Genomic DNA, 132286 nt, shown 5'->3' with positions numbered 1-132286 from the left:
ACCCAGAATGCCCTTTCTAATATGCTGGTTCGAAAATATGTGAAATAAGTAGGGCTGCTCCCGACTAAAGTTTTTTCTACAGGACTAGTAGTTGTTCATTTAAGCCATTAGTCGGCTAAGCACTTTTATTAATTGAATTACATAAATATAAATACTGGAAAGAATTCTAAACCATAATGAGCATTTACGTAATATATTAGCCTATTCCGCACTCAAGCGCACGCATAAAGCTTGCCACAAAGAACCGGAAAAAATAATGATTATAAATGTGTCAAAAATAGCAAGGAGGCATTTTAATTGTTTATTAATAATCTCCGCAGTGAACATGCCAAGAGAGAAATGCAGTTTTGGTTCATTTATGAGATGCGCTGCAGTTCACGTGCAATGCAGGTTATCGCGCCGCCGCCTCCATGTCATGATTGTTGTCTGCTATATTTGCTTATTATTTATTAAAACCTGGTTGATGAAACATTGATTAAAATTAAAATACATTTTATACAAAACAAAATTAACTAGTGATGCACCGATCATGATTTTACATGGCCGATTCCGATACAGATTTTTTTCAAGAAAACTGTCCGATTCCGATACCGATTTCCGATTTAAAAAAAAAAAAAAAATTTTACACAATAAAAGAATGAAAGTATACATGAACAAGATGTTTATTTGGTATTTAACAGGCTAAATTGGCTTTTGGCTAATGCAAACAAGTCCGCAATCTGAAATTAACGGGAAATTGAATTGGAAATTAAAAGGCTGAAAGGTGAAATTAAAGGCAAGAAATGCATATTCTGCAATCCAAACAAAGATGTTACTTAAATCAGCATTTGTTTTTAAATTCAGTGTAAAGAAAAAAAGTCTTAACCAGTGAAATTAAATAAAACCAAAGTATATAATTGTTCCAAAATGTTAAATCAAATAATGTTTAGTGCAACGAAAAAAACTAAGATGCAACAGCAGGTGCTTTTTAAATCAAATGAAGTCAATGTAATTTTAAGGTAAAATAAAAGGTAACACTTTAGAATAATGGTCATTAGTTAACATTAGTTAATGTATTAACTAACATGAACTAACCATGAGCAGTACATTTGTTACTGTATTTGTTCATCTTTGTTAACGTTAGTTAATATAAACATCACAGTGCATTAACTAATGTTAACAAGATTTTAATAATGCATTAGTAAATGTTGAAATTAACATTAACAAAGATTAATAAACGCTTTATAAGTGCAGTTCATTATTAGTTAATGTTAACTAATGTAGTTAACTAATATTAACTAATGAGCTGAGCTGACGCTCACTTATCTGCGCTTGTGCAGGCGCGGAGAGGTAAGATTGCGCAACTTCAGCTCGCGCAGGAAAGCGGCTCTTCATTCCCTTTAGCGTGTCTCGTCTCTTCCCTCGGTTCTCCAGTTTCCGTTTGTAACACACAAGTGACATGTTCGCGAATGATTGCAATATAGGCGTATGTGCACGCGGGCGCACTTCCGGATAAATCGACAGAAAAATACAAAGAAAACTGGGTTTCGGCCGGTCAACCGGTGCATCCCTAAAATTAACTTTAAAGAAAGACTTTTTACAAAACAAAACTTCAGAATCATTTCTGACCCACTCCATGTCTCCCGACATATTGCGAATCTTATGATGGTCCTATCTCATGCTTTTCACTTTTCGTAATCAACATAATGACATAAAAAAATAACATTCAATTATTTAAACTTAAATATGAGAGAGATCATGTCGGAGCGGGATTTGAGCGAAAGTCATTTTACGTTTTACCAGTGAGCGTAAGCAGTTCATGAGTTGAGCGTTTTGCCGGAAATGCAGAAATAAGCCATAATTTTGTTTTATTTGTAACTCTTTGGTAGATTATATATTTATAATTTCTATTACATTACTACTGTTACTACTAATAAAACCGATGCCCAAAAGTGCGTGGGCCCTTAGCATCATCCTAACTTTCCCCCCCTTAGCGGCGCCCCTGAGGTCGGGGATTTGAACAATATTCTTAACAACCCCTTCCCTTCTGATTTTATTGGACAACATGTGAAACTTGTCACATTTCACATTTAGCAGTTTAGTAAAACTTCCCAGCTAACTGGGAACATTCTCAGAATGTCAGCTAATGTTGTGGCAAGGTTCTCTCAAAGTTCTCTAAAACATTTGTTCAAAGTTATGTGGTCTTTAATAATGCTGTAAGCAGCCAAGTCTATTACTTTAAGCAGCTGATGGCTGCTGGAAGGTGCTTGTTAAAGGACGCGCTTGTTTGCATTTTTATTCACTGCAATGTCCACACCAAGTTAATATGCTTACATTGTAGATTTATTTTACTGTGACTGGTCCTCATTTCTAGTAAGCAAGAGCCCAACAAACAGTCAATAAATCCACAGTTCCAAATCCTTCACCAGTACAGATTTCCTCAGCATGGCATATAATAACAGTGTAGCATAGCTTAGCGGTCAAAAACTGTGTGCACCTTCCCTCCAGCAACACATGTCACCTAAAGGAAGGTTCCTACCTATATTCAACCACCAATTACCCAAAAGAGAGACCCCTACTGGACACACACTTACATAAGGTTTAAAATAAAGACAAAATGGCTCTTACATACCGGCCCCTAATTGGGATGAATCAAACATACCAATTCCCAACACATAACAAAGAGCCACACATAAATACAAATAGTGATACTTATCACAAAACCCCTTAGCCCACGGACTCGTGTAAAAAACAAAGCTTCGCTACAGGCCTGTCTATCACACTGGTTTTAGTTTGTAAACGGACAGAGCGAACCAACCCCTTTGTGTCAGGGAATGTTTCCAAAACTCTTCCGAGTGGCCAGGAACCTCGAGGTGCTGTTGGATCCATAATAGTCACAATGTCCCCAGGCTTGAGGCTATTCTTAGTTTTATTCCATTTCTGCCTCTCCTGCAGCAAAGGTAAGTATTCTCTGACCCATCTCTTCCAAAAGAGATCAGAAATGTATTGGACCTGTCTCCACCTTCTTTTTATGTACAAATCATGTGCATCAAACAATCCAGGAGATAATGTCGGTTTTCCTTTCAGCAACAGAATATGATTAGGGGTCAGAGCTTCAAGATCCATTGGATCATCAGACAATTTGGTGATTGGTCGATCATTTAAGATGGCCTCAACTTCACACAAAACTGTATGAAAACCATCGTCATCAAGCATCTGCTGTTGGAGAACTGCAGTGAGGATTTTCCTCAACATGCGGATGACTCGCTCCCAAACCCCACCATAATGGGACCCAGCAGGAGGATTGAAACTCCACTTAATGCCCTTCTGGCATAAAACTCCTTGAATGTTAGCCTGATTCAATGATGCAAGTGCCTCCTTAAGTTCTCTCTTTGCCCCAATGAAATTTGTACCATTATCTGATAGAAGATGCTCCACTTGTCCTCTTCTACTAATAAATCGGCGCAGAGCATTAATACAGGCATCTGTGTCAAGAGAAGTAGCCAATTCAAGGTGAACTGCTCTGCTGGCCAAACAGGTGAAGATGACACCATAACGCTTCGCTGTGCCTCTTCCCTTCTTCACCACTATTGGTCCAAAATAGTCAACACCCGTGTTGGTAAATGGTGGATGGTCCGGCAGAATCCTCTCCTTGGGTAGGTCAGCCATCTTCTGCCCCATCATCCGGCCATTATATCTTTTACAGAAACAACATTCTGCTATGACCTTTCTGACAGCTGAGGTAGCGCCTGTAATCCAATGCCTCCTTCTTAATGTAGACAACATGTGGTTACGCCCACTATGGCCAAGCTGTTGATGTAAATCCTTCAGTATGAGGGTAGACACATGCTGATCTTTAGCTAGGAGTAATGGATATTTTGTGTCTTCTGGTAAAGAGCCTCGTGTCAGCCGCCCTCCGACTCTCAAAAGCCCATCATCCAACCATGGGTCCAACTTATAAATGGTACTCTGCTTGCTTACTATATCCTTTCCAGAAGACAAAGCAGCGATCTCCTCAGGGAATCTTTGCTGTTGGCAGTAGCAAATTATAGCCAGCTCAGCTTCCATATGATCTTCTGCTGACAAGGTTTGTCCTCCTGTTGCACTTTTAACCATCCGCCTCTTTTGTACCAAGGCACTCTGCTTGTTGGCATCAGCATTATCTGACTCCATCCTCTTGAGAGTTCTTCTCAACAATAATATCCTCTTCAACCTAAGCAACCAGGCAACTGCTACTCGAAGTTTCCTCCAATCTGAAAAGTAAGCCATCAGCCAATCTGTACCCCTCAGTGAACCTTGAGTAGTTACCACATTTACAACAGCTTCTTTCTTAACCTCGAGGTCATCAACCCATGCTGCAGTGTGCACAAGATTTTTGGGCCAATCCTCTTCTGCTTTGTACAGAAACTTGGGACCTTCTATCCATCGGCTTTTCTTAATAAAATCTCCAACTCTCCTTCCTCTGGATGCATCATCAGCTGGGTTCTCCTTTGAGCCAACATATCGCCACTGTGATGTCTTTGTGCCTTCTCTGATAATAGAGACTCTGTTTGCAACGAAAGTATGAAAGCGCTTGTCCTCATTCACAACATACTTGAGCACTGATGTGCTGTCTGTCCAAAAGACAGATTCTTGCAACTGGAGTCTCAGCTCTTTCTTTAACATCAGGTCAACACGAACAGCAAGCACAGCAGCAGTTAACTCCAAACGGGGAACAGTGATGACCTTTAAAGGTGTTACTCTGGCTTTGCCCATGAGGAAGGCAACATGAATGTCACCGTTGCTATTCTGGATTCTAAGGTAAGTGACCGAACCATACCCCTGTTCGCTTGCGTCTGAAAAATTATGAAGCTGAGCATTTACGCAAGACCCACAGCTTATGGGCTTAACGCATCTCTCAACTTTAAATTCAGACAGTGCATTCAGCTCCTTCAACCACCTTGTCCAGTCACGCAAAATGTCGTAGGGCACAGTCTCATCCCATCCTACATTCCTCCGACATAACTCCTGTAGCATGATCTTAGCAGGTAACACAACTGGTGCCAAAAACCCAAGTGGATCGTATACTGAGCTGGAAACAGACAACATCCCACGTCTTGTGCAGGACTTCTCCTGGACCTCCATTTTGAACTTAAAGGAGTCAGTTTCCGCACACCACAGCAATCCAAGTGCTCTCTCAACAGGCAGGCTGTCCCTGTCCAGATCCAGCTCCTTCCACTCTTTGGCTCGGTGCTCCTCGGGAATGGTTTGCAGGACAGTGCGCTTGTTGCTACTCCATTTTGTCAGAGTGAAACCTCCTCGTTGACAAAGAATGGAAAGGTCATTAACTAAACAAACCGCTTCATCTTCAGAAGCCACACTCTTAAGGCAATCATCTACATAGAAGTTTTCTTTGAGAGTTTGAACAACCTCTTCTCGGAACGCAGATTGATGATCATCTGCTGTTTTTCTCAAAGCAAAGGCAGCACAACTCGGAGAGGAGACAGCCCCGAAGAGATGGACAGTCATGCGAAACACTGCCACTTCCTTTGTAAAATCTCCGTTCTGCCACCACAAAAAACGGATAAAGTCCCGGTCCTCTTCTGCCACCCGGACCTGATGAAACATTGATTGAATGTCACCCATGACCGCTACAGACTCCTGCCTAAACCTCAAGAGGACTCCAATCAATGTGCTTGTGAAATTGGGACCTTGTAAAAGGACTTGATTCAAAGATGTTCCATTGAATGCAGCACCACAATCAAAAACCACCCTCAAGTTCCTCTTCTTGGGATGACGTACACCATGGTGAGGAATGTACCACACCTTTCCGCTCTCACATTTAAGCTGATGTGTGGGCACTTGCTCTGCATATCCCCTTTTGATCATTTCATTTACAAATGATACATACTCCTGATAAAACTGATCATCTCTCTGAAGTCTCCTCTTCAATCCAAGTAACCGCTGTTTTGCCACAGAGAAATTGTTAGGAAGATACACATTTTCTTTTTTAAATGGTAACTTCAAGGTATAATGGTTGTCCTGAAGCTTGGCAGAACTCTCTGCAATCTCCAAAAATCTAATATCCTCTCTTGACAATCCTTGCTCTTCTGCAGCTCTTTCATTGAAGTCATGGTTGTATTGTTTAAACAACATCTCTTCCAATCTACACACTGAAATCCTGTTAACCACTGCAGAACAGTCTTCAGCCTCAAAGCTACCTGAATGCAAAGGACCATTAATAACCCAACCTAATGCCGTTCTCATAGCATAAGGGCCATCCCCATGGCTGTTTATGACTTCCCAAGGCTCTAACATCTTAGGAGCGTTGTTTCCAATCAACAAATCAACGTTAGCCATTATGCGAGGAACTTTAACCTTTGCCAGGTAAGGCCACTTAGACAAATCTCCTTTAGACACAATGTTGTCAGAACTTACAGGCATTTGTTTCTGTGTGAGCGTTTGTGGAAGCTGATAGAAGATGTTACCATCAATACCAGACACTTCCAAACCTGAGAGTGCATATGCTGATACAACTCTTTCCTGTCCCATTGTTTGTAACAGAAACTGAGTTCCTCTACCAGAAAGATTAAGCCGCTGCATAAGACTTTCAGTACAAAAGGTCGCAGAACTGCCAGGATCCAGGAATGCATACGTCTGGATTATCTGATCTCCTTTACTGGCCTTGACTTGAACTGGTAAGATAGAAAGCAGACAGCGATCCTTTCCGGCCCCTGTATGACCACATGTTTCGGCAGATCCTACAAACTTGCATGCCTCCGCCTCCTCTGAACTGGCCATATATCTGTCAACATGAAGCACAGTGGGATGGTGCCGACTACATATCTTACAAGTCAACCGCTTGCCACAATTACGACTCATGTGCCCAGCACTTAAGCAACCAAAGCAAAGCTCTTTCTCCTTTAGAAAGTCCATCTTTTCCCTCTGCTTCTTCTTTTTGAATTGTTGACAGTACTCCAATACATGATGCTTAGCACACCACACACATAATGGAATCACTTTAGAACTGTTTGGTAGCAATTCTGTCCTCATATTCTTAGAGGTTTCCTCAGATTCCACTGGTGCAATGTTAGTGGCAAAGATGTTTCCCTTAATTCTGCCTTCTGGACATAGCCTTGGTCGATTAACAGGTCTTGTGATCGTTGGCAAATCCCTAATATCACCAAACAAGGGATCCATTAGGATGCCCACCTGCCTTTCAATAAAATTCACAAGATCTTTGAACAAAGCTCTACATTGAGTAGTTTCCAGAATATTATGTGCGACAGTTCTCCACCGCTCTCTGAGCTTGAAAGGCAATTTACACATAATAGCTCTCATATTGCTTGGCATATCTAACTCCTGAAGGTAATGCAGTTCCTCAGTGACATTGCAACAACCACGCAAAAAAAGGGCATATGATTGCAAAGCATTGACATTCTCCCCTTTTATTGCAGGCCAAGACAAGGCTCTTTCCAGATAAGCAGTGGCAATCTTATACTTATTGCCAAAATGTTCCTGCAATAGCTGTTTTGCCTTAGCATAGCCAAGGTCCGGGGTCATGTGCAAGCAACTACGTACTAAATCTTGTGGCTGCCCCCTGGTGAACTGTTCCAAGTAATACAAACAATCACTACCACTTGTCTTCTCCTCCACTCCCTTTTCAAATGCTCTGATAAACGAAACATACTGAAAAGGATCTCCATCAAATAAAGGTAAATCTCTGGCTGGTAAGGAGGAACAACGTTGCTGTTGGACAAGAGCTGATGTTATTTCAACTTGCTTTTGCATTATAGTGCCAATGTCACCATACTGACTCTGCATTTGTGGCTGAAGAATCATTTCAGATGCTTGTTGTCCATGTTGAACTGATTTGTCTCCTAATGCATGCTGAGCATTCCGCCTTTCTGGGTCCATACATTCATGCCAAGGCTGCTGAAGAATTTCCTGATATGGCACAGAAGAAGATGCTTGTTGTCTATGTTGAACTGATTTGTCTCCTAATGCATGCTGAGCATTCCGCCTTTCTGGGTCCATACATTCATGCCAAGGCTGCTGACGAATTTCCTGATATGGCACAGAAGACATCAAAGAAGGATCCACTGCTGGTACTTTGTTTGCAGTTTTACTATAGCCAACAAGTTCAAACTCTTCTGCCATTGGATTTAAGATAGTTGCAGATGCTTTCCTTTCTTCCTTTCCCAATTGAGACTTAACAACATGAGAGGCATTAGAAACACTGCGACTTTCAGAGGCCTTTAGGACTGCAAGTTTAGCATTGGATTCTGCTAGCATTGCCTTTAGTTCCAGTTGCTCCTTTTTCCTCTTAATCATCTGCTCTTGCTCCTCCAAGTCTTGTCTTTCCTTTAAAGCTGCCATACGAGTAAGCAGTGCAGCCTTATTTGCCTCGGCTATAATTCTGGCAGAAGAAACACTACTGCTTGTACTCGTTTTACTTGGATGTCTACTACCAACATTTGAAATACTGTCATCTGGATTGACCCCATCAACATTGTCATTCATGACTTCAGCTGTAGTACTTTCAACATTTTCAGTACGTGACACCCACATTTTGACTTCAGAAATACAATCATTATTCACAATCATTTTTGCCTTAAACCATGTGTCATGTTTTTCCTTCTCACTTTCAGGTAGCATACCCATCAAACTACCATGAATACCTTTTACTTCATCACACAAATCCAACAAATCAACAAAAGCACTTTGCACCTCTTTTACATTTCTTTGTTGCATCAGACCTTGTATCTTTTTCCTTAAATTAGTAGCTTTAGTTAATACAGATTTTCTATCACTCTGCAACCTTTCAACCTTTTCTACAAACGCTTTAGGAGTTAATTTCACAACACGTTTTTGTTTGTCCATTTGAACATCAACATCAGTAAAAACACTAGTGTTCAACTGAAGCGCTTCCATTGGCATGTGCTCAGCTTCAGTAGTCTCCATAATCTACCGTTTTCAAAGCACAATCAAAGTAAAAGGTGAATCCAGTTCGCACAATTATACTCTTTGACCACCAATGCATTGGATTTATGTCCCCATGTTGTGCACAAAAAGTCAAAAAAGATGGCCATTCAACAATAAGTAGCGCTACTAAACATACCTCTTCACGTTGGGCGCCATATGAACAAAAAGCTCCCTTACTGACAGTCGTAGAGCAGCTCCGGTGCCTTTCCACGCGCTGGTAGATGATCCCTGACCCAAAGCAGAGACGCACACATATAATCCACAGATATGCGATGTCCTCCTATCACGGCTGCAGCTGATCTCAGATGTGAATGAAATCGATGCAAAGTTCCTCCAACATTCCAATCAATCTCGTTCAACAAATGACGAAACTCCAAAGCAAAAATAGGTAAACTCAGTTCCTTTTGAGTAAATACATAGTTTTTGACTAATTGTAAGCAGCCAAGTCTATTACTTTAAGCAGCTGATGGCTGCTGGAAGGTGCTTGTTAAAGGACGCGCTTGTTTGCATTTTTATTCACTGCAATGTCCACACCAAGTTAATATGCTTACATTGTAGATTTATTTTACTGTGACTGGTCCTCATTTCTAGTAAGCAAGAGCCCAACAAACAGTCAATAAATCCACAGTTCCAAATCCTTCACCAGTACAGATTTCCTCAGCATGGCATATAATAACAGTGTAGCATAGCTTAGCGGTCAAAAACTGTGTGCACCTTCCCTCCAGCAACACATGTCACCTAAAGGAAGGTTCCTACCTATATTCAACCACCAATTACCCAAAAGAGAGACCCCTACTGGACACACACTTACATAAGGTTTAAAATAAAGACAAAATGGCTCTTACAAATGCCCTCAAAATGTTAGCACAAAAACATAATTTATGTTATTTGTTTTTATCATAAACGGCCAGTTGGATGTTTGCTTAAAGTTTTTTTTGTTTTTATGTTTCAGAATGTTTAGATGAGGGTTTTCAAACTGCAGGCCACAAGGGAGTGCTAGGGGGTCCGTGGAAAAGTTGAGAAAAAGCAGTATTTAAGTAAAATAAATAATAAATTAATACATTTGATTAAAATAAATAAAATAAGGAAATTGAAATAAAATGTAAAAAATAAATAAATTAAAATTAGATTAAACTTAGTAATTTAATAAAACAAATTGAAAAAAATAAATGAAATTTAAATAAATTAAATATTAATACATTTGATTAAAATGTATTTTTATTTTTTGATAGCTAAATACATGTTAAAAACGCATGCAAGTTAAAAACGCAATGATGTAATGTATGCTAATAGAAACGAAATAGTTTAAACAGCTATGATTTTTCACAGTATTAATTGGGTCTTTTTACATAAAAATATACAGCTATCTTTTAAATTTTAGAATGGGTGTCAAAATCTATTTTTGGAGGTCCGTGGCATCTAAAAAATTGAAAAGTACTGGTTTAGATAACATTTAAATGTAGAATTTCCCCATTATGTTTACAAAATGATAAAATGCAATGTTCCATTTAAATGCAACATTCGGTTTTATAACTAAAGAACGTTAGCAAAACGTTCTTAGAACATATTTTTGGTAAATATAGACTTCCAGCAACAATAGGCTACCCATAGAAAAAATAGGAATCATGACTGATGGATTTTTTTCATTTCTCTGACCTCGCCACACAACTCTCATACTCAAACCATGTTTAAACCGACACAGCAGAAATTGGCATATCCAGGGTGGTTCTTCTCACCAATCCGGGTCATATTTCACGTTAAATTTCGCCATGGTTTTAGTTTCACTTCCTAGTTAACATGGAAGGTGAAGTCAACAACATTCAGTTCAGTCCGTTTAACCTCGCGAAGTTTCTAGAGTTCGCACAGACTTTCACTCTCCGTTTCCTTTTGAGTGAGGACGTTGAGATGGCTAAACTTTCTTAAAATACAGTAGTGTCATTGTAAAACGCAACCGTCTTCTTGAACCTCGATTTTGTTCTCCCCGACAATGACGCGACTTCTGCGGGAACTGCCCGGTTACACCCTGCCCGCATGTCTGTAAAGAGACCGGTTCAGGTTAGGGTTGACCAGCTGCGGTGTCCTGCTGTAAAATGGGGTCTTACAAGAATGGGGGGGTCCCACCTGAAGCTGCTGACTTCACACCGCGAGCTGCTGGTGGAGCAGGTGAAGAACACGCAGTGTATTCTGGACAATCTCCAGATGAACGGCTTCATCTGCACTGAAGACATCGAGATTATACAGCGCAGCGCCACCAAAACTGACCAGGTACAACACTAATGTCTACAGTAACATGAATATGATAATCATTTAGTACATTATTCTTATATCAGTACTGCCATTACTGATTTATGTAATACTGTAGGCTACCTGGTAGTACAAAAATAGTACAATATTTATAAAAAAAAAAACAGAGGTGGAAAGTAGTAATTACAAATACTTTCATTACATTACTTGAGTACCCTTTTTTTATCGACTTTTTTTTAAGTTGCCTATAATTAAATTAATTAAGTAGCCTATTCAGTTTATACACTTTAAAAGTTTTTTTTGTTGGTTTAACTTAAAAAAGTAAGTACAATTTTGAGTTCATTGAAATGCAAAATTTGAGTTAATACAATGAAGGAAATTGGTTTAATAAATAGAATCTCAAAACATAATTGTATCTGAACCACATAAATAAATAAATAATGTTGTGATAAATCATGAAAATAGCACAATTTGGCATGTTCCACTGCATTATTACAAATAAAACACACAATTACGCAATATGCTTACAAAATATTTTAATAATATTTGAATAAAGGGTATGTCGATTCTCAAATGTTCATTGTATTAACTCAAATTTTTAATTTCAATGAACTCAAAGTTAAGGCAACCTGGTAACTTACTTTTTAAATATTTTTTTACAGTGTAGCTACAATTATTTATAGAGCAACAGGCGAGCTGGCATTTAACTGGCACTTTTCCAAATTCAACTGACTAATAAAAATATGGACGACGCGACTTCATTCTCTTCCGCTGAAGTAATTGAAGCCTCCGGAGGTCTGAATATGGCGCTGACATCTTGCGCAGTAGAGAGCAGGAAGTACAAACGCGATAAAATGTTAAACCGCTTTGACGTTCACTTGCTGGCGTTACTTAGCATATAGACCCTTTTCACAGACTGTGATGACACGTTTTAACGGTCATCAGTATTGTAAATCCTGCAACGTTTTTTGTATTTTCATTTTTTTTAAATGTCTGTACATTTATAACACTAATACTTTGTATTTTATTACTTTTGCATCAAATTACAAAAAACAAGTTACCGCTGCTTTGAGGGTGTTTCTAATACAGCGTCTATGAATGATGGAAAAATTAACATATTTCTCTCTTTTGACTGCCGTTATCAATCTCACTCAATTTTTCCCCTCTTTTTGAAAGTTGTGAAATCACTACTGTGGTGTTTTTCTTTTGCTATTTGAGCAAATGGGCACACACAAAAAAAAATTCTCATTCTCAATCTCATTCACAAATATCCACCTGTTTCCGGGGGGCGCTACTGTAAAAAAAGAACGTGGGTAAAACTTCCGGTGAGGCGGCGGAAGTAGAATACCAATTGTATATTGTGTGCTAGTTAGTGAAGTGTTTTTCCGATCATTGGCAAGGTTTCAAAATTATAATTTGACTTTTTTTTTTTTTAAATCAGATGGTGCAACAAGGGTTAAGTGAAGGTTACTGTGAAGCAACATGAATGACACACACTAGTTTACACTTCAATTTAGTAAATTTATTAGTTAATTAATAATCTTCCACAAAAGCTGCTGCATGACTACAACAGCGTCCTGGCCCTAATACATGAACAACCCGCTGTCTGTACTTCACCTGTCACTGACGCTAGACCCATGCCTTGTGATGGGATACGTGTAGGCTCAGGCTCGGCTGAATGTCCGCTTTTAGATCGTTTCCGACAGACACTGATACGCCTCTGAGCTTTTCAAATTGCTCATTGCCTTACCATCACAGGCTACTGAATCTAGAAAATAGCTAAAAATGCTACCATACGTGAATCAAGGCCACTTCTTCACGTCATTCTCCCAACCAACTACCGCGGAGGGCAAAGGTACTGTTGTTTCACCCTTTTGAAAGTTCGTTGAGGTTGTGTTCCCACATCGTTAGCAAATTTGGATCGCTTGAATGACTGTCAACTGTTGAATGTCAATAAGCTATGTTTCCATCCACCTATTTTTATGCGCATTTTGGGATATTGCATCAAAAAATGCTGAATGGAAACGCCAAGATGCGCATGAATTCTATAAATCCCTAAAAACCCTACTATGACGACTTCTGCTCTTAGAAACCCGGAAATGTGAAAAGGGTCATTTATTGCCCGGACGGTACAAGAACATGCATGCTCTTAGTTCAGTTAAATGGTAAAGTTCCCCCTCTTTAACTTAAAGGGGTGGTAAACCACGATTTCACTATTCTAACTTTAGCTAGCGTGTAATGTTGCTGCTTGAGCATAAACAACATCTGCAAAGTTACAACGTTCAAAGTTTAAAACAAAGGGAGATATTTGCTTTTAAAGAATTCCATTTCTAAGAACTACAGCAAACGGCCAGTAGGCGACTACACACATTCCTCCAGGGTTGGTGACATCACCAGGCTCAATATTTACATAAACCCCTCCTCTGAGAATATTAAATAGGGGGGTTGGGGGCGCCATTTTGTATCGCGGCGCTGTTGTGGTATAGTTAGGCTGGAGTGTTGTTGCCGCGATGCCGAGGAAACGCTGTTATATTCATCTGGATTGCAGGTCTGGGGTACTTGCTCTGTTCAACCTTCATAGGGACAGGGGTGCGTTGCAGAGCGTTTAACATACAGCATGTTATATGCACATGTGTATGAGACAGAAGGGAACAGGCGCGTGCGGGGCTCCCGCAGCACATCTCACGGAGGAAAACTTCCATCTTCGCGAGTTCAATGCCGGATTTGCACAAAGTCAGCTGCATAAGACAAACACTGCCAGTGCGTGGATGCACGACGCGCGCGGGGCTCCCTCCCGCAGCACATTTCACGGAGGAAAACTTCCACAATGTTCGCGAGTTCAATACAGGATATGCACAATGGCTTGTCCTGAAAGCTGGATTTACAAACAGAAGCTGTTTACGGGCCACAACCTGTAAGTCTGATTTATTTTTCATCGATGTGTTTTCCTGTAATAGGTTGTACATTGTAGCAAGGAAGTAAACAGATGACAACACTGTTCTGCAAACCAGTCTGTTAAATGCTCATTCATACTTAACGTTATCCGACGAACACCTAACGTTACAAACACTGACGTTAAAATCTCAACAGCGAACTTGGCATTAGTGTAAATGATTCTTTGATTAGAGCTTTTATGTGTTGTTTATCTACAGGCATGCTAAACATGGTTCTGTGTGTGATTTGGCTAACTTACTAGTAAAGCCAGTGTTTTGGGTTAATAGTTCTTGCGACAGATATTTGGCTATAATCGTTCTAAAAATACAAAAGTAACAGTGCCATTCAGTAGCGATCACTATAGATCCGCAGTCTTTACTCTCGAGGACTGAACAGGTTGAACAGGTTCTGCTCGATCATCTTCACTAAAATGTTCTGGGTCTGATTCGGGCTCAGATTGGTATGGTTTTATTGACGCCATCGTTTCTAATACTGACCAAAGCACAGCCTCCGGTAAAGGTAAGGGGCGTGGCGTTTCCGACAAACGTGCACTGCGGTTAGCGAATCACAACACACTGGGCCAGCTAACCAATCTGAGCCCATTGCGTATTTTTGAGGGACTGGCTTCATACAACCCGGAAAGCATCAGACCGTTTTACAAGGAGGGACAGAGCAGTGTAGAATAAAGGTCAAATATATGAAAAATAATGAATTTTTTTTTTTTAAACGAAGCATGAACACATGTTACAGTGCACCCCACAAACACAATCAAGCCTTCAAAAGAATGTGTTTTACCACCCCTTTAATGCAGTTAAACTAAGCCCCGGTTTCACAGACAGGGTTTAGATTAAGCCATGATTAGGCCTTAGTTCAATTAGGACATTCAAGTAGCTTTTATAAACGTGCCTTAGAAAAAAAAGGTGTGTATCTTGAGGCAAATCAATGCACTGACATATTTTAAGATATGCCAGAGCAAGTTTCTTTCAGTTAAAACAGCACAAACATGCATTTCAGTTCGGGACTAGGCTTAAATCTAGTCTGTGAAAACGGGGGAATATGTATGAAGCAAACTGCTGAAATGACGTAAACATTAACAGCAACATGGCCGCCAAGTAAACAAACTTTAAGGGACTTTGATTTTATTCAGCTGTAGTGAAATCTGGATGCCTTTGTCCATATAAGGGATTTCCTGGAACGCTACTTTTCAGTACTTCTACTTATACTCAAGTTAATTACTTTTTAAGTAGCAATACTTTCATTGAAGTACAATCTTTTAGTACTCTTTCCACCTCTAAACTTAACTAAATTATATATTATATAAAATGTATATTTATATTAACATTTTGTTTTATATTACACACACACATCAACAACTAATTAAATGAAATGTAAGCATTATGTCTGACAATGGCAAATGAATTGTACTACTTACAAACTTGCCTCATTTTTGGACATGCAGGTACGCAAAATTTTGGAGCTGGTTCAGAGTAAAGGAGAGGAGTGCTCCGCATATTTCATACACATTCTTCATGAAGCATACGATGCTTACATTGATCTGCGGCCTTGGTTTGATGATATCCAGTACATGCCAGTAGACACTATTAGTGCCATACCAGTTATTAACACAGACCCGAGTGAGTTTTTAATTTAGAATATTTGCATTTAAAAATATTTATGCACTCAATTTATTTTTGGTACGCTAACGTTTTTGTGCATCTTTGCAGTAAGCAAATACTGTGAGAAGCTCCGATGTGAGCTGGGAAGGGACACTCAGTTCATCACGTCCTACTCTAAAAGTGAGGAGACGCCGCTGGAGGATCTTTACATGGACACACAGATGGAGGTCCTGAACGACAGAGGTGAGAGCTTGGGATACTTACAGAGTCTGGATGAGCTACTAGGAGACGAGGGAGTCTTCAACCAGCAGGCAGAGACGATCTTCATCACCGGTGACGCTGGCGTGGGCAAATCAATCGTCCTTCAGAAACTGCAGAACTTGTGGTCGCGAAGGGAGCTGAAGACGCGCGCAAAGTTCTTCTTCAAGTTCAGATGCAGGATGTTCAATGCCTTCAAGGAGACGGACGAGATCTCACTGAAGGATCTGATCTTCAAACACAATTGCTATCCAGACGGAGACCTTGATAATGAGGTCTTCACCTACATCTTACGATTCCCAGAGACGGTGGTTTTCACCTTTGATGGATATGACGAAATCCAAATGGAGTCCGACTTGGATAACGTGCCTGAAGTGGTTTCTCCAGAAGAAAAAACTCGGCCGCTTCTGCTCCTCATGAATTTGCTTTGCGGAAAATTGCTCAATGGTTCTCGGAAGGTTCTATCCGCGCGAAGCGGCACCGAGATCCAAAGCAGAGTGATCCGGAAGAAGGTGTTTTTGAAGGGATTTTCACCTGAACACCTGAAGAGATATACAGCTCTCCATTTCCCAGAGCAGGAACACCGGACATTGGTGATGGATCAGCTAGATGCCAACCCTCACCTCTGCGGCCTTTGCTCCATCCCGTTGTTCAGCTGGATCATCCTCAAGAGCTTCAAGCATTTTCATTCGGTTTATGATAACTTTGAATTGCCAGACTCTTGCATCACGCTCACAAATGTCTTCTTGCTCCTTTCTGAGGTCTTTCTTGGCCACTCGACTGCACGGCCTGGTCTTTTGAAACGGAGCACGAGGTGTCCAGCGGAAACCTTTAAAGCTGGTGAGCAGAAACTTTCGGCCTTTGCTCGACTAGCCTTGCAGGGTTTAGAAAAGGGTGGACTTGTCTTCAGTATGGAGGAAGTGATATCCTGTGGACTGGATGACGAAGACCTTCAGTTTGGCTTTCTGAGGCCTGCTTCGCATTACGATGCACGCGGAGGCTCTGCCACCTTCGAGTTCCTCCACGAGACCCTCCAAGCCTTCTTAGGAGCTTTTTCTCTGGTGCTGGACTCCAAAATCTCTCCCGAATCCATTCTAAGGTTCTTCTCCAAATGTGAATACAAGAAGAGGTCTCATCTCTCCTGCTTACCTTGTCTGGGAAGGTCAAGACCCCGAGATAAAGACCCTTTCCAGACCAATTTCCAATTCACCAACTTATTTCTATGTGGTCTCTTGTCCAAACCCAATGCCGCACTCCTAGAGCATCTCGTTCCACCAGCATCCTTGAACCTGAAGCGCAAGACGCTCAAGTTCTATCTGTCCAACAGCGTGCGGACTCATCTTAAGGGCCTCCCTCGGTATCCATCCACAGACATTGATGGCTACAAGGTGCACGCGATGCCAAATTTCTTGTGGATGCTGCGATGCATCTTTGAGACGAACAGCGAGAATGTGGCCAAGATGACGGCCAACAGCATATCGGCAGATTACATTAAGATCGCCTTCTGTAACATTTACTCGGCTGACTGCAGTGCGTTGAACTTTGTCCTCCACCACCGTAGGAAGCACCTGGGAGTCGACATGGACAACAATAACATCAACGATTATGGCGTGAAGCAGCTGAGACCCTCTTTCAGCAAAATGACGGTCATAAGGTAAGAAAAGCCAGGCAGGGCTTAGCTTTACCCAAAGCTCATACAGTATGAAGAATTAGAACGACAAATGACGTTCCTACCTTTCAGATTTTGTGTGAATCAGCTCACAGACAACAGTATTGAGGTTCTGGCAGAGGAACTCATCAGACACAAAATCATTAAGGTCTTGGGGTGAGTTTATCCGGCCATCTTTGTTTTGTTGTTGGGTTTTATTTAGGCCTCATTCTACCCTGTTCTCTGCATTTACAGCCTTTACAAAAACCACATCACGGATGTTGGAGCCAAACTAATAGCAAAGATCATTGAAGAATGTCCACACTTGACGACCGTCAAGTAGGTATCACAGGAACATGATAGCCTGATACCCTGATAGCACATGTACATGTCACATGATCATTCAGAAATTATTCTAATATGCTGATTTGCTGCTAAATTATTAATAGGCAACGGCTAATAGCAACAAGATTCTATTAATGATGTACACCTCGTTGTTGTTGTACATTAAACGGTATGCAATAATAACAGTGTAAATTATTATATTTATTAAAATTATTAAATAGATGCCGCCTTATTGGGGCAATAAATCCCTCCCTACACCTACCACTAACCCCAAACACTATTATTAAACAAATGTTAGACACTTTATTTCCACTTTTCTCATAATTTCTTCATTTTTATTGAAAATAAATGCCTTTCCAATCTGATATGTGATGGGAAAAGGGAGTACAGCAAGCTCGGCAAAAGGCGGATTCGAACTCGGATCGATTTGTGTCAAAACTTTCCGCCACATGCCTTACCCACACTATTGCTACTGTTGACAATGCAGCGTCTTCCATAATTTTGTCTGGCCCAACCAGACGTCAGTGGGCGGAGTCTGCCAACAAGGCGGGCTATTTGCACTTAGTGTAAATAGACACTCCGTGATTAATGATGGTTTTAATTATCATCAAACAGCTGTGCTCATTTCTCAGGATTCTTTAGAAAGTATTAATTAAAAGTGGAAAACTTATTAAAATCTTAAAAATCTACATTATAAAAGTCTTTACTGTCACTGATATATATTTTTAATCAATTAATTATTCGTTTTTTTTTTAATCTTTCTTAAAAATATCATACAAAAGTTTGGGGTATCATGGTTTCCACAGAAATATGAAGCAGCACAACTGTTTTCAACATTAAAAGGGTAACTAAACCCCTGCTCAGAGCTTAACTCCACCCACTGGCAATTTTTAAAAAATGCTGGAAAAGTGGGCAGAGCCCAACGGAGACAGAGGGGACGAACCGAGGGCGGGGCTGAGCGGAGGGCGTGAGTGCCTGAGACCCGCAGTGACGGATTGATTGACAGCTGTCTGACTCGCGAGACGCAAAGATGGAGAATGACTGGAGTGACGCCAGCTTTGCAACAGAGCGGTAATTCTCCTACCTTCACCTGAAGTGGAGGAGGGTGAATTGTCTGTAGACACAGACCCAGAGCCTTATCAATGCGAGCCGCAGCTCAAACTGCGTTAACTCCCGATGCCGACGATGCTAGTGAAGCAGCAGCGCAAGAGAACTGACCTAATCTATGAACAGTCAAGTCCTTACACTGAATGCCTCTAAAAATAGATGAGATATCTGATATACATACGATTTTCATTCAAATGAACTGAATCAATAAGCAGCGCAGGACCAATAAGTTAAGCCCTAAAAGCCTATTATAAACAGATTTCCTCAAATAAGTTAGACAGCACGTGTTACCGCGGCAACCACTTGCGTGTCAGGGTTTGAAAGCGCGTCTCATGTATGAAAATGATCTGTACACATGACGGGCGGCAATAATATCGCAAGAAAATCCTGAAGTGTACTGACAGCTGCATTATTTAACCGTATTTTCTTCAATACAATGTTAAAGTAAGTGTCAAGTGAGTTTCATTCATAATGTCTCTACTTCATGTAACATGACAGTTCATACTGGAGTGAAGCCGTTCTCATCATGTGATTGGGGGAAACATTTCTGAGGGCGTGGTGAGCTCGTGCCAGGGGCGCGGATACTGAGCCGTTGGAGGTACCATCCTACGTCACGATGTACCACAACGTCCAATAGGAAAATTCAACTGCAGTAGCCACCGTTCAATCTTAAGAGGGCAGCACTTTGGCGGTTTTACACCATATTTTATAGAATTAAAACACTTTATATTCAAATGTCAAAACATTTACTCGAATCAATGAACAGCATTAATAAAGCCACAGTATTACAGATCATTAACTAAAAAAAGTTGGTTTAGGGTTTAGTTACCCTTTAATAATAATAGGAAATGTTTCTTGTGCAGAAAATCATCATATTAGAATGATTTCTGAAGGATCATGTGACACTGCAGACTGGAGTAATGGTGCTGAAAATTCAGCTTTGATCACAGGAATACATTACATTTTAAAATATACTCATAACAATTATTTAACAATAATACTGTTTTTACTGTAATTTTGACCAAAAAAAATGCAGCCTGGCTTTACAAAAACTTTAATTACAAACTTTTTAGCAGTGGTGTATGGCATTAAAAATAGATTGCGGCAAAAAAAAAAATCAGACCATGATGTTAACTTTTCAACTTTTTAACCACGTGGCCTGTCATGTGAATTCTTTCATTGCATTTTTTGGACTCTCCACCTTACAAATCATTACTCTGGCATGCACTTGTTTTTTAAATAAGATAAAAAATGGATTGCAATGCTTTCCAGATGATGCACACTTTTACACGACTTGTACACCAATGAACACATGCTCACTGGGTATATAGAATAGTTCATCACAGTCATATACATTTGTTTCCCATAGGCTCGGCTGCAACAAAATCACAGGTGTGGGTGGGAAATACCTTGCCAGTGCTATTCACAAGAGCAAATCCATCTTTGACATAGGGTAAGACTATTTAAACCCCATCTTTAAAATGCAACTGCCATACTATCAAACAAAAAAAAATGCAAGTCTACCAAAAACTATAGTAAAATTGGTCAAATGAATTGGTTGTAGAATGTGGGGTAACACGATCGGTGACGAGGGGGCAGATGCTTTTGCAGAGGCTCTAAAGAATCACCCCAGCCTCACCAACCTCAGGTAAGTCTCGCAACTACTGATACATATAACTGTCTAACAAAGACGAACCATCTGAAAATGATTATTGCATTGCTGTTTAGTCTCTCCGCCAACGGAATTACTTCTCACGGTGGAAGAAGTTTGGCAAAAGCACTGAAGCAAAACACAAGCCTTCACATCTTCTGGTACAACAGAATGTCATATTTCTCATATGCATATGAAATAAACCCTTTTGATGATTGTTCCCAGACCCATGCTCACAAAATGTGCTTATTTTTCAGGCTGATACAGAACAAAATCTCTGACGATGCAGCGTCAGACATTGCCGATGCCTTCAAGGCCAACTCTGCTCTGACACATCTGATGTACGGTTGATTATACCTCAGTAATGCACAGTAATATCTCTAAAACTGTTCCACATGTTTCGCATATGCACAAGTGGCACTTTCATTTCTGCCTTTACAGCATTCACTTTGTGCAAATGCAATGATGCAAGTACTATTTTATTGCTTTGCTCAACAGAAATTACAATGACATTTCACTGTAGCATATTTATGGACATCAATAAAGGAAATACTGTAACTCAGAAATCAGAAAGCTCAATGCATGTCTACAGCAGATGCCAAATGTGTGAAACAAGTTTAATGGTTAGTTGCAACCTGTGTGCTGTAAAACTGAACATACATAAAGGCTCATAATACATGGTCACTTATTGACTATTAGATCAGAATATCATTGATATTTTAATCAACATATAATACATATAGACTTTATGCCAATTGAACTTCAGAGCAAATATTTTGCACACTGACCTGACAGATTGAATAATCTATTCAACTCTCTTTAGGCTAATTGAAAACGAGTTGACCATTCATGGAGCCAAACAGCTGTCTGAAGGCTTGACAAACAACACTACACTGAAGGAAGTCAAGTAAGATCTGTGACCTAGACAGTTGGCATTATGTCAAGGCATAAAAGCTGTAATACAAGATTATTCTGTCTTCAAAGACAGCTTGGTTAAGTCAAATTTTAAGGCACTCATGAAGCTCTACACATTTACATTTATGCATTTGGCAGACGCTTTTTTACAAAGCGACTTACAGTGCACTTACTATATAAATGATGGTCGAGGTGAGAGCAATGTCAATACCCAATATTTTTATACATTGTCAATATTGTTTTTACCCAGTATTAGTATGTGTGAGGTGTATTTTATTGCATTAACCTGGCAACATGCTCATGGCAAACTCAATTGAAAATATAGCTGGAAGCATCAATCATGGGATGTTCAAGCACTTTAAAGTCTTTTAAGCACATGCGTAAAAAGTTTTTTTTAAATTTTTTTTAATCCATTCCACTTTATAGTGGAAAAATATTCTTTAGATGATTAAAATGTTCTTCACGCAAATCAAAAAATGTTCTTTTTGAGAAATGTTCAATGAGAGGTTCTTCAGGGAACCAAAAGTAACTATGGCATTGCTGCGAAAATCCCCTTTTGGACCTTTTTGTGAGTGTAGTTTGTTCCAAATCACACACTATCTAGCCAGCTCACCAGATCTCAGATCAGAGCCTTAGCTTTCCTTCACAACAAACCTTACACAAGCAGATTCCAGTTTCACAAGTTTCCGCATTTTCTGATTTGTTCACAGTATTAAAGGAAACTGCGTTTCTGAAGAAGAAGAACAACTCTTTGAGGGCGACAAGAGGCTTCGCTTCCGCTGAGAAGGAAAAGTAAAACACGTGATTTGAGAAAAGACTGAGAGAAAAGAAGGAAGTTGGGGTAATGCCACAGACATTGGTTTACTTCAATAACAGAAGCACCATGAGCTGTGAAGGCAACACTAATTCAAGACATGCAGGTTTATTACAGTTGCTCTGTCATGAGTTTCATACTAAAGCCAGAACTAAAATCAAGGCTGTGATATACTGTATAGATGAAAATAATGAATGTCATTTTATATATATATACACTCAAAAATAACTCCATTTAAGCGAGGGCAGGATTTTCATCCAATAAATGTGTAGCCACAACTCATAAAAACAATTCATGCAATGAAATGTAATTGAGTTGGTGCAACTCAATTTGATCTACAGTTTAAATGAAATTGATACATTTATAAAATGACTTTTTATGCATGTCAAACTTAAATTAAAACATTTAGTTTCATTCATATGAACAAATAAGAAAAGACTGGTGTGCCCACAGCCTAAACACAGGCGACCCGCTTCTGCATAATGGTAACCGTAAAATTCAAAAAACATTACAGAAACATAACTGGACATTAAACACTAAAATTAATACCAACATCTTTCCCTTTACTGAAAAACACATAAAATAACACTTTGCTCTCCTAATGCAGTCCCTTGCTAAGCATGCTGGGAACTACAGATCCACTGCCCAGTTAGTTATGTCAACAAAAATGATTCATGTAGTTATAACACAAATTAATTAAATAAACATCAGTTTTAAGTATATTAGGTTGATTGAATCCAATTAAATTAAGTTGTGACAAAATGTTAACAAATTGTTACTTAGCTCATTTGAACTAATTAAACCAAATGAGGCAAAAAATTAAAGTGTATTTATTGTGTTTATCTCTGACAATTCTGACTTTATAGCTCACAATTCAGGATTTATATCTCACAACTCAGACTTTATATCTCACAATTCACTTTATTTCTCACAATTCTGACTTTATATCTCACAACTCTGACTATAACATGCAATTCTTTAAAAGTCCAAGTCTGAGGGGGAAAAAAATACTTTTTACTCACTTCCATAGAAAAAGGTGACACTTGTGCACATATAATGGCGCTTTTTCAGTTCAGAGAAAGAATTATTAGTCATTGTATTCAATTAGATCATTAAAAACCTGGTAAATAAGTAAAATTTCAGCTCTATTTCACACACGCACACAGAAAGACATCCAGACAAATATTTAAAGATCTGTGCTTCAAAGAGTTTGCTTTTTTTAATTTCATTATCTCTGTACATAGTTTTTTACATATATGGAATGTTACAATATCTCTAAATCATTAAAAAAAACAACTTTATGATCATCCGCGTGGTCACTGTTAACACACATACACAAGCTCCTGTTTGTTTCCTTTGCATCAGGTTCTTCTTAACAGCTGTAAGGATGAAACTAGATCAGATGGATCATTACCTGATGGAGTTCGGTAGCACATTAAACAAACAAACAAACAGAGAAGACACTCCATCTTCTATATCAAAAGCTTTTGACAGTCACTGATCCAGTCGGATGTATCGGGGCTCAGATCTGCTGGAAACAGGAGTTCGCACAAAGCAGCAAAATATGAAAGAACATCATCAAAAAATTAGAAATGTGAATTTTTTATTTACTTAACTGATATGTCATAAAAGGTGTTTTGCAAGTGGTCTGGTAAGGCTTTTTAAAAAATAGTGGTGTTTCCCATGCGACGTATGCAATGATGTTATCTATCTTCTGTTACGTGACCAGCAAACCAACAACGGCATCTTCCAGCTGTGCTGGTATGACTGCAATGAACCAGACGTGGACTCGCACCGAAACCGGTTCTCATCACCCTCAACATACACGATTTAGCAGCATTTTAAAGCTATTATGGCACCTCTGATATGCCGGGCTGTGCTATGGTAATACTCTGACAGTGGGAACACTGTGAAGAACTTCCTCAGTATTTTTGAGAAAATCAAAACTAAGTGAGTTCATGCTCAAAACAAGATCAATATCTGCAAATGGGGTAAGAAAAACAATATTGTTTTCCCTGTGTGAATTAAGCTTATTTTTCTGACCTCATTTTCCTAAGCATTAACTCACTTAATTTTGAAACATTTGTCAGAAAAAAAGGGAGAGTTCGCCAATTTTTTTTAATTCTGTCATCATTTACTCACCCTCAAGTTGTTCCAAACCGGTACGAGTTTCTTTCTTCTGAACACAAAAGAAGATATTTTGAAGAATGTCGGCAAACAGTTGATGGACGCCATTGACTTCCATAGTATTTTGTCCATTCTATTCGGTTGTTAAGTCTGAAGTCACGCGGCAGCGCTTCATCAATTAACAAACGCTCTCTCTCATACCAGAAGAAAAACAACAAACGGTGCCAATATACACACACAATGTGGTGTAATACTACAAAATCATAATCATAACCTTAATCTCCATACCAAAATTCCAGATGGCCAGACAGTGATTCATCTTTTATAAATCGTTAAAATATTCATGTCTGTGACGCTGTGAGCACAGAGCCTGTTGTGAAGACTGTAAGTATTTAAAATGTTTGATGTTTAATATGAATAAATAGCGCTCATAAACGGCCGTCGATGGCATTCTCAAGTGAAATGATTTGAGACTTGGACCCAGAAACGGCGTTCCTTACGTCACGACTGTAAGTCAATGGCGTCCATCAACTGTTTGGTTACTCATATTCTTCAAAATATCTTCTTTTGTGTTCAGCAGAATAAAGAAATTCATACAGGTTTGGAACAACTTGAGGCTGAATAAATGATAGGATTTTCATTTTGGGTGATCATTTAGTCATTTTGCATCTCAAGTAAATAAATCAAGATACAAGAATATTTAGATATTATATATAAATATTAGATATTTGTACTGGAAAACAAGACAAAAATACTGAGGAAGAAAACGTTTTTTTTTGCAGTGAAGTCACGCTTTCTAATTCAGCTTCAACGGGCCATGGCTAGTCCACAGGTCAAATTCAACACCAAAACTAACCAACCAACATCTCATAAACCCAACCACATAAGGCTTTACTTGAGACTGGTAAAAACAGACTGAGTGTAAATCTATAATGAAATCTCTGATCAGTAACTCTAAAAAAACTAGTTAGCAGCGCATCTGTCAAAGCCTACTGGAGAACGACCACCTTTCTCCAAAATATTATGACGTGGATCTTGGGAAAAGCAGCTGAAATGTGACCCAGATTGTTTAAATGATATGAATCGCACACATGCCGTCCAGACTCTATGGTTTAGATCAAACTACATGAACTGCAACAAAGAGACATTAAGCTCATTCCAGCAGCTACAGGTGAATTAAAGACAAACACAAAGATAGAATTATTCAGGTCATATAATAATCAAAATAAACTCTATTTAACAAAGAAAACAAAGCCGTTAAGATTTGTGACATTATTTTCATAACAATCAAGCACATTTTCCGTCAGTTCTGTAATGCAGAACGTTTTACTTAGGAGTTTTTATTACTGGAATACAATGATTTTTAAAATATAAATCAGCATAACAAATGAGCGCACTACGAATGAATACTATCATGATGTATAAAAGTTTATACTGAAGGGGTGAAAATATGTATAATTGTCATGGAAATGTGACAAAATATTTCCTTCCTTTGATTTTGAGGAGAAATATGACCTGGAGGTTTTGTGAGATTCACCCATTTGGCCTGATGTGGGTCCTGGTTTCCGTTTCTCTTATAAAAAAGGATGATCATGTGATTTACAATGTGTGAATAAATACATGACGTCATCGCTGAAGAGTGGATCTCACAAAACCTGTCATTTTCATTACAAAATCAATAGAAATCAGAAATAATATTTTGCACAAAGAAAAAGGATAGATTTTAGGGACCTAAAATTCAATAAAATTCCAATTAATATATCGATTATGATATCATCATGATAGTATTTGCTGCACCACATTTAATGTATCCTGATTTTAATAAAAAATATTGCATTACATTAATATTCCCCAAAAACAGACTTTTTTTCTTTATGCAAAATATAATTTAGCATTTTTTCTTCTTCTGATTTTCACGTTGGGATGAGATTCACCCCAACTAAGGTGTTGCATTAAGGCCCAGATTTGTCTCAAGACAAAACGTTAAATGTTCATGTGATGCACCTGCAGAAGTGATCTTGAGATGGTCGTACATCACGGAGAACCACGTGAGAGAGGCTACAGTGAATCTTTTTCTGACAGATATTGCTACAAGACTCGAGATGTACAGGACATTCGTCCATCTGGGAATCGAGAGAGAAAATGGCTCCAATGGAAACAAAACCACGACGGCGTTATGAAAGACAGGGCACTTCTCATTATGGCTCAGGGCCGACCTGAATCAGGGGTCACATGTCCGTCATATCCAGGTGTCTTTCTCCGAACATCCCAAACGTTGCCACTTCGGCCCTTGAGATCTAAAAATTAAGGCACTGAGAGAGAGACAGTCCCATTTACCAGAAAGTCAATCCCGATCATCCAATAATTACGACATAAGAGTCAGCTGACCCGGAGTCCGGCCGATCAAAGAACGCAAAATAGCCAATGAAATGCTAGATCAGCCTTCTTCACAAGTTTCTGATTGGAAAACTGTGCAATGGAGGAGAACATCTCAAGGGTCTCATCCTCCGTTGGGGTTTTCATAGGTCTGTGATGTGGAAAGAGTTTCCCTGAATGAGTTTTGGCACGCTAGGGTTCATATGGCGACTAGGGAGAGCCGTGCTACGAGAAGAGAGGGGCGTTCTGTGATCAGGCCGTCCTGCTCGGCCTGAAGAGCTCAAAGTCACAGTGTCTATGAGGAGGAAGAGAATTCACATTGCTGTCCACTAGTGGGACACGTCGCTTCTCACGACCAGGAGGCTAGAGACATGAAACACAACGCAAACAATTAAAGAGTGTTAGAATGATTTAAGGCAAGATTGTTTTTTTCATGCACTGGTCAATTTTGAGATTGTGGCCTATTTTGCTTCCATAATAAATATTTCAGACTAGTGGAAAGAAAGCAACCAAAATACACTTTTAAGTGTTTATTTTATTGCACTTTATCGGTTTGCATCAGTAGATTTCAATTCCAATGTGTATCTTTAAAGGCGGTGAGTTTTTCACATCTATATGGTTTCTTCATATATCATTCGCCTGATTTATATTTCATTTTATTCCTAATAACATGTATGCATTTTCTGGCTGTTGACAGTATTTTCTGATTTATATACTGTGCTTAAAAGAGATATCCATGTAAAAACCATATATTGAACAAAATGAAGAATATTGGGTAACACTTTATTTTAAGGTGACATAGGTTGAATCTGAAATCGCCCCTATACCCTCAAATAAGGCATTATTTGAGGGGGCAGCCATTTGTAGTGCTGTCCAGAACCATAGTGGATGTTATCGAGTGCACTCATTCAATCCCAAATTGCACCGCAACAAGTGTACAACCGACATACGCTCAGTGGCTGTCAGAATTCACTCACTCGTTTTCATTCACTCCTTCTAGGAAACTGCATTAGTGGACTAACGTAGGGAATAGTGAATGAGGGTTTATGGGGCGATTTCAGAGTCAGCCTATGTTACACTACACTATATGCACTTACTATAGTAATAACAGTACAATTATGCATAATTACAAGTAACTAACCCTAAACCACACACCCTAACTGTAATAAGTACATGTAGTTAATTCATATTACTCAGTACTTATTTGAGTTAGTACAACATAACTACATCACCTTAAAATAAAGTGTAACATCATTTTGATCCTAGCTTTAACCAATATTCATATTTCTGTTCTGGAATGTATATGGAATGTATACAAATTAGTGCATATTTAATTATATAATGCCTCATTTGTAAATCTCAGAAAGCTTGTATTGTGTAAGTATTGTGATATCTATGTTATTTTTTTACACTCTTCACCTGGAGTGTCTTGCCTTGCAACTGCATGCAGTTGAAGACAACATGAAACTGTTTTAGCTACAGAGTTTGAGTCTTTAGCTTTGAACTCTAATGTAATGCATATTTCTGTTTTACACTGATTTCACAGATTCATAATATTACCATGCATATATAGCATATAAAATTCTCATATTATATGTGACATTACATTAACATTTTATATAAAGTGTGCTGATGAATAAATACAACTAGGGACATTTATTTTCTTTTTAAAGAACATAGTGTCATGCATTTAAATGTCATCATGTCAATAGGTGACATGGATCTCTCTGACATTAATAAAAGTCATTGATGTAAACATGAATTCACTTGATTCAGGAGTGTGAATGTGCGTTACCTGTGCAAAGGTGAGAGAGGCGCTTTTAATCTGAAGGATGTTCAGGACATGATCGGTTCACTTCAAACCACTCGTCAATACAGCTGAAAGAAAGCAGAATTAATATAAGAGAAAACAAACTCATGACACTTACACTTACACACACGTGAAGAGCTTTACCCTTTGTGATAGATGCAGAGGCAGGGCAGGCGAGCGATGGTGTCTCCCTGGACCAGATCCTCCAGACATATTGCACATTCTTCTGCATCCTTCGTCAGGACGTCCTCTGAGAAACCACAAAGAACAACACTCAACATCAGACATGGAGTCTCTCAGTGTGCAAACAAAAAGATTGTAAGTTGAATCAGGATTAGCACAGTTTTTGGCCAAAGGACTTCTATGACTATTTCAGTCAGATGTGATTATTGGAAAAGGATTATATGTATGTATGTATGTATGTATGTATGTATGTATGTATGTATGTATGTATGTATGTATGTATGTATGTATGTATGTATGTATGCATGCATGCATGCATGCATGCATGCATGCATGCATGTATGTATGTATGAATGTATGTATGTATGTATGTATGTATGTATGTATGTATGTATGTATGTATGTATGTATGTATGAATGCATGACATGTATGTATGCATGTATGTATGTGTACACTTACCTAAAGGATTATTAGGAACACCTGTTCAATTTCTCATTAATGCAATATTCTAATCAACCAATCACATGGCAGTTGCTTCAATGCATTTAGGGGTGTGGTCCTGGTCAAGACAATCTCCTGAACTCCAAACTGAATGTCAGAATGGGAAAGAAAGGTGATTTTAAGCAATTTTGAGCGTGGCATGGTTGTTGGTGCCAGATGGGCCGGTCTGAGTATTTCACAATCTGCTCAGTTACTGGGATTTTCACGCACAACCATTTCTAGGGTTTACAAAGAATGGTATGAAAAGGGAAAAACATCCAGTATGCAGCAGTCCTGTGGGCCAAAATGCCTTGTTGATGCTAGAGGTCAGAGGAGAATGGGCCGACTGATTCAAGCTGATAGAAGAGCAACTTTGACTGAAATAACCACTCGTTACAACCGAGGTTCACTGTTCACTGAACTAAATTGGCCCTCACAGTCACCAGATCTCAACCCAATAGAGCATCTTTGGGATGTGGTGGAACGGGAGCTTCGTGCCCTGGATGTGCATCCCACAAATCTCCATCAACTGCAAGATGCTATCCTATCAATATGGGCCAACATTTCTAAAGAATGCTTTCAGCACCTTGTTGAATCAATGCCATGTAGAATTAAGGCAGTTCTGAAGGCGAAAGGGGGTCGAACACAGTATTAGTATGTGTTCCTAATAATCCTTTAGGTGAGTGTATTTATGTATGCATGTATTTATGTATGTATGTATGTATATATATATATGATATTTACACACACTATAGAAATTAACATGCTTTAACCGTCAACACTTCACTTCAGGTTACTGGACCTGCAAATAAATATTAAGTGACACTGCATAAACGCATCAGATCAATGACTGTTATATCTAATAATTTCCTTTGTGTAACTTCTGTGTAAATCATTCATGACACCTGAAACAATTTTGAATTAAAGACAACAATATAAAAACAATTTACCCAGAATGTAACTTGTGTTTCATGAATCAGGCCCAGCATGTGGGAGTCAAAGTATCTTTTATAAATAAGCAGAAGGTGGCGCTGAAGATCAACTTTCTGACCACCGACTCATTCCTGCTTTTTACATGCAGAAAAACTGCACAGGGTCCATAAACGATTTCACCTCTGTAATGTGATGAATTTCAGCATGAAACGAGATATTAAATGTGCAAAAATTCATTAATTGGATGATGAAAGTGTCTCTATGAAGATGGTTGAAAAACAAGTTTGTAAAAATAGATTATCAAGACAAACTTTTTTGTTACATGTTCTGATGAAGTTTGATTTCAGGCTGACAACTGAAGCAAAAAGAAGAGCTAGTGTTTTGAGTTGAATAAACCCAGATGACAGCGGTCTGTGTTTGTTGGCTGACTGAGGTGAACAGACACCTGTGGCCCTTCAGACGGGATCAGGAGGATTTACATATAAACACTTACACTTTACAGGCTGATGGCCATGTCATTCACACAGCTGAATATTCTTAAGACATGTGACTGTGCTTTATATGAATGTAAACTAGATTTGCATGTCCTGAAGGAATAGTGTTAAAGTTTGAGGTAAGTTCAGGTTTGGTACTTAGGACTTTGGTTCAGAGTAAATGAAATTAAACACCCTCCCTGGCAACCACCCACAGCACCCTAACGACCACATGACACCCCAGCAACCACTCACAGCACCCTAACGACCACATAACACCATAGCAACAACCCACAGCACCCTAAAGACCACATTACACCCTGGCGACCACTAACAGCACCCTAACGACCACATAGCAACACCCCAGCAATTACCCACAGCTCCATAAAAACAACATAACACCCTGGCAACCACACACTGCACCCTAACAACCACATAGCAACACCCCAGCAACCACCAGAGCACCCTAATGGCCACATAGCAACACTCCAGCAACCACCAGAGCACCCTAATGGCCACATAACACCCCAGCAACCACTCACAGCACCCTAACAACAACATAACACCCCAGCAACCACCCACAACACATTAACGACCACATAACACCCTAACAACTATCCATAGCACCCTAACGAACACATAACACCCTAGCAACCACATAAAACCCCAGAAACCACCCACAGCATCCTAACGACCACATAGCAACACCTCAGCAACCACCCACAACACACTAAAGACCACATAACACCCTAGCAACTACCCACAGCACCCTAACGACCACATAACACCCCAAAAACCACACACAGCACCCTAACGACCACATAGCAACACCCCAGCAACCACCCACAACACATTTACGACCTCACAACTCCCCGGCAACCACCCACAACACACTTACGACCACATAACACCCTAGCAACCACATAACACCCCAGAAACAACCCACAGCACCCTAACAACAACATAACACCCCAGTAACCACTCACAACACCCTAACGACCGCATAACACCCTAGCAACTACCGACAACACACTAAAGACCACATAACACCCTAGCAACTACCCACAACACACTAAAGACCACATAACACCCTAGCAACTACCCACATCACCCTTATGACCGCATAACACCCTAGCACCTACCCACAACACACTAAAGACCACATAACACCCCAGAAACCACACACAGCACCCTAACGACCGCATAACACCCTAACAACTACCCACAACACACTAAAAACCACATAACACCCCAGAAACCACACACAGCACCCTAACAACAACATAACACCCCAGAAACCACACACAGCACCCTAACAACAACAACAACAACAACAACAACAACAACATAACACCCCAGTAACCACCCACAACACACTAAAGACCACATAATACCCCAGAAACCACACACAGCACCCTAACGACCGCATAACACCCTAACAACTACCCACAACACACTAAAAACCACATAACACCCCAGAAACCACACACAGCACCCTAACAACAACATAACACCCCAGAAACCACACACAGCACCCTAACAACAACAACAACATAACACCCCAGTAACCACCCACAACACACTAAAGACCACATAACACCCCAGAAACCACCCACAACACCCTAACGACTACATAACACCCTAGCAACCACCCACAGCACCCTAACGACAGCTCATTTTTAGAAAATGTCAAATCTTCTTTTAATTGCTGGTTCATGAGCGTTCATGAGCTCAAACCATGAGCGTTTTGAAATGCTGCAAGTTAAAAGAAGTTCTTCAGTGTCCTTCGATTTCCTGCTGCATCTGACATGAATCATAAATATGAGACTGGGCGCGTGTTCGGAGATGTGCTGATTCAGTGTTTAGAATCGATCAGATGAACATGAGATCTGTGGTAGTCTGTGTGTCACTGATGTCCCACTGTACATCGCTGTACACTTCAGAGATTGATGGAGAATCAATGTTCCTTGCACAATGAAAACTGAGCACACACAACAAAAACAAATCACGACAGGCTACACGAAACTCTTACAATCTCAGTGTTGCATTACAATTGGATTGCTTGTTCAGAACAAAGCAAATAAACTTTATAGGACACTGAACAATTTGTGCTTCAGTGTGTTAAAAACTCAATTGACTCTTTTCACGCTCACTGCTTATGTGTTTTTGCTAAAATCTCAGTTTTATTTCAGATTCCAGTATAGTATTCTCCCATAGCAAACTGTGGTAGTAAGAAAACACTTTGTCATATTTCTAATAACTGTTGATCACAAATACATTCTACATTTACATTATATTAAAAAATAGTACATTATATACTTTAACTATAGTAAACATAAGATTTTATTATATTATTTTAAAGCAGAAGGTTTTAGTAATGAGTTCTAGAAATTAAAGGAACATTTAACTTTTTTTTAAAATAGGCTCATTAACTCCCCTGGAGTTAAACAGTTGAGTTTTACCATTTTCTAATACATTCAGCCGATCTCTGGGTCTGGCGGTAGCACTATTAGCATAGCTTAGCATAGATCAATGAATCTGATTAGACCGTTAGCATCTCACTCAAATTACCAACGACTTTCGATATTTTTCTTATTTAAAACTTGACTCTTCTGTAGTCTGAGAACAGTCCCCAGCACATTCTCTGTGCAAGCAGGGTGTCACGTTGGTTATGTTGACTGAAGTTAGCCTATTTTCAGGCGCTGCGTAATATCATTACGCCGCTGCACTCATGGAACGGCAGCAAAGTTATTGCTTATTACGCAGGAATGAGAGTATGGTTCTTAATCATATCGGTCTAGAAAATCGCAACTTTTAATTATCCGTCGGTCTTAGTAGACGATGTAACTACAGAAGAGTCAAGTTTTAAATAGGAAAAATATCGAAACTCTTTTTTTTGAGCGAGATGCTAACGGTCTAATCAGATTCAATGATCTATGCTAAGCTATGCTAAAAGTGCTACCGCCAGACCCAGAGATCGGATGAATGGATTCGAAAACGGTAAAACTCAAACGTTTAACTCTAGGGGAGACTATTTTCAAAAAAATTGTTCCTTTAAGCGTTAAATACCTTTAGTGTGAAGGTGGACCATATCAATATTGCTTTGTACCATCATGTAACACTTCCTCAAGATTTCATTTTGTGCTTAATATTAAACAAAATATACATAAACATCATGAATATATAATAACAAGGCACTTCAAAGAGGAAAGAAAAGAAAATTAATGTCAATATCAATGCCTACAAATGAAATGATCATCATCTAATGCTAATATGACTGAGAGAGTTCATCAGTGGGTGGGAATTCCCAAGGAATAAACATCATATCTCAAACAGAAGTGATCCGACACAAATAGCGACCGGATTAGAGTCGTAATGTTATATGGAGCCGCGCTGCAGCTCTCACACTATTCTCATCTATCAGGACAGTGACGTTTATATGCGTCCTTAAAGGTGAAGTGTGTGAATTAATCTTGCCTACATAATATAAACTCAAACACTTCTCATAAATTGATTTTATTCATTCATTTTATAGTTCTATAGTACTGTAAAACTATTGATTCATTTGGGCCTGTTTTTTTTCTCATAATGAATTTTAGAAACATCTCAGACCAAGTTGATACTTGAACGAAACAAATCTGAAAAACATCTTTTGAAAGAGAAACAAAAGCAGTTTGCAAGAAACCAAATACTTTATACATATTTTTTATATTTAAATTAGATTCAAATGAGACGAAAATGCTGTATTTTTGAGAGGTTTCCTGTAATATTAACACCATTTTGCTGAGTAATCTGCAGGGATGCGTATCAGGGCTGTGAATGTCACTGGGAACGCTGTTAAACCGCCGAGGCTGAGACATCTGCGACACTCGCTGGCTAAAATAAACAGAGTCATTAACTGTTACATAATACTGGATAAACCTTCCCACTATGGCTGGCGCATGAGCGCTACACTGGGTCACATGAGACGGCAGATGACATCGGCGCATGGACTCTGAGCGACTGACCGCATGTGCACAGGGTCGAATTCCTACTGGGAACTTTCCAGATCTGGGAACACACGGGTAACATGGCAAAACAAGAGCTGAGCTGGCCTTATTGGGCCAATCTCACCTGTCAAGAACAAATCTGGGACATATTTCACACCAAAATCTAAATAAATTCATATGAAATCATGTTTTGCATAATTTCTAATTTTATTTCTTAAATATATAAGAGCCCGTTGGGATGGAGCTCATTAAAAACGTGTCAAAAATGTGTTTGGGTCATTTTCACCCCAAATCAAAAAGGAAAAAAATTATCTTATTTTATTTTGCATTTTGCATAAAGACATTAGTTTCATAACAATTAAGCACATTTTAGCTATAAAATGTACTGCAATGAAAAAAGATAACATTTTATATGCAAAAGAGAATTTTATGAATTGAACATGTATATTTTACTACCTTTACTGTATTGCAGTAAAAAATAAATGTTTAATTACCTTTGAGAGTAGCCGGAATTACACACACACACACACACCAAAACAAAATAAAAAATAAAGTGCCTCTTTTAAAAAGGTTCATAATTTTGTTTTGGAGTCTAATACAAATTATTTAAATGCATCCAGGCTCAAAAAAATAATTACATTTTCTCATAATATACATTTCAGCATAACCTCTTTTCCCCGCATCTGAAGTGGTTCGATCAAGAATCCGGTCACTCTAAACTAGAGCCCGACTGATTTATCGGTCTGCCGATTTTATCGGCCGATATGAGCCTGTCGCAGATATATCGGCATTGCCGTATATGCCGCCATTATGAACGCGTGCCCACGCGTCTCACAGAGCGCGAATATTCACACAAAATGATGTCAAAATGCCTGTCTTGTTGAGGATCATCGTAAAGATAGTCGTTATGGGCCACACAGAATCTGTGGAATTTTTTTTTTGATTTCTGCGCTGAATTTTTTTAATTCATCTGGAATTATGTGGAATGGTTTTAAATGTGTTAAAAAATCTAAGAATATTGGAACTGAAAACATTACAGATAAAATATTCACTTCTTAACTTTTATTTAAGGTTTACAATACAAATACAAATAGAGCAACTTGTTTTTTTAAACAAAGCTCTCTCTCTCTTATAGTACATCCACTAAAAGATGGAGAAAATATTACTTTATCAATTGTATTGTACACAAATCATTAAATAAACAATTTAATATCATTCAACAATGGAGCAAAATAAATAAATACCTACTGAAGTAAATAAATTAATGATTTTTAATAGCTATAAATAAGTAATTTTTATAGAAAAGTGACATTTCCTTAAATCCTCTGCGGTCAATTTTATTTGAGACTTTTTTTTTTAGCGAGAGCGTGATGTTTTAAAGTCACATCAATAATCGCAGCCAACTACCCCTCACAATCATGCATGCGATTGTGTATATTTCTTAAATGACAGGCACAGCAATCTGCGGAAATCTGCGCACACAGATTCCGTGTGGGCCTAAGTGAACGTAAACATGAAATTTGCCAGTCACCGCCAACGTTTTTGCAAATTTTCATGGCCCACAGAATATCTTGTGTGAATATCTGAACATGCAATATATCAAAAGAAAGAACAGACTCTCTGTTTTATTCTAGCTTCATGCGTTCTTTTTTTTAATTAAAAAAAGCAACATTTTGAGAAAAAAGCAGAGAAAATCGCAACTAACTTAAGCCGCGTGCACACTACGATTTTGGCCACGATTTGGCCGTCTGAGACAAAGTTTGCAAATCCTAAAAGATTCCTCTGATCCTAGGCTAAAATCTGAAGTCTTGTATCGTTAGTTTGACATGTTCACCGGCAGCCGATTAATGACCGTTGCGATCAAATTTGAACTCAGACAAAATTCTGGCAGTGTCAGAAGATTTGGCGCACAATCCTGCAGTGTGAATTCTCCTACGACGACCGTCAAATTGTCTTTATGTTTCAAGACAAACTATGACCAAAATGAGTGCTAGAGATTTCTTTGTAGCCACCATTTCAATCCCGTGTGTATGCAGCTCACGGTCACCAAATGCGTCATTGACTGATGATATAAAACTCCGGTCGAGTTTTCTTGCTTGTCCGTTTTTAGCGCGCCTTGACTATCGTACAGTCTGACATTAATGACAGCTGAGATCTTACAGTGTGACATGGCTTACAGCGGGGATCATGTTCGTACAGTCTGACAAGCAACAATCATAAAGGACTGTTATAATCACACAGTGTGCACCCGGCTTTACATACAGATGGGATTCAGAACGATGATCATAACACAGATCGAGTCCTTCAACATCCCCAAAGCTTCACAGTCCTATAGCTCGTCCTGGGTTTATATATAGCGCAACATTTCATTCAATAACTTTAGGCAGTTTTGATTTATATGCCGTTTAATGTTGATGATCGTGTTATTTTACATATTCATCTGCTTATAAACAGCTTGCTCGTTCCTGCCTTTTCTTCACCTGTGTTTTGATCAGGAGATTCTGCACTCGTTCAGGAGATGTGTAATAAGGGCCCCTAGCGTATAACAGTGAAAACACGGAAAAATCTCGTCAATGGCAGGGAAGCGTTTTCTCAGAAAAGACGAGACAAAAGACAGGGGGAAAAAAAGAAAATCACCCACGGCTCTTGATTGTATAACTTTAATAAGGGTTAATCTATTTTTACACACTGAAGATTATGAAGTGATATTTTACATTTGATTATTTCGGAACCTGAAAATTTGGTTTAGACCGACGGTTTAGGCCTACTTTAGAAATTCATGGGCACAATTTATATTTGTTCTGCAAACCAATAAGACTCAGTTTTTAAGATAAGCTTTTGACTGCAACACTTGAAGACAACACGCTGTGAGTGTGTGTGGTGTGTAAGCAGAGCTCAGCTGTGGTGTCAGTGACACAGGCGGAATGTGGACTGAACTTGTGCGACCCGTCGCACGACTGCAGGGATTAGAACCAGCATTCATGACATTAGTGACCTTCAGAGAGCAAACAGCGCCATGGAGAACGCCAGGAGAGACATTGCAAACATGAACGCCTGCTCACACAAAACACACAATGATGCTGCATGTACTGCAAATGCAAATACCTTCTCCATCAAGTCTTTCAGCATTTGCATCAAGTTAAATGTCTCTGAACTTGCTGGAAGTCGTCCAAGTTTATGTCACCGCAAGTCACTGAAAATAAATGAGTTGTTTTGTCGCTGAATGGGCCTGGTTAAAGGAACACGCCACAATTTTTGAAAATAGGCTATAATAGGAAAATAGGAAAATTGAATCTGATTAGACCGTTAGCATCTCGCTCAAAAATGACCAAAGAGTTTCGATATTTTCAAGGTTGTCTCGGTTATGTTAACGGAAGTTAGCCTATTTTCAGGCGCTGTGTATGATCATTACGCCGCTGTACTCATGGTATGGCAGAAAAGTTCCTTGATTATTACGCAGGAATGAGAGTATAGTTCCTAGCCATATCGGCCTAGAAAATCGCAACTTTTAATTTTCCGTCGGCCTTAGTACACGATGTAACTACAGAAGAGTCAAGTTTTAAATAGGAAAAATAACGAAAGTCTTTGGTCATTTTTTGAGCGAGATGCTAACGGTCTAATCAGATTCAATGATCTATGCTAAGCTATGCTAAAAGTGCTACCGCCAGACCCAGAGATCGGCTGAATGGATTCTAAAACGGTTAAACTCAACTGTTTAACACTAGGGGAGTTGGAAAATGAGCCTATTTTCAAAAAAAAGTGGCGTGTTCCTTTAAGACAGACAAACACAGAGGGAAGCCTTGCAGGTGACGTCACTGTAATAGTTCCTCTCTCTTGTCTCTCTGATTGGCTAACTGCACAGATGATGCCACAATCCACATCACACCCTCATCATGACCCTGTTCTCTTTAACTGGGCACATCCACCAACACCAGATGCAGAGAGCCTGTCGGGATGTCCAGGTCATATTCACCCCCAAATCAAAAGAAATGATGCAAAATGCAAAAGAAAAAAGCATCATTAAGACATTAGTTTAAGCACATTTAGCCCCCCAAAATGTATTTATTCTCATTAGTATGATGTAAAACAATAATATATTATTTTTACATCATGGTATTGTTTGTTATAATGCATATTTGTTCATATTTTAATTTTAAAAAAAAATATTTGATGTTATTACATATTTATTGTATTACAGCAAAAAAAAAGTTTAATTATTACCTTTGAGAATAATAGCAATTTCAAAAGCACAAAAAAATTTAAACATCTGTATGCATTACTTGATAGTTTATATCAATCACTTGCTATATTCCTCATTTGTAAGTCACGTAAGTGAATAAATGTAAATGCATTACAGTCATGAGTAGAATTAAAAAAGTGAAATGTGCTTAATTGAAAGGTAAAAAAATAAGGGTCCTAAAATGGACAGTTGCTTTATGAAATATATAATCGTTATACTTTTCATTTGATTTTGGGTAAGACCTGGACAAGTTTTCATGAGATTTGCCAACAACAAAAAACAATCACTGCACACATTTTAAATGGGCAATTTTTGTTACTTTTGGCGCCATTTTGCACCGTTTAATTCAATTTAAGTAATCTGTAACCTCTAGACATCAATGTTGGTTTCTTAAAAAAAAAAAAAAAAAACATTATTGGCCGACCTCTAAATCTAATTATATCTATCAGCGAAAGCCTTTAAATAAGTGATTCAGAAGGGCAAATAAAAACAACAACCCTCAGCATTGTGGCTGTAAGGCTTTCTTCTCCTTTTTCTTTTTGTGGTCTGTATCTACAAGAAAGAGGAGTATTGATTACCTCTCTATCTCTCTCACTCGGACTGCTGTTCACTAATTCTACTGATAAACCCCAGTCACAAACCTGCAGTTAAAACAACTGAACACTTTTCTGAGACGAAAAAACATTTGCTGCAGTATGGAAATACATTTCTATGTCATCTGTGTTCAGGAAGGCAGGCACCTGCATGTTTTACTGAAGTTGCTTGCAGCGCTGGAGAGCATGATGAGATTGATCACTCAACAGAGAGAAAAAACACACAGAAAACCGCCTGTACTCTTAACTCTCACATGAACAAACATGGCTCAAGATCTACCAAATCAAAGCACGTTCACACTGCAGTAAATTTGTTACAGACTAGACGACTCAAGTCATGCTACAACAAAATCCAGAAAAGCGAGCGCAGATAGAAAGGCTAATGTCCTTTAAGTTTGAAATAAAACAGAATTTTAGGGGTAGGTTTTACAAGAAAATACTATTTCTATACTATTTCAATCTTTTCAATCTATCTACATAATGTCATGGTAATTCAAAGTGCTACTTGCCATTTTATAACTCTGATTTTTATAACGCCTTTTTTATAACTCCGATTGTTAATAAAGGCCTTCTGAAGCGAAGCGATGTGTTTGTGTAAGAAAAAATCCATATTTAAAACTTTATAGACTAAAATAACTAGCTTCCGGCAGTCAGCGGTACGCAAGTCGTCTTGCGCTAAAAGAGTAACCCCTGACGCAATGTACACGCGGATAGTGCTGGACAACAAACTCAAGCCCCTCCTCTCTCTTATATCGAAATCCTCCGCCATTTCTCTTTAAAAATTATTGTTTTAGATTCATGACCGGTGTTTTGTTTAGCTCTATCCTCTGCGCTTCTGCGTTTGTCAATACGCATGCATCAAAGCTTTAAAGGAACACTCCACTTTTTTTGAAAATAGGCTCATTTTACAAGTCTCCTAGAGTTAAATAGTTGAGTTTTACCGTTTTTGAATCCATTCAGCCGATCTTTGTATCTGGCGGTAGCACTTTTAGCATAGCTTAGCATACATCATTGATTCTGATCAGTCCATTAGCATCTCGTTCAAAAAATGACCAAAGACACTTTCAATATTTTTCCTATTTAAAACTTGACTCTTCTACAGTTACATCGTGTGCTAAGACCAACTGAAAATGAAAATTTGTGATTTTTCTACACCTATATGGCTAGGAACTACGTTCTCATTCCTGCGTAATAGTCGCGGATCTTCGCGGCCGTACCATGGCCAGAGCAGAACTGTTGTGCGTCTCAGAGCAACATCTTTCATACCTGAATGACTCAAGTATGTTTTTAAATGAATCATTTGAATCAATGATTCAATCATGACTAATGACCCATTCATGAAGACAATGGGTGCTTCTCACTGCTCAATACTCAATTTCCTAGCTCCTACGTCATCCAGCCTGTGATCCATTTACATTTTACATTTATATTTAGTCATTTAGCAGACGCTTTTATCCAAAGCGACTTACAAATGAGAGCAATAGAAGCAACTACAACAGTCAGAGGCTACAGTATGCAAGTGCTGTAACAAGTCTCAGTTAATCTAACACAGAACACACAGGATTTTTTTTTTTAAATAAATTAGACAGACAGAAAAATGAATAGAATGTTAAGTGCTATTCTTGATTGGTCAGGTGCTGCTGGAAGAGATGCGTCTTTAGATGTTTTTTGAAAATGGCTACAGACTCGGCTGCTCGAATTGAGATAGGCAGGTCATTCCACCAGGTGGGGGCAGTCCAGGAAAAGATCCGTGACAGTGATTTCATGCCTCTCTGGTATGGCACCACAAGGCGTCGTTCACTGGTAGAACGCAAACTCCTGGAGGGTGTGTATGTCTGAACAAGCGAGTTAAGGTAAATTGGTGCAGAGCCAGTGGTTGCTTTGAAGGCGAGTACCAGTGCCTTGAATTTGATGCGAGCGGCTATTGGTAGCCAGTGGAGTCTGATGAAGAGAGGCGTGACGTGCGCTCTCTTCGGCTCGTTAAAGATCACCCTCGCCGCTGCATTCTGGATCAGTTGCAAGGGTTTGATAGTGCATGCCGGAAGGCCTGCTAGAAGAGCATTACAGTAGTCCAGTCTGGAGAGAACAAGAGCTTGGACCAAGAGTTGTGTGGTCAGCTCAGATAGGAAGGGTCTAATCTTCCTAATGTTGTATAATGCAAATCTGCAGGACCGGGTTGTTGCAGTAATGTGGTCAGAAGCACCCAATCATGATCCAGAAACCGATCGAACTCAGCCACCTTGAAGGACATCTCCATTCTCTAATTGCACCATGAGGAGGTGAGGAATGAGGAGCAAGGAAGCTTCCTGAGGAGTCATGAGCGAGAATGCACAGGTGTATCCTTCCCTCACATCCTAGGCGGGTGGAGCTAAGGACGTGAGGAAAGGAAACGAGGATGCACAAATAAGAAATAAGAAGCACCCCATCATTTGCTTCGTTTCTTAATGAATCAACTGTTTTGAATGAATCGTTTAAATGAATGATTCAATTAATCACTTACTAGTACAGGGATGGGGTGCCACTTTATACTTATCAGAAAAAAAATCATGTATTTTTTGTCAATATCGCATACCCCTATGCCCTACATTTAATTCAATGTGTTATTGCCATTTCTTCGTAATTATTTGTGAAATTTACTAGCAGTTTCTGAGTGAAAATTGTAAATCCAAATAAACGTTTTACAACTTGATTCCAGAAGAATTGATTCCATAAGTGTAAATGTCATTTTAGAGATTAAAAAGAGCAAACTATTGGTCACACAAGGACAAATGTGTGGCGAACTCATATATGCCGTGATTATGCAGTTATGTGGAGCTGTGTGGAGCAGTTATATGATGGATGGATGCACTTTTATGGACTTAAAAAAAATCACTCAACAATTCATTGCCATTATAATGCTTGGATTTTTAATATAGCTCCGATTTTATTCGTCTGAAAGAAGAAAGTCATATACACCTAGGATGACTAGAGGGTGAGAAAATCATGGTCTAATTTTCATTTTTGGGTGAATAAACCCTTTAAATGAGAGCAAACTATTGGTCACATGAGGACAAATGAATGTCGAGCACATAAACCTCATGATCATGCCGTTATTAGTGCATCTGTGACTGAACAGTGCTCTTATTTCCCCCGAGAACAGGAAGCATACATCCCGTATTTGATTCGAGCGCACGTCTCGCCGCAGACGTTCAAGTTAAAGGTCACAGGTAGCTAGCAGTGTGGTTGGCATGGTGACGCTATTCCCGACGGCTTAACAAAAGATCTGCAAATTATTCACCCTCTCAGGGGCCGTTCACCCCCTCTAACCTCGGGACCGCAGGACTGAGCGCTGCATCTGTTAGCATGATCAAGGCCATTTTTATGGCACCCTTACTGTGAAATCTATAGATCCAATATAGTAATTAAAATGCATGTCGCAGCTGGACAACCTTTGACGGATCACTAAGCAGGAGATTAGTCTGTCTGGTTACCAAGTAACAAGATGGTCATTAGCATATATGGTTAGAGAGTCATGCAAACATACAAGATGTAACTATAGATAAAGAAGGACAAGCTAAAACACAGGATTTACCTCATAACAGGCGCAAACTGAACCGGCAGGCTTTTCTGCATTTCCTGTGTTGAATTTGAGGTCTGCTGAGTAGATTTAAAACATGATAAAGTGTTAAATAAAGCTGACAGTGTTGAGAGAGACTTTGAAACTAGTTTGTCAAGCTGCTCAGTGAAGAGTTAAGCCTATGAAGCTACTGTATCATATTTGATTAAAAAAAGGCCTCTAAATGATCAAAATTATGCTGAAAAACCTGCTGTACACACTCTATTACATGCCTTCTGTCGTCTGATTGATAGTTTATACTTAAACTATCAATCAGATAGGTTTTTTTTATACTTAAAAAAAAACATGTTCAAATGAGAGCATCAAATATGATCCATCAAGCTTTTGAGGAAGGTTTATTTGCTCATCTCTCAATCATCATTGTATAGCACTGGGAGTTATAGAGTGACGACTGATATGTATATGCATTATGTAAGTAGTCTGCTGTACAGTTATAAAGATCTCATTGATGCATTACAATCTATCAGAGTATCATCTTATTTTTGGGCCATATTAATATCAGAAACTGCACCAAATTGCATATTTTGCTCAGTTTGGTCTCTAAATGAAATAGAGGTGTTTCTTTTACTTCATATTCTCACTATATCATAAAATATGAAACATAAAATCCTGATGTATCAAATATGATATGAAAAGGTATGCAATTTTTTAAAAATATTGTCTAAAGGTTTAATACATTTATACAAACTAATTTAATACAAACTAACTTACCTCTGACACAAATCAGAGAATTTGTTGCATACGTGTAAACACAAAAATCTGCGCAAGATCTGATTTTTTCACATCAGTGCTGAGCCACTTACAAATATGGTTTTAAATATATATACATATATTAGATACATATCCGATATCTGGACATATGACCTATGTCTAAACATGTATATCCGATTCCCCTTTGAATTCCAAGCCACCACAAGGTGAGGAGGGCAACACGTTTGCCCACAAAGATATCTTTTTAATGTCATATTATGAAGCAGAAATTGCTGTTATTTTCCAGTCTATCCGTCCAGTCAGATTTTGCACTGCAAACATCCATGACATGCATCCATGCTGGCAAATAATCATGGACACTACACATGAATTATATAAATAATTATGTTGCACAGTAAAGCGATCACCAACAGAATAATTTTGGGACGGGGATTAATGTAAACACAAATATCGGATACCAGTCGTGTCTGAAGAAATGTTTTGCTGAATAAGTGGATGTGGTGAAAAGATCAGATCTGTGAATTAAGACTTGCAGTGTAAACGCAGCCTAAAGATTCGGCCCTAAATGTAACCATCTAAACCAGTGTATCTCAAACTTTTTGACTCTAAAGTCACTCATTTTCCACATTAATATTCAAAAGTCCAGCGGTTCATGATCTACTGGATAAATATCGATAAGGATTTTAAAAAATATATTTTCCTCATAATTTTTACCTGATAAAATATTTAAGAGCTTGCCATAACTAGATAAGTGTATATTTATGAAATGTATAAAATATGCCCATGGAGTTTAATTAGTTTCCCTGACTTTTCCAGGTCTAGAAATTACACATTAAAAAATTTGACTTCCTTAGATACCATTTTTTTAAGAATGTGAAAATCCAGTTTTTTCAAAGACAACAAACGGGGTGAGTTAAAATAAGAAATATTAGTAATTTTCATCTTATTTTTATGCTTGTTTTGTCTTATTTTAAATCATTTTAAATCCTCTTCAGTCTGCTTGGAAGTTTGCAGAGGGCCTGGACCTGTTTGAGAACCACTGATCTGGATGAAATAATTTTTGCAATCAGCGCAATATATATATATATATATATATATATATATATATATATATATATATATATATATATATATATATATATATATATATATATATATATATATATATATATATACATGATAATACATAATACATCTGACATGATAATCTGAATTACTGTGATAGAATTATACTTAGTACAACTAATAAAGCCTGTTAAAATAAATAAAACACTCTAATACATAACTTAAACTTACATGCTGATGGAACAGCAGAAACGCAGTGGTAACACAAATAAAAATAAACTGCAAAATGCTGCACAAGCAGCCTGTGAATCCTTTTCTTAAACAGACTTCCCAAAGCACAGAAAAAGGTCTCAACAAACCTTTCATTCACATTTAGACATTTCTGATTATCTTCTTACAACTATAACAAAATGTTTTCATAATTTAAGGGGTTTATTGCAACAGTGCATGAGATTATTCATACAACAAAGCGGCGTGTTCATTAACACAATCATTTGAAACCAATAAGAAATGCTCATCCTCCATGCAGCTTGAAATGGCCTGATGCATCTGTCAGTTCTGATTAACTGGCACAGGAAGTAGAACAATACGGCAACATCAAAATACGCAGCACACACACACGCATGCGTGCGTCACAGAGTGGCCCAGTCAGCTGAAGAGCTAATTAAAGTTGAACAGAGCGCTATGCTCATGATAACTCAGAGCGGACAGTTATCGATTCTGCCCAGCTTCTCCGAGCCTTTTTTCTGCCCTCGCAATCTCGCTCTCTTAAGAAGTTGGCGAGGCTGAGGGATTTCCTGTCACACGGCCAGAGTCTTAGCATGCTGCACAGACTGCTGGGATCCGCTGCGGGCTGAGTGCGCTCTCTCTCCACGCTGCTCCTTCATGCAGGTCACGAAGTGACACAGGCCGAGCAATGCAACAGGACCAGCATATGCGGCCGCTTTGCAGCATGGGAATGCTAAGCTCAAAGGTTCTTGCAGTGTGAGATGAATCAGACGTGTTTGCATGTTCAAAAACGTCTAGAGTGCAACAGAACAAGAAAGACGCAGCAGTCAAGAGTTTTTAAAACTGATGCACACAAGCAATATAAAATTAACTGAAACATTCAAGCATATACGATTTGTTTGGTTTCATTTATGGTTGTTCATTTAGTTAAATAAATAAAAGGATTTTGCATGTTATATAAATTATATCATATACACACATATACTCCAATCAGGCATAACATTATGACTAATATTGTGTTAGTCCCCCTCCACTACACCCCTGAAGGTGTGCTGTGGTATCTGGCACCAAGATGTTAGCAGCAGATCCTTTAAGTTCTGTAAGTTGCGAGGTGAGGCCTCCATGGATCGGACTTGTTTGTTGCACATCCAACAGATGCTCAATTGGATTAAAATCTGGTGAATTCGGAGGCCAAGTCAACACCTCAAACGCGTTGTTGTGCTCCTCAAACCATTTTTGCTTTGTGGCGGCGCATTATCTGCTGAAAGAGCCACAGCCACAAGGGAATACCGTTTCCATGAAAGGTTTTCATGGTCTGCAACAATGCTTAGGTAGGTGGTACGTGTAACATCCACATGGATGGCAGGACCCAAGGTTTCCCAGCAGAACATTGCCCAAAGCATCACACTGCCTCCGCCAGCTTGCCTTCTTCCCATAGTGCATCCTGGTCCCATGTGTTCCCCAGGTAAGTGAAGCACACTCACCCGGCCATCCACGTAAAAGAAAACGTGATTCAGCAGACCAAGCCACCTTCTTCCATTGCTCTGTGGTCCAGTTCTGATGTTCACGTGCCCACTGTTGGCATGGGCACCCTGACTGGTCTGCGGCTATGCCGCCCCATACGCAACAAACTTTGATGCACTGTGTATTCTGACACCTTTCTATCAGAACCAGCATTAACTTCTTGAGCAATTTGAGCTCCAGTAGCTCGTCTGTTTGATCAGACCACACGGGCTAGCCTTCGCTCCCCACGTGCATCAATGAGCCTTGGCCGCCCATGACCCCGTCTCCGGTTCACCACTGTTCCTTCCTTGGAGCACTTTTGATAGAGACTGACCACTGCAGACCGGGAACACACCACAAGACCTGCAGTTTTGGAGATGCTCTGACCCAGTCGTCTAGCCATCACATTTTGGCCCTTGTCAAACTCGCTCAAATCCTTACGCTTGCCCATGATTTTTTTGTTTAAAATAAAGATCACAATTCTCCTGAACTGACAACTAAACAAAATGTTTAGTTGTTAATTGCTGCAGTTATTAAAAAAAATATTTTAATTGTTTGAATGAATGATTTAATGACTCGCTCAGAAAGACTTCACTTGTTTGATACTGGATGAATCAGCGTTTTCGAAAGAATCAGTTGAATGAATGATTCAATGAGAAATACACGACGCCACCTACTGGTGTAACAATGTAATTGATACATTTAATTGAAGCGTCAAGTTTCTTTCAAAACTTGGGTTATTGCCTGACATTTTCACTTGATGTTCCCTCATGTAATGGCTCTTGATATCTGTCAAAGTTCAACTAATAATAAATCTTAATGAACTAACGGTGTTTGCTGAGAGTGTTTATTAAATGTGGCAAGTGTCTGGTTCCTGACTTGCGCTTCCTTCCAAACGCCTGAGAGCTGAAGTGAAGATACAGACACTACAGCGGTTTATTCATCATCTGCCCTATTATATTCACTGCCAAGTGCTCTACGTGTGGGGCTGTGTGTGGTTTTTGGCCCAGATTAGCAGCAGAGGCCATGTGTTGAGATAGGCCCCAGAGGGAGAGCATGCATCTGGTGTTTGGTACTCTGTGGGCAATGGCGAAAGGCAAGAGATGGAGAGACAAACACGCACGCACGCACGCACGCACGGTGCCTGGTAAATGCACAATTTCTCAGTATGAATTATTTTTATTTTTATATTGTATGTATGCATGTATATATATATATATACCTAACAATTTTACCTTTAACAGTTTTTTGTTAATTATATTAAGAGTGAAGCTTCCCTTTGCAAACACCACTACAAATATTCATAGCCAATGATTTAATATCACTGAATACTCCATTTGACTCAAATACGCCACATAACAGAGTTTAAATGTGCTGAGGATGGATGAAAATACTAGCTTATACTGCATAATATTCAGTACACTACCTACCAATATACTAAAGCACACAAAATAGAAGAACTGAGGATAAGGATATATTATGGAAGGATAAATGTTTACAAAAACAGCATGTACAGTTATTGTCCACAGAGGTTTTAAGAGAAAGAATCCTCATTCAAACAGACCCATTGATTTTCATTCAACGCGGCTTTATTTGCAGCCTTAAATGCTGTTGTGTTAATGTACTAAAATTAGCTGCTGTCGTCAATGGGAGGAAGAATGAGCCAGGGGGGCACTTTTCATTCTCAGCCAAAAACTCTCCCAACAGTCCGATATCTGTGGACCAGCTAAAGCACTGTGCAGTTTACAGAGGGCCTCAAAAGATAAAGTAAATGGAAGTACCCGTAATAGAACTATTATTATTTTTAAAGTAAAGCCTTGTACATATTTTATGTTTAATTAGTTAGCTTAATAATGTTGTTACTCTAATACAGCACACAATGATGCCGATGGCTTTATCAGGCTTGACTTTTCCCCCAATGGTTGTTCTCTGTCACACAAACCTGGCAGCCACGGCACTAACCGCTGGGAATCTCATGTTGTTTTAGATCTGATTTTTCACTATAACATCTCTCGGTTTGGCACATTCCCCAGCTGCACGGAGGACTCTATCTGTCCCGTTGAGTTTATGGAAACTGACGATGCCTAAAAACATGACAAAGGGCTATAAAAACAAGATGACTAAAAGATTCAGACAAAAACAAGGGACAAATTCACGCTCAGGTTGGGGATTATGGCTGAACAGATTCTGTAGGACTAGAACTACATACACTTTTTAAAACGGTGGTAAATGAGTCAGTATTCTCAAGAAATACAAGAGAAAGACAATGAAGCCTGTTTATACCTGCTACTAACATCCCACCAGAGCTGGAGACAGAACTCGCATTCACACTCGCATTCAGACTTTTTGAGGAAAACATTCCAGGATTTTTCTCCACATAATGGACTTCAATTGCAACCAGTGGGTTGAAGGTCCAAATCAATTCAGTTTCAAAGGAAGGGCTTCAGAGGTCTTCAGAGGCTCTGCACAATCCCAGCCGAGGAATAGGCTCTTATCTAGCGAAACTATTGGTCATTTTCTTTAAAAAATTAAAACATATATACACTTCTTAACCACCAATGCTCGACTTCAGTGTTGTGCTTCTTCACGACGTATGCCGCCATCACGTCGGAAAGGTCAGGCCTGTGGTCACAGACCAAACGAACGTGCAAAGACTACATCAAACGCCCTTTACAAAAAATAAAAGGTAAAACAACGATGTTGGGCAATTTTAACATTGGAGGAGAACATGAGATGGAGTTTTTTGGCACTGGGTCGGTACTTCCACCTACATCACGGCCGTGACCTTTCCAACGTGACTACGTCATACGCAGTGAAGAAGCAGAACACAGAAGTAGAGCGTTGGTGGTTAAAAAGTATATACATTTTAATTTTTTTAAGAAAATGACCGATTGTTTAGCTAGATAAGACCCTATTCCTGGTCTGGGATCATGCAGAGCCCTCTGAAGACCTCAGAAACTGCATTGATTTTGGCCTTCGACCTGCTGGTTGCAATTTAAGTCTATTATGTGGAGAAAAATACTGGAATGTTTTCCTCAAAAACTTAATTTCTTTTCGACTGAAGAAAGAAAGACATGAACATCTTGGATGAGGTGGGGTTGCTAGTATGACCAACTAGCAGTTAGTTAACCTAACTTACTTTTTTAATCAGTCTTACTTTTTGGTATCAAATTAGACTAATCTACGTTTTTATGTAACTGACTTAGTTATGAACGGTGTTAAAGAAAAGAAAATTGATGACTAACTTGGAAGACTAGCTGTTTATGCAACCGACAGGACTAGATCCACAAAGACCCAGACTGACTCTAAAATAACAATGAACAATCCACTCAAAATGCCATGTTTGCAGTGAGATTAAAAACAAAGGAATATTAGAGCAAAACTGTGTAGACTTTTTACTTGCGCTTTAACAACATTAAGTGACACTGACTGTACAGTCAGTGAGTCACAAAATCAAAGACCCTCCAGTCAATGAAATCTGATCATAAATGTCAAAGGCAGGGCAAACACAATCAAATCATCGATTATCTGGTGATGTAAAATTTACCAACATGGGTTTTAACCGTATTTGCAAACATTTTAATTTGCTCATTCATTTTCCTAAAGAGCGTGCCATTAGAGTTTCACGACCTTTCCTTGTCTTGACAAATAATAATAATAATAATAATAAAATATAATTCTGGAGTGCTTTTAAAGGAAATGCACAATTATATAAAAAAGCACAAATATAAATTAATAATATGTATAGGAATATGAATATCACTCTTTTTAAGTCATTTTAGAGGAAATGCACAAATATTATCATCATCATCACTCTAAATGCTTCTAACAGAGTTATATTATACTATTTTTATTATTATTATTAACATTTATAATCTAACTCTTTTACAGTAAATGCACAAATATGAATTTTGAATACTATTAAAAAGCTGTGAAATAATTAGGTATCATTTTAGCTAAATCACCTAGTATCAGGTGTTAACAGTTGGATAGACAGAGATGTCCTGACAGGAGTTGCCTAATGTCTGTGTTAGTGTGATGAGACACGTTCCCTTAATAAACAAACACATTAAATATATTAAAGCTGCTAGACACTCCATAAAACTAACTCAGCATAAATAAAGCTCATCACAGCATGTCACTGCATGTTTCTGTGCAAGAAACAAACGGCCACCGCTGGAAAATTAGATGTTTGAACATGAATGCATAACAAATCACCAAACCCTTTTCTCAGCAGCTAAATGGTTCGGTTTATGCTGGATAGATTGTGGACTATAAAACAGTGAGACGTGGCTGCCAGGTCTTAACATGAGAAGCAACAGGCAGAGATAATTACAGCGTTACGCTCTCCTCTGGAACCTGAATTACATCCAAACACAATGCCTTTCTTTCTTTCTTTCTTAACAGGAGAGACTCAAACATATTTTCCACTGTATAAGCACTTCACTTGAAGAAACACAAACATTCTCACCGTTGTACGTCACTCTAGGTTTTGTCAAGCACATGACCAGATGAAGGTCCATTTCATCTGAAGAGATAAACTTGGAGCAGACGGGGCACTTGAAACCTGTGGAGAAAAATAAAGATAATATGAGCTCACAATGAGTTTAGGATTGCAATGAAAAATCAACGGGCTGTTCACACACAGAATGTGTTTTTGTATTTAAAACTGCGAGATGCAGTACAAAGAAAAGCAAGGCGAGTTTATTAAAGTAAAAGCCTTCTAAACACATGCCGCTTGTGTGCGAGATGCTGTAGACATCCATGTAGTGAATGTTTACATAGAAAAACAATGGAAAAAGTTGAATTCAAAAACACTGAGTGTTTTTTGCTAGTTTCAGCCTGGGGCAGTTATCATTTTCACGTCCAGCGTTACATTCTTTAAAAAGCAAATGCACTCGCGCCCATCTGTTTGCCCATGGGCGTGCTGGTCTGAAAACAAGGTGTGTTCAGGCGCATTGTTGGCGCGTTGCTATTTTGAGGAACTGAAAACAACTGCGCTATTGACCAACAAAAACCGGGGGCCTATACCATGAAGCCGGTTTAGCTGGCTAGCAAGATAGGTTTAAGCTTAGTTTGTGCCAATCCTGGGTTTTAAGTACCATTAAAGTGGTTTGGCTTTTAGCTGTGTTCATCTCCATTGTAACTTACGCTCCACGGCTAACCTGCTCCAGGGCAGGTTATGTTCTGCATAAGAGATCTCAAACTGAAATTGGACCAATCAGCTGTGAGCAAAGTGACACGCCTCTGATGCAGTAAAAAGTTACTCCCCCAGTTTCTACTCCAAATTAAAGGTCACTACAGAGCAAATGGTTTTTTAAAACTAAATTGTCTGGCTTTTAACAATGCTTATTTATAATAATAATACTTTTGAATGATTTCGATATAATTTATGTAATTATACCCTTAAATCAATTACACATGTATCATTTTAGTTAATCAATCATAAATAGGCACTTAGTTAAAATTAATTTAAATAGCCTATATAAAGGTCATACAAATAAGCTTTAAAATCAATAAATAAATCTATAAAAATTACTACATGTGATCTTAAATGTTCAATTCTCTCTAAATATCAACTAAACTAACTTCATAACTTTTACTTGCATTGACGTAAAAGATATTTCCTCTTTCATAGATAGCTCTTTTCTTCGTGTCTATTTGTTTAAATTCTTAATATTTTTCAATCATGTAATATTCTGCAGAAGAGAGATATTAATCTCAGTTCCACTTATCAGCAGCATTTGATTGGCTGTTCACTACTGATGTCACAGCTAAACTCCTAAACTCAGGATCAAAGCCCGAGTTGACAGAGAAAGCTGATGATCAGCATGCAAAGCCTGAATAGATTGGTTTGGTTTTGTCAACTCGAAACTAATCCTGTAACCCTGAGTTTGTTAAACTAAACTGCCATCATGATACAGGCCCCTGGTCTTAAGTCAATAGCGCAGTATTTTTTGTGTTATTTAAAGAGCGCGTTAGTAACGTGTCTATAGCCGGGTGCACAACGCGTGTACACTCTGCTTATTACACACACATACACTCTGCAGCAACATACATACATTTTTAAATATTAAAAATAAAAGGATTCCTCTCTGGAGAAGCGTTCAGTCTTTCACTCGCAATCATCACAGATCATTAAAATAGGGCCCTCTATGTGAACAGTCCCTAAAAATCTTAGTTTTGAGATGTGTTGTAGTGCCGAACACCGGAGTTTTCGTATTTATCTGACAATAGTTTTCTCAAATGAAATGGTGTGAAAACACCATGAGCATCGTAAGTGTAATAGACCAAACTAAAACATGCAGAACAAGCAGTTTTCATATTCTGTCTTTTGTGTGCTTTAATTTTCACGGAGACTAGGCCACAAGGCAATTTGTTTAAGCATACAGTCCTACTTTTGATTTATTCATTCAAATTTTGGCAAATATCCTCTGTTCTACAGTGAATTCCATTTTTATGACTGGATTCCACAATTCTGTCAACATTTTCCACAGAATCACAGAGCCAGTGAGCAGGAAAAAGATTATCAGCTGACCAACCAGAAAAGGTTCAAAGGGCTCTAAAAGACAAGGCTGAGCACGAGACAGAAAGTGAAACAGACACAATAAAGAGGGCTTGTCTTGCATGGAGTGAGTCGGGTCGTCTCAGTGTGGGCAGCTGAATCACACAGGCTAAATACAGCTGAACTATGACAATATGAGACATTCTCTGAGTCTGGATGAACACGCTCAATGATATGATTCACTGGCAGCTGCGCCGAGATGAGGTCTGATGGCGTCTTGTGACACCACTGACCCGTAACGACCTTGTGACTAAATTTTACAGTTGCTTGAATGCGACATGCATTGCGGGTGTTCTGCATAAATGTGCTATTGAGGAAGAGGACACACAAATGACAGCTTGACATCTTTCAGTCAAAAAAAAGGCTGTGTGGAAACAAAGCCACTAAGGCATAATTTTCTTTTTACTGAACTGCTAAATGAGGACCTTACAGAATTTAAGACATTATTACTGCAATATTGTTTTGTAAAGCTGAAACTACGGTGGCCATGTAGTGCACAACACAACGAAATTTAAAAAGCATACATAAGTTCACAACACAACAAAATAAATCCACAACACAACGGAATGAAACCACAACACAACGAAATCAAGCCACAACACAAAGAAAAATCCACAACACAACGAAATCAAGCCACAACACAACGAAAAATCCACAACACAACGAAATAGCCACAACACAACGGAAATGCTCCCAACCACTCGGGGGCACTCGGAGCGCTGTAAAGTTGCCACTGTTCTATAGAGTTGGCAATCTTACAAAGAAATCAATACCACAATTAGTTTCAACAGTATGTAGGCTAACCATTGTTTATCTATATGAAATATTAATTTTAAATCACATAACCTACATGCATTATAGCTGCATATTTATGCTCGAGAATGCTTTGACCCGATACCACGGCGCTAAGGCAACGTCTGCCAATTCCACCAATTGGTTGAAATGTATAATTTGTTTGAATTAAAATTACTTTTTAACATTTAAAAACAGACATGTTAAAATTCCACAGCTTGATTGTATTGGTAAAATTGACTTAATAATGCACAACACAACATTGGAATTTGAAAATTAAAAAAAAAACAAGTTAATTTAATTCATACAAATTATTTCAACTTGGTGGAATTGGCAGACGCTCCCTTAGCGCCGAGGCAGCGGGTCAAAGCGTTCTCGAGTATAAATATGCAGCTATTATGCACGTAAGTGATTTTTAATTGATATTTCATGTCGATATACAACTGCACACTTAAAACTGATCGTAGTGTTTAAATATTTGTAAGATTGGCGAATCTATATAGAACAATGCAAGGAAAACTAACTTTAGCGCACTCCGAGAGTCCCCTAGTGGTTGGGAGCATTTCCGTTGTGTTGTGGCTATTTCGTTGTGTTGTGGACTTTTCGTTGTGTTGTGGATTTTTCTTTGTGTTGCGGCTTGACTTCGTTGTGTTGTGTCTTGATTTCGTTGTGTTGTGGTTTCATTCCGTTGTGTTGTGGATTTATTTCGTTGTGTTGTGAACTTATGTATGCTTTTTAAATTTCGTTGTGTTGTGCACTACTGGGCCACCATATGAAACAATGTCTACTGTGAACTAAAACTCGATAATAATTGATCTGATTCATAAAAATATAGAATATCTGTTGTTCTACATGGACTACAACATCATCTAGGTGTCTTCCAAACTTATTTTGTCAGCCATACAAGTCAAATATTTACATGAAGTACCCACTGAGATTTTAAGCTAATATTGTAATAATTCAAATGACACCTCAATAATAATTGATATTATTTATAAGAACAGTAAAAAAACTAAAATCTTTTTACAATTAGAGAAATAATTAATATTATTACTTTTACTGAGCTATTATTATTATTATTATTATTATTATTACTACTACTATTATTTTATTTTGATTAATTGTGCAGCCCCATTTTTTATTTTACATTAAATGTAAAAAAATAAAAATAATTAACAACTGTCAAACTCCCATTTGGAAAACCCTGCATTAACAAGTCAAAATCCTAAAATGGGTCATGGAGAGCATGTAAAAACAACGCTAAATGCAAATAATACAAATGCAAATAGCCATATAATCATACATAGTTATTTTAGATTATGCAACATGCAAGAGTGTGATCAAGATATCAATCACTCAAACAGACATTCATTTGACTCACCTCATCCATATAACTATTAAAGGTGCAGTGTGTAGCATTTATGAGGCTCTATTGACAGAAATGCAATATAATATACATAACTATGTTTTCAGTGGTGTATAAAGGCCGTACATAATGAACCGTTATGTTTTTATTACCTTAGAATGAGCCGTTTCTATCTACATACTAGGGCTGGGCGATTTGGCCAAAAAAAACATATCTCTGTATTTTTTGGTTGAATGGCGATACACGGTATATATCCCAGTATTTTCTATGTTTTTCTATTGGGATAAAAAAAAAAACGTATTTATTTTAATAATCATTTTATTTCACATCCTGCCCAAGTGATGTCCTAAAAACAATGTTGATATTGAAGGCTATACTGCCGTCCAAAGGCAAAGCGCAGTAACTACAAATTTGGTCAAAATTGAGTTAAGACTTGAAATGGGCTTTGTGACATCTGTTCTGTCTTGTGACAAAGTTTGCTGGTTCAATTTTGTCCAGTTTTAGAGAAACGAGCGTGTCAAAATTGCAGTAACTACAAAATCCAAGCCAATACCAAGGCAAACCGCAGTAAGTGATGTTACTGCGTTCTAGCTTTGTTTCCCCGCTTTTGACACCGCAGATACTGCGGTTTCAGCCTTGTCACAATGGGGATTGTATGCGGTTTGCCCCGATCGTAACACAGAAACAACAAGCCAACCAATGCACAATCCCGCAGCCAAATGATGGTTGAACTCGCGTTAAAATGCAAATATTCAAAGACTGGTAAGAAAGATAGCAAAATATAAACTCATAGTAAGGCAACTAACAGCTTTATAATCAGTTAACATTGACTAGCCAGCCGCTAGCAAATTTTTATTTACCTGTGCTGCTCTATTAAAGGCAATATCCTCTGACAACGTAAAGATAATCCCATTTAATCACGTTGGTGTTTGTTGATTCGGACATCTCTCCGTTTCAGGCAGCTAATCCAATTGTATTGACAGGGGTTACTTCTTCAAAAGTTAGCTGGGTCTGGTAAAGTTATCTTGTTAGACAAAGTTACTCTAAAAGTTAGCGACGCCAGTCAGCAGGTGACAACCGGACAACCGGACGAGCGCAGCCGGCCGACAGCAAGCACACTAGGTGAAAAAGTACACTTGCATAATGTACTGAAAGTACTCTATTTTCACACACTAATTTCGTAGGCTACTTAATAAACAAAACAAAAAAAGTGCCAATCAGTTTTTTGGATTTCACAGATAGGCTATCTAAGAATACATAATAATTATATTTTAATGATTAATTATAGCTTTAAGTGTGTAGATAGCATAAACAGGAAATGTACATGTTTGAGAAAAGCTTAGAAGTTAGGCTAAAGGGAGAAGAAGCATACGTAAGTTAACTTACTCTCTAACCTCTAATTCTAGGAAATGATGTATGGCCATATTAAAGGGATAGTTCAACCGAAAATGAAAATTCTGTATTATATAAAGTTTATTATTACTATAAACATGTATTAAGAAGCATGAAAAAAGTTGGATGAACACATTTAGTTTGTAGATACTGCACTTTGCCTTTGCAATAGTGTTTTAGTTGTTTAAGGTCATCCAAAGGCAGAGTGCAGTATCTGCATTTTGGGGGTCAAAGATCACATCGGTGGTCATGGTTTTTATCTATAAAAATGTCTTCCTAAGAAGGCAATACATGAATCCATTACCACTAATCTACCCACAACATGTTTGACTGGCTGGTGTAAAAACTTTAAAGCCATTTTTCTCAGTTTCAGTGTTTGCATAGTTACTGCACTTAGCCTTTGTAGGGCAGTATAAACAAATACAGTGAATGTAATGTAGGCTATGCAATATATTATGTGCAAAAAGGGGGTTTACAATCTAAAAACAAAATTAATAATTTGGTTTTTAAATTCACTAAACTAAAATGTAAAAAAAAAAAAAAAAACTTTCATTAAATATACTTACTTGTAGGTTTAAAATCCCACATATGGCACATTTATTGTCCAACAACAAATAGTTTAGAAATATCAAATGTATACTTTAGTCAGAATTATTGCGTTCCTATTCTATTGCGCTCCGTTTGGCGTGCATGCACGTGACAGCGGTCATTCACGGAAGCCTGAATTTTAGCAGAGATTCACTTGCAGAAGAAGGCTCGTCCTCTCCGGACAACAAAATGTACATATTTGCATGACTTTCTAACATTTATACCTGTGAAATGTAAGTTATGCACTGAGGAAAGCACCACATTTCAAACTAATTAAACACCGCAAGTGTGTATCTGTCTGTCAGCACAAGTAGCCTAACACTATCTCTAAGATCATCTGACTGGGCAAGCTGCTTTAAACTATACGTGTTAACTACATCTTACCAGTTATTTTGAAGCCCTTAATATAAAGCTTGTGTCATGTTTAGGACAAATTGTATCATGCTCTTTCCCTGCATCAGCTCATCAGCCAAATTGGTCTTGTTGTGGTTGCCGATGCTTGTTAAGTATGAGCAGGTCAGCAATGTAATCTGAGCCCGTCTCGAGCAGTCACAGACGCTGAAATGGTTTCAAACTAGGGGTGTCAAAAGTACTGGTACTTTGGTACCAAGTCGGTACTGAAAATAAAAAAAAATGTGACTATACCAGCACTTCCCCCTAGAATTTTGAGCACTGTTGAGCGGTTCACGTGCTCAACAGAAATATGTCTGTGATTGGCTACAACGCTTCAAAAACATGTTGTAAAATAGACATATTTGAAGCTCTTAACCCAGTGCTTACACAGATTCACACGGAAGTGTTTGAAAGCAGGTGTCTATCAAACCAGTATGAGATTATTGCCACATGATTTTGTAAGTGTGTGCAATGCAAAGACAAGGTGGAACTAATCTAGCCAATCATAGTGCAGAATGGTATAAACTGAAAAATTGTTTTTTTTCTGCTGTTGGACGGGACTGCCTCTTGACCAAATGTCTTGTAGTTTGCTCATTAAAAAATAATAATAGCTTGTAAAGGGACTCTTTAAAGGTCCCGTTCTTCCTGTTTTTTTTAAGCTTTGATTGTGTTTACAGTGTGCAATATAACATGTGTTCATGTTTCGCGTGTAAAAAAACACAGTATTTTTCACACTATTTACTTATCTGTATACCGCTGTTTCCACTGTCCTCAAAACGGCTGATGATTTCCTTGTTCTATAAAGTCCCTCCTTCAGAAACACGTAACGAGTTCTGATTGTGCAAGCGGTTCCTGTGCTGTGATTCGACCACAGCTTAGCGCACGTGAAAGCGGTTCCTGTGTTGTAATTTGACAGCAGCTTAGCGCACGTTGGAAAGGTCACGCCTCTTAACGGAGAGATGTATGCGTTCAATAATCTCTACAGCGTCCCTGGGAAAGCCAAACAAAGGTGATTTGACTCCTGGATGAAAATAACAGCGTCTCGATGACATGGCGATAAACACACTCAACGCAACAGTTCCTTTTCTCCACGCGACCGTCCGCTTCTCCACGTGGGACAGCAACAAGACCGCGCCCCCTTTTTCGCGTTTCTTTGTGGGCGGAGGTTAGTCTGTTCTACTGACGTAATTAAAGAAGGAAGTACCAGGATGTAGTCCAAGCCAGCCGTTCGCTGTAGGCTTTGAAAGGGAACTTCTGTTAAATAAAATATCTCGCTTGGCATTGAACTTTGAGCTTTATAATTTTACAGGTATTATTTATGCTCTAACAGCAACATTACACACTAACTAAAGTTTGAACAATGGAATCGCGAAGAAGGGGACCTTTAAGTGTAATCACAATCAATCAGAATCATGTATACACGCCTTTCACTAAACTTCTGTCCCTAAAGAACATTAACAAGGCCTGAAAACGAACAATAGTTGAGGAGTAGACTGAATTGGCTAAACAGAGATCATAAAGCACACTTTAGGCTATCTGATTTCTGAGAATAATACTAGGCTTTAGAGAAGAATGAGTCAACAATGTTAACCTGCGCCAGGTACACAAAACCTGCTTTAAACAGTGGACAAAAGCAAAGTTGAAACCCGACTCTTGCCCGTCTGCTCTCATTACAGCTGTACCAGTGTTTAATGACTTCAACGACTGTGGCGCATTGTACAACGGTCACTAAGTGCTGAGCAGTATTTACTGTGTAAACTATTACTGCTGGAGCAGTCCTGAGAGACAGCCGGCAGAGTAATAGTAGCAGTTACCCCTGCTGGTAAATCGGCCATCAAACCTATTGGCTTCATCCCATGGCTGAGAGAACAATAACCATAAAAAAAAAAACACAAGGACCCAACAAAGGATGTTAACATTAAAATCTGTCACTCCAGCGCAGAGTAAAAACTTCTCATGTTACTTGTGCTGCAAAAATTTCACACTCTTCTGTGCATATTGCATAATATGTTTTGGCAAGCTAAAGTACATCTCTTTTGCTGATTGAAATATATAGGGCAGATAAATTTGGACAGAAAAAAATCAATAGCTGGGTTTCCATCCAAACGTGAAGTGAATCTTCTCAAATTTCACAAATATAAAAAAACAAAACAAATGCGTTTCTATCTAGTTTTTCGAGAGGATGACGGTGGTATTGGTAACCTAGTAACCCAGAGTAAATAAAACAAGACGGGACAGGACTGCAATTAGCTACGATTGGGCAAGTTATTCATTTACTAGCAGTGCAGCTTGCAATCGCCAAATTGAATGCCATGCACAGAAGAAATGCAGAATTGTTAATGAAGGCACTGGCAGCAAGGGCAAAGACAGGGAAAGACAAAGTCAGCAGGATTTTTGGGATAGCGTAGTGACCAGACAATTTTTACTCACAACCTTTGGCTGTGACATTTCAGAATGTCAGAGTGCACATTTGAAATGTTATGCGATATTATTGACACCATCAGAGGAAACAGCCGATTAGTCACATGGGTTTAGTGTTCGCTACGTCAGAATTTATTCGGTAAATGCTTTTCCACATTCCATTATTCGCATTAACTCTTTTCGCACCAATCAAAAACCCACCTCAAGCGAGTGCAAAAACTTTTTTGCAAATGAAGGGATTTCTTCCCGTAATTTTGCGTTTCCATCATTTGTTTCTGATGCAATACTTCAAAATGCACATAAAAACAGGGTGATGGAAACTAGGGCTGCTGTCCAAAATCAAAATATTGGAGTGGGTTGTTTCTCCTGACCCCTCCTCCTCAGACTCGACGCTCACGCTGGTTGCTAGTTTGAAAACAAGCAACAGGAATAAGCGCAATGGACAATGGAAGGCGACAAGCCTTGCACTGCAAGGCTTTAATACGCTGTGTTTTCCACCAACTGGCAACCCAGGGTGTAGAAATAATATTGGGTAAATTAGCAGCGGGCGGCATCACACAGACATTTCGAGACGGAACGCAACATTTCAATGTAGTACAGTCTTTTTTAGAACAGTCAAAAAAATTACACACAGCACCTTTAAGCTTTTCACTTACATGTACATTTAATATTAATGCATGCGTGTGTGTGTGTGTGTGTTGCACCGCTCATCTTACAACAAACATCTCTTCTGCCCAGATCCCCAGATATATGTACACTCTAAAAAAAAAGGCTCGTAATCATAGGGGAACCTTTTTTAGTGCTATATAGCACCAATTTTGGTGCTTCAGTGGTTCTTCAGCGGTTCTTCAGAGGTGCTATATAGCACCTTAGTCAAAGAACCGGTGAAGAACCTCTGAAGAACCGCTGAAGAACCTCTGAAGAACCGCTGAAGAACCACTGAAGCACCAAAATTGGTGCTATATAGCACTAAAAAAGGTTCCCCTATGATTACGAGCCAAGAACCATTTTTGGTGCAATATAGAACCTTTTTTTTTTTAGAGTGTAGGCCATATCATACTGAAGGCCATCTATCAGTGTAAAAGCGTAATGATTTGTTCTGAATGAAACATAAGAGGCTTAACAGAGACCTGATGGCTGTATGTCCCGCTGGAGCGTTAGGCAGCAGGACAATCCCGCAGTCAACAGCCCGTTAACCAGATCAGCCACACGTCAACATGCATTCAGAAGGTTAAATCCAAAAGTCAAGGTATAACACTGAGAGAATGGGCAAAATATGGTGGTAGACTAATATATTAGGTAAGAATACAAAACCCATTTCCAGAAGTTGGAGCATTTTGTAAACTGCAATAAAAACCACAAACTAAAAAATAAAAGTGAAAAGATTATTTAATATCCAAGTGTTTTTAAACAGTCTACAATTAGCAGGCGAATTGGGTATGGGTGTAAAAGAGCTTCTCAGTCTTTGCAAGCAAAGATGGGTGGGATGAGATGGGATGACCCACCACCATGTGCCAAATGTCATGAGAGAATTGTCAAACAATTCAAAAATCACATTTCTCAATGCAAGATTGCAAAGAATGCAGTGTTGTAGTCGAGACCAGCTCATTCGAGTCCGAGTCGAGACCAGAGAAAATCCACAAACAACATTAGAACTCAATTTAATTAACTTTTTAGCTACGGAGGGCGTGCACAAGAGTGACTGCAGAAAACTTGCTGTCTTTTTAATGCAAAAGTGTGAATATGCCGGAGGGAGAGAGGGCGGGCGGCCTTCTGTCAGACATTTTTTGGGGTTAGAGGTTCAGTGTTGAGACTGTCAGCAGTCATTGTATCAGTATTCATTTTATTATTTAATTAAACGAGATTTGGTTTCTCTGTAACACTTTTGTCCTACTTTGTAAACAGAAAATATATTAAAATGACACAGTTGAGAAATAATGTAGCGTACGACCATGCTTTTGACCATAGTTGGACCTGTACACCTCTCGGTTTTTTTCCCCTATGTTAAATACCAAAACCAATAAAAAGTCAATAGAAGAGAAATAATGTAGCAATGTGACTTTCTGGAAAGCGGGATCACTACAGGTTGATGGCAGGTGGACACAGTGTAAAATAGAATCGAGAGCGGGCGGGTCACGGGTGTGGGAGAGAACCTGGCGGGAGTCTTTGCACTAACGTCTCAAGTCATGCACAGTTGCGCACAAGAAAATCACCAATCGTTGGACGAGTCAATCAAACATCAATTTAAAGAAATATTAGTGTACAGTTATAATCATGAAATAGTTTGAATGGGACTCGAGTGGACTAGGGAGTAATATGTCTAATTCCTAATATGTTCGAGTACGAGTCAATACCGAGTCCAAATGCACACAAGTCCATGACAAGACAAAGACCATTAAAATATTGTCTCGAGATCGAGTTCAAGACCGAGTCTGAGTACTACAACACTGAAAGAATGTATAGCTTTCACCATCTACAACACATAATATTGTGAAAAGATTCAGGGAATCCAGAGAAATCTCAGTACATGTAGGGCAAGGCACTGTTGAATGTGCGTCACCTTTGAGCCCTCAGACGGCATTACATGAAAAACACTCATGCTGTTGTTAAATATAGACACATGGGCTCGGGAGTACTTTGGAAAACCGTCGTCACTTAACACAGTCTGACGCTGCATCAAGAATTGCAACCTGAATCTCCGTTACGCAAGGAGAAAGCTATAAATCAGTTCTATGCAGAGATGCCGGCAACTTCCCTGGGCCAGAGCTCATCTCAGATGGTCTAAAAGACCAGTGGAAATGTGTGATGGGGTCAGACGAGGCCACGTTTCAGCTTTTTTTTTGGACCATCCAGACTTTCATCAGTGACAGGTGCAAAAGCAAACATCTGTCATGGTCTGGGAGTGCATCAGTGCAAACGGTATGATGGGTGACTTGCATACGTGTGAAGGTACCATTGATGTGGAGGCGTATATTGGGATTGCACAGAGACATATATTGTCATCAAGATGACATCTTTCCTGGGAAGCAAGACAATGCCAGACCTCATTCTGGTTTCTAGACACACTACACTATAGAGTGGATGTGCCTGACTGCAGTCCAGATCTGCCCATCATGAAAAGGAGAATCAGACATCGAACGACCACGGACTGTTGAGCAGGTGTCTTATATCAGAAGAGATTGGGTAAAAATTCCTCTTGCAAAACTGCAACTATTAGCATCCTCAATTCCTAAATGATTAAAAAGTGTAATTAAAAGGAAGGGTGATGTGACAGTGGTAAACACGCCTCTTTCCCAACTTTTTTGGAGCGTGTTGCAGCCATCAAAAATCTAAATTACAATTAAGATGGTCAGTGAAAACACTGGAAATTTGTCAGTTAAATAAAGGTTGTACAAAAAATGTCTCAACTTTCTGGAAATGGGGTTGTATACTGATTAAATAAATGCTGGAACATAACTATAGAAAAAACTTGTATGCGTTCATGAAAGTAAGAAATTAAGAGAAGTAGAGAGTATTATAGTACATTTTTCCAATGCAATCTGTTGAACAGATGGGTGGAAAACAGGCATTCATTTTAAATGTGTTAAATAAAGAAAAAGTCCTTAAAATAGACTGTTTAAAACCTGCTAAAGAGCAAATAATCTATTAGTAATGTTGACAAGTGAGTTGACTTCAACAATAACCGTTGAGACTGCAAATTACACGATACAATCTGCAATTGATGCCTGCACACACCTCATCACCATCATTCGTTTTTCAGACACTAAAAACAACTATCTGCTCAGTCTGTGCATCACTTCATCATCAGCTTCAGACTCATAGCGGCAGCAATAAATAAACACACAAGTCATGTGACTGACACAGCAGTTCATGGGAACTTCAGGGAGTCGAGTTGGTTGACATCAGTGAAACACACACGCTGTATATGGAAACATACACAACAGTGGTCTATATTAAATCATAAGATAAACAGCTGAAAAAAAAAGCTGATAACACTGAATAATTCATTAATCTACAATAGGGATGGAATGGTATGAAAATTTCATATGATTATAGTGATCCAAATTATCACGATTATCAATATTCTCACGGTTTTGTTCAAATGACATGAAAGTGTTTAAAAAGAACAGATGCACACACTGAAAACATTTCAAAATGTTTCATATTTGAAAATCAACAAACAACAAATAAAACAAGCAGCTCTATGCACTTTAAGCAAGATTCTGTTCTGTTCCTTCCTTATAATGACCGTCGTCAATAGCAAACGCAACCCAGCGCACATCCACGTATCACAACAGACGCGCTCTCTCGTTTCATTCAAATGCAACTTCCGGCTGTTTTTGATTGTATTGAAAATGAAATCAGAGGACTTTACCATTAATACTACTATAACTTCTTGTGATCATCTTGTCTGGACGATTGTTTTGAACACTGTACAAAATGAATTTATAAACATTAATCTCAATTCAATATGTCCCCGTAATCATTTATGTGGTAAAGAAAATCTGTGTAATAAGTGTACAATGAATATACATTATTATCCCTTAAATGTCACCCTAGTCTTGTCTGAACTTGTTAGTTCGTCTTTGGCTCAAAGCCACTTGCTGTGAACTTTTCTTTGTGGAAGCTTCATGTTAAGTTCAAGTGTGTGAGATCAAATATTTCAACTCAAAACTTTGTGTCCAATTATTTCCCAGATATAGTTTTGGTATTGAGGTCAAAGTCCACTTGCCTTGCGTTTGCTATACAACAGTGTGTGATGGTCTCGGCAGATTTGAAGTGTTTGCCCCATAGCAGTGACTATATTTGTGCGTGTTCTGCAGACAGGTTGACCATCCTCGATTAAGTTTCCCTCAGGACTTTTGTAAAAGCCAAAATATGACACACCTCAGATTTGGTCCTTTTTGAAGGCTGAAAAATCCATTACTTCTCACTCAAAAAACACGAGCGCTGCGCCTGCGCCAGAATGACGCTGACTGGACAGGATTTCAAAATCGTGATAATCAAACACTGTTTTAAAGGGTAACTAAACCCTAAAACAACTTTTTTTAGTTAATGATCTGCAAGACTGGGGCTTTATTAATGCTGTTCATTGATTCGAGTAAATGTTTTGACATTTGGGTATAAAGTGTTTTAATTCTACAATATATGGTGTGAAAATAGTCTGAGTGCTGCCCTCAGGAATGCAGTTGAATTTTCCTATTGGACGTTGTTTGCCATCGTGACGAATGTTGGCTCTTCCAATGGCTCACCACGCCCCTGGCATGAGCTCACCACGCCCTAAGAAATGTTTTCCCGCATTGATCACATGAGAACGGCTTCACTCCAGCTCTCAATCAATCCGCCACTGCGGGTCTCAGGTCAATCAAAACTGACACAATTACTATAGGTACATTTGGAAAAGTTCTTCCAGAAAGCAGAATAAATCAGTGTTTGAGAGCTGATCTTTATATATATATGTTGATTCAAACACACAACAGTGGAAGGTGGTCTCTATATTAAAGCATATAAAAGACAAAAAAGGAGATAAAACCTCTAGGCCTACAGTTTAATCCATCAACAGTTCACCCATAATAAAATCGACACAAATTGGCGCTATTAGTACATTCTGAAACTCTTATGACAAGCATCAGTACCTTCACATTGCAGTGACTTGCATTCCTTGGCAAATGAAAGGTGACAATTGCACGACAGTAAAAAATGTCAACGCTATCATAAAAACTATGACGTCGCTTATAAAAGTCCAGTCAGCAAGAACATTTAACTTTTAAAAGTGCAGGCTGGGTTGGCAGGTGGCAGTAGTCCATCTCAGTTTTACTGATCAGCACCTGTCTCTCCCTGCTGGACAAACCCACTTCAGTAATCATGAGTTCACAATATTTCAGAGCGTCTGAGCAACGGCATCTCTCACAGTGAGATCAATGCTATTCACACATGCAGCTCTGTGAACGCTCACACTGGGAATTAATGACAATGTCTGCGGAGGAAGTAGAGTAAAGCGGCAGAGCTCCTCGGGGAGAAGCGCACGCGAGTGCTGAATTATGTAAAGACTGCATTCTCACTTGCAGTCTTCTCTCCTGGGAAAGGACGGAAGCTGTTGATTTTTGCAGGAAACTATCATGGAAATACAGACTGAAGGAATGAAAACATTTACCTGTGGTGATAATGCAATCAGACAAGTAGCCTACACCTCTTTCCTTAAGGACATTCAAAGGGAGTCAAACAAGCTTTAAAGGGGCTATATGCAACTTTTTCCCCAAAATAAACGTAACAATAGCCTTTTTATTTGACCATTTATGACTCAAACATCTCCTGATGAGCATACTGACACCTTGTCCGCTCACAGTGGGTGCACGTATAAGCCTGTATCCTATTTTTCCTATTTTCTGGCGGGTCGTCTTTTCCCGCGCTGTCTGCGGATGTGACGTCACCACCGCTGCGAGAGCGAGCAGAAAACAAGAGCAGTTCTGTTTTTTGGCCACAGGTGTCAGTCGCGAGTTTAAATTTCAGAAAAACGCATATAGCCCCTTTAAGGTCCGAAATTTCTGTATGTGTTTTCGTCATCCTAAACATTTAATTGTCAAAACACTTCTCAAAATGCTCGCTACGGATGCGAAAAATGCAGAAAATTAAACTCAATCCAACTTTTTTTTATGACGGACGAAAGTTTCGGAGGCAGTGTGTAAACGTGAATGACACAATGTGAGGTTGTATCTATTTTTTAACATAGAATTTCGGACTCCGTGTGCAAGGACCTTTACTGTCATGATCAACAAGGTTTACTTTGTCTACAGGAATTTGTTATGGCTGCGCTATCTGTAATGTTTTCACTCTTCTGCTTCTAATACTTTCAACTGTAAAAGTCATATATATTATGAGAAAAAGTCCGGGGAGTATTCCAGAAAGCAAGGTTAACTTACCGTCACATATACCTTGAACTCTCGGTTGATTAACCCAAACCTTGCTTACTCGAGGTATGCTGGTTCCAAAAACGCGTCTGTGAGTAAGTTCACACGACTCGGAGTATGTTCCCGGTTAACACAAAAGACATTCTCAACAGAGCGACGAATCGATGATGGAAACAGACGCTAAGAAAGAGCGTGCCATTCTACTTCCTTCTTTTTTACATAACCTACTTAGTGCACATTGCCACCTAGATGGTGGTTGTGCAATAATTTTTTCGACCTTTTCGTTTAATGAGTAATTTTTATTCACTGAGAATAAGGATTATATTTTTTGTTTGATGCTAATTAATTGAATGCAGATCCATGTGTGAGATGACAATAAAATAAATAATTGAAATAACATTTAAACATTACCTTGTTGTAATAGTCCTTTAGAATTAATATATAATTTTGTATATTATATAACTGTAAACTACATAACAAATTCAAGTGGCCCTCCAGGAGCAGGATTGGACACCCCTGTCTTAAGCAAACTAACCCTGGAACATAACCTGCTTATACCCGGGTGTGTCACATAACCTGCTTTCTGGAATACCCCCCAGCTAAGTAAAATATGCTAAGACTAGGGCTGGGACGATACATCCCTCTCCCAATTATGCCTTGTTCTCTTCCACCCCGTCTCTACTTTAAGACCCATCTGACCTGCATAACTGCTTATCATGTTCATGTGCAGTTATTGAAACAGTCTCTGTTCAGATGGGGAGGACAACCCATATAAACCTAGTCAGAGTCAGATATAAACAACACCGTGATAGTGGACAGTTTACTTTTGTTTTGTTCTTGAGGCATGAAATCAGGAACTGGGAACTTTCAGAGTGGGTGCACAGAAAAGGCGTTTTTAATGCAGCTCCAATGCTGAAGTGAGTCATTTGTGTGCATGATCAAATGCAACAGCCAAAATAGTTCTCCCTATCTTTCATTAGTTGGTCAAAAAGATAGTCCCGCCCCCAAACTCACCCCATTGGATGAGTCAATGTTGTGATGCTCAAACAACCAGGGGCCCGTTCTTCGTACCTCGCTTAATACATCTAAGATGATTTGACAGATCCCAGATATTTTAATCGTGATAACTGATCCCTTGCTAATTTGGTTCTTCAAACGAATTTGCGGATTGGATTAAAATATCTGGATTAAATGATCTAAGATTACTGAGCGTTCTTTTTTTCCCTGAAGAGGGCAGATGCATCGATACTCGAAACCACGATCAGCAATGCAGCGATTGGCTGGCGTCAAGACAGCAACGTAATGACATCATATAATTAAAAAGCCACCTGGCAAAAAACTTGACAAATCACACAAAAAACCCAAACCGAATTTCTGAACCTTTATAAGGAAACAGCCAAACGACCAAACCAACATAACAGGTATAATAGATAAATGATAAATGTTTTTTTTTTTTTTTTTTACATGATAACCAATTATTTATATTCACGATTTTATACAGTATTTGTACACCCTTTACATTTTTATTTCAATGTTGTAATTACATTTTTAATTCAATTTGAAGCAGATTTGTAACGTGACAGTATTCAAGTTTCTTATGGGTCAAGATCAAATTATCCTCTCTTGCGCTGCATCAAGCCTAGGGTTGGGAACCGAGAACCGGTTCTTATTCAGAACCGAAACTGATTTTTGAAAAATACCAGAACCGTGCAAAATTCCTAAGTTTCGGTTCCGAAAACGGTTCTGGTGCAATGTGTGTGCGAAGCGCTGGAAGCGTATCCTTTCATAGCGAGTGACAGCCAGTGTTGCCAAGTCCGTGGTTTTCCCGTTTTCCACTGTTGCCGCGGGCTGTGTTTCATGTCCGCGGGTTGAAGCGTTTGTGCAATTGTGCGGGTTTTGTTGTGAAAACCTGGCAACCCTGGCTCACCTCATCATGAATATTAATTACGTTGCCTGCCGCTTCCAGGAGTGCAACGCAGTTCAGCCTGAAAGCCCTCGCGCTACACATTTATGGTTTTGCGTCAGATATTTTCTCGTTGACCACCAGCATGGCGAAGAGAAAGTCACAAGTATGGATTCATTTCCAAAGAATGAATGATAATGAAGCAAAATGTGAAAAGTTAATAACATGCAAAGGAGGCTGCACTAGCAATTTGACAAAACATTTGCTACAGCACAGAGTGCCTCAGGGCTTATACCAGATTTATAGTGTAAGGCCTATATATATATATATATATATATATATATATATATATATATATATATATATATATATATGTGTATATATATATATATATGTATATATGTATGTCAACCGTTGAGTCACCATGGTTTAGGTCAGCGTTTAGGCACAATTACCTTTGTAATGCTGAATTGCAATTTATTATTTACAAGTTCACTGAATAACTGAATTACTATTAAATTAATATACAACTAATTAATAAATATAACTAATAAATATAATTTAAAACTTGGTTTTATTCAGAGACAGAGAGATAAAATGTAATAAGACAATTTCAGAGGTGTTCATTTGAAAAACAATGTGTTGCAAGAATGGCTTAATTAATACTGTAATATGTGTACAGTACAGGACTTTTTTGACATTGCCAACCTGTAAATTAATTTTAGAGCAAGTAATAAACACAAAATGGATTGTTTGAGTTGCGTATTGTGCCTTTTTCCTTTACCACTATTTGTGTAATAATTTTAATGGAACCGGAACCGGAACCGGAATCGTTAGGCGGAACCGAAACCGGAACCGGAACCGGAAAATTTCTCACGATTCCCAACCCTAAAAGCCACTCCCATAATATCCGTGATCACTTAATGCACGGCTCAGATTAACTGTACAACATGTGTGTAAACCAATAAAAATAAAATTATATAAAGTAATATTCCATCACAAATAAATCGCTCAATCAAGTGGCTGTGTCTATAGTATTATACATTCTCATATACATATACAATATAACATTTTTATATTATTATTTAAAATTATTATTATTGCCCCTGGTTCAGTAATTCTTGTAATAAAGTAGCAGTGGCTGGGACAGATTTTAAGTATCACCTCAAGATGCAATCTAATCCTGTTTACATGAAATAAGCCTGCTCCCGAGCAGGTTTAAGTTTACGGACCTGTTACAATGACAGCAAGTCCAGGATGAGCTTCGAAGAACCAAACAATCCAAGATCATGCCAAATCGTCAACAATCAAATCCAGCTAACTGAGTTAGCGAGGTACGAAGAACGGGCACCAGATCTATGTTTTCAAAGCATCACAGAGTCACCGTTTTTCATATAGGAAACCAAACTAAAATGACCTCCTGACTTTGACGATTAAACTGATAAACACGTTTTTTTTAAATGATTTAAAAAAAAAATTTAAACTCAGCTCTACACAAGAACCACAATTGGAAGTTAATAATCATGCAGTCAATAAATACAGTATACTTTATACTGATAGTGAACAACAGAGACTGTTTGTTCAGGATCTGAGGCTAAAGCTTAATATCTCCATTGCGTCAGGTGTCTTTATTAAACCTTTAAAATCACCACATCTTCTCTGACAGAGATCCATTTCTCTGGCAGCAGACGGTATCTCATCAGCAGCGGCGTGTCTGCGCAGGGTCTCGCGCTCTCACCGTGTGTGTGTGACTGACGTAACCAGGCTAAAATTAAATTGCTGAGACAATGACGAGCGCACAGGCAGCAGAACGCTGGCTAGACAAAGACAACAATACCACTGGGCTCGGCCTGCAATTTCCCTTTTCATCCATAGTAAGGAAATTGATCAAGTTTGAGGGAGTGTAAAGAGAGCTGATAACTGATCTGCTTCTATACAGAGATCTATACTTCTATACAGATCATATATCTATATAAAATATTAAAGAGAGAGACCTTATATAAATGTATATACATTATCAACATTTTTTTCAAGTCTATTTATATACGTTTTAAAGTATATCATATTCTACAATAAACACCATAATTGGCATTTTATTACCTTCTAAATATGACCTTTTATTGGCCTTCTAAATTCTAAACACACAAAAAAAAATGAAATTAATTTTATAGGGACTTGATTTAAAGTGAGCTGATCTACTGCTGATAGTAGGCATGCTATCGACAAGGTGACAAGAAAATGACATTAATTCACAGAACTAAAATAAGGTGACGGCGTTCCATTTTACACACACAAACAAACACATGTAAAGGTTTTCTGGGAGGTTTTAATCTGGATTGTGCCCTATAATCCCTCTGGCAAATATATTTCAGCACAGGAACAGCCCCATGGAGCACGTCTACAATACTGTGTGCTTGAATGGCTAATTCAGTTTATCTATCAATGGTGAGAGTAGGGCTGGGCGATATGGCCAAAAAAGATAAAAGCTAAAATTATTCATATCAGTAAATATCGTGATAAATGTCAAATCTTTATTTCTTTCGAATTTAAAGAAATATTGTTGCTCTGGAGTGAAAGTTGTCAGAACATGACAAAAACTGGTTAACATTTCACAAATCTGAGGTAGAATATTCAAAACAATACATACATACATACATACATACATACATACATACATACATACATACATACATACATACATACATACATACATACATACATACATACATACATACATACATACATACATACATACATACATACATACATACATACATACATACATACATACATACATACATACATACATACATACATACATACATACATACATACATACATACATACATACATACATACATACATACATACATACATACATACATACATACATACATACATACATACATACATACATACATACATACATACATACATACATACATACATACATACATACAAAATAAATATCTTAATAGAAAAATGATTTCTTCGTTTCTGCATGCATGGTTTGTGTTGCGTGAATTTGATGAGGTGCATCTTTGGCACAGTTTGCAGGGCAGGCTGCGATATTAATAAAATTATGTGTTTCGTCTCTTAGAAATGCACATTTGACTTGAGTTGACAGTAGCTTGAGTTGGGATGCAGATTTAAATGTATGTTCATTAACAAAAACGCCTGTAAAAACTAAAACAACCTCATAGGGTAAATATATTCTGATTGTTTGAGTTAGGACTGTACTTTTACCACAGGTAAAACCACACACAAATATAGCACCTCACTACCATGGTAAAATGTAATTTGCTGCGTTTACACTGGAACAAAAAAAATCTAATTTTTTTACTCACATCGGACAGTGATCGGAATTTATTGCACACGTGCAAACACAAAAATAAGTGCAAGATCAGATTATTCCGCATCCGTTCTGAGCAACTTACAAATGTGGTTTTAAATCAGATACATATCCAATATCTGGACATCTGACCTACGTCTAAACATGTATATCCAATTCACCTTTGTATTCCAAGCCACCACAAGGCGAGGGCAACATGTTTGCCCACAAAAACAGCATTTTAATGTCATATTAGGAAGCAGATGTGCCTGTCTGCACTCGCACTAAAATTCACAGCTTTTTTTTACTGAGGTGAACACTTTATAGTTAAGAAATTGCGCACACACAGAAACATATAGGAGCATAGAAACCTGGTTTTCAACCACTGCACAGTGAAAACATTATAGGCTATTTCTCAGCAATGAGGCGATAACTTCGCTTTTTTTGTAAATTAACTAACAAGCCTCGCGATTACATATAGACGCACTATATATAGACGGTAATTCACACTCGTATCTCTCCCTCTCATTAATTCCTTCAAATGTATTCAAATAAATGAAATCTTACTGCACTACTAAACCAACAAACAAAAATGACCATTATTTTCCATGACAGTTTTAACGTATCCATGCTGGCAAATAATCGCGGCCACTCAACGTGATTTATATAAATCATTTTAGTACGGCCATTCAAAACCAGAGGGTCTACCATGTGCACATTAAAACGATCATAAACAGAATCATTTTGGGCGAAAATATCAGATCTGTGCATTAAGACCAGCAGTGTAAACGCAGCCTATATGGTTTCTATGGTATTTATTTGTTACGAAAAGAAGTAGCCGGAATGCATTTTAACTATAAATAATACAAATGCACAAATGTTATAGCTTATTAACAAAACACCCTGCAATTAAATTCCATTACTTCTTTTAATACTTGTCCACATTAAAAATACAATCAAATTTGATATGGATATACCACATTTTGTTAGAGGAAAATGATATTGCGATAATTATCCTTATATCGCCCAGGGTGAGACATTATGCACTTTCATGGTCAGAAAGAAATAAAACAACAAAATTATAGACCACTGACACGCATAAAAAGCCGTATGGTACGCTTGAAGGTCAGTCATATTGATGGAGAGGCCGATTCAAGTGAGGGTCCCGAGGAGATATTTATAATTCATAAAGCTGTCAGCACTGCCTAGCAGATGGACAGCCAAATAAAACAGGTGTTAAGTGTAAAAAAAAAATGTCAGCGGTATGTCCTACTGTAAATGATCGTAAACATGCTACATTGAGACAAGGTGACACAACTTCACCTCATAGGGTTGAATGAAGGCGAGGCTTAATACATACACACGGGCCGTTTCTCAGTATGTGTCTTGTCTGTACTTGTGTTCTCGTGGACTTTTGAAACGTCATCAGTCGCTCCCCAAGTACTGTTCCACTTAAAAGTTCACACCTAGCCAAAGACAGTTCAAGTTCCCCGGATGTGTCCTTGAACCACCCCTTTTATCGAGGATGCATCGAGAGGTGACTTGAGCAGACTTGAGACAAACAGGTATCCCAGAATGAATCTCGAACTTGGCAAGTCTGAGCTACCAAGGACGCAAGTCTGAAGTTCGTGTACTTGGTATTGAGAAAGCCATGGACTAAAATATAATGGATTCACCAACATGCACTTTTTCTTACAGCCAAATGTAAATATTCTGATAATAGTAATTTCTGATTCACAGATGTACTTTGTGTTTTCAATCTCATCAAATCAAATACAACGGTGTGTTTTCCCCCTCACACAACAATGGCTGAAATTACAGAGCAAATTACCTACTGTCTTTGGGAAAACTCTGACACATCTAATCCTGTCTGGAAAGCCAATCCGATTGAAGAATTATATTTTATGCAAATGATAGGTGATAGGGGAGACTACCAATGGGAAATCAGAGTTGGATATCGGAACCAATACTGTAAAGTTAGCGAGGAAAGGCTATAAAAAAGGGCATCCCAGGGGATCTCAACTCTGCCCCTCAAGGTCCACTTGAAGAGTTTTGCTCCAGCCCTAATCAAACCTGAACAAGCTAATCAAGGTCTTCAGGATTACTAGAAAGTTACAGGCAGGAGAGTCTGATCAAGGTCAGAGCTATAAACACTGCAGGAAAGAGGACTCTTCCGGTGCTCGCCATATCCCACCTCTCCCGCTATATAAACCATCTAAAACACTTAATACTCATACTACTAAAAATAAAATGTAATATGGCGATTTAAATGATGGTTGCGCTTTTACTTTGATGCGCTTCAGATGATCAATCCTAACCCATCGCAATGTTTAAGATCACAAAACTCTGGGCTTCTGGTAACACCAAGGATTTCTAAGTCCACTAAAGGAGGAAGAACGTTTTCATTTTTGGCACCTAAACTATGGAATAGCCTTCCTAATAATGTTCGGGGCTCAGACTCACACCTCCAGTTTAAATCTAGATTAAAGACGCATCTCTTTAGTCAAGCATTCACATAATGCATCTCATAACCGTGTACTCCAGTTATGTCAGTGCACATGATTGTCTTTGCTTAATGCTTTGAACAGCAGCTACGCTAATTATTTTCCTGCTCTATTTTATCTCGGGACGCCCATCCCGAGGTAACCAGAGAGTCCGTCAGCTCCAGTCTGGATCCAGTCTCTCATAAAGACTGCAGATGACCATCACCTGTGAAGAGACGACTCCAACTCCTGCGAGGACTTCAGATGACACAGCTCTGCATCAACACACACCTATGCTCATTCTATATACCCTATTCATTAACAACATGTATTCTTATTTCTGTGCCTTAATTTAATTATTATATTGACTAATAATACATTGTTAGCTAATCTGTGTGCTTTGTATATGTGCATTTCTGAAATGCATAACATGGACAAATCAGTCTAAATTGTAATGTTTACGCATGCATTTTCTGTGAAGCTGCTTTGAAACGGTAAATGGACTGCATTTATATAGCACTTTCAACAGACCCATGGCCATCCAAAGCACTGTACATATTACCTCACATTCACCCATTCATACACCGACGGCGGTGTCAGCCATGCAAGGCGCCATCCAGCTCGTCGGGAGCAGCTGGGGTTAGGTGTCTTGCTCACGGACACTTAGACACTTGGGCAGGTGGAACCGGGGATTGAACCACCAACCTTCCGGTTTGTAGACAACCTACATGAACCACTGAGCCACTCTGAATTGAATCAATGCAAGAAAGCATGTCAAAATGACGATTCCCAAATTGTAAATGGTTAGTTCATCCAAACATTTTAATTCTGCATTACTAGTGTTGTTTTCGCAAGCATTTGAATGCCTGTGTTTACTACAGTATGCACGTCATTGTAAATCATTTTGTCTCTTCAGAAAACTGGGATTTGGATTAGACCACACCATTTAGGGCTGGACGATTAATCGAAACCGAAATTCAGAACCTATAAGAGATGTAATTTTCCCATGTCGGTTCGCCCCTGTCAGTCACATCAAGTGCAGTTTGCAGGCACACGGAAAGAGTCAGGAGTAGTTCTATTTGTTTATACAACCTGGATGCTCAGAATTACTGTGGTAATGGCATGTTTTACACAGTTTATACAGGTAAGTTAATCCCCGTTCTTATATGCGCTGATACACAAACAAAGACAAGCCCCAAAGCAGGATCACTTTCACTTGCGTCCTCATGAAGTTTGTCAAATAAATGTGTTTAAAGGCATTTTACACTATTCAAGAACAACAATATGGAAAGCATCTCCGTTCAGTGCTCATGAGCTTTTTTCTGTGAGACACAGAGCAGAGCCGTGTCTCTGACAACGCGCTCCAGATCACTTTCACTTGTGTCCTCACAAAACTTTGTCAATTGTATGTGTTTTAAGTGCATGTTTGAACATTGAAGCGATTTTAGACCATCGGATGTGTATTATGTTTAACTAATGCCTGATATATTGTGACACACGAACACTCATACATACAGACAGTAGATCGCACTGCACATCGCGTGAAGATCGCGCGCAGAGAGGAGCGCAGAAACTCATTGTCAATGCTCTCCTGTGATTTATCACTAAAGGAGCTTAGAAACTCAACCATTATAGCATAGATTTGTCTAACTTTGAAGTAACTACAAACCACAGCTTCATAAATAATAGAGACAGGACGAATTCACACACACACACAATCACTCTCTCATTAATGCATTCAAATAATGTAATGTAGGCCTACTATGCAAATTTATTTGCATCTGTTGTACAACAAACAGAAATCTGTAAGAAATGTTACGACCCATAGACCAGTGTTTCCCAACCACGATCCTGGAGGCACACCAACACTACAGATTTTGCATGTCTCCTTAATCAAACACACCTGATTCAAATAATCATCTTATTGTCAGAGACTCCAAGACCTGAATAATGGGCGTGTCAAATAAAGGAGACATGCAAAATGTGCAGTGTTGGTGTGCCTCCAGGATCGTGGTTAGGAAACACTGCCAATAACTGCTGAAAGTTTCCTTCGAGTATTTTAAAAATCACAAAGAAATGCACTTTTTCCATTAGAAAAAAATATCCCAACTTAATAGCTGAACATATTTACAGTACAAACCTTATCAATGAACAATAAGGGCAAAAATAATCGCTCATTAATCGTAATCGAGGTAAAATATTCAATTAATTGAGATTTTGATTTTAGCCTTAACGGCATTTATTATTTTTACGATGCCTTTATGACATTTTTTGTATCTTTGAAGTTTTAGAGGACTTCAAATGGAGGGACAGAAAGCTCTCAGTTCTCAAAAAAATATCTTCATTTGTGTTTGGAAGTTGAACGAAACACTTATAGGTTTGAAATAGGGCTGGGCAAAAAAAATATATATTTTTCGATTAATCGTTTTTTAAAATGTGGTCGATTCAAAATCGATTCTCAAGGCCAAGAATCGATTTTTTTCCCTGGGGGTTTCCAGTTGATCCTGCCCGGTATCGCATATATGCTTGTCGTTAAGATAAAATCGAATGGCAATCGCATCTAAGGAAGGCACGCAAATAACAGAGATAGTGACGAAATATAATGCATCATCCGGGGCACGAATCAAAGCTCAGACACACCTGGAGGAAAAAGCCTCCATAAAAACGGACAGAGTCTGAAAGACGGTTGGCTAAATCGCAAGAAATGCTTGTCCTTGACTGAAAATTGCTGAAAATCATCCAATATCCTTTTTATGTTTTAGAATAAGTGTATCAAATATCCATAAAAACAAAATTGTATTTAACATAATTGTATGCATTTGAAATATAGAGATGGGTTCTGTTTTAATGTAGGCCTACCCAAGTGTACCTAAAATAAAAAGTGTTTAATATACAGGTTTGTGGCTCTTAATTACCCACTTGTAAACTTGCTCACTGTTCTTTTTTATAAATATAGTAGGCTATTTGAATTAAATCTATATTTCATTGAGTTGAATCGAAAATCGAATCGATTTGAGAGCTTGTGAATCGAAATCGAATCGGAACATCTGAATCGATACCCAGCCCTAGTTTGAAACAACATGAAGGTGAGTAGATGACTGAAATGTACATTTTTGGGTGAATTATACCTTATAAATACAGTAAGCTGACTGAGCATTGAATAAAACGAACTATATTGTGAATAATATCGTTTAAATCAACGATGCACGAACTGTCGCATTTTTATACTGCGATGTCTCGATATAATGATGTATAATTAGACCCCTAGGGACAAATGAAGATGAAGCAGATTTTTAAAAATCACGAAGCACTTCACCTGTGAGTTTAAGGACCTTGTGAACGCAGATTCAGATTAGATGGTGATTATTCAGCAATCAGGAGTCACTTGAGTGCAGCAAACCTGCCATAAAACCAAACCTGTGGGAAACTGAGAATCAACTGGCGAAGGCATCTAATGTGCCATATGCAGTCAGTGAGAGAGACGGGACACTTTTTCTAAGTGCTCAATTAACTAGACGACATGAGCCTGTCTGCACGCTGCACATCTAAAGGCACAATTTGCATTTAGAACATTCTGGTCGCTTCATCTGGCAAAAATGTCACTCTTACTTCATCTGAAAGGTACAAATCCAACCCATTGGGTGCAATTTGACTAAAATCAAGATAACAGTATAGAAGGCATAAATCAAAACCTCGTCAAAAAGTGCTCTAAGAGAGACGCACCACAACAAATGCATACTGCACAACATTCTGCATGCATAGAATACCTGGGTGACCTAATAAATTTGCTGAAATAAGCAGTAAACAACAGAGCCTTTATTTTAAACATACCATTTGCTATCAGATTTCAACGTGCATAGTTAAATTTGCATCATTGCAACCAATAATATCCTGTATTCCTGTAGCTGAAACAGTAGAGCATTGTGCTAGCAATGCCAAGGTCATAGGTTTGATTGCCAAGAAGGGCATGAACAGATCATACGTATACCTTGAATGCAATGCATCTGCAAAATGCATAAATGTACATAAGATTTAAAAACAAAGAATCTCTAAATGTAATATATAAAGCTGTTCCCAGAACATCTGAATGGGGCAGCAGTAATGATGATGGAATACAGTGCGGTGTGCCTGCCGCCTGCTTGCAGAGATAATCACACGACTTTAAGAGTGTAATGAGATGAAATCCCTGCCTTTATGATGTTCAGATGATCCAAGCGCTCATGCATACCGTTCACTTAACCATATGACTATGAGTATTTCAACACTAGCCTGTGGAGGAACAAATCAAACAATCTTTAACAATAGACATTGTGCAAGAACACAATGTGGTGCGTTACAAAATAAGATAGTCCTATACAAATGAGTGTCGCAACAGATCATGAGCAGCTCTTCCTGCAAATGACGAGTCTATTTAAAGCTGCAAGTCTTCGCCAGCATTTTCATTTCTCCAAATCTACTTTTGTAGATTTCCTATACGAGTAGTGTGCTTAAATGCATGGTAGGGGAAAAAATGCTTTTAATTGGGTGAAAAATCACACAGAATCAGTCAGATAACAGCTGGCTAAACACAAAAATGTCCTTCTCGTTTTATGAAATCTAATTTCAGTTCAAATGCATGATTCAGGCCACATCCACATGAAGCCAGAGCTTTGCCTATCCAATCTTCTTTTTTCCCCCCGTCTCAAGAAATATCTGTGTACACACAAAACCACTGAAACCGACTCAAAATGATGTAGTATACATGCCAGACCAGTGTGTGGCGCTGTAATTCTGCCACAGAAATACACTAAAAACGGAGAAGAGTTGTGGCTAGAAGGGGTGCAGAAATGATAGGAAGTGAGGCAAAATCTCACGATAAAATAACAATAAATAAATGTGCTACTTACCAGAGTGTGTTTTATTAACGCCTACACCTACCCAACCCTAAACCTACCCTTACAATAATGCAAATACAGTAATTAAATGACGCAGTATTGATGTGCGCAAGCCCAGTGCTCGTAGTTGTATCCCTTCTAGTCTTTACCGTGCAGGAAGTGGTGTGATACAGAGTCCTGCACGGGTGCGGGTACCCGCGAATATTGAAACGGGCGCGCCCCCTCCCAGAAGAATCACAACCGCCCGCGCACAATCTGCCTGCATTGCAGTCGTCAAGATGGATCATGAGGAGTTGAAGAAAAGATGGCCGCAAATGTGGAACTTCATCGCTGAGGAAGCAGGCAGATAACTGTGGTAACAAACCATGCACAAGCAGTTCTATCGGACAGTATTTTTGTTATGTTTCCTGAGTTTGGTCTCTTAATAACACTGTCTTAGTACATTAAGCCACGTTAAGCGTTTTCTTATAATGGTTTTCTATGGGAGGAAAACGCTTAATGTGTAATTAAACACGTTGCGTTCATATTCTGGGCTCATCTTATTTTTTTGTACATAGTATACGTTATTAGTATTATGTTTACAGAGTTTGGTCTCTTAATAACAGTGTCTTAGTACATTAAACCACATTAAGCGTTTTAGAATGTCCTGGCTGAAGTTGTCCTTGTGTTAATGGTCGTGTAATAACTTCTGTATGCTAGCAATAAACATTTTTGTAAGTGTTTCTATAATGTGATATGCTAAACTGATTTTATTGCGGGTCGGGTGTTGGTTCTATTTTAAGCGGGTCGGGTCAGGATTTTATTTAGTGCTGTTGTCGGAAAACGGGTCGGATGCGGTTTTAAGCACTGCGGGTACGGGCCGGTGCGGATTTACAAAATCGGACCCGTGCAGGACTCTTGTGTGATAACATCACCGTTTCACAAAATATACGGCAGGGTTGCCAACTCTCACGCATTTGGCGTGAGACACAAACTTTCAGGCTCTGTCTCACGGTCTCACGCTGCCCAACTTAATCTCACACCAAATTGCCAAACATGCGTTTGATATTAAACAAAGTCTAAGCTTTTAAATTTTTTTAAGTTTTAATGCGAAATTCAAACAATAAATAGTGCTAATGTGACAACTGTTAAAGCCAGAGCCGTTGAAAAACAGAGTTGCGACATGTTCTCATCTCCCGGCGGCGCGCGCGGTCACGTGGTTCATGAGCCCTCAATACTCAGCATTGTGTCAATAGATTTGAATGGCTTAAGCGGATACACAACAGCTTCGCTATACAGGTGTTTGCCAATTTACCAATTTTTGGTAAACAGTACAGCATAGTGTGCATTGATTATACGTCAACCATATTTAGAGGATCGTTTTATAATGGAGTGATGGAGATGCAACATTGTTAACATTAATGTTAATGTTTTTCTTGTATTTAGCCCTCAGGTATTCCTCACTAATTGGTCACACTCATACTCATTGATGGTCAACAGTGACCATACACCTTAACTATTTTTCAATTAAATAAATGTTATATATTTTAGTTCAATAATATTTATTGAATATTTTGAGATCTTTTGGTACTAAATACTATTGGTGAAATAATTGTCAATTAATGACCACTTAAAATATTTTTCTTCTAATATTTGTATTATTTATATTACAATTAATGTAGTAATTAAGGTTAAAATAGAGAATTCCAATTCAAAGAGGCAAATTAGATTCATTTTGTGGCTGGAAAAATAATAATTTTCATTTGTAATGCCATTACCCAGTAGGTGCCTTTATGGCTCTTTAATCGATATACATGCATCTAATCTAGTTGCTCAAAAAAAGTATTGCAGTCTTGCATTTGAATAAATATTTAGATATAATCAAACACTAGTTTTCTTTAAATGTGACATTTTAAAACGTTAATAACTTACATCCTAATATTTTTAATGATTCGGGGGCATCGGGCTGGGGGTAAAACCAGTACTGATTACCAGGACCCCAACTGCAGAGAGGGCCCTTGAAAAGTCTGGAATATATTTTTACATGGAACATAGGGGCCCATCAGGACTGCCTATGCATAGGGCCTGGGATTTTGTGCTACTCCCCTGTTAATGATACTTTTATATAAGCACACACAAGTGAATATTAATGAATGCGAGCACATGTTATTTAACCCAAGAAACGTTTAAAATAGTGCTAAGGCAAACTTATGTTTCCTTATATGTACAGTAGGTACATATAAATCTCACTCCAACCTGAACTTAAAAGTTGGCAACCCTATATACGGATTGGCTGTACACACGAAAACGCAAGGGTGTCTGTTTCAGATGTATCCACTCTGGGACCCGGTTTAAAAAAAATGCTGGATCCATGTGGATGAAACACTGATACGATACAATTTTTTTTTACATATACAGCTAAACGCATCTCCATGTGGATGGGGCCTCAGACCTGCTAACTCACTATTACCACCTTTCCACCGACACATCTGGTACCGAACCGCTGTAGAACCCCCCCCCCCCCCCCCCCCCCCCCAAAAAACAAAAACAAAACTAGTTTACTACTTTATTTGCCCTTCCATAATTTTTTTTTTTTAATGATTTTTACTAGTAACCATTCATAATAATATCTCTGCTGATGTTCTGCATCAGTGTCCAGAGGTCATGGATACAGTTACAGTATTAAGCGTAATATCCGCGAACAGAAAATACACATATATATATTCCCACAGTGGTCTCCTCTTGAAAATAAACAGATCTATAGTGTCAGTTCTGCATCTGATTTCGACGTGTCCTCTTCCTGTTTATGCCCAGAGGGAACAGGCTGTTCGTTTGTCCCTTCTGTCCTACAAGACACTCAATAGCGAATCTTCCAAAGTGGTTCAACTCCACAACCACAATGATTTTCAGCAGGGGGACAAGTTGCAATTTGATAAAGAATTAGTTTTGTGTTCCAATAACAACTAAAGAGCTGAAAAATGACATGAGGGTGATTAAATATTGACAGATTTCTTGACTGGATTTAGAGCTCTACAAATGCTGACAAGCAATTTCACGCTAGAAAAAAACATGGCTCACTGAATTTTCCCAGAGCAGATCGGAGTCATTATGCTTCACATTTTTGGTCTGCCTGTATAATAAACCTTCATATGTACAAGAGTGAAGAGTCTCAAAAAACCTGCATCTGTGGCCCAAACTTTTAACTCTGGAAATAGTTTCAAAAAGAATGTGGAGTCAGTCATGCCTCAGCAAGAGATTCAAAATCATCAGCACTTGTTAAAACAAGCCTGTGCCGAGACCCTCTGTACTGTCAATGTGCAGCACAAATATGAAGCAGTACTACAGTTGGGCTTTCAGTGTGACTAAATTAGATATGCATCTTGACATTTACATATTTTCTCAAATTCAAAATGATATTTTAATGTTGATTTAAAAAAAAAAAATCATGGACACGTTGACTTAATGTTGCAATGTGATTAACTAGAGCTGGTTGGTTGTTTGAACTAGCGTGAATCTACACCAAAAAATGGAGCCTATTTCTAGGACTATAATATAAATAAATAATTTATATAAATTATATACATTTCTATTCTTATATCAAGAAAACTAAGCACATTTATACATTTGACAGATCCTTTTATCCAAAGTAACATACTCCGCACTAAAGTATAGGCCACATTTTGTCAGGTTTTGTCAAAAAATAATAATTAGCATTTGCAAAATATCTGTACCATAATGGCTGTGTGTTGTTCTGCCTTGAATTTATTACTGATATAAATAAATCTTTTTTTCACTAATATTGTAATTGACTGTGAATTCAATAAAAAAATTATGAGAATTATTCATATGTTCTGCTGAACAAAAAAGAAGATATTTTGAAGAAGGTTTGTAACCAAGCAGATCCAAGCAACCATTGACTCCCATAGTAGGGAAAAAAATACTATGGTAGTCAATGGTTGCTTGGATCTGCTTTGTTACAAACATTCTTCAAAATATCTTCTTTTGTGTTCAGCAGAACAAAGAAACTCGTACAGGTTTGGAACAATTTGAGGGTGAGTAAATGATGACAGAATTTTCATTTTTGGGTGAACTATCCCTTTAATTCATGGGCCGGATTATCAAATTCAAAAGTTGAGGTGGGCCGGGGGTTGGTGGAGGTTAGACGTAACAGTTTCAATAAATAAGCTAAAGTAAACCTAAAAAAAGTATTGTATTTACTTGGAAATGTGGTACCCAATAATATGCAGATATAAGACCATAATAAATAAAAACTTAATTTACAGCTGTGAACAACTACTTTCCTTGGAACAAATATATATGAATTATACAAGCTCATAGCTATTGGTGAGAATTATTTTATAATTATTATAGGCTTAAATGAAAATATTCTGACAGTGAAACTTGGTAATCACTACCACTGTCAAATGATATTATGAATCTATATGATAAAAAAAGCCTAAACAGGTAAAAACTATACCCACCTGCCATAATGTCATAATTCATTTTTGTTATATATTCCCTTACCCACCTAATACATCGAATGCAATGTGAATGGCTATAACATAGTATTCAATAGAAAAATATTCCACATTTCTGTCCAAACCATGGTGAATTACTAAAGTACATTCATGGTAAATGTTTGTAAAGGTGGCGATTTTGAAACTTTTTTAAAAGTCTTCTATTGTTCTTCTATTGGCAGTGCTCGTTCTGTTTTCCTCATCAGTCTTGTTGGGAATGTTGAGGCGGTTTCAACATTTAAAACTAGTTTAATCATCGAGTGATTTGTGGTTTGTAACAGAAAGGTGTGTGTGTCGAAAAACGCTTCCCACTGGATGTCACAGCGCTGTTTAATAATAGTGTCCAGGGAGTAATAAAGGCAATTCCTTTAAGCTTGCATTATCCACTGGGCTATGCTGCGTAGTTCAAAGTAAACTGAGAGACAACTGAAATCAGTGCTATTTCTTCTCTATTTGTTGTTATTGACCGATAAATCTCTTCAGATGATTCAGTGACAGAGCAAATCTGAAAATCGTTTCAGACCATTATTGCAAGCACGTTTGGCCAATTCACGGAAAAGAAAGAATCGAGCCAAAATAATGATTAATTCACAAATGATTGGTATCGCTGGTTCAGTCGACAGAAATATGGGACACACATAATAACTGCTGAAATGGAAAACGTTTCTCAAGTCAGTCGTAGCGTGCATTATACGCACAGTGTGTATAGCCGTAGAGCTGCAGGCGCCACTGCGTCCACGTATCTAACCAAATCTAGCCGCACCACCAGGAAAAGTGGAGGAGAGAGGTTGGGAAACCCTCGGGCCAGATGGAGATGATTGGCGGACCGAATTTGACCCACCGGCTGCCAATTGAATAGCCCTGCATTACAGTAATGAGAAATGTAACGAGAAACGAATGAAATTAACCTCAAATGTATCTTTATGGTCTTTAAAGGATTAGTTCACTTAGAAATAAAAAATGTCCTGATATTTTACTCACCCCCATCTCATCCAACTTCTAATCAATGCAGTTTCAAAGTAAGGGCTTCAGAGGCTCTGCTCGATCCCGGACGAGGAATAGTGTCTTATCTAGCGAAACCATCAGTCATGTAAAAAAAAAAAAAAAGTATATACTTTTTTACCTAAATTGCTCATCTTGCGCTGCTCTGCACCACGGATTGCGTAATCACATCAGAAAGGTCACGCTAGACGTAGGCGGAAGTACCGTCCCAAGCAAACGTGCGAGGACTAATACAAACGCCCTTTACCAAAAAACACTCCATCTTCAACTTCAAAATCGTCCGACATCGTTGTTTTATTGTTGTCTTCGCATGTGCGCTTTGTAAACACGGGGGCGGTACAACGTGATTGTGCAATCCTTGGCACGTCGCAGAGCAGCGCAAGATGAGCAATTTAGGTTAAACAGTATATTCATTTTTGAAAATGACCAATAGTTTCACTAGATAAGACCCTATTCCTCGTCTGGGATCGAGCAGAGCCTCTGAAGCCCTTCCTTTGAAACTGCATTGATTTTGACCTTCAACATTTTGGTTGCCATTGAAGTCTATGATGGGGAGAAAAATCCTGGAATGTTTTCCTCAAAAAAACTTAATTTCTTTTTGACTGAAGAAAGAAAGACATAAACATCTTGGATGAGATGGGGGTGAGTAAAACATCAGGACATTTTCATTTTGAATTTTAACCAATCCTTTAAGTGAGGTTGCCTTTATTTATAAAGCACTTTATAAAATCCTAATTGTTTCAAAGCAATTACATTTTTAAATACATTTTTTTAGTCCTTTGATTTTTGGGTGAAATGTAACCTGGACATGTTCTTGTGAGATTCCCCCTCAAACCCTTAACTGAAGAACTTCCGGAAGAAATTGACTAAGGAAATCAGGCTCCTGAAAAGGTGAATCTCACCGTTCAGCTCTACTGAGAGTGAATGGCAAATCGCTACTCGCTGTGCATCAATGATATGGGCAGTGCGTGAAGGCCTTGGACGATTCCCTGTCTACCTGATTTAAAGCTGTCTGTTAGAGACACAGTGAAAAAAGTAAGACAGGATTGATGTCCACGTAAAACATGCAGGACACACTGGCAGGGTGGGACATTCACTATCGATTACTGGATGGGCGGTGTTCGCGCATGCACATAGACTTCATGAAACAACTCATCTGTGTGAGATCTTCCTGACGACCCAGTCAAACTGAATCGAAGGCGTGTGAAATTAACTGTGAGCTGCTGACTCAGAAACATCACCGGCTGCTGGAGAACACACTGAAAAGGACAAACTTGGACTGAGCAGGTGGATGGTACACAAAGTGTGACAGTAGAAAGAAATGAGAGTTTGTGCTACACTGCTTATACAGCATTAGATGTACTTGCATTTTAGGCATTTTGCATAATTAGCATGCAAGAAAAATAGGCTGAAAATGCCCGCAATGCTGCAAGTGTGAATGCGGTCACCTGTTAAATTGAATTGCTTAAAGGGATAGAACAACTTTTCTTTCCTTCCAAACACGCATGACTTTCCATCTTTCTATGAAATTTTGAAAAATGTCCAAACAACACTGGACCACATTGACTTGTAATTGTACACACACACACACACACACACACACACACACACACACACACACACACACACACACACACACACACACACACACACACACACACACACACACACACACACACACACACACACACACACACACACACACACACACACACACTTCAAAATATCTTGTTTTCTGTATAAGAGAGTCACACAGGTTTGGGATGGCATTAGACGGGTGAGTAAATGATGCCAGAAATGTACATTTTTGTGTGAACTGTCATGTTAAATGTTCCAGAGGCCTTGAATGAATGAATGAGGCATTTATACAGCGCTTTCATATGTGTACACCCCAAAAGAGCTTTACACCTATGTCAGGGGTCTCTCCTCAACCACCACCAGTGTGCAGCATCCGCATGGATGTTGCGACGGCAGCCACAGTACAACGGCGCCAGTGCGCTCACCACACACCAGCTATAGGTGGAGAGAAGAGAGGGCCTTAGGCATCAGGCGTGTGTGTGCATGTGATGTGAGAGATATACTGCGAGTGGCGCAGAAATTGTTGAAAGCTCTTTGAGCAGTGGAACGGAGCCAGTCCTGAGAGTAATGCAGAAGGGAAGGGAGGCGGTTTATCCATTAAGAAGTGGAGTTTGAACTGCTGAGGCAGCACATCGGGACACACCAGCCAACCCGACTACTGACCCATTCCCAAACCGAGTTCAAGTCCAAGCTACACTTAATGTGGCGTTTCCCTGATGTCATCCGATTCACACTGAGAATTTGTTTTTTATCCCCGTCTTTGCACTAGTTGCACTGATTGACCTTTCAATGTTTGTATTGTCATCAGCTCGAAAATAATCGTTTTAAAAAAGTGATTATAGTTGTGGTATGGATTCTGCTATAATTTACTCACCCTCAAGTCATCCTAGGTGTACATGACATTCTTCTTTCAGACGAATAAAAGCGGAGTTATATTACAAAAGTCCAGGCTAATCCAAGCATTAGAATTTGATTCATAGTTGCTCTGTTTTTGAAGTCCATAAAAAGTGCATCTGCCCATCATATAACTGCTCCACGCGGCTCCGGAGTGTTAATAAAGGCCTTCTGAAGCGAATCGATGCGTTTGTGTAAGAAAAATATCCATATTAAAAACTTTGTCAAGTAAAGTTTCGACCGACCGCCTTCCCTGTTCAATTTATGGAAAAACTGTTGAAAGTTATCCTGCCGATCGAAAGACTAACACGACCAGGTCCGCTCGTCATGACGTCACGTACGCATCTTGAGTTTCACTTTCAACATTCAACACTTTTCCACGGAAGGTGGTCGGCCGAAAGTTTACTTGATAAAGTTTTAAATATGGATATTTTTCTTACACAAACGTGTTGATTCGCTTCAGAAGGCCTTTATTAACACTCCGGAGCCGCGTGGAGCAGTTACATGATGGACAGATGCACTTTTTATGGACTTCAAAAACAAAGCAACTATGAATCAAATTCTAATGCTTGGATTAGCCTGGACTTTTGTAATATAACTCAGATTTTATTCGTCTGAAAGAAGAATGTCATATACACCTCGGATGACTTGAGGGTGAGTAAATTATGGGCTAATTTTCATTTTTGGGTGAACTATCCCTTTAACCTGGTTTTAAATTAGTTTTAAAGTGTAAATGCACCAAATCGCATATTTTTTGCTCAGTTTGGGTCTCTGATTAAAATAGTGTGAGCTCCATATTCTCACTATATCATACATACAAGACATGCAATATTTAAAATAAAAAATTATATTTAGTCAGGCTTCAATAAACTCTTCCATTTAAAATTTTTAGTTTTTTTTAGTCTAATGACAAGATTTTACATGCACAAAGTGTTTATCAATGCACACATGTTCTCCGTGTCAATATTAATGACACAATATATATCAGCCAGATTGGTATCGGACGATCACAGTATTAAAATATTGGTCATCTGTATCTAACCATGCCATACATTAACTTACACAAAGTTAAGTTCAAAAAGCATGTCTTAAGTGAATGTGCATTGGACATCTGTGATGATCTGAATTCAGATGCAAAAGCATGCAATGGAGATGTGCATGCTTTCATTCCCTCAGACATGCACTGTCCATCAAAACAACACTGGACAAGACTGCTGATGCAGCACATTGTATTGTAAGTCATTTACATAAGGTAAACATTGACCGACGATTGGTCAACTAGTAAAAATTAGTAGATGTAGATGCCTAAGACATAACAACTACTGTAAATACGCCAACATGTGCTACCACCCTCGAACAGAAACGTTAGTGCACAATAGCAATCATTCACCAGCTTGTAGGCAAAGCCGTTCTGCTAATGGGGGACGCACAAAGCCTGTTGAGTTAAAGTCAAGTCAGAGAAAAGCAGAGAGCGAAGGGGAGCCACAACAAACACTTCCTGGCTTTCATTTAGAGTGAGAGTGAAGCGAGAGGAAGGCAGTGGGTATTTAATGTACACACAGTTTGGCTCGCTCTCTGTTTATGTGTGTGTTTTACTGAGTTTGGACAGTATGAACATGGACCACCTGTCAGGTGTCCTAAGTTCATGCATGACCGGCAGAGGACTTTTTTTTTATTTTAAACCACAGCGATGACGATCCAAATGACTGGATCTGGTTTCATTGGTGGTTTGGAAACAGTCTAGATTTCTGTCAACAGATTTGTAGGACATCATTAGCTTTAAAAGACAACATGAAGTTAAACTAGGGCTGACGACGCATAAAATGATTATAATGCTGAAGGTGAGGTACAATGCCCATTTCTTTATTAAATAACTTACAAAGTAGTTTGAAAACTTTCTGTGAGACAAGTTCACATATACTCTTACACATGAACACACGTCTTTCTCAACTGCTTACATTTTATTTAAGACATAACCTACTATGTTTGCTAGTATACTTGCCAAGACGGGCATGTTGACATTTTTTGTGTGAATTTGTCCGTTCAAGCGCAAGACTTGAAAGAGAGCTCAATATTTGTGCACATCTGCGACTCGCTTCAGATGTGCGCACACACACACAACTTTTCACAGTGCGTTCTTTTTTGTGTCTTGCTCTTGAATGTTTGCAAGGCTTAAATGAGTTCAGTTTAACAGTAGTGGTGTAACGGATCACAAAACTCACGGTTCGGATCACGAGTCACGGATCGGATCTTTTTCGGATCGTAAAAAAAGGGGAGGAGACCATTTTTATTTGCTTTCCATTTATTACATGAAAACTTTTGTTGTTAACTGGGGATGCAACAATACAGTTAGTCCACGGTTCAATACATACCTCGGTTTTTAACCACGGTGTTCGGTTCGGTTCGGTTCTGATGGCTTGTCACATCAGTTTTTTGCTATTCTATTCTTAAGCGACAGTAACAGTAAGAGGTTAAGGAGAAAAAAGACTTAAACCTTAAACTTAAAATTTTACTTTTAAAAAAAACCCCTTGTACACATTCTAGTGTATTGATAATATAAAATAAATATATATAAATATTTACACTGGCAGCTCAGAGCTGTACAGCAGCATTTAAGTATGAAATTGAATGAATAAATGTAAAAATAAAACACTACATAGACTAAAAAATAAACATTGATTCTTATTGAAGTTACAGTATTAGTTTTTCAGTCAAGAGCAGTGAGTGATTTTCTCTTTGTCTTTTGTTGTTGTATTAACATTAAAGGGATGGTTAACTCAAATGAAAATTCTGTCATCGAGAAATTAATACAGGTTTGAAAATTAGAGTGAGTAAATAATGACATAATTTTAGAGGTGAACTGTCCCTTTAAGGACAGCGTGTTCACTACTGCGCTGCTGTCAATTTAAAACCTGCGTGCATCTAATATATATACACACACAAGGTTAACATAAACACAGTCGGATATGTCTAAAGTGAAAGTAAAATCGGTGTGCATTTTACAGTATTAGTGCAGTAAGTCTACTTAGTCCAGTAATTACGTGTTTGACAGGCTTTTAGTGCGCGCGCTCGGAAAAACACATGGTGCCCTACACGCAAGGCTTTAAAACGCATGCAAATAATGAACTTTTGTGATTGAGAAAAACTATAGTGTTCTGTGAGTATAACTCCACCACTAAACTGTGATGTGAATGTATGTTGCGTTGTTCAGTATGGGATGGAGGCAAATGAAAGAATTTGTAGAAAAATAATTAATTAAATACAAAACCGAAAAAAACGCAATTCACAAGCACGTATTGAACCGTGAATGCCGTACCGAACGGTTCAATATTATATTGAGAATTGTGGCATCCCTAGTGTTAACATATGCATCTGTGGTGGAATTACTAGATTTTCACATCAATACATGTTTGTTTTAATGCAGGCAATGCGCTGTCACTTTAATTCAGCGCGTCCAGCACAGCAAAAAATAGACTCGGTGCAGAAACGATCACTGACCTGCTGTATACGCACCGTTCCTGGAACGCACTGACGGACCGAAACTGACGGCGTGCCGAACCATGGGTCGTGATACATATGGATCACGGATCAACTGCGATCCGTTACACCCCTATTTAACAGAAATAGCAGCGTGTGGTGTTCAACACCCAGCTGATGACGTGAGTGAGTCACGTTCGAGCATTCGCACTCGCATATGTTGGGGAAAAATTTAATCACAGAAGATTTAATCTTCCAGACCTGTTTTCTCTATTGTGTTTTAAATGAGTCAGATCAAAGAGGCCTCACCTGTGGAAGCCATACATTGTCCCTTTTATCTTTTATTGCTCTTGGAATCTGAGTTCCTGGCTAACATGCTTTGTTAGATGAAGATGAAGGACCATTGTGTTTCTTGCTTTTAATTCAAATGAGATCCAAGACAGGAGGGGGACCATTTGTGTATTGTCTCACCTCTTGCTCAAGGCGAAACCTTCAGTGGGTTTCGCCAGATGTATGGAAAATTACTGAGGGGGTTGTTGAGGGTATAAAAGTTTGTGCTTTCTTTTGTTTTAGCAGTTCACACTCAAGGTAGCCTCGAGCGGCTGCGTTTGACCGTGGCTCTTCCTTGCAAGGAAAATAAATCTTTATAAAGACAATTGGATCTTGGTTTGTCTCTTATTAGTGATGTCGACGAATTAATTTTTGCCATTACAGTTGGTGTCAGAAGTTTGGGATTCCTTGGATGTGCCTTCTGGACCCCGAGAGCAGACAGTGACCCGATCATCCTGGACTTAGAGTCACAGCCTTACCCCGAAGAATTGAGGGAGAAGGGCTGACTGCTCTGGGGGTGTCCGGAGGGTCCAGACACTGGAATCAGAGAAAAAGAATCCGATGGCAACGGGGCGCTTCTGGTAAGAGACAAACTCTTGAAAAAAAATTCAGGGGGAATTTTTATTTTATTTTTTAGAATTTGGTTAAATTGAAAATTGAATTGATAGGGATAAACCATAGGGGGAGTCTGACTCTGTGACGAATGCAACGTGGTTGATATGTTTATGGGATAGAAACTGAAATCACGTGGGCGAATTGGAGGACTGAGTTGTGTGCGGTCCGGGGACTGAGTTGTGTGCGGTCCGGGGACTGAGTTGTGTGCGGTCCGGGGACTGAGTTGTGTGCGGTCCGGGGACTGAGTTGTGTGCAGTCCCGAAAAGGGCACTATTGCGAGTGTCCGCCCGGCTGATCTTGGGTGAAGAGATCAGATCTGTACGGAGACGTCCAACAGATTAATAGCGCGCGCGCGAAAAAGCCACAGAATCAGACTGCCAATATGGGGAAATCCAAAAGAAAGCTAGCTGAATATGAGACACCGGTATTTTATCAAATGAGAAAATTATATGGCCAGAAATGCATGCAACGTATACGAAGTTCATTAAATGTCATGATTTGAGTGTCACCGCTGAGTGACCGGACTGGGACTGTGAAAGAGTCAGTTGAAGGAAAAGGATAAATCGATGGGCTGTTGTGAGAACGCGTGTGAGAACTGTGAGCAGACACCGAAATGCTGGGTGTGAGAGGCATTGACTGTGGAGAAATGAAACGGAGAAATTAAAATGCCACAGCTGTTTAAAGATCGCTGGTGAGTATGAACTTTGACAAAATTTTAGCTAACAATTTGAGTGATATGATCAGTAATTTGATTAGTCGGTATAAAGATTGTAAGATGAACAAGAGCAAATGCTGTAAGCAGCTCCGCTCTGAAACCCTGACTTCAAAGAAATTTGCTGGACTGATGAAGATAATGGGCAGAAATGTTTTTATTGTAATTGGAAGTTAACTAGCTACAAACAAAGAGAGAACAAGAGAATTCAAATTTGTAGATGTTTGTGCGTATTCATTAATTTATAAAATGGGGGAGGTGCCATACCCGAAGGGAGATATACAATTTGAGTAACTAAAAATAATGTTGGTAAAAAAGCAGATAAACTTTGATAAAGCACCATAAATTGCAAGCCATTGTCTGTTTTATTGGACCTCGAGAGAGCTCTGTTCTCAGACAGACTGCCACTTTTGGAGCACACAGGTTGCTGAACGTTGCTCCATAAGCTAAAGATGAGAGTGTTTTAATTGTGGTCAGCTGGGCCATTGATTTTGCACATAACTGTGTCTGAACACCCATAAGGTGTAAAAAGTGTGGCAAATCAGGCCACCAGACTAAATTCTGTAAATGAAATCAGTAAAAAAAAAAAAAAAAAAAAAAAAAAAAAAAGAATAAAACAGAGATTTACACTAAGAAAATGAGAAAATAATAAGCTTGATAAATTCTTTAGTGATTATTTTTGAAGGAAGGATTTGAGATAATTTTAATATGAGGTTAAAATTAAAGTTAAAGATGATAAAACATGTTGTAAAAGATATATATAAAATATATAAATCCTGATTAACCGAGTTAAATGAAAAAGATATAATAAATATGTTCTTGCTCTTCTCACCTTTGCAAAACTCTGATAATGATGATTTGACTGAATATTGGGTTGTTGAAATAACTATAGGTGTTAAAATGTTGAAAACCCTAGAAATTGATGTTTTGGTTTCAAAAGATAAGATTGTGCTGATCTGAAATAAACCATTTGTAATCTCAATCCGGCCACCACGTGGCCTAATTTGAGTAACAGAGACTCAATCTGAGTGGAAATTAAAGTTTCTGAATTAATTTTGGGGGCAAGAGACAAATATAAAGTTATGATCATTTGAAAATGTGATTTCTGTCTAAGGATAGAGTTAAAAGGAAAATGTCTCATTTATTTGAAAACAAAGCCAGATCTTACGCTGAGCTAGTGTGAAGAGTGAGAAGTTTATGAAAATGCAGTGTACCAGCCCTGAAGGCCTCAAAGTCTCTCTCTGATCCCAGACCAGCTCAAAGCTGATATATGAGCCTGTGCCACAGATGATAGAAGATATTGATGAGTAAAGGCACAGGGTATCATGTGAACATAATAGACAGTTATTTGTTAAGATAGAAAAAGGTGCCATCAAGAGGGCAATAAGACATGTTTTAAAAATACAGACTTTTAATGAACTGAAATGTTTGACTAATGTATGATATGACCAGTAACTTCTGTCTGCTTTTAGCCTTCACCATGTACAGAACTGATGGCCTTGGTCACAGATGTAGCAGAACATTAAAATGAATGGACAGGTGTTTTGGCTAAATTCACTGAAAATAATCTAAGCACTGCTATGGGGCAGCTTTGAAGAAGTATGCTGGATTTTAGTGATTAAGTTGTGTTATAATTAACCTGTCTCCATGTTTTTGCTAATTTGAAAGCAGACCAGATGGCTCTGATGACTCTTGAATGCACTTTCCGAAAGGCTCTAGAAAATATCGGATCCTGTTTAGGGTCAAAGATCTCAAAGCGATGACGAGGTTGAGCACGATGTGGTTGTTCCCGATGACGGGTAAGACTTCCTACGGCCTGACGGGGGGCAACCCAAGCCAGGGGAATCACGATAAGTCGCCTTGGACCCCCTACCAAAAAAAAAAAAAAAAAAAAAAAAAGGAGGAGGGGGTTTTATGTGAGGTGTGTATGAGAGGTGAGGCAGATGTCTGTGAGGCCAGCAGCATCTCTGTTGGGGGGGGGAGCTGTGTTTCGTAAGGGCCGAGGTCAAGACTGGACACAGCAGCCCCTGCCCTAATATTGGCCCCTCTATACCGCTCACCAAATACCGCATAAATTGAGAGCCAGGAAACACCCTGAAGGAAAAGAGCTATGAATGAGATCGGCATTCAAGAGCCAGCTGAGACCATGCTGTGATTGTGATTGATAACTTTGTGGAGCAGAACAAAATTTATTTGGATTAGTAAAACTGTATGATATTGAACTAATATGTCTCTATCATAGTCTTAATCCTGCAGGTCATTAGGATGGCAGAGGATAATTTGGAGACATGGTGATGGCTTTAAGATGAGGACGGCTTTTGAAGTTTAAAGAGAAGGTCTGAATAACAAAGAAATCTAAACTAAAGATAACTTGAAACAATAAGTTACACTATGAAATTTCTAAAACTTTGTGAAGGATTAATGATTTAAGGGTTAATGAATTTAACATTATAGTTAAAGTCTTAGAAGACTGTTGAAAATATTATCTGGGTGAGAGAGAGAGAGAGAGAGAGAGGCTGGAAACAGGGATTGTACTATATCTGTTATTGCTCAGTTAAAGCTGAGACTACACAAAAACAATGATATCAGAACAAAACAACCCAGCTGACTTTTCTAAAAATAAACAACTAATGAACGAACATATTTGAAACTGGTTAAGAGACCATGTAAAAGCACATCTTGAGAATGAGCAGTTCATATTTATGTGTCATGATTGAGTGTAGTGTGTCAGTAACCTCTGGAATTAGTGTCTTTATCATTACAGATGGGTTGAGTTAAACAAAACAAAAAACTTTAGAGGAAGTTGATTATTCTGAGTGAATCTGATGAAAAGATGATCAGAACATGGGACGAGCTTTAAGTGGATTGGACATCCAGCTCTGTCTGTCACTAGTAATTATGACCAAATTTGTCATGGATGAAGACTATTTTAATTTATCTTCGGATTAATTAAGAGACAAAGTGACAATTTAACCGAAGTCACTATCCAAATGATCTAGAGACTCACTCATATTTATGAAAGGCCGGAGGGCGAACCAAAAAGATAACTTCTAAAAGAATATCTAGATAACTTCTAGACATATTTTGATTCATACAGGAAACAAAAAATAAATAGAAAATAAAAATAAAAATTAGGATTTCTGACAGGGATTGTGAACAATCAAAGTCAAATTAGGCTAAAATGGATATTGAAATATGAATGCTTTTTAAAATACAGATTGGTTTTAACCAGCGTTAAAGAAATTGATGTGGCAAGTTTGATGATAAGAATCACTGCCAAATTACATGATGTAAGAGGAGTTTTAATGGACAGGGCATGGAGAAAAGGGTACTTTAAAAGAAATCCTAATTGATTAATTAATTAATTTTGTTTATTGATAACAGGAGCTGAAAAGATTTTGATAAAGAATTGGGTATTGAGTATGATTAAGTATGATGTCACGAGATAAAGATGAGTGAACGAGCTGATTGAACGTAATACAAATTGATAATTTTGTCATTTTGATGAAGTATATTTAACATTAACAAATTTAGATTTATATTTGTTAATGGTTAAATATGAGGTGGGCTATGATGAGTGAAAATGGGTCTGTTGGAAATAGTAAGTAGGGCAGTTTGTGAAGAATTGTGTTGAAATGACTGACTGAAGGAAGGTTGATAAGAATGTGATGCACAGTGAGAAACTGTGGGCAAAGCACAAAATGTAAACTGAAGGATGTTTTATGCAGAGATTGAAGGCGCTAAGATGGATTATTATCTATCTTACTTATTTGTATTGTTTAGTTTGAGTTTGAGTGAATGCCAAAAAGGTCTGTTATGATTTTGATTAATCAAAAGAACCACTGATTGTTGGTTTTTCATATATGTTTTCTAAAGTGTTTAGTCTCTGAGGAGTGACTGTGGGTCTGGCCTAGGGATGTGTGTGTCGTCAAACGGTTGATAGCAGAAAGTTGGCATGTTTGAATTTTGTAGGTATCACACACCCCTAACATGATGGGAGAGCAGTGACAGTGATTACTGACTTAGCCCGGCTTACAGAGATGAAATACGGATTTGTCTTTCATTTTATTGGATATTTTCAGTATGTTTATGGGAAACTTTCAAGTTAAGACTTAAATGCGCAGCGTAACTAACAACAAAGAGTTTATTTCAACAGGAAACCGTGAGAGCAGATGCGGCTGCGAAGGCCGCGGCAGCACAGCAGTCAAAGGAACCAGAATGCATTTTATTATCTGAAACTAACACAAATGCTTTGATTTCCTTACAGAGTATGCAGGCATTTGCCACAGCAGCGGAGAAGCACCTGTGGAGACGTGGCTGGAAACTTATGAATGATGTGTGAATGTGCAAAATGGCGTCTAGACAAGAAGTGATGGCAAGCCTTGTTTACCTCAACAATATTTTCAATGATTATGATAAATGGCTGCATGGGCGAGCCTGCAGCCAAAGGGGGAATGGTAATGGTAATGGTACTCAAATGAATGAAGTTTATAAGGGGGTTACAATATTTGCTGAAAATTTCGCATTTTGATGCATATTGAAATACATGAAAACGAGAAAAGGCCTTTAGTAAATCTGAGCCCGTTTGAGACATTTTTTGGAAGACCACCATTCATGGGAATGGAAGGGGGTAAACAATAGCTTGCATCAATAGAATTGTGAATTATTGCAAAGAAATGTCTTCTCTGTTGTCTGGTGTATGTGTGCAGGCGAAAACTGCTCAGGGGAAACCGGCTGAGACTCCCTTGCACAACATCAAGCCAGGAGATCACGTGGTAAAACAGGACCTGAGTACGAAAAGCTGGAAGGCGGAAAGGCGGCTAGGGCCTTTTGTCAGGCTTCTGACGACACTGCCGTCAAAGTAGCGGAGAGAGCGACGTGGGTGCATGCGAGCCATTGCAGAAAGGTCCCAACAGTGATCGGGGAGGAGGAGCCAAGAGGAGAGAGAAGCAGGAGGAAAACGTCTGTGCAGGCAGATATATAAACATCATTTGCCGTTATCATCTCAGGAGCAGAGACACTGGCACAACGTGGTGCTGAGCCAACCAGTTTTCAAGTTAAACCCTATTTCAAGCCTACAGAATCCAGTAGGTGGTGCTTAGAGCTGCAGCGGACATCGAGCAAGGGAAGATTCCAACAAAACATCCAACGTCTGCTCGAAAGAGAACGCAGCGGTACAACCACACAGACATGTTGATTACAAAATTGAGAGTGATGCATGTTCAAGGAGATGTGTTCGTGTGCTCACGAGACTGAAGCTGAACGTGAAAGCAGGGTGTTCTGACTGCAGAGTCAGAATTGACATCAAGAATTCGACCACAGGGAACTGCACAGCGGTGATAGGCAGTATCACAACAGGTTTTACCTGTACGTTTAGCAAACCAAGTGACACTTCGCATGCTGTAATTTGGGTTTGTGGTGACAGAAACCATTTCATGCCACAGAAAGACTCGACAGGTTGCTGTTACCCAGCTTTAATGAATGTGATGAGTGACTATTATTACTACTTCTATTTTTATTATATACACATTTAAAATTTTTCTTTTTTGAAAGTTATCAAAGAATGATAAAAGGGGGAAATTGTTGGGGAAAAATTTAATCACAGAAGATTTAATCTTCCAGACCTGTTTTCTCTATTGTGTTTTAAATGAGTCAGATCAAAGAGGCCTCACCTGTGGAAGCCATACATTGTCCCTTTTATCTTTTATTGCTCTTGGAATCTGAGTTCCTGGCTAACATGCTTTGTTAGATGAAGATGAAGGACCATTGTGTTTCTTGCTTTTAATTCAAATGAGATCCAAGACAGGAGGGGGACCATTTGTGTATTGTCTCACCTCTTGCTCAAGGCGAAACCTTCAGTGGGTTTCGCCAGATGTATGGAAAATTACTGAGGGGGTTGTTGAGGGTATAAAAGTTTGTGCTTTCTTTTGTTTTAGCAGTTCACACTCAAGGTAGCCTCGAGCGGCTGCGTTTGACCGTGGCTCTTCCTTGCAAGGAAAATAAATCTTTATAAAGACAATTGGATCTTGGTTTGTCTCTTATTAGTGATGTCGACGAATTAATTTTTGCCATTACACATACAAGAGTGACTGTTTTGTCCACGCTTTTTGATCATCGCCGTTTGTAATGTATTGGGAAGCCAGAATGTGTATCCATCGATATAAACATACAATAGCCGAATAGATGCGTCATCAGATTTGAGACGAACCGCGGTGCAAGTGCGTGCCGATTGCCGAACCATGAGTGGACTTTTTTTACAGAGAACCGTTACACCATAGTATGTAGATAGAAATGGCTCATTCTAAGGTAATAAAAACATAACGGTTCATTATGTACGGCCTTTATACACCACTGAAAACAGTTCCTCATAAATATTACACACTGCACCTTTAAATGAGAACAAATCAACATGCATGGGTTATGTGAAACTAAAAAAAGGGAAGAGTAAATCAACACTGCACAACAAACTCACTGAAGTCTGTGGAATCATATTGCATTAAAAAAAAATCAAACATCACAAATTCAGTTTACATTTGTGTAGTTGTGCATGCATATAATTACAATTCTGAAACGCATTCACAAAAAGTGATGTCAGCTCATTAATAAGAGCGTTTTCATTCTTGTGTGTGTAAAAAGATCTCTTTCAAAACGGCATGTCTTGAAAATAAATTTTTCAATGAATTGTTGAATAATTGAATTATTTTTGTCTCAGAAAATAAACCCTAGCTGGGCGCTCCCTCAATATAGGCTGGTTTTATTCCAAACAAAGACCAAAAAAGTCCACTTGCACAATATATTTATTTACACCCCCTATTTTTGCCAAAACGTTTAATTTAAAATATATTATTTGTTTACTATATTAAAACGGCATGTCAATATTACACTGATCAACACTGAAACATGGACTGTTTTTTCTATACGGTTCACATTCTCTTTTTACACTGTAAAGTTATTAAAAGAAATAGTTCAAATAGAGCTCTAGACTATGATCATGAGACGACACCGAGATTTTGCCTCCAGGTTTGATACAAATGGAAAGTCTGTTATAGGCTGGATTCCCCCGTGCTTTTTGATAATAGAAAGTGAAGACAAGTCTCACATCCCCTTTAAAAACTCCCTTCTTGATCTCATCCACAGTTGGTTAGAAGTCATACCGGCCAACGTTTAAAGATTAACTTCAATCACCAGTAAGAGCCTGTTACAGAATTAAAGTTCAATCCAGGCCACGACCACAAATTCTATCCCAATAACTGACGGCCTCGCCTGCCTTTTCACCGGATTTAAATATTCCAGAGTCTTGTGTAAGAAACAATGAACGGCCGATACTAAGCATCAGCAGCAATCTCATGAAAACATGACAGGCCATATTTGAGAAGGGTCTGACTGCAGAGCTGCAGAGCCACAGTTTTACCCCAACTACAGTTTTGCCCGTTTTATGTCGTCGAGATGCATGTTACAGCACTGGAAGGGAATCATTTCCTGACGTTTTCAAAATGCTCTTCTTGCACTTTTTCATGTCAGAGGTTAGGGACAACAAAAACGCTAGCGTGTCATCCTTTTATAACCCTGATTTTTTTTTTTTTTTTTTATAATTGCGCTTGTATAATTTTATAGTTAGTGATCAATGGTAATGGTATGTTTAAAATGTAAATTGTAAATTTAATAAATCAATGTAAATTAAATTGTATTCTAGGTTATGTCTCCAACAAATGAATAATATGCTCACACTTTCAGCCTGTTTGAAATTAAGTTTTATTTGTGTTCAAATTGATGCATTTACCCAGTGATGTAACTTTGCTTTGAAAAGTGGTGGGGACACCGCACAACTCGTTTTGCTATGTGTTTATTTAATAACCGAATTTACTTGGGGACTGAGTTCAGAGTTGGAAATGCACTTAATTTTCACTTTGATGTACACTTGCATCACATTCACAAATTACGCTATAAACATCCAATAAGCAAAACGTAACATTCACAACACATCTAGGGTAACGTTAGCCTAATATCAATCAAAATACGCAAGATAAATATGGCGAACTTACCTTTTCATAGTCAGCTCAGCTGCAGCGTATTCATTAATTGCACAATTCTTGTGTGTGAGCGTATTACGATTCATTCTACTTCGAATTACTTGCATATTTTCTCTTAATACCAGCAACAACGAGATTTAATATTCATCGTTGAGGACGATGAAAAGCTTCTGACCGGTGGAAAAATGTGATAAATGAATGAATTAGATTATGAAGAATGACGATTTGTAGATCGTGCTTTTGTTTTAATACACACCTTCCGCAATCTATTTTTCAATTACTTTTAAAAAGTGGTGGGGACAATATCGAGCCTGGCAAAAAGTGGTGGGGACATGTCCCACCTGTAAATTACGCCTATGCATTTATGCCAGAATTAATCAACTTGAGGAATTAGAGTTATCTTGACTTTATACTAATAATTACCCTTTGAGTGTCTATTTGAAAGATTGTTTGTTATACCAGGGTTTGAAATATAAAGTGTGTTTATTATACTAGAGTGTTCGTTTTTTGGAGGGAAAACGTAAAAGATTAAAGTGTTCATGACACAAGCATTGTTTTATTTCAGGAGCCTGAAGGCCTGCGAGCAACAGCATATGCAAAAAATAACAGCAGAAGCAACTGTAATAGATAGTTTTAGGACAGAACAGTAGTGAAACTGCGCATGCGCGGGCAAAATTGCTGGGGTGAAACTGTGGCTCTGCAGACAGATATTTCCCTTCAATATCATAAGAGCAAAAAAAGTATACTTACTGTACAACCATTATGATTTTTTTGCTCCGAAACATTATTTAACATGACACTTTGCCTCCAAAATCAATCATGCATCTGGACGTTTAATTTTGGGTATAGCTTTCCTGTAGCTCAAACTGTAAAGCATGGTGGTATATGCAAATATATGCAAATACATGCTATATGCACCGCCTAGGTCATGAACTGAAAAATAGTGTGAATGCATGAATAGAAAAAATGAGATCTGTGAGTCAAAAGTGCATAATGCAAACGAAACTTATATTTGGACATGACCAGTTTTCCTGAGAATCAGCCATTTAAATAGCATGTCACTTCTGTTTATGAAACACCAGATTACTGAACAGGTTCTCAGAAGCACAACAACAAAAAGACCCGCATGACGTACTCGGAAATAATAATCTTTCACATGCATCTCCACACCTGTTCAGAGAACTTCCTGACCACACTCCTCAGTACATGAGTCTCCTACCACTGTTGCACCAGCAAGTTACCATGTTAAGACACGGCTTGCATATATAACCTCTTCCAGAGGAAAAAAGGTTCGTCACATCCTTCAATAAACTCACCAGATTGCTTCAACCAAACTGTATTTTGGAAACCACTAGATTGGTTTAGTGGTGGTGTGACCTAGTGGCTAACTAAAAGGTGAAGGTTCAAACTCCACAAGGGTTGATAGCACTGTGAACTTGATCATGACACAAGCTGGGAAGTTGAATAATAACAAACATGACCTCGACACTTAACAACCTCTCAAACTTATATAGCAGGCAGGTCACTTATTACACTTGCACTGATATAAATATACAAATGCTGTGGCATTGTGTGTCAACTCCCCATAAAACAGGTTAATTATGTCACATCAACTACAAATAACTACCTTTTTATGGAGCTGACTTATAAATGATGACCAGTATTGAAGAAAAAATATTAATGACTCAAAAACTTTTAACATCCATGGAACTCTCTATTGCACAAAAGTTTAATTATAGTGGGGAAAGGTTTGATAGATTAAAATGTTCTTCACACTGAGAAAAATAATTGTTAACTGAAAGGTTTACTTATATGTCATCTCTGCGGAAACCCCCTTTCTCTCCACAGGTTGGCACTGGTTAAACTGAAACTGGTTGATGCTCAGGTTGACTAGAACCTGTAGAAATCAGTTTATTTACCTCCGAAGAGATGAGGCGACAGGTGAGCAGGTAAAGATCCGATCAACAGTCTCGGAGTGCCGGTTGACCGCTCTCTCTCTCCGCCGTTCTCCTCCGGTGTGCTGTTACCGGACTCTTGGGAACTATACACTCCGGAGTTCGGTATATTAATGCCCGACTGGGGTCGCGCGCCCGGGCCACCGGTGCCACCCCCGACGGAGCGCGTCCTGGCGCCGATAAAGTGAGAGGCCACTGCCGCTGATGATGAAGACGACGATGAGGATGTAGCACCTGAGGTGCTGTGCGCGTGATATCTCATCGCCGCCGTTCTGCCGCTACTCGACGATGTGCCCGACGGGAGATCCGAGCCCGAGTACGCTCGCGTGCGCCCGTTGGCAGCGGGACTGCTCTGTTTGGCGCCCATGCCAACCTACACTTCCCTCCGATTTTAATTATCAAAGACGAACAAACAAACTGACAGCGGTCGCCTGTTACATTTGACTCGTCCAACGTCACGCGCGCGTCAGCGAAACTTTTACGAAGGCTTTAAATCGCTGTCAGCGCGTTCGCGCGTGAAGTTGCGGGTGCCCGCGATTGTCTTTGCCTCATGCGCTGTTGTTTTCTAACTAACGTCCTCTGTTCCATGTTGTACGTGAGAAAGTAACGCTCTGACGCGACGCTTTCCTCCTAAACGCCGCGCCGATAGCTGTTGTGTTGTGTTCGCGGCGGGCGGTTATTACACAAACTGAACGTGTTTAACTGCCGTACGTGCAGAGTGCGTAAGCGAGGCGGGGGCGTGGCTTGCCGGACGACGTAATAATCTCGGAAAATAAACCCTAGCTGGGCGCTCCCTCATTCCGAACAAAGACAAAAAAAGTCCACTTGTACAATATATTTATCTTGCCCAAACGTTTAATTAGCCCAAAATATATTATTTGCTACAATACTGACACCTCCAACAAGTCCAAGGACTATCCTCAATATCACAACATTCACATTAGGTCCATATGAGACTGATTAACACACACAAGCACTGTTATTGTTTTTGAATATGTATGATTATCTGCCTAATTCTTCTATGTGTGTTCCGCCAGGATTCTGCATGCAGATATTCTGTGATGTTTGCGTGACAGAGTGGAGGAAGCTCGCCTCACGTCTATAAAGAGCAACAGACAATAACCCTGTGCATTTGCATGCCAAAACATTTCACTGGAAACACTCTTGAGTGAATGTAGAAACATTCCCACAGTGAATTATACTCTGAAGTATTGAAAAGTAAACTTTAGAAAGTCTGACGGTAAAACGGATTTGAGTTTTTGTTTATAGACTGATCACTGACCATGTGCACACGCGAGTTCGTCCATCTTTAGGGATGATTGTATCTGAAATGTTTCGCTTGCTTGAGGTCAGTGCGATTACTGAGGCTCTTTACAAGGATGAATGGCCATTGTGGAGACCGATTGCTTTTTATATTAAAACTGTACAAGTACAATTCATTTGATTCGCTTGTTGGCTCAGTCGATTCACAAGGGTTTCATAACATCATCTGAAAAAGAAAGTCATGTCAGAGGCGTGTTATTGCATTTTGATGAAAGATTACAAAGATAAACTTTTCTTGGAACATCATGCACCGATGAAGCATTCACAATAAAGCAGAGTTGGAAATATGCGGCACAGATTTCTGATTGAGCAACTGTTGTGTGAGAGCTGTAAAGAGGAGAAATGACAAGTGATACACTCATGCATGAATTTGCACAAACACTCACACTAACAAATGAACACTCTGAGAAAAACTTTACACATTCCATCAGAATCAGATGGAAATTTAACAGAATTTACCAGACCAAGTCAGTGATGGTCAGCAGAATGCATTAGACGGTCTATGCGAGGTCAAGGGTCAAGTAGAGACCCAGCTAACAGGGGGACGTTCTCAGAACCTGGTAAGGTTCTCTCGCAGTTATGAACAAACATTTTTCCAGTAACATTATCTGGTCTTTAATAATGTTCTCAAAACGCTAGCACACAAATATTATTTATACATCATGCACGGAATGTTTTTTTTATTTACGTTATTTAAATGTTCCTACTTGTTTCAGAATGTGCAGAGAACATTCAAAAGTAATGTTCCCATTATGTTTGAAGAATGGAATGTTTCCTTAACGTTCACATAACCAAGATAAAACCTTTAAAAACCTTTTTTTTTGGACTTTTTGAATGTTCAGAGAACAATAAGAAATGGGAACTTTATCAAAACATTCTTAGAACATATTTTATTTAGCTGGGGAGAGATCCTGTGCATTTTTAGAGAAGATGCAGATGCAAAACACAGGACGGTCACTTCTTACTGCTGTCACAGTTTAACATCTTTGATCTGTACATACAGTATTCATTGCTGTATTGGGGAAAAACACACACCCCTCACTGTCATCATCGAACATGTGACATAATGGGTGAACGTTCAACTTTTCCACTCGGTCGTGTCGTTGCTGTGCATGAATTCCTGCAGGAAAATGTGGGGGAATTTCCTGGAATGTCAGAAGATTCCAACAGCTGTACAAAACAGAAAAAGGGAAATGTATCACAATAACCAAACACATTTCCAAAATGGCTACCTCAGAATAAAAACATTAAAGATAATGTATACACTCTTAAAAATAAAGGTTCTTAAATGGTTGCTTGGCGGGGTGTATGGTTCCATGAATAACCTTTAATATCTAAAGAACCTTTTCATGGCACAAGAGGTTCTTTAGAATGCAAAATGGTTAGAAAAAAATGGTTCATTTCACAAAACGGTTCTTCAGGGAACCAAAAATGGTTATTCTATGGCATCACTGTGAAAACCCCTTTGGCACCTTTATTTTTAAGGGTGTAGAACTGTGTTTTAGAACAAACTATCTTCAGGGATGTAAAGGCCTTGACTGATTGTACTTCATTTCTGGGGTTTTTTTGTACTTCACTTGAATACTGCATTTCATTGTATCAGAAGTGTTGGACCTAAAGCTACTGCTGTAATTAAAGCACATTTAATTAAAGCCATTGATTGTTGAACTTGAGTTAACAATCCTTCTTAAAACAACTGCTGTGAGCGTGATTTAAAGTTGAACTATTTAAACAGGTTTCAGGATAGAAGTTTAGTTGGCAAAACATTATATAGCCCATTATATATATGTATAGTCAAAAAAATTTGCTTCAGCTTTTCATTTCTCTTAACAGTTTAAACCCCTGGAAATAATAATAGGCTAATAATAATAAATCAAAACTTTGGTCATTCTTGAACTCTTATTGACTTATATTTCAGAAACCCCACATGGATGCATGATATTAAAATAGTTATATTTCAAAATGATAATACAAACCTACTTCAAGGAATCAGAGATGAAATATGAGACAATATCGCCGCCTCCTGACCAATAGTAGAACTGCAAAACAAACGGTGTACTATTTAAAGGGATAGTTCATCCAAAAATGGAAATTCTGTAATACCCACTTTCATTACAACCCTGTATCAGGACCAATAAAAAAAATACGAGAGACAACAAAACAGACATTGCAAAAACTGTCGTTGTTGCTGCACATGTTGCTTTGGTATTATTTTTTGGCGCTTTGCAGTGTTACTCAGCGGCAGACTTTATTTATTTTCTTTATATGTAATTGGGAGTAAATGTAGGAGGGATAAACAACCTCGTTTCCTGTAAAGAGAGCAAGAAAGAGCAGCAGGAAATCAAAAAGTGAAAGTGAACAGGGGAAATACAGTGTTTCCTTTCAAACTCTTACAGTTTGTCCTTCAACCTATTTATAGAAAATATAATTCTACAATGTTTCTTCTAATGTTAATGAAAAGATAAATACTTGTAAATAATTATGTTTAGTGCTTATGGATGGTTGTTAGGCTTATTGAGATATGATTGAAGTTATTCTGGTAACACTTTAGTTTAGGGTCCAATTCTCACCCAAACTTCACCCAAAAATGAAAATTAGCCCATGATTTACTCACCCTCAAGTCATCCTAGGTGTATATGACATTATTCTTTCAGATGAATAAAATCTGAGTTATATTAAAAAAGTCCTGGCTACTCCAAGCATTATAATGGCAGTAATAAATGCTCTGTTTTTGAAGTCCATAAAAAATGCATCTATCCGTCATATAACTGCTCCACGCGGCTCCGGGGTGTTAATAAAGGCCTTCTGAAGTGAATCGATGCGTTTGTGTAAGAAAAATATCCATATTTAAAAATGTATTTAATTTTTTTCTATGGCTCTGCATCAGCCGTCCCCGCGTCATCACTTCTGGCGAATAAGGTCAAAATACATGCAAAATACTGGCGCGATCATAGATATATACATAGATTCCTCATTAGTGCCTGCGGACCGGTCGAATGAGGCATCTACGTATATATATCTTTGATCGCGCCAGTTTTTTTACCTTATTCGCCGGAAGTTATGTCGCTGGGAATACTAGATGACATTCGTCTGATAAGAGGTAAAAAAATAACATAAATACTGTTGGGTTTCTCAGAAACCGATCGTTTCGTGTCTTAAGAATGTGTCGCCACGAGCCGAATGGTTTAATAAGGATTCGTAAGTCTATGTGTTTTTACTCTCATTGCTCTCATACTCTAAAATTTCCCCATTGACATGCATTATACGACTATCACACTGCAACGGTTGGAGTTAAAAATCTTCATTTGTGTTCTACTGAAGAAACAAAGACACCTCTTGGATGCCCTGGGGGTAAGCAGATAAACATAAAAATGTCGTTTTTGGGTGAACTATCCCTTTAACTAGGTGCTTATTAGCATCCATATTACTAGGATATTGGCTATTTTTTAAAGCACATATTAATGCCTATATTCTACATCCCTTAATCCTACCCAATACCTAAACTTAACAACTGCCTTACAAACTATTAATAATTGGGAGTTTATTAAAGTAAAAGTTGTTGTTAACAATTAGTTAAAACTGAGGATTTGACCCTGATCTAAAGTGAGAACCATATTTAGAATTTTTTCAATAACATTTTTGTTAAATTTTGATTTTGTGATTTTGTGCTTTTGTTGTGTCTTGTCATAATTTTGGCAAGTGGCAAAATTTCTTTATATTTATTTCAGTTAATGTTCATTTTATTTCAAGCAAATATACCCTATGTTAGGCACTTCATGGAGGAGGTAAAATGCTAAAACAGATTAAACAGACAAACAGAATATTTCAATTATAGCGACTGCATATTAAATTGGCAGACAAGAAAGAATTTTATCATTGAAAAAAATAATTTATCATTTACACACTTCACCATAACCTTTTAATTTACAAAAGAGAAATCAAAAGCAAATTGGTCAACTAGTATTGACGCCTTTGTGGTGAAACTTCACAGCCATATTCAGTGAGAAAACACATTAAAGGTGCAGTAAGCGATTTCTGAGAAACGCTGCTGAAAGTGGATCTGACCGAGCAGCACCAACACTTGTAGCCAATCAGCAGCAGGGGGCGTGTCCACTCAGGATGGGGAGGGGAGAGAGTGAGCCAATCAGCAGCAGGGGCGTGTCCACTCATGATGGACGAGGGAGAGTGAGCCAGTCAGCAGCAGGGGGCGTGCCCACTCATGATGGGGAGGGGAGAGAGTGAGCCAATCAGCAGCAGGGGCGTGTCCACTCAGGATGGGGAGGGGAGAGAGTGAGCCAATCAGCAGCAGGGGTGTGTCCACTCATGATGGGGAGGGGAGAGAGTGAGCCAATCAGCAGCAGGGGCGTGTTCACTCAGGATGGGGAGGGGAGAGAGTGAGCCAATCAGCAGTAGGGGGCGTGTCCACTCAGGATGAAGGAAGAGAGAGTGAGCCAATCAGCAGTAGGGGCGTGTCCACTCATGATGGGGGAGGAGAGAGTGAGCCAATCAGCAGTAGGGGTGTGTCCACTCAGGATGGGGAGGGGAGAGAGTGAGCCAATCAGCAGTAGGGGTGTGTCCACTCATGATGGGGGAGGGGAGAGAGTGAGCAAATCAGCAGTAGGGGCGTGTCCACTCAGGATGAGGGAGGAGAGAGTGAGCCAATCAGCAGTAGGGGTATGTCCACTCATGATGGGGAGGGGAGAGAGTGAGCCAATCAGCAGTATGGGGCGTGTCCACTCATGATGGGGAGGGGAGAGAGTGAGCCAATCAGCAGTAGGGGCGTGTCCACTCAGGATGAAGGAAGAGAGAGTGAGCCAATCAGCAGTAGGGGCGTGTCCACTCATGATGGGGGAGGAGAGAGTGAGCCAATCAGCAGTAGGGGTGTGTCCACTCAGGATGGGGAGGGGAGAGAGTGAGCCAATCAGCAGTAGGGGTGTGTCCACTCATGATGGGGGAGGGGAGAGAGTGAGAAAAACAGCAGTAGGGGCGTGTCCACTCAGGATGAGGGAGGAGAGAGTGAGCCAATCAGCAGTAGGGGTGTGTCCACTCATGATGGGGAGGGGAGAGAGTGAGCCAATCAGCAGTATGGGGCGTGTCCACTCATGATGGGGAGGGGAGAGAGTGAGCCAATCAGCAGTAGGGGCGTGTCCACTCAGGATGAAGGAAGAGAGAGTGAGCCAATCAGCAGTAGGGGCGTGTCCACTCATGATGGGGGAGGAGAGAGTGAGCCAATCAGCAGTAGGGGTGTGTCCACTCAGGATGGGGAGGGGAGAGAGTGAGCCAATCAGCAGTAGGGGTGTGTCCACTCATGATGGGGGAGGAGAGAGTGAGCCAATCAGCAGTAGGGGTGTGTCCACTCATAATGGGGGAGGAGAGAGGGAGCAAATCAGCAGTAGGGGTGTGTCCACTCATGATGGGGAGGGGAGAGAGTGAGCCAATCAGCAGTATGGGGCGTGTCCACTCATGATGGGGGAGGAGAGAGTGAGCAAATCAGCAGTAGGGGTGTGTCCACTCATGATGGGGGAGGAGAGAGTGAGCCAATCAGCAGTAGAGGTGTGTCCACTCATAATGGGGGAGGAGAGAGGGAGCCAATCAGGAGTAGGGGCGTGTCCACTCATGATGGAGGATGAGACAGTGAGCCAATCAGCAGTAGGGGCGTGTCCACTCATGATGGGGAGGGGAGAGAGTGAGCCAATCAACAGTAGGGCCGTGTCCACTCATGATGAGGGATGAGAGAGGGAGCAAATCAGCAGTAGGGGCGTGTCCACTCATGATGGGGGAGGAGAGAGTGAGCAAATCAGCAGTAGGGGCGTGTCCACTCATGATGGGGGAGGAGAGAGTGAGCAAATCAGCAGTAGGGGCGTGTCCACTCATAATGGGGGAGGAGAGAGTGAGCAAATCAGCAGTAGGGGCGTGTCCACTCATAATGGGGGAGGAGAGAGTGAGCAAATCAGCAGTAGGGGCGTGTCCACTCATAATGGGGGAGGAGAGAGTGAGCAAATCAGCAGTAGGGGCGTATCCACTCATAATGGGGGAGGAGAGAGTGAGCAAATCAGCAGTAGGGGCGTATCCACTCATAATGGGGGAGGAGAGAGTGAGCAAATCAGCAGTAGGGGCGTATCCACTCATAATGGGGGAGGAGAGAGTGAGCAAATCAGCAGTAGGGGCGTATCCACTCATAATGGGGGAGGAGAGAGTGAGCAAATCAGCAGTAGGGGCGTGTCCACTCATGATGGGGGAGGAGAGAGTGAGCAAATCAGCAGTAGGGGCGTATCCACTCATGATGGGGGAGGAGAGAGTGAGCAAATCAGCAGTAGGGGGCGTGTCCACTCATGATGGGGGAGGACAGAGTGAGCCAATCAGCATTAGGGGCGTGTCCACTCATGATGGAGGATGAGAGAGTGATCCAGTCAGCAGTAGGGGGCGTGTCCACTCATAATGGGGGAGGAGAGAGTGAGCAAATCAGCAGTAGGGGCGTGTCCACTCATAATGGGGGAGGAGAGAGTGAGCAAATCAGCAGTAGGGGCGTGTCCACTCATAATGGGGGAGGAGAGAGTGAGCAAATCAGCAGAAGGGGCGTGTCCACTCATGATGGAGGATGAGAGAGTGATCCAGTCAGCAGTAGGGGGCGTGTCCACTCATGATGGGGAGGGGAGAGAGTGAGCCAATCAGCAGTAGGGGCATGTCCACTCAGGATGAGGGAGGAGAGAGTGAGCCAATCAGCAGTAGGGGTGTGTCCACTCATGATGGGGGAGGACAGAGTGAGCCAATCAGCATTAGGGGCGTGTCCACTCATGATGGAGGATGAGAGAGTGATCCAGTCAGCAGTAGGGGGCGTGTCCACTCATGATGGGGAGGGGAGAGAGTGAGCCAATCAGCAGTAGGGGCGTGTCCACTCATGATGAGGGAGGAGAGAGGGAGCCAATCAGCAGTAGGGGGAGTGTCCACTCATGATGGGGGAGATTTGAAGAAAGCACCTAGGCATGCAGACGCTTCTAAAAAAATTTGTGAAAGAATGGGTCGCTCTCAGGAGCTCAGAGTACTCAAGCGTGGTAGCGTGATAGGTTGCCACCTGTGCAAGAAGTCCATTCGGGATGTTTCCGCTCTACTAAATATTCCATGTCAACTGTTAGGGGTGTTATAACAAAGTGGAAGCAATTGGGAACAACAGCATCTCATCCATGAAGTGGTAGGCCACGTAAAATCACAGAGCGGGGTCAGCGCATGCTGAGGTGCACAGTGTGCAAAAGTCTGCAACTTTCTGCAGAGTCAATAGCTACAGACCTCCAAACTTCGTGTGGCCTTCAGATTAGCTCAAGAACAGTGTGTAGAGCTTCATGGAATGGGTTTCCATGGCCGAGCAGCTCATCCAAGCCTTACATCACCTATTTTTTCTATCTAGAGCAGTGGAGATGCGTTCTCTGGAGTGACCAATCACGCTTCTCTTTCTGGAAATCCGATGGATGAGTCTGGGTTTGGCAGTTGCCAGGAGAACGGTACTTGCCTGACTGCATTGTACCAAGTGTAAAGTTTGGTGGAGGGGGGGGATTATGGTGTGGGGTTGTTTATCAGGGGTTGGACTTGGCCCCTTAGTTCCAGTGAAAGGAACTCTTGATGCTTCAGCATACCAAGACATTTTGGACAATTTCATGCTCCCAACTTTGTGGGAACAGTTTGGGGACGGGCCCTTCCTGCTCCAACATGACTGCGCTCCAGTGCACAAAGCATCGGTCCATGAAGACATGAAGGAGCGAGTTTGGTTTGGAGGAACTTGACTGGCCTGCACCTAAACCTGATAGAACTTTGGGATGGACCTATGGATTAAGAATGGGATGTCATTAAAGTTCATGTGCATGTAAAGGCAGACGTCCCAAAACTTTTGGCAATATAAAGAGACATTTTGGGGGCAGAGCAGTGAAGGAAGGGGTGTGTTTGTTTGGGTCAACAATGATTCTCAGAAATGACTTACAGCACCTTTAAGAGCATTTAAGAGCATCCTCTCACGTCCCTACTGAGGATTTCAGTGTTTCAGCTTTGAGACGTAGCAGAACACAAATACAGTTATGTTTTAGACAGGTTCCCCTGAGCGGTCTGGATCACCACAGGCCCTCAGCTGCACCTCAACACAGACAGACTGAACAGCCCATCAAATGATGAGATCTGCCTGTAGGATACGACCAACCACTAAGTCAAAGCGGGCGGATCAGATAAAAGCAGCCGCTGTGAGTGATGCTGGACGCAGAGGTGGACATTCTCAGGACACCAGAGGCTGTAATCGAAAGAAACAAGGATCTATCTACCTATCTATCTATCTATCTATCTATCTATCTATCTATCTATCTATCTATCTATCTATCTATCTATCTATCTATCTATCTATCTATCTATCTATCTATCTATCTATCTATCTATCTATCTATCTATCTATCTATCTATCTATCTATCTATCTATCTATCTATCTACCTACCTACCTACCTACCTACCTACCTACCTACCTACCTACCTACCTACCTACCTACCTACCTACCTACCTACCTACCTACCTACCTACCTACCTACCTACCACCTACCTACCTACCTACCTACCTACCTACCTACCTACCTACCTACCTACCTACCTACCTACCTACCTACCTACCTATCTATCTATCTATCTATCTATCTATCTATCTATCTATCTATCTATCTATCTATCTATCTATCTATCTATCTATCTATCTATCTATCTATCTATCTATCTATCTATCTATCTATCTATCTATCTATCTATCTATCTATCTATCTATCTATCTATCTATCTATCTGTAGGCCTGTACACCCTTCAACAATGCTGTTTATACCTTTTGTAAACTCTGAGGCAAGTCTTTGTAAAGCCAGTAATGGTGTTTACACATAATGACTTGTCTTAGACTTGATTGGTTCAAGGACTAAGTAACATTCTGTCTTATTTTTTTGTTTATTTCAGAATGTCCAGGTTGATCCAAAACAGATTTTTATTGTGAACTGAACTCCCCCTTTACGGCTGGGACACTAAGAAAATAGTTATTCATGAAAATAGTTAGTCTTTTCTTTGGCTGCTGATCTACAGGAGTTCAGTCACCAGCAGGCGGCAGCATTGCCTCAGTGAGTTTAGTTGACACACGCTCTTGACAAGGTCACGCACACACACACACACACACACACACACACACACACACACACACACACACACACACACACACACACACACACACACACACACACACACACACACACACACACACACACACACACACACACACACACACACACACACACACACACACACACACACACACACACACACACACACACACACACACACACACAGGACTACCTATCATTATTAGGATATTACATAGTCCTAATGATTTTTATACAGTACAAATTGTATATTCTATCCCCTTACATTAACCCTACACCTAAACCTACCCATCACACAAAGCTTTCTGCATTTTTACATTTTAATAAAAAAATGTGTTAATCCATTTTAATTACAAGGACTAAGGAAATGTCCTCATAAATCATATTTACATTGTAATACCAGTGTAATACCCATGTAATTATACAAATTGGTGTCCTTATAAATCATATAAAAAAAGCATGCACCGATCAGGCATAACATTATGACAGGTGAAGTAAATAACACTGATTATCTCTTCATCACGGCACCTGTTAGTGGGTGGGATATGTTAGGCAGCAAGTGAACATTTTGTCTTCAAAGTTGATGTTTTAGAAGCAGGAGAAATGGGCAAGCGTAAGGATTTGAGTGAGTTTGACAAGGGCCAAAATGTGATGGCTAGACGACTGGGTGAGAGCATCTCCAAAACTGCAGCTCTTGTGGGGTGTTCCCGGTCTGCAGTGGTCATTGTGTATCAAAAGTGCTCCGGTGACAGGCTCATGGGCGACCAAGGTTCATTGATGCGCGTGGGGAGTGAAGGCTGGCATGTGTGGTCTGATCAAACAGACGAGCTATTGGAGCACAAATTGCTCAAGAAGTTAATACACAGAATACACAGTGTATTGTAGTTTGTTGTGTATGGGGCGGCATAGCCGCAGACCAGTCAGGGTGCCCATGCTGACCCCTGTCCACCACCGAAAGCACCAACAGTGGGCAAGTGAGCATCAGAACTGGACCACAGAGCAATGGAAGAAGGTGGCCTGGTCTAATGGAACACGTTTTCTTTTACATCACATGGATGGCCGGGTGTGTGTGCATCGCTTACCTGGGGAAATCGCTTTCTGATTCTGCTCCACTGGGCTGTGATTATGGGGCGTTTCAACCGAACCAGGAAAGAAAATGCCTCTGCACTCAATTGGATAGACCTACAACCAATCAGAGCAACGGAGTAAGTGACGTATGTTGAGCAACGCAAAGTTGTCAACAGAACTCAAATGCACGCTGAAAGAAGTAGAAGAAGAAGATGAGTGTAAACGATCTTTGCCGGTGTTGTAAAAAGAATTTAAGGAGTGCTTACCAACACAATCATCATTTCTGAGAGAAATAGTGAAGGTGAATGCATATACCAACAAGTATATGCTTTGGTGACGTGATGATTACGTTACTGTTGATCATCTGTCCATCTTCGTCTAAAGCCCGCCCTGACAATTTGATTGGTCCAAACAGCTCTGGTTCCAGCATAGTTGCTCCACAACGGATCAAGTCCAGACCATAGACTGTAAAAAAATGGACGTAGTGTCCATGACGTCACCCATAGGGTTCTGAAGAGCAGTTTTGAAGCCGTTGCCAACTTGTCAGCGCGCGCCACTCCCGGATAACAGAAAATGGGCAAAGAGGCGGGACGTGGGTGGAGCTGAGGTGATTTCATAGGAATTCATTGAAAAGTTGAAACACTCACTTTGCTCCATACCGCTCCGTTATGAATGCCCGAGCCGAGCGGCAGCAGCCGAGCGCATTTACATTCTGTGCGTGAGATCTCTCCGCTATGAGCGGGTTGAAAACATGCGGAACAGCTCCATCTACTGGCTGTAGTCTTTAGCCTCTGGCCAAAAAAATCCTCTGATGACGCAAAATGACGATATTTGTGTCACCTGAGGATTTTTTCCAGAAATAAAATGCATAATTCTCTCGTCTCAGGGGGACATGAGGGGGGAAAGTAGCATAATTCGAATATACTACAGGGTTTCTACTGATACAAAGCTTAATGCTAAATCACTGAAGTAACCCTTTAAATACAATGCAAAAATGAAACAAGCCAGCAACAAGTTCATTCTAACACCAAAATCTGCGCTGTCCATATGTCATACAAACAGAACTCCTCAGAGAAGCACAGGTTTCAACAGACTTCAGCACTGGCAAGCAGCCAAACAGAAATATGCATTTGAATTATGCATCTCAGAATTATGCATTCAATATCTTAAAATGCAGCTCACTATGTTTGAGAACTGATCCTCTGTGTTTCACTGATTTCACTGGATATTTGATTCTCTCCAGTAATTCTTATAATTTAATGAACGGCTCTTTTTCATCTCCCCAACCGACTGTTATCAGCCCGGCCGCGGCTGTATTTATTCACTGCCTTTGGCTGTGATATTTCCCCATAATGATTCCGAGAAAAACGAAAAAAACATTTCATATTTCTCCAACCAAAGCAGGACATAAACTCGTTTCCTCTGATCTGCATTTGAGAGGTTGAGCGAGCGCCAGTGGGAAGAAGTTTTAGATGAGAAAGAGGCCGAGCCATTTTCTGTGTAAATGCTGATTCCAGGCATCTCCTGCCCTTTGACCCCGTTCTGTATCTTTGATCTCTGTACCAAGAGAAAATGTAAATGAATGACGACGAGGATGGCGCTCAGTTGCTGGTAGATCTCACATGGATTCAGTCCAGTGTTTGTCTTTTAGTGATTGTGAAATGATTGGATCACTCATCATTTTGTCGACTTTAAAGTCGAGTCGAGTTGTACAGCCGAAATTAACATTCATCAAGCATCAAATTGGAGTATGAATTGTCTTTGGTGTAAAGAAATAAAATGTAGCAGTTATTTAGTTGTTGGTTGGTAACTTTACTGGGAATTGAACTGAAAACAAGGTTTAAGAATAAAAATATCTGACCTTTGCTGATGCAATGTGAGCAATTCAAATGTAAGACAAACAGATTGTTAAAGAATAGATGTCTCATGTTTTTTGACAACCATCAGAAGTAGGAGGCCGTGTGAAGACATACAGTATATGTGAAATATCCTCACATCATACAGTATATATATTCACACACACACACGCGCACGCGCACACACACACACACACACACACACACACACACACACACACACACACACACACACACACACACACACACACACACACACACACACACACACACACACACACACACACACACACACACACACACACACACACACACACACACACACACACACACACACACACACACACACACACACACACACACACACACACAGTTCAGTTGTTTGCCCAATGCGTCAGATAAACACACATTTAATTCTTTGCATTTGTAAAAGTAGACATGATTTTATGAATATTTATAGGCTACTTTTATATTTTGGAGCAACTAAAACCACTCCTACCCTAAACCTACCCACTTCTAAACAATATAAAACACGTACCAGGCAAATAAAGGTACAGTCACAGATATTTATTGCAAAAACTGACCAAAAACAGTATAAAAGTATAAACTCATGTTGCATTCCAAGTCTTTTGAAAGTCATACGATATCTTCATGTAAAGAGAGTTGATCTTAATGTTTTAATCGCTGAAATGATGATCCCGCCACTCTGTGAACGCACACACGCACTTATTCATATCTCATTCAAAAGATACACCCGACTCTTTAGCAGGACGCAATCGGTCACGAGATACACGACAGCCAATGACATTTTACAATGAAAGCTGATGTAATGATGCAATTGGCCACGAGACATATGAGAGCCAATGCTATTTCACTATCACAGCTGATGTAACGTTTCTTCAGGCGGCAATTTTTGAATGTGTGCATGATCTTCGGTGGATGGAGACGCTGATCGCTTTTGGGGATTTTCTTCACACGCATCAATCGTTTGGCCTCGGAACACTTGGAATATTAACACTTTGTTGAATAAATTGTGCCTGTAGTTGTATCTGCCTGCTATATCCCAGAGGTGGACAGTAACTAAGTACATTTACTTGAGTACTGTACTTAAGTACACTTTTTGAGTATCTGTACTTTACTGAAGTATTATTTTTTAAGGATACTTTTACTTTAACTTCACTACATTTGAAAGACAAATATCGTACTTTTTACTCCACTACATTTCTATCAAGATCCTCAAAGTCAAAAGTTGTTTCTGTAGCAGCTTTAAAAGTCAGTGGATGATTTTTTTTCTTCTTTAAAAATTTAGTTTTTTTTGCAAAATGTAAATGTCTGGGAGAAAGAGAAGCATAGACATATGGATGAATCTGAAAAAGCATGATGAAGGAGCTCAGTTTAGTCTGGTTTTTTGTGCCTCTGAGATGCCAGAGCACGAGAACTGAATAGAGCTTTCTTTTGCGATTTTTTTTCGCACTTAAACAGACCAATACACACAAAATGTTAATTTTCATTTTGGAAAGTATTCATGTAAACAAAGTTGGTATGTCTTAAGTGAACGTATACAGTTGAGGGAATATCGGATGTGTATCAGTGTGTAGGATTTGTGTATTCTCCCTTAAAGTGACAGCAGCTTTGTAAAGAGCTTTGTAACTTTTAAGTATTTAAATTAGTTCAAAGTGGTCGTATGCTAGCATGTCGGATGGAGCATCACTGAAGGGCTTAAACCACCGTGCATTTATACAACAATGCAACAATAATAAAATAATGCATTGACAAAAAAAAGGAAACTTACTTTTGATACTTAAGTACTTTTAAAAGCAAGTACTTCTGTACTTTTACTAAAGTAAAAATAGTTTTTAACAACTTTCACTTGTAACGGAGTAATATTTGACCAGTAGTACTTTTACTTTCACTCAAGTAATGGAGTTGTGTACTTTGTCCACCTCTGCTATATCCTGTGTTTTATATCATATAACACACAAATGGGTAGGTTTAGGGGTGGGGTTGGGTTATGTGTTCAAATGTGTCTAAATAGCATAAATAAAAAATATGTAAATAAAAGTAACGTTATGCTGGCTGATTAAATTGAGAATCACACTCCAACATGTCATAATGGCAAAATCATAACTCAATATATAATTTCATCATGACGGTAACATTCCCATGCCCAACGCGTCTGTGTATGACGACAAAGGTTTCTCATTGAAATCAATGGGCATCGGAAAATGACGCTAAAGGGGTACCCTGTGCGTTAAAAAGTGACGCCAATGGGTCCTGACCAAGCAACCTCCCCCAGTTTCTCTTGAAGCCAATAAGGAAGTGACTTAAACTGCAATTCATCGACTGGCCACTAGGGACAGGCTCCAGAGCGAGCAGAATCTCATTGAGCCCCATGTTAAAGGTCCAGTTTTTCTTTGATTGTGTTTACAGTGTGCAATATAACATGTGTTCATGTTTCATGTGTAAAAAAACACTATTTTTCACACAATTTACTTATCTGTATACTGCTGTTTTCACTGTCCTCAAAACGGCCTGAGAATTTCCTCGTTCTATGAAGTCCCTCCTTCAGAAATATGTAACGAGTTCTGATTGTGCCAGCGGTTCCCGTGTTGTGATTCGACAGCAGCTTAGGGCACGTTGCCGGAAAGGTCACGCCTCTTACCATAACGGGGAGATGAACGCGCTCAAACTACAGCCCCTGAAGGCCAAAAAAAGGTGATTTGACTCCGGGATGAAAATAACAGCGTCTGAACGACATGGCGACAAACGCAACCGAACCGAACCGAACCGAACCGAACCGAACGCAACACTTCCTCTTCTCCACGAGGGAGCAATAAGACCACGCCCCCTTTTTCGCGTATTCTTGTGGGCGGAGGTTAGTCGACAAACTGCTCTACTGACATCATTAAAGCAGGAAGTACAGGGATGTAGTCCAAACCGGCCGTTCGCTGTAGGCTTTGAAAGGGAACTTCTGTCAAATAAAATATCTCTCTTGGCATTGAACTTTGAGCTTTATAATTTTACAGGTATTATTTATGCTCTAACAGCAACATTACACACTAACTAAAGTTTGAAAAATGGGGTCACGAAGAACAGGACCTTTAAAATGCCCAACTTTACAGCAGAAAAAACATGTTTACAGTCTGACACAAATTGTGGTTTTGGTCTATACAGGGAGTGCAGAATTATTAGGCACGTTGATTTTCTGATCATAATTTTTTTCCAGGCACATTTGACCAATTCCAAACCACAGTAATCCTAATAACTAGTATTGATTTAGTATTTAATAATGTATAAGTGATATATAATTGTTCATGAAGGCTGGAAATGAAAAACACCTTATATTCAGGTGTGCAGAATTATTAGGCATGTTTTCTTTTACAGATAAATTGAGCCAAAAAAGAGATTTAACTCAGACTGAAAAGTCAAAAAGTATTAAATGCCCATGAGAAGGATGCAATACTAATGCAATACTAGACATTGCAGTTAAGGCGTGACCATTGGACAGTGAAATGCTCGTTGGGTCAGCAGGGTCAGACAAAAACATGTGGCGGAGAAAAGACACCTGTTAACTGCAAAAGAATTAAGAATTAAGGTGAAGAATTAAGGGTGAAACCATCAGGAACTCTTTAGTCTCCAGCGCCACCATTTTCCAAAGCTGCAACCTACCTGGAGTCTCCAGAAGTGCGAGGTGTCAGGATCTCAGAGACTTCAGTTAGGTAAAGAATCCTAAAAAATGACCCCCACTAGATAAGAATCACAAGCTGAAGTGTTGTAAAATACATGAAGCCTGCTTTTTTATAGGCTTTATAGGTTTTATAGGTTGAGAATGATTCTTGAAGGACCAGCACCACATCCTCTAGTACCACTGTTTGAAGAATTCATCTTCCAGAATCTGGCAGTACGTTTTGGGAGTTCATTTTAGTCCATCCTGAAGTCCGTTTTGCAGAGATGGACTAAAAATGAACTCCCAAAACGTACTGCCAGATTCTGGAAGATGAATTCTTCAAACAGTGGTACTAGAGGATGTGGTGCTGGTCCTTCAAGAGTCACTCTCAACCTATCTGTCCATAAAGCCTATAAAAAAACCTTCTTCATGTATTTTACAACACTTCAGCTTGTGATTCTTATCTAGTGGGGGTCATTTTTTAGGATTCTTTACCTAACTGAAGTCTCTGAGATCCTGACACCTTGCACTTCTGGAGACTCCAGGTAGGTTGCAGCTCTGGAAAATGGTGGCGCTGGAGACTAAAGGGTTCCTGATGGTTTCACCCTTAATTCTTCACCTTAATTCTTAATTCTTTTGCAGTTAACAGGTGTCTTTTCTTCACCACCTGTTTTTGTCAGATCCTGCTGACCCAACGAGCATTTCACTGTCCAATGGTCACGCCTTAACTGCAATGTCTAGTATTGCATTAGTATTGCATCCTTCTCATGGGCATTTAATACTTTTTGACTTTTCAGTCTGAGTTAAATCTCTTTTTTGGCTCAATTTATCTGTAAAAGAAAACATGCCTAATAATTCTGCACACCTGAATATAAGGTGATTTTCATTTCCAGCCTTCATGAACAATTATATATCACTTATACATTATTAAATACTAAATCAATAGTAGTTATTAGGATTACTGTGGTTTGGAATTGGTCAAATGTGCCTGGAAAAAAAATATGATCAGAAAATCAACGTGCCTAATAATTCTGCACTCCCTGTATATCTAATTTTGCCCTTCATGACAACTGTCAGGAGGGTGATTTTTTTTTATAACTCATTAATTTACATTATATAAAGCCTTAAAGTTCTGCATAAAAAGTTCAAGATGGCAACGGCCAGCTCGACCCTACTCACTCAAAAAAAAAAATGGTGCTATAATGCACTAAAAGTGGTTCTTGGCTCGTAATCATAGGGGAACCACTTTTAGTGCTATATAGCTCCATATCTTAACAGGTTCTGTATATGGAAGCGGTGCTATATAGCCCCTCAGTCATCCCAAAGAACCGCTGAAGAACCACTGAAGCACCAAGATTTGGTGCTATACAGTACTTAAAGTGGTTCCCCTATGATTGCGAGCCGGGAGTGAGAACATTTTGTTAGGTTCAGTAATTTCACTTTAATGGCAGTGAAAAGTTATTTGTAAGTTATTGATCTGCCTTATTTTCAAAAACGTCACTTTAGTCAATTCATTGGTATTTAAAGCTGCTGTCCGTAAGATTTTTTGTGTACAAGATTTGCAAAAATTATATCATGAGAATGTACAACATGAATCCATTTTCCGAACCGTGTTTTGTCTTACCCTGAATCATTATGGTACACTTATAATAAGTGTTTATATTGGGACTATTTCAGACCGGTCAGGTAGGAACCGCTGCGGAGGAGCACAGTCCATAGACATAAACAGAGAGAAGTAGCTCCGGCTGCAACGTTCTTCCGCAAGACGCACGCAGTTCTGTTTATTAACCGCTAGAACGCAAAAAGTTACGGACTGCAGCTTTAACAAATTTAACTGTCTTTTATGTGCTGTTTTTGTGTTAAAACCTCAAAGGGCGTGTTCACACTTGATATCTTTTTTGAAGCTGTCAGCGTCTGTTTTACATTATAATCCTATCGAGTAAACCAAGTTTTTTTTTAACGCCAACGTCTTTTTCTGCAGCTCAGAGCATCTTTTCAAGTTGAAAAAAACGTTTCTGATAAAAACGGCCTACGTCAAGCGCCTTTTTGACAGCTGACCAATGGCAAGCGAGTAAAAAGACCCGACTCGTTTCCATAACAACAAGAAAATTGGAGAAGGTGCCGGTAGATCTACTAATTATGCTAGTGTCGAAGCATTGATTTGTAGCAGGTCTTCAAACTGACTTTTGTTAAGTCTAAAATATGCCGCAAATCGCGCATCATCCAACCGGAGCACCTGGACTAAATTATTGTAAGCGCCATACTGTTTTCTTCCCCGCACCCACAAACGTTGTTGTGAACGGACATTCCCCTCCCTGTTAACTTCAAAAGCCAACGCAAGAGCCAACTTCCTCTTTCTCGACATTTTGTATCTCTGCACCACAAGGCACTCTTGTTGCAGCTGTTGTTATAGCAACAAAAGACGCCCTCGGCTGCTATTTGGAACCAAACGCTTCCAGCTTCTATTTTTTTTACTAAAAGAGCGCTCGTCAACTTTTTCTTGTCAAAAAACACTTCAAGTGTGAACACAGCCTAAGTCCACCTCTTTGGACAATAAGAAATAGTAAACTAAAGATGCAACTGGAAACATTGCAAATGATGAAAGCAGAATTCATTTGAAAGTATTTGATAAACGTATACTATGTGCAGAGAGCATTATCTGAGTTTTGACTTTTGCATCTGAATTCTTCATACATATACATATACACGTGTGTGTAAATGTATATATATATATAGTGATACTATTGATACTTAAATGATAAGTTGAACTTTCCCACTTTCTCATTAAAAATGAATGAGATGTGAATGCCTCTTTATCGCTGACACAAGACATTCACATGAATGTACACATGCATTAATGCTGCATTCACAGGCTTTTAGAATGATCATAAATACTAGTTCCCTTTCAGTCGGTCACGTTCGACTTATGTCGGACGTAACCGACGAATTGGGATAACTTCAGGGAGCCCCTATCAGCTTCGAGATATAGAGAACGGGCCAATGGCCATTGGCGTGCGAGATTTGTATCTCGCGCTCCGCCCCCCACTGCGGGTATAAACAGGAAGTGAGAGCAACACACAATTGTCATTCACTTCGGAGCCGAACAGGCGTTATCACAGAGTTTTGACTGCTGTATCAGCAAAGAGAGAGAGTCTACTACAGACCAGAGGACGAGAGAGAGGATCGTGAGTGTTGGTGTTACAGCACAAATCAGTGGGACCGCGTGCTCAGCTGCACAAAACTGCTGTTCTCATAGCAACCACAAATTTCTGTCGGTTCGGTGAGGGCGTACAGTGAATACAGATACAGGCTGCACTATCCCCTGTATTCTGTCGCGGTTTTCCCTGGGTGCTTCAGCACATCTTGAAGAGCGTTTCTTCACAAAAAGAGCAACACGGGTGTGACACTGCATCTTTTGCATCTTTTGTTTCTGGATGCGGTCATTCCCTCTCACCCGTTGACGGTCACAATCGCTGTCTCACGTGTTTGGGCGTTCAGCACGCTGAGGCAGCGTTTGTGGATAGTTCATGTTCCTACTGCGGGAACATGACTATCTCAGAGCTTAGATAGAGACTCGCCTACCTTCGGGAAGGTGGAGTCCCCCTCCGCATACCTCGATCTAGTACTATCCCTGCCCAGCAGGATAGGCCTACTTCGACGGATGCCCGGGGTGATCTGAGGATTACGTTCAGGGCAAACCCGCCGAGCGAACCTCCGCGGGCCCCTGATCCTTCACAAGCTCCTCAGCCGGTGGTGCTTCCGGAAGAAGCTGCTGGTCCCGCCCACGGGCGCCCAGCAGTGACTTTCGGGGCACCCGCGGATGAGCAGATGTCGATCGCTGCATCGCAGGGGGAGTTCCAGTCCTCGGAGGATGAAGATTCGGCTGTACTGCCTCCCTCTGGGAGAGTGGCAATGGTCAAGTCAGACCCCGAGTTGACTGCTATGCTTTCCCGGGCCGCCGGGAAGGTCGGGCTTGAGTGGAACCCTCCACCACGTACCTTCCAGGTTGGATGACTGCTTTCTCGGGGCGGGTCGCGCTGGTTCTCAGCGTCCTGCTCCGGTACCATTCTTCCCGGAGGTGCATGAGGAGCTGACTAGGTCGTGGACGGCGCCTTTCAGTGCCAGAAACAGACCTAGCGGCTCCTCCCTCCTTACTACACTTGATGGCGGGCAGGCCAAGGGTTACGTGGGAATCCCACCAGTTGAGCGGGCCGCGTGATGCAACTGTGTTCGGCGACCGCCTCCAACTGGCGCAGTGACCCACGTCTCTCGTCCCAGGCCTGTAAATTCTCTTCCAACCTAGTTGCGAAGGCTTACAGGTCCTGCGGACAGGCCGCATCTGCTTTGCATGCCATGAGTTTGCTCCAGGTGCACCAGGCCCAGGCGCTCATGGACATGCACAAGGGTTGACCTGACCCAGAGCTCCTCCGGGAGAGGACCTCACCGCCGAAAGTCACCGCCCATTCCCTTGGTCAGGCGATGTCCACCTTAGTGGTCCAGGAGCGACATCTCTGGCTTAACCTGGCCAACATGAGGGAGACCGACAAGTACCGGTTCCTGGACTCCCCCATCTCGTCGGCCGGGTTATTTGGTGACGCGGTCGAGAGCTTCGCCCAACAGTTCACGGCCGCCCAGAAGCAGACGGAGGTCATCAAGCACATCCTGCCCTGGCCACCTGCCGCCGCCCCTGCTCCCGCCCCAGCCCAGCAGCAGCCTACACCTTGCCGTGGGCGTGGAGCCGGCCACGGGAAGGCCGTCCACCCTGCTCAGGCCGCTGCCAAGCCAGGTGTCAAGCGCCGTCGTAAGCGACCCTGAGACGGGCCACCCAGAGATGGAGGAAACTGCTCTTCAGGAGATGGCTGCAGCACCACTCCTTCCCCCGGAAGAGGGCCGGGGGAGAATCCTTGTTTCTGTTTTTTCTGTTCCGCCACCCACTGGCCCCAGTGCCAGTGGTACCCAAATTTTCAATAAAAGAGCAGTTTCCAATATCTCTGGGTGCCAAGAGAGCGCGCCTGTCAGTGTTCAACTGTCACTCTCAGATGGCTCTCTGTTCACCAGCAGGGGGTGCCGGCTGTGGGGACGCACCTCAGAGGCCTTCCCACACTCGCACACCCCCTCAGCGGAGGCAGACCCCACTTCGGGCCGCCTCCAGGCCGTCCGAGTTGGGTCCCTGCATGCTGCTCCGCTGCGGGTACGACAGTGGTGCCGATGGCCCCGTTTGCACGGTCCCTGGGAGCCTGGCTAGCGCTTCCCAGACCGTCTCGCTGGCTCATCCGTACCATCAGACCCGGCTATGCTATACTTAACTTACGAAATATGACTCTGCATTTCTTCAGCGAACAAAGATGCCTTTCAGCAAACTGCCCTGAAATAAGGTTCATATTAAGGCTCATTTTCAGCATGGAAAGGTTTTCCTTTCTTTTCTGAGAACTAAAATTCCTGCTAAAGATGATCAGATTGTGTGTTTGTGAATGTGTGTGTGCTCCTGGCAGACCGTCAGATCTAAAATCTCTGAAATGGGTTTTGAAAAACTACAGAGCCCTTAAAGGGACATGGCAATGAAAAAAATAGTGTTGAGCGAATGCAATCGTTTTGTTATAGATAGTAAAAGTTTTGCCAGTGAATGCAAAGCTTCTCGGCAGAACGCAATACTTTTTCAAAAGAGTGCAAATGTTTTGAGAGTGAACGCAATAGTTTTGCGAGAGTTAGTAAATGTTTAGTCTCGAATAGCCAGACCTTCAGACTGAAGGCAGAAGGTCTGGACTCCATCACAGCTTTCATTGGCCATGGACTGACTGACATGTAACGCAAACAATCACAGTTAGTTTTGTTCCATGTCATGTCGAGGGGCGTGAAAATGTAAAGTCGATGTCCCTGTAATAACAGACCGACATGCATCTATAAATTATTAATTTAAGAATGTTGTTCAAGTTCACTGCATCAATGGAGCCACGAACTTCACATACCTTTGAAAATCCAGTGTTTAGTTGATCCTGGTAAGCGCTCATTGTCACAGTTGTAAACACGACGGCGTTCTTCTTCCACAAGGGAGTTTGGCGTCACTGCATGTGTTTCCAGGCGGACTGTTAAAGAACACAACACACACGTCTCTCGGACATCCTGTAGAATTCAACCAATCAGATGAAGACTTTGAAACTTCAGAAGTGTGCCATATGCAGTGTTGGGGAGTAACTAGTTACATGTAATTAGATTACGTAATTTAATTATAAAATAATTGTAACTGTAATCAGTAACAGTTACTGAGAAAAATATGTAACTAAAAAAAACTCAAATCAGTAGCCTATTAAAACTGATTTCTTCATTGTTAAAACTGTTTTAAATGTTATTGTATTTTCATACATACAGCCACACACTTGATATAATGCGGTTGATGATCTCATCAACACTGACAGCTGTTCAGGTTTGTTTTAAATGACAGCAAGGGTATGTCTTTCGTTCTGCCCCTCCGTGGCTGCGACCTGATCTCTCAGACACAAGAAGCCAAAATCTGTTAATCAAATAGACTTTCTTAAAGGTCCCATGGCATGAAATTTTCATTTTATGAGGTTTTTCAACATTAATATGAGTTCCCCTAGCCTGAATATTGTCCCCAAGTGCCTAGAAATTTAGATCGGTGTAAACCGAGTTCTGGCTGTCTTTCTCTGCCTTTGAGAAAATGACAGCCCAGACGAGCTGATCTTGATTTTTTTCTGTTATGAAGTCATAACAGGAACAGTTACCTCCCTTTCCTCCACCCAGAGAATTTGGCACGCCCATGCGAGCGCTATATTTGTCCTCGAGAGATCATGACGAGTGAATGCTGGCAGTTTCTCAGTGTTTGGATGTACAAATGAAAACAGAAGTCTTTTTTCAGTTCCTTCTGATCTATGATCAGTGATTTCTGATGTGTAGCTAATTATTCAAGTTCACACAGAACTGTATTATTCGTGCACACGCTGCGGCTTCTCTCTCCCGACAGAACGTTGTTTTCTATCTTGTGAGTCAGTGTTTTTGTACGTCCTCGTCGTGCTGACAGCGCTCTCATAACTAAGTAGTTACTATAAATAACTTTGTTAGCAATCGCTCTGTCTCTGGTCCGTGATGTCCGGTTCGCAAACGAATCTTTCTTTTGAACCGGTTCTTTTTAGTGAACCGGTCGAACTAGTTCACCAAATCGGACTGAATCGTTCTAAACGGTTTGCGTCTGCAGTCAGTGCTGATCCATAATTTACTAAAGTTACTAACTTTCTGACATGAGTGACAGTCCCTCCGACTAGAAATAAACTAAAAACCTGAAGTAAATGCTCAACAGTTCACTGAACTGAGATGTGCTGACAGAACTGACGAGAAGTGAACTCCGATCCATCCGTCTCTGACAGCAGGCTCGTGCCTGCTTGTAGACCTTGTTAAACCACGCCCCCTCCGCTACAAGATCTGATACTCATTTCAAATGCAAAGATGTCAGCCAATCACAACAGTGGGCGTTTTTACTGAAGTCTCACAGCAGACACGCCCCTTGAAACAGGGCATTCAGCCACAGGGCAAACATCAGTATAGAAAAAATGCCTTTTATTTCTAAATTATGACATTTTATGATGTAAAAATCAGGAGACATTATAGAATAATAGAAAAATGTCATGCCATGGGACCTTTAATGTTGTTCTTTAGAGTGACATAAATATGTGTAAAGTAGTTTGAAAGCGGTGTGAGCCTCCTTTCAAAAGCTATTGAAGTGTGAGGAGTGTGAATGAAGTACCTCAGTCACAGAAGACAGTGATGTTATAAATTGTACATGTAGAGTAAATAATACTCCATGAAATGCTTTAACGTTGTTCTTTAGGGTGACATAAATATGTGTAAAGTGGTTTGAAAGTGGTGTGAGCCTCCTTTCAAAAACTATTGAAGTGTGAGGAGTGTGAATGAAGTACCTCACAGAAGACGGTGATGTTATAAATTGTACATTTACAGTGAACAGTATAAATGAAAGGCTTTAATGTTGTTCTTTAGGATGAGATAAATATGTGTAAAGTTGTTTGAAAGCCGTCTGAGCCTCCTTTCAAAAGCTATTGAAGTGCGAGGAGAGTGAATGAAGAAGCTCACAGAAGACAGTGATGGTAAAAAATATATTTAATATATGTGAGCAACAAATTCTTTATAAACCATCTCTAAGAAAAATGTGCTACTGGTGTTCCCCAAAAATATGTATCCTGTTTGCTGTCATGCTTTTTGAGTTTCTTAGTCAATAATCTGATGGATTCAGTGCCATGGATAGTGATATTTGTGCAGGACTGTAAACATCAATCAATGCACATGAACTGTGATATTGTGAGTTTTTATGTTAAACAAAGATGTCATACAACAGGAAACACATAAATGATACTTTAGGAAATGTTGTTTTCAACACCTGAACAACACTGTTGCACTGTTCTTCTTTACTGTAAGTGTTTATATGACTTAAAACCAGAAAATCAGAGGTGAATATAACAGCAAGACATGGCCTGTAACATGTTCTGTAGGGTCCAGAGAGAAGATGTTCCAACTTGCTTTGGAACAGTCAGCCCATGCTTTCAACACCTATTGAAATAAAACATGTCATTGTTAAAGGCAACACACCAAGTTCATGTTCATTCTGAGGTAAATGAATAAATAAAAACAGTTGTAGAATGAAGAAATGAACTATGTTCAGGAGATTACACATGATTTTCCATTTCTCTATATTGTTATCACATAAAGTTCAGGTACATGTTCGTTGTTGTTCATTTCCTACACATTTTTTCAATTTTACTGTTGCTAAAGGAAAATAATATATTATAATGTGAGTGATATTTTCTGGTACTTATATCTGTAGCTGGCTAGAATGTAGTCGTCTGTTTGCACACAATGAAAAAAGTAGAACGTTTAAGACGGTCCTATCTTGTTTACCTCACTACATTGGACATTCAGTGGATATTCGCAAGTAAGTGTGCCATTAAAACAATACTTGGCCATTTTTATCGATTGTGAAAAGTGTCGTAGGTTGACAATCATTGGTTCACTATCATGACGCTGTTTACAATTTGCAAACGTTAATGTTTTGCACATGTTTTAACACAGTTCTTAAAAGCGGAAGTCCGAGTGTGCGAATATAAAACCAACTTTACCTAAGTCTCTCGGACGTGGTCGGGTGTCGCTTGTGTCACATCTGGCGTCGGGTGGACGGGCGCACTCGACGTGTTCCGATCGACGCACCGCTTTCCACCGTGCACCGGGAACGACTCGCACGCGAGACTCTTTGGCCACTGGAAGCCGAATCTGTTCATGAGAGCCTCGCAGCCCTGACGCGCGCGCTCACACAGCGAGCGGCACGGCGGTACCCGCTCTCTCTCCTGCACCGTGCACTTCGGCGCGTACATGGAGCACAGGAAGAACTTGAAGTCCGGCGAGCATTGCGCTTTGACGAGCGGGTAGAACTGGTGCACCTCCAGCCCAGCGTCCTCCTGGTTCGTGTGGCCGAGGAGGTTGGGCATGATGGTCTCGTTGTACGCGATGTCCGTGCACAGAGGGATGGAGATGGGCTGGCAGAAGCCGTGCTCGGGGACCGACATGCCGCGATCTCCGTACTGCTCTCGGACGTGGTCGGGTGTCGCTTGTGTCACATTTGGCGTCGGGTGGACGGGCGCGCTCGACGTGTTCTGACCCACGCACAGCAGCTCTCCGCCGTGCACCGGGAGCGACTCGCACGCGAGACTCTTTGGCCACTGGAAGCCGAATTTGTTCATGAGAGCCTCGCAGCCCTGACGCACGCGCTCACACAGCGAGCGGCACGGCGGTACCCGCGCTCGCTCCTGCACCGTGCACTTTGGCGCGTACATGGAGCACAGGAAGAATTTGAAGTCCGGCGAGCATTGCGCTTTGACGAGCGGGTAGAACTGATGCACCTCCAGCCCAGCGTCCTCCTGGTTCGTGTGGCCGAGGAGGTTGGGCATGATGGTCTCGTTGTACGCGATGTCCGTGCACAGAGGGATGGAGATGGGCTGGCAGAAGCCGTGCTCGGGGACCGACATGCCGCGGTCTCCGTACTGCTCTCGGACGTGGTCGGGTGTCGCTTGTGTCACATCTGGCGTCGGGTGGACGGGCGCGCTCGACGTTTTCCGATCCACGCACCGCTTTCCACCGTGCACCGGGAACGACTCGCACGCGAGCCTCTTTGGCCACTGGAAGCCGAATCTGTTCATGAGAGCCTCGCAGCCCTGACGCGCGCGCTCACACAGCGAGCGGCACGGCGGTACCCGCTCTCTCTCCTGCACCGTGCACTTCGGCGCGTACATGGAGCACAGGAAGAACTTGAAGTCCGGCGAGCATTGCGCTTTGACGAGCGGGTAGAACTGGTGCACCTCCAGCCCAGCGTCCTCCTGGTTCGTGTGGCCGAGGAGGTTGGGCATGATGGTCTCGTTGTACGCGATGTCCGTGCACATAGGGATGGAGATGGGCTGACAGAAGCCGTGGTCGGGGACCGACATCCCCGACACTCCCAGTATTCCAAAGGCGATCAGGAAGAGCGCGGACGCATCGCGCGCGGCCATACTATCCTTCTACGGTTGGTCTCTTTTTGCGCAAGCGCTCTTCCTCCCTTTGTTGATTTATCCTGTCAAACGGGCTTTCACTCCGGCCAAACTTTTAGGAAAGTGCAGCGGCGCCCCGGATCACAATACGAGCGAAGAAAATAAAAGCACACAAACGCCTGACACGAATAAAGAGTCGCGCTGTGTAGAGTCAGAGTTTCTGTGAGCTGTTCAAATCTGTCTGCTGTTTATAAGCGAAACGCGGGCGGGGTTTACGGACAGATGGCTCGCGGGGAGCGTCTGGATTTCTTTCGCCTGTGGTTCTTTTTGCGTTCTTTTAACGTTCGTTCTTCGAGTGTATAGTGTTGTTAAATGGAACGCATTTTATCTGCTTTAGACGGAACGATATGTCAAAGATAACGCTGCTATATTTGTCTTGTCATATTTGGCTAACACGACAAATAAACCCAGAATGGAGTACTAACTTTCTGAATAGGGGAGAGCGGGGCACAACCTAACGCTTTTTGACTTTCTCAGTTTGTGCAAATCCACTTGGGGTTCAGAGTATTTATTGTTTCCCGCATTAATTGCACACATGTCTAGTACAATTATGTGGTTTTGTTTCATTTATACAGTGTAGGCTATACTTTTTTCTTGATTTACCCCAAAAGAATGGAAGTGAAATGTGTGGGGCTGGTACATTGTAACATGTGATGGGGCACAATGTAACATGACCAAATAACAGCTTAAAATTTTACATGATATAATCAAAAAAATATACAAGACAAACTAAAATATTTTGTCAACAAAATACAATTATTAACTTTTTAAAATAAAATACTGGCATTTTTTAATCATTAAAAATATAAGCATTTTTGAGTTTGACTACAAACACATCGCTAAATACAGCTATACAGCATAGTTCAAAACATAATAATAATTAATAATTTCTGAACATTAACTCTCAGTCATTATTCACCCTTTTCTCATGGTTTCTCAAAAGAATTCATAAAAGTATAGAATATAATGGCATATTTCTAATAGGGGCTCATTGTAACGCAGTGTTACAGCACACCCCATCTGCGCAACTGGGATTTAAATCGCGGCTTGTGTCTTCTGCTAGCCTGGTTAAAACCAGACCATTCTCAGTAGTAACTGAGTTATGGTCTGGCAAAGCTTCATAGACAAATCATTTCCAAAGGGGCGTCACCAACGGGCGTCGCTCAAATGCTTCGCGGCGCAATTGGATAGACCTAAAACCAATCAGAGCGATGAGGGAGATGACGTATGCAGAGCGACGGAGAAACATCTGAGACTCTGGCCGTTTCTCAATATGCGTTCTTGTCTGTACTTGTGTTCTCAAATAAGAAATGTCCCCGGTTTCCATTTCAGCAATCTGGTCACCTTACCTAAACCACATATTAATGTTTAATATATTATTTTTTAAATGTAAACGAAAAGAGGCAGGGTGTTTTATACTTCGTTTTAATATAAATATATAAGATAATCAATGTAGGCCTAGCTACGCGTTGCCTGAACCACATTCGTGTGGCTATTATTATTATTATGTTTAATTTTAATTTTTTTATGAAATGAGGCAGTGGTGTTTTATGACATATTTCGTACGCGAACTTCTGACTTGCGTCCGTGACTTACCAAGTTTGACTCCGGAGAACGAACTCCCGAGGACGGGAGGACACTAGTCCGCCTACTATGCTCTTGACAGTATCACTCAGTATATATTTGTATATGTAGTGCAG

The 132286-nt window shown here is 39.8% G+C and overlaps 3 protein-coding genes across 3 annotated transcripts; 1 reads left to right on the top strand and 2 right to left on the bottom strand.

Moving 5' to 3' along the window:
- The first annotated feature begins 10712 nt into the window (after nucleotides 1-10712).
- nod1 (nucleotide-binding oligomerization domain containing 1) lies at nucleotides 10713-23808 on the top strand. The gene is made up of 11 exons (XM_079837688.1): nucleotides 10713-11208; nucleotides 15581-15755; nucleotides 15846-17649; nucleotides 17737-17820; nucleotides 17899-17982; nucleotides 20465-20548; nucleotides 20660-20743; nucleotides 20824-20907; nucleotides 21004-21087; nucleotides 21570-21653; nucleotides 22372-23808. Exons 1-11 carry the CDS (start codon nucleotides 10975-10977, stop codon nucleotides 22442-22444), a joined length of 2874 nt encoding a protein of 957 aa, XP_079693814.1. The 5' UTR covers nucleotides 10713-10974; the 3' UTR covers nucleotides 22445-23808.
- Nucleotides 23809-25246: 1438 nt separating this feature from the next.
- On the bottom strand, nucleotides 25247-103633 carry znrf2b (zinc and ring finger 2b). Its single transcript, XM_079837704.1, has 5 exons — nucleotides 102873-103633; nucleotides 51275-51370; nucleotides 28933-29038; nucleotides 28774-28856; nucleotides 25247-27341 (listed from the first exon to the last, which is right to left on the bottom strand). The coding sequence occupies exons 1-4, from the start codon at nucleotides 103273-103275 to the stop codon at nucleotides 28799-28801; spliced, it is 663 nt and encodes a 220-aa protein (XP_079693830.1). The 5' UTR covers nucleotides 103276-103633; the 3' UTR covers nucleotides 25247-27341; nucleotides 28774-28798.
- A 24462-nt stretch (nucleotides 103634-128095) lies between these two features.
- LOC307139178 (uncharacterized protein) lies at nucleotides 128096-131020 on the bottom strand. Its single transcript, XM_079838070.1, has 2 exons — nucleotides 129126-131020; nucleotides 128096-128559 (listed from the first exon to the last, which is right to left on the bottom strand). The coding sequence occupies exon 1, from the start codon at nucleotides 130545-130547 to the stop codon at nucleotides 129126-129128; it is 1422 nt and encodes a 473-aa protein (XP_079694196.1). The 5' UTR covers nucleotides 130548-131020; the 3' UTR covers nucleotides 128096-128559.
- Nucleotides 131021-132286: the final 1266 nt, after the last annotated feature.

This window comes from Gobio gobio (genome assembly GCF_949357685.1).
Source record: "Gobio gobio genome assembly, chromosome: 15".
In the NCBI taxonomy this organism is placed as follows: Eukaryota; Metazoa; Chordata; class Actinopteri; order Cypriniformes; family Gobionidae; genus Gobio; species Gobio gobio.
Note: the sequence above shows the minus strand (reverse complement) of the source record. Positions and strands in the feature narration are given on the sequence as shown.

What these genes read in the sequence shown, in the direction of transcription:
- nod1 (XM_079837688.1), top strand. Translation starts at nt 10,975, where the DNA reads ATGTCTGTAAAGAGACCGGTTCAGGTTAGGGTTGACCAGCTGCGGTGT. An exon ending in GCGCCACCAAAACTGACCAG is followed by an intron (nt 11,209 to 15,580) that starts GTACAACACTAA and finishes TTGGACATGCAG; the next exon opens with GTACGCAAAATTTTGGAGCT. An exon ending in AAATCCATCTTTGACATAGG is followed by an intron (nt 20,549 to 20,659) that starts GTAAGACTATTT and finishes AATTGGTTGTAG; the next exon opens with AATGTGGGGTAACACGATCG.
- znrf2b (XM_079837704.1), bottom strand. Translation starts at nt 103,275, where the DNA reads ATGGGCGCCAAACAGAGCAGTCCCGCTGCCAACGGGCGCACGCGAGCG. An exon ending in ACCTAGAGTGACGTACAACG is followed by an intron (nt 29,039 to 51,274) that starts GTGAGAATGTTT and finishes GTGGTTTCTCAG; the next exon opens with AGGACGTCCTGACGAAGGAT. An exon ending in CTCTGCATCTATCACAAAGG is followed by an intron (nt 28,857 to 28,932) that starts GTAAAGCTCTTC and finishes GCTTTCTTTCAG; the next exon opens with CTGTATTGACGAGTGGTTTG.
- LOC307139178 (XM_079838070.1), bottom strand. Translation starts at nt 130,547, where the DNA reads ATGGCCGCGCGCGATGCGTCCGCGCTCTTCCTGATCGCCTTTGGAATA.